The sequence below is a fragment of the Thermobia domestica genome, chromosome 2 (genome assembly GCF_964235325.1).
Source record: "Thermobia domestica chromosome 2, izTheDome1.hap1.1, whole genome shotgun sequence".
Taxonomy (NCBI): domain Eukaryota; kingdom Metazoa; phylum Arthropoda; class Insecta; order Zygentoma; family Lepismatidae; genus Thermobia; species Thermobia domestica.
Genome location: NC_137455.1, coordinates 16,922,946 through 17,067,124, shown reverse-complemented (window position 1 = coordinate 17,067,124; position 144,179 = coordinate 16,922,946). Strand labels below are relative to the sequence as shown.

The 144,179-nt window shown below is 36.3% G+C and overlaps 3 protein-coding genes and 1 pseudogene across 3 annotated transcripts; 3 read left to right on the top strand and 1 right to left on the bottom strand.

Moving 5' to 3' along the window:
• Positions 1 to 46,419: 46,419 nt before the first annotated feature.
• On the bottom strand, positions 46,420 to 112,873 carry Bulli (regulator of MON1-CCZ1 complex protein bulli). Its single transcript, XM_081739532.1, has 13 exons — positions 112,671 to 112,873; positions 96,518 to 96,679; positions 91,196 to 91,339; positions 89,063 to 89,237; positions 86,795 to 86,954; positions 83,945 to 84,050; positions 78,737 to 78,899; positions 75,941 to 76,227; positions 72,109 to 72,414; positions 69,762 to 69,901; positions 61,356 to 61,510; positions 55,839 to 55,980; positions 46,420 to 49,196 (listed from the first exon to the last, which is right to left on the bottom strand). Exons 1-12 carry the CDS (start codon positions 112,779 to 112,781, stop codon positions 55,886 to 55,888), a joined length of 2,004 nt encoding a protein of 667 aa, XP_081595658.1. The 5' UTR covers positions 112,782 to 112,873; the 3' UTR covers positions 46,420 to 49,196; positions 55,839 to 55,885.
• Positions 112,874 to 113,060: 187 nt separating this feature from the next.
• On the top strand, positions 113,061 to 123,676 carry Sf3b5 (splicing factor 3b subunit 5). The gene is made up of 2 exons (XM_081739536.1): positions 113,061 to 113,198; positions 123,253 to 123,676. Exon 2 carries the CDS (start codon positions 123,280 to 123,282, stop codon positions 123,535 to 123,537), a length of 258 nt encoding a protein of 85 aa, XP_081595662.1. The 5' UTR covers positions 113,061 to 113,198; positions 123,253 to 123,279; the 3' UTR covers positions 123,538 to 123,676.
• Positions 116,887 to 117,327, top strand: LOC145678954 (histone-lysine N-methyltransferase SETMAR-like). The gene has a single exon (XM_081749560.1). It carries the CDS (start codon positions 116,887 to 116,889, stop codon positions 117,325 to 117,327), a length of 441 nt encoding a protein of 146 aa, XP_081605686.1.
• Positions 117,462 to 117,884, top strand: LOC145678953 (histone-lysine N-methyltransferase SETMAR pseudogene; annotated as a pseudogene).
• Positions 123,677 to 144,179: the final 20,503 nt, after the last annotated feature.

Genomic DNA, 144,179 nt, shown 5'->3' with positions numbered 1-144,179 from the left:
ACGTGAAATCCAAACTACATGAGCTCTCAAGGAATAGTAGTAAAAGTTATGAATCAATACGCAAAACAGCAGATTGAGAAAAAGAAAAAATACTAAAACAAAAATCTTTGTTTTCTAAATGAAAGCGTGTTACTTTAATTAAAAACCAGGAACTTTTTACACTAATTATTCACATAAGCCTTGCACGGAAGCCAGCTTTACGCGATTTTTACAAATCAACTACGCAAGAGCTATTAGTATGTCTGTCAAGTGGTGGAACAGATCTTCTGTGAAGTGTAAACTCAATATTACATATCAACTAAGGTTGTATCATATAATAAAGTTTATGCTTGTATTTGTTTCTGTGCAAGTGTATTTTGTACTGCGTGCAGTAAGTGAAAAACTGACAAAAAGCAACAAATTTTCGAAGACCATCACATGCAAATCCAAACAAAATAAGAGTTCGCTTTTCTAATTTTGAACATTTGGCACATTTTCTGTATATCCTGTTAATTTCTAAGAAATTGGTTTAAAATCTGTGGAGACATAAAATTTTAAAAAAATATATCTAAAAAGTGCCGGACAGTGTGCGTGACAAGTTTAAATACCCGTCCGTCTGAGAGTGTATACGCGCCAGGAAAATGTGGCAACGTAGCACTCCGTATGAACTGCGATAGCGAAGGGCGCAAAGCTGAGAAAATCATAATGTCATATTTGTGATTGTTTATCTTTTAAAACAAGTCAAAACAGTTTGGTTGAAAAAGCTACTTTAAGATCTTTCTAAAAGTTTTTTAAGATTGTTAATACACCACAGCAATTCAGAGATAATGATGTCTCACTTTTTACTAAATAACTTGAAAACTACTACGTGTTCAATAATGAAATTTTCAGAACTTACAGGTAACATATGCATCTACATATGGTGCACAGGAAATTATTTTATGTTATCTCCTTTCCGAGATATAGTCCTATAAACATTGATTTACCAAAAAAGTACGAAAAAATACGCACTTTCTCATTAATTTCTATTTTTTTCTCACTACACAGTACAAAGAAAATTTGTATGTCTTAAGTATTGAAAAGACAACATTCCAACAATTCCAACGAGGTACGACAATGTAATATAAGTTATGACTGGACCTCACGGCAGCACCGCCAAGTCAGGGGCCTATCTTTATGAAATGGATAGTAGTAGTTGAATATAGGTGGCAAGCAATACCTAAGATTGTAAAAATGTAATATATATGCCTATTTAGATTATTGTTTTAAACAAAATAAACATTTTATAGGTGTTTTTTGTTTAAAACAAAGTACTTTGTTTTAAACGTTAAAAATGTTTTAAACAAAAAAAGTTTTAAACATAAAAAACGTTCTTTTTTTTTAAAAAAAACGTTTTTTTTCAACCCTGGTTTTGTCCTTGCCGTCTTTTACTTGTGTCTTTAAAGGAATATGTACAGATGTTGTAAGGAATGACAAGGAGATTCATACTCATATGTGTATGATGCACTGCGTAGAGAAAGCAGGTTCAGCTAGCACCTTTAAATTTAGGAAAGGAGGGAAAATATTCATTTCTTTCTTTCCCCTTTTTCGTTTTTTTCCCTTTTTGTGCAAGTGGATTTCACTCTCCTCTTCCCCAAAATAGAATGTTAAATTGTTCTTTTAGCCAGCGATGTGTAGGTACTGATGATTCCAGCAAGTGTGTCGTGAGGGAAATGCGCGTAAAAATGTTTATTTAAGCGTATATTATTATGCTTATGCGCGTAAAAACTTGTAAAATATCACGTGTGAATGTTACATCGCAGCACACGTTATTTCGAACACATGGAACCGTGAAGCTCCCGTTCCCGAACACTTCCGACTTCCTGTTGAACGCGTTTTGTATTCACTGCTGTCAAGGATTACCTTTTGCTTACTTTCTAGTTATTTGCTTTGTTTAGTTTGTTTGCTTTTGCTTAGTTACCTTTCAGTCAAAGCATGCCTGAGAATTCTGTTGGGAAAATGCCTGGGAATTATGCCTTGTAGGGAATCATGCCTTTGGGGCGAGCGGTCGCGGGTTCGATTCCCGGTGGGGGCACACAGTCGAGAAAAGTGTAAAACGTTTTTTCAGGCCAGTCACCCTGAATGAAGTTTTCCTGGGTTTTCCTCAATCACACCAGGCAAATGCCGGGGTGATACCTAACTCATAGGTCCCAGGCCGCTTCCTTCCTTCCCCGATCCTTTCTTCCTTCCCTTTCCCCGGATAGTGTGCTCGCCGAGGGACGTCATCCCTCAAACGTGACGGGCTAAATGGCCTTAGAGGCTGAAAGCCCAGAAACCTAAATCCTAATCCTGAAATATGCATTTTGGGATACAATACGCGTATGTATGAGTTCCTTTACGCTAATATGGACCACTACTCCAAGGTTTGTCATATTCGAAATAATGCGTGCAATGTAATATTTTACGCTTATACTTGTAAAAAAAAAAACCGTGGAATATACCGTGAAACAATACAATCCAGTATAACGGGTGCAGTGTAATATTTTACGCTTATACTTGTACAAAAACCGTGGAATATACCGTGAAACAATAGAATCCAGTACACTTTATTCCGAACACGTGGAACTATGAAGCTCGCGTTCCCTAACACTTCTGGCTCCCTGCTGACGCACTCCGTATTCACTGCTGTCAAGGATTACCTTTATCTTTTGCTTACTTTCGACCAGCCTTTAAGTCAAAGCATGTCTGAGAATTCTGTTGGGAACATGCCTGAGAATTATGCCTTATAGGAAATTCCTTGCACACTCACATTGGACACTCCTGAAATATACATATTTGGATGGCATACGTGTATGTGTGACTTCCTTTACGCTGATACGGATCTTGTACTAAAAATAAAGCGTATTGCAATGTACGAGGGGATGATCAGAAAGTAAGGTTACAGCCTGCAGTGAAACATGTACATATTATTTCATACAAACAATGCAACCAACAGATAGTACATACATTAGATTATGTTTTTGACATAGTTTCCATATCGGTTGGAGCACTTGTCGCATAGTGGATAAGTTTGAGGATTCCCTCCTGATAAAAATCCTGATGTCCTTATATGTTCAGCCACGTTGTCACAAAGTGTTTCACCTACTCGTCTCAAGCAAAACGACGGTCTCTGAGGTGCTCCTTCAAGTGAAGCAATAGGCGAAAGTTGCTTGGAGCGAGATCCGGGCTATAAGGAGGGGGATCTATGATATCCCAGTGAAAATGCTTCAACAGCGTGGTTGTCCTCTGGGCTTCAACAGCGTAGTAATCTTCTTGGTTTCAAAAGCGTGGCGACATTTTCTCTACCAGCAACAAACTTTCGACATCATTCTGCGTTATGCTGACGAGATATTACAATCTCTGCGTAAACCTCTACCAACTGCCGGTGAATTTCAGCAGCGGTTACATGTTTCACACACGGAAATCGAATAATTGAGCTGACTTCTTCACGAGACCAGTTTTCCAAACGAATCGCCATGTGTGTTTACCTACAACTAGCGCCATAGTGGCGGATGGCTGAAACTCTGCACAATTGCCAACTCCATGTATTATAATTACCGCACATTCCTCATTCCTCTGTAACAGGCGAAACTCCAGAAATATCGATCCTGTAACCTTACTTTCTGATCCTCCCTCGTAACCTTTCCACGATTTTGGGCGAACTAGCTGTGAAACTAAGCACTTTCCCCAACAGGTTCATATGAACTATCTTTCTTGTCTTGCTGTCAGGAATCACCTCCCAAATGTAGTCGGTATTGTTTTGAAACACTCTGTATGAGACATGCTGAAGAGATGAAATTGTATATTGTAAGTTCTTATTTTTTTTAAAAAAACGAAAAAAACGTAGCATGTATCATAATTTTTCCGGAAATTTATGTCTAATGGAAAAATAAGGGTATTTCTACTTTTTCTCAATATTTTCTCAATATATATTGCAAGGATCCCCACATAACGACAGACGCACGTGTCAACTCAACACGTGCTATTATTTATAAACAAAATAGCAGACAGTAAGCCAACGCAGAGGAACACTGAGGAACGCCGAAAGCAGACGGACCTCACGGAAGGACCCGAGGAGGACAAATAAAAGGAGGACCACCGAGGGACCCAGCATCAGTCGTCCAACTGATCGCCTAACCCTTACATTCCTACGTCGCTGTGGACTAGGAGCACCTCTTCCTTACCCTATGTCGCACTGGGCTAGGGATCCATCTTAAACTTATAATCCAAGTCTAACCTAAAACCTGCCAAAGTGTTCTGGAAACTGCCATGAGTGGAAAGGGCACCCGGCAAAACATTTAGTATTCCTTCACTTGGTTATTGAGGAAGAGACATTGAATTAGAGACACTTGTATTTATTATATTTTGTAATAAAACTTGGTGAAGGGGAAAAGACACCCGGTCTATCATTTGACTCTACCAAACATTACAATATTAAATAATTGCGAGGATATCTGTTTCATCATCACGGGAAAACGGATGAATTATTTTAAATGAATTATAACCCAACCTCGCTCCCAGCCTAGGAAAAACTTAAATAGGGCCCCGATTTTTAATTTCAGATTCAGATCTACGAAGAAAAATAGGACTATATTGATCAAACCATTTTTCATGATTTGTGATAGCTGACTCTGTAATCAGTGAACTACGTTCACTAAGGCTTCTTCAATTGCGAGCCCCTACGTTTTATTCCACAATAAACCTGGAATAAACAGTAGCAGTTTTGTTGTTGTTGTTGTTGTTTCAAACTTTTTCACGATTCGTGATAAATGGCGCTATATTCAACAAGAAGTAGTTAAGTTTCAATCCTTCAAATGCAAAAGCCATGTTTTATTTAATCATGCCTCACCGTTGTTCACAAGTTGATATGACAGAACCAGTGGCGGACCTAGAAGGTGAAAACTGTGGAGGCTAGGCAAAACTCAGACTATGATAAATGTATCATGAGTTTACTATAAACATTCAAAAATATATAAATAATAACTTCAATTATTTTGTCATATTATAAACTTAGAGGGGGACAGGCCCACCTGGCCCCGGGGCTAGATCCGCCACTGGCATAGAACCTGTTTCCTGTACGTTATCTCGTTACAGGGGGTACTTGTTTTTGGCACATTCCCTTTCCTTTCCATCTTCAATTACAGAAAGTGCTGAAATTGACTATCTTCAATTTCAATAAATTTATTGGTCCATGTTCGAATGATTGTACAGTCACCTACACAAACAATTGCACCGAGTCCAGTACTGTTGCTGATATCGCAAACGCCTTGACAGATGCAACCCAACTTACATGTAACATTGGAAACTGCCGATGGCAGTTGGTAAGCTTGTGGAGCACTGAAACAGACTTTTGCTGTGCAGTTGATAAACAAAAAGAATCAATTTTAAGATATATCTCTGTTATTTGGAGCGTGTTACCCAATGAGTGAGATATATCAGAAACAGTACAACTTATTGTGGGTGTAACAGTATTATTTCACTACATACTGCATATGAGAAAGAAAGAAAACAAACATCATACATGAGTTAGAAAATGATTGAAATAAGCTGAAACTTTCAAATCTAGAACAATTGAAAGAAATAACTTTGAAAATATTTCCCTCCAGATATTAGCGTAATTGTTTACTATTAGAAATTAGTGGAACATATTGAGGCGTTTATTTATATGGATTTTCATTGCATCCTCTTTATCCAACCAACACTACACAACTCTTAAGCAATGTTGTATAACATTTGAGGATAGTATGACGCTCACAGTGACATGTTTGCTTCAAACTATATTTATCTATCCCAAATGAACGGAGTAGGTTTATCGTTATGATACAGTTATAATTCAAAATGTTGGCTTCTTAGTTGGAATTTTAACAATTACGCTCATCACATATCTTGTATGAGAGTGGACTTCTTGCTTAAAGTGGGACCGGTTTAAACTTGAAGCAAGCACCTCAGATGAAAATCGATCTCTGAACTACGATATAGAAAGCACGCGAATTAACCACTTGTTCATGAAGCGGCTAGAAGTAAGGAAAAAATAATAAAGGGAATAAAGTAGGAATAAACGAAAGAAAGTAAAACAAATTTAATTAAAAATCGCAGTTTTTTGTACGCTCTCTCTCTCTCTCTCTCTCTCTCTCTCTCTCTCCACACACACACACACACACACACACACACACACATATATATATATATATATATATATATATATATATATATATATATAGAGAGAGAGAGAGAGAGAGAGAGAGAGAGAGAGAGAGAAATGTACTAGGGATCAAACTGAAATTTTTGAAATCTGGGCATTTTTCCGAAAATCAAGGAGAAAAATTATAAAATGTTGTTATTTTTGGAAATATATATACATACTAGCAGAATACCCATTCTTCGCACGGGGAAAATACGTTTCATTTTGTACATAAACGACACCAAAACTGTCACCAATCAACTTAGGGATCCCAAAAACTATGAATTCGACACTAATGTCTGTCATTTTCAATTATTTTTACATGTCATCATCCCCCTTTAGTACTAATGGGGGCTGAATTTGGATTTAAACGGCATCGGAAGTGTCAGTGTTCATCTCAGCGACCACGAAAACTATGGATTCGACACTAATATCAGTCATTTTCGATCATTTTTATATATCTCCCCTCCCTCAAGTTGTGGGGCTGAATTTGGATTCAAATGACATCGGAATTGTCAGTGTTCATCTCATTGACCCCAAAAACTATGGATTCGACACTATTACTGGTTATTTTCGATCATTTTTGTATATTTTCCTCTTCCCCTACTCTAAGTTGCACCGTCAAAGTGAAATGTTAAAAACTATTCCAGGCCTGAATCTCATCCTATGTTGAAAATTTGATAGAGATCGGTCGGGTTGTTCTAGAATTATAAAGTCACAAACGTTGTCACTGTGTGTTGTGTGTGTGTGTGTGTAAGTAGTGTAAAAAAATGCAATATTTCAGTTTTAGGTCCTACTACGATTCTCTCTTATAGGCTAAAGAAGACGGGAGATCAATGAAAAGTGCATGATTATGAAATAATTCGTAAATTGAAAAAGTGGGAGGAAACGGGAGAACCTCGAGACAACCCCACAGACACGATGTTGTCCACTACAAAATTATATGATCTGGAATCGAACCAGGGAACCTTGTATGTGTAGTTAAGAGCAGTGAAGAGTTCAAACGATTTCCTCCGGGGGGAAACTTCAATACACAAGGGGGTTAAACTAGTAGGTACTCCGACATTACTGGTAACCCTTGATGAGCACAATCGAAGATTAGCTTCGAGAATTTCGCATTTCCGGGGGCAAATTCCTTCCAGGGTATCCCCTGAAGTAATCACTGGTAACGAAACTATGCTTGCAGTTCTTTCTTTATAGTATAAAGTGCTATTTTTAGATTATTGGATATTTATAACGTCAATAAGCATGATTAAACGTGAGTTTAGTCTAGCAATTATGAGATTGTTTGCAAAACTTTTTTTTATCACGTGACGTTGATCTATCTTTTCCCCCATCTACCATCTGTCGACCTCTCCCTTTATTTTCTCTGCTTTCTTTTTTATATATTGTAGAACCAACTCAATTGCTGTGGCATTGAATGGGAATTATTTTATGAGTGTCCTCAACTACTACATACTTCAAGAGGCAACTCAACGAGAAAAGCAATCATTTACTTCACGTGAAGTTCCACTGTCAACCAACTCTCCCATTGACTGGATTTCAGTGGCGTGATCCGGAGTACTCCACAAGAAACGTACATTCGCTTCTTGTTTTTTTCCTTCTTTCTAATTATATCGATTCATACAAACAAAACACGAAAAGAAAATCAAATAATGGAATAATAACGGTTTCAGTGCTTTTGTTTCTTTTTTACATGACTTTTATGTTAGGGGAAAACCCCTTATAACTTTTCGACGGTAAATACATAAAGTTTCTTTCGTTCTTTTCATTATATTTTCTTCACAGCAGGACAAATTTTGAAGTAGCTCATGTAGAATAAAACGGACGAGGGGTGCACCCACAGGAATGCCCACCGGGTTCGGATTCCCTCCCAAAAAACATCCTAACTCAACGTACATTTGTAGGGGGCACTGTGGCTCAGTGGTTGAGCGTTTACCTCTAGTGCGTGGGGTCCTTGGTTTGATTTCCGGCAAAGTAAGTTTGTCGTGAGACAACATCGTGCTCGTGGGTTTTCTCGAAGTACTCCCGTTTCCTCCTACTTTATCATTCCACCAATTCTTCCATCATCATCATCATTCACTTGCTTCAATCATAGTCTCCCTTAGCCTAACAGGTATATTCGTGGGATGTTAAACTCAAAGATTTTAACCTACATTGGTAACGTTCTTAATAAAACTGTAAGTGTTTAACAGGGAATTGATTGATGTAGCATGAGAATTTGATCTTACACCTCATCTGTACTCTCTCATAAAAACAATCTAGTAACATTTTTTTTCTGAAAATATAGGTGGAAATATTTTATAATTACTTATCGGGTACACAATAATACCCGTTCAATACTACATAGACGTAACGTAGTCGCTGATAGTATTGGACTCCGTCCCCTAAAGCTTGGACACCCCCAACAAAAATTTCTGTGTGCGTGCCTGAAATGGACATTAACACTAATACAAATAATAGCTACGTCATGGTTATATGGTTAACGTACTTATATTCGGCGTAGTAGACCCAACTTTGATTCCAGATGGGAGCTCAGATAGTTCGGATCCCTCGTTCAACTGTAGGATCCCATTTCATATAGCTTTGGTGCTGGAGAAGAAGGATTAACTATAAAATTATATTTATTATTATTATTATTATTATTATTATTATTATTATTATTATTATTATTATTATTATTATTATTATTATTATTATTTGGGCACACTGACTCAGTGGTAGATTGCTCATCTGTGGTGTGAGAGATCTCTAGTTCGATCCCGAGCAATGAGGTTTACTGAACCAATTCGTGTCTGTGGATATTCTCGACGCTCTTCCTTTTCCTCCTATATTGTCATTCCACCAATTCTTTACCAATCATTCACTGTCATTAGTCATCTGTCATTTTTAACCTAAAGGGTATAATCGAGAGACAAATTAGATTTTTCATTTCATCTTCAATTTTTAGCACACGTAATAGATACTTCCTGAATCATTAAATACTTCTTGAACATCTAGTTATTTCCTGAATCACTAGATACTTTCTGAATCACTAGATACTTTGTGAATCCATAAGTACTTCCTGAATCACTAGATACTTCCTGTATTACTAGATACTTCCTATATCACTACATACTTCTTGAATCACTAGAGACTTCCTAAATGACTAGATATTTTCTGAATCACTAGATAGTTCCTGAATCAGTAGATACTTCCTGTATTACTAGATACTTCCTGAATAATTAGATACTTTGTGAATCCATAGGTACTTCCTGAATCACTAGATACTTCCTGTATCACTAGATACTTCCCCTATCACTACATACTTCTTGAATCACTTGAGACTTCCTAAATGACTAGATATTTTCTGAATCACTAGATAGTTCCTGAATCACTAGATACTTCCTGAATAACTAGATACTTTGTGAATCCATAAGTACTTCCTGAATCACTAGATACTTCCTGAATAACTAGATACTTTGTGAATCCATAAGTACTTCCTGAATCACTAGATACCTCCTGTATTACTAGATACTTCCTGAATAACTAGATGTTTCCTGAACCACTAGATACTTTCTGAATCACTAGATACTTTCTGTTTCACTAGATATTTCCTGAATCACTAGACTTCCTGTTTCACTAGATATTTCCTGAATCACTAGATATTTCCTGAATCATTAGATTCTATCTGAATCGTTAGATACTTCCTGGATCACTTACGATTGTCTTCAACTCATTTACTATAATTAGAAAACAGTGGACAAAGCTTAGTAAGAGCTTTAATCGTTGATCAACACACTCGACCACGCCTGAGTACGGTTTTGTGCTTAAAAAAACTTTCTGCCTTTCTTTAATAGAACATATTGTCAAAACCGCACACAAGATAATTTGACATTTTGACTTGAAATAATGATCTTTAACAGCCTAAGAATATTCACAATTAGTATGTTATTTACTTCCGCTACTAGATAAGAGTACAGCAATTGTTAAGAAGAGGTAATTTCATGGCCCCACGGAGGATAGAGCAAGGGTGTAATTGCGCACATTTGGATTTTCGAACAGAGTTTAGTTCCCCGAAATACATGTCAAGACATATTAGATTTGCTTACTCATACATAGTATATTGCAGTGGCACTCATCCTCCCCACCTACCCCTAAGTGCTTGGGTACAATCCAAGCTTGCCAACCATACAATAATTTATCGTGATATACGATAATTTAACCCTTAATGCTATATTCGATAATGCCATTCCGATAACAGATGAATAAATGATCATTTTTAGAACTCACTTTTTTTTTTTTGTAGTTTTTGAATATGGTAATTTTTTGAGACATTTGTTATATATATTTCGATAAACAGATATAGTCATGCTAATTTAACTGAAACATACAATAACATTCAATTTCTTCTTTCTAGTAGTAGATGCAAAATCCTAGTGGCACAATAAATAGACTATAGAAATAGAAATGACACAGTGAAATCTCTAGAAATATAAATAAAATTGAGCATACTTGTTGTGGATTATGTTACAAAGAATTTTCTGAAATCACTTTTACATTAAAAGTGAACTAACACTTGTAGTTATGATATTGTTCGCTTGTTTCTGTTGTACTGGAGAAGAAACACCTCCTCCAGTTCCCTTCCAGGCGGCAACGTACCAAGAACTGACGTAACGTTGCCACGTTGAACCGCAATGGATATACTGTACGTTGTATTAAGAAGGATGCTGAACGAACATCTCCAGAAACGATAGATGTGCGTCTGCCTACCTCTCTGATAAAATCAAGGCTTCTAGAACCCCATGCCCCACTGGTCTCGATGGCTATTGGGACAAAAATAAATTTATTTATAGCACAATTATTGAAGTTTTAACAGTCATTTCCAATAAAATAAATCAATAACGATTTGAGAATTGTCAAATACCAACAAATATTGGTCGGTTACAAATATTGTGTTAAGGATTTTTTTTTTAATATGGTGAGGACAGTGATTCGCAACTGAATATAACAAGATAAGTTTTTTTTTATATTATTGCTATCATTAATAGTATTATACTTGTCTGTAATTATCACGTGAATAACGAATATACTATAATTTTTGGTAATATACGATAATTTTAAAGACGAAAATCGATAATTTTGTTCTCTGAGGTTGGCAACTCTGGTACAATCCTCCAAAATTTATCATTATACCCCTCAGAAAGGTAAAATGGTTGCCTCTGCCCGCAACCATTTACACTTCCCGTTACAAGTTTGTTCTTTCAGTGAAGAAAGAAGTTCTTCTTTGCTATGACAATTAATTATTTTAAAATACAGAGTTTGCATAAATGATTCATTCATTTTGAACAAGCTATATATTCAAAAGTATTACACATACACACATGAAAGATATATATATATGATAAGAACTACAAACTCACCAAGTTTGTGAGCTCCTTTGTGGCTAAGCGGTTAGCATGTGGTTCGGATTCCACGTTAATCAGTAGGTCCACGTCTCATATAGCCTCGCTGCTGAACGGGACGTTAAACTCAAAATCAAAAATCAAATCACCAAGTTTGTATTGTGTATTCCAGGTTGACAGCACCAGACGAGCCCCCCCCATTAGCACATTCCTCATCGCTGGATTGGGCGTTGAGTTGAATTGAATTGAATTTTGAATTTAACGTCCCTTTCAGCAGCGAGGTTGTATGAGAAGTGGACTTACTGATTAACTTGGAATCCGAACCACATGAGCTCACGCCTGAATCGAACCCGGGTCTCCCACGCCAAAGGCTGGATTGGTCGTATTGATGAGAATGACCAAGCTTTGTTCTACTGGCCTCCCAGATCTCCTGATTTAATGCCCTGTGACTTCTTCCTGTGCCAAGGACCTTGTTTACGTGCCCGCATTACTGCAATCCTTAGTCGAGCACAAAGAACGCATCAGTGCTACAGTGCGGACAATTTACAGGACTATGCTACAAAATATATGGAATGAGCTCGAGCATCATCTGGACGTGTGTCGTGTCACCAAAGTGGCACATATTAAACATTTGTAGAGGGTGTGTAAACTTGGTGAGTTTGTGATTCTTTTCATATATCTTTCATGTATGTGTACGTATGATACTTTTGACAGTATAGCTTTTTCAAAATGAATAAATCATTTATCCTAGCCCTGTACTATGAATTGAAGTCGTAACTATAGTAACCGTGCCGAGTTGTGAAGCCTAAGCTCTACAAGAATCATAGAGCCGCTTTCCTTCATGTGTGATGCATCGGAAGAATTCGGCGCGAGTGTTGAAGCTGCCTTCCGAGAATTGAGAAAAAGTAAGACAGCAGAAATGCGCCAGCAACGTTGCCAAACTTAGAGCACACGGAGAATGAGCGAAGAAAAGCAGCACTTAAAGAACTATAACACTAACACTATCGATTATTCGAATAAAACAGTAACAATAATAATAGCAAAAATATAAAACAACAATAACAACAAAACGAACTTAATGACAATCCGACAACACTGTACCCTCAGGAGATATTTTCTGTATAGAGCGAAAGACGATACTGGCATAATTTCATGGGTGGGAGTTGCCGAGCGGGATACACTCTTGCGTTCTATTGGGTGGTGAAATTGGTAGCTCTAGGTCAAGCTTCATGACTCCTCGCAATCACTATAGGCACAAAAATATTATAGTACTATGGTATATTTACTGGAGTTAATAAAATTATGTAATATGCATAAATAACTGTTGATTTACATGAATATTTGTGTACATGTGCACAGGCCCATACCCACTGGGAGGCATGGGGGCCGGGCCCCTCTAAATTTTTACTGACTCCCCTTAAAAATTTCAAGGTAGGTTTGCTAATGAACTATAATATGTTTGGATCCGGCCCTCCTAACTTCTAACGGCTCCCCTACATTTTTGGCTGATTATGGACCCTCTGCTTCTGCATGTGCGTCAAAGTGTGCATGTCTGTGTGTATTCGCCATGGCGCTTATGTCCGTTTTGTATCTGTCTTGGAAACAAATCCTTTGGACGTCTCTGATGACTGGCAAAATATTTTAAAAACAAGATTTCACATTAATTAATCTGTAAGAATTACCATAAAAATACGTTTTTTCAGGTTATATTGATCAGTTACATATTTCAAGTCATCATACTATAAACCATGTTTTGCTATTATTTTAATACAATCTTTAAATAAGGATTTCATATGTTAGGCCACTCAAAGAACGAAAGTATCCCGGAGAAAGTACCATCCCGGCCTTCGCCTGGTGGGAGTGAAGAAAACTAGGGAAAACCTAGTCAAACCAATGACAGTGCGCCAACGTACAACCACCAAAGGAAGTCCGTGTTCAACGCTGAGCTACCAATATGATGATTACGTTTATATGGGATCACATGGGGTATTGCTACTTACTTTCCAGGTAAAGGGTATCACAACTATCAGGATATACTGTGCCTCACTGCTGCGTGCGTTGCGGGATTCTGTGAAATCGCAGAGCGTGGCATGCGACAAAAGGTGTCTGTCTTCTGGAAAACAACGGACCCGTTCACTGCTTGAATGTTAGCCAGACAGATGCATGACCCTGGGTATGAAATCCGTCAGAGTTATAAGCTGTACATTACCATATGACCTACATAGATATGCAGCATTACACATGTAAAATTTCATCGCTCTACAATATGTGGAAGTGGGTCAGGGTAAAAGTTTCACGCGCACTTCTGATAATCCGGCAAATTTCAAACAAAACACACATATGCAAATTACTCAGAAACTATTGATTTGCGTCCTCCGATTCATATAGGTGAAAATGTTCCAAAGTACTTGTAAAATATCCCCTTGCAAGGAATGCATCGAATTATCAATCACCCTGTATATAGTTCCGTTCTTTTCGTGAACCACAGTGTGTGATTGTAACAAGCCAGATTTGTTTAAAAACAATTCTCTGTCAATATCTAAATTTCAAGAGTCGAACCAAGGATTTATTAATTAATAGGTTGCCTACAATAATAATAATAAAAAAAATCCTTGCATGATTTTTCAGACGGTGAAACTGAAAAGTACGAAAATTTTGGAGTGTGCATCATGAGCTGTGAAGACATCCCTGTTACAAGACCTGGATTTACTATTTAACGCGGATCCACTGTTTACATATTCCTACCGACTGCTGAACTTTTATTTCACACATTCTGGGAGAGCCTTGGAAAACCAAATTTCAGAAATATTAGTTTGACAGTTGCCATCTCTTTACATGTTATTAAGCATCATAAGCAATATTGGGACAAATATTTATCTTGGTGAAATAAAAAAATGAAAGCGTATAATACAATTGTATCATTTGAATTGAAAAAAAAAAAACATACACATATATATATATAAACACAATAAATCAAGATTAATCCAGTCTTCCCACGCAAGGTATTTGATCACATACGTACATTCTCTTTGAGATCTAACCGTAAGAACATAAATCCTGGAATACTGACAAACAGAAGGCGACTCTATCGAAAGGAGGACGTGCGTGGTCGAAGGGTAAACTTCTATATTTTAAGGTCACCAAAAATGTATTTCGAAGAATTTTCCTTTAACGTAACGTAAATTAAAGGCCTACTACCGTGCGTATGTAGCAGATGACGAAAGTACGCATGGAATTAATTCGTTAAATGAATTTTATTAAATTTCATTTGACAGGATCGCCTACACAATTTTTTTGTTGTTACTCTCTGATAACAGAAGCTCTGAACCAGATAAACTAGGTAACCAGGACAATATGGGTTCTTTCTGGATTTGTACGTATTCAAAATATTGAGATGAAATATAACACTACGCATATGGAGTATTATTGTGAGTATGTAAATTAAAACAAATATTTATTAACCCTGTAACGACGGAGGGTCATTTGGACCGAAATCAATATATATATATATATATATATATATAATAAACACTACAAGCTAGCTTTCTCAGCTCTCTCGACTTTTTAAAGACACTCAAGATTCTGTTTTACTTTTTTTCAATTCCAATTAGTTTGATTACAATTATGTATGACTCCCATTACGGACTCGTGGGTCTTTTGGACACGTCTGTATTATTTATATGTATTTTGTCTTTTCCTGCCGAATATCTGTCTCGTTTCCTTCACGGGGACTGTCACCACGATTTTACGAATATTAAATGCAGAAGTATTTTTTTTATTATTTATTTCATAAATACCACATACACGGAAAGATAAAATGAGAAATTTATAACGTTTCTTTGACACTAAAAATGTAATACTCGATCATGTGCGGTTCTATTTCAGCATATTTATTTTATTTTAAGGTGGATCACCACCCGGAAGTCAATACATATTTTAGCTCATTCCCTTAATTACTGTGCAATGAAACGTTACATATTATAAATATTGCAGAGTTATGTTTCAGCTACAACACAATATTCTGATATATTTGGTTGTGTCTTCTGATATCGAAAAAGATAAAAGAAAATATTTTATTAGTTTTACAATGAGCACACAAGATTGCACTCGCTGTTAGATCTTACTAGAAGTGCTCAGTTTTATGAAATTGTTATTTGTATGTGTAAAGTATTTTAAAGTAACGATCTTATTACGAAATAAATATATTGTTTGACCGTTTTTCGTATTATGTTTCACATTTTATTTAAATAATAATTTACATTTAAGGAAATAGTTTTTGATAAGAAACTGGCGCAGAACGCCATAATGCGTTGTTGCCAAATTTGAACGTTTAGTGTGGTAGTCATAATAAGAAAATTCCTGGATTCTAGCGTTGCAGTTTGAGAAACGGAACTTAGCTGTGAATTGCGGGAAAGGTCGAAAACTAATTTCTCCAGTAATTATTCAAGCAGAATTCCATCATTACTTCCTTTATTATCTGGCATGAGTAAAATTCGACTATATCTGGCAACGCTGCACTATTCAAGCAGCGTTTAGCATAGCACCAAGAACACCTGGTGATCCACCTTAAATACAGTGTTCCTTGTTCTTTATAATTTAACTGTAGAATTATAAAAGTAAACAATAGATGGTGTCTTGTACGAGGGACATATGCCGATCCGTTTCGAAGGCACGTGTTACACACGCATTAAATATTGAGGGGTTCCGCGAGAGTTAGGAAAATGAAATGAAATCTTTAAGTTTTACGTCCTATGGTTATGCCGGCTAGGTTAAAGGAGACAGTAATGATGAGAAATGAAATGCAATAAGTGGGAGGAAACGGAATAACCCTGAGAAAACTCAGGCACACGGTGTTTGTTCACCACAAAGTTCAGTTGGTGCGAACTGGGACCGAACCAGGGACTCCATGCACCAGAGATGAGCGCTTAACCACTGAGTCACCTCGGCCCCTCGTGGCATATCGGATTGTGTTCAACTTAAAGTTGTAAGAGTTTTCACAGTATTTCTTTCACGCCTATGTATTGAAAGTCCCCCAGTGAAGATATTCTAAAATCACCACTGACCATAAGGCGAAACAAGTCAGAATTTTTGTGATAAAATACGAGATGAGACTAGGATCTTGTGATGGTTGACTTTCTAAGACGAGACACCTTTTCACAGAAAATAAAAGGAATTGCAGAAATCTTGGGACATTAAGGTCAAATCGTCGACAGCGTCACAAAGTGTCGTATCTCAAAAAAATCGAAAATTGAGATATTTTACTATGTGGTTGCATACACTGACTTCTACAATTTCCCAAAACGACATATCTGTAATGTGCGTTGTTTTGACGGTGGTGATGACGTCACTATGTCGTATCTTAAGGTAAAGCATATAAACCATTTTCACAAACAGTCGTATCTTGAGTTACGACAGTTTGTGAGCAAGAGATCTTTCGCAACTGGACAGATACGCCTATATTCAAAGCAATTTGTTTATATATACAAAGTGGCTCAAAAGTAGGTATACAGTCCCGTACTGATAAACTCATTGCTTTTTATATCATTTCTTATTGTTATCCACTTAGTTTCCTTATAATTTGTTCCTAATGTATTTTTACTTATATCTTAAGCTCGGAACAGCCGAAGCAAATAAACTTATAAGCTAGAATGTTATACTTGATCAATGCGGGGCTGTATACATATATATTTACATGGCATGGGGCGTCCTCAGGTTGCGGATCGACATGACATGACATTTTTGAGTTTTACGTCCCACGCTTATGCCGGTTAGGCTAAAGGAGACGGTGAATGAAATGAATGAAATGATGGAATGAAGAAAGTGGGAGGAAACGGGAGAACCTCGAGGAAATCCACGCACACGCTGTTTGTCCACCACAAAGTTCATTTGGCGGGAGCAGGGTTGGAACCCGCGACCCCATGAACCAGAGGTGAACGCTCTATCACTGAGCCACCGCGGCCCCAGGTTGCGGATCGAGTAGAAGGCCTTTAGATATAGAGGTTAGCTGCGAAGATACTGAATAAGTAGTCGCGGGAAGACAAGGAGTGACCCTCCAGCTTGGGGGTTTGGGTGAGGCTAACAAACTCATCCTGTAATAATAATAAAAAGGACACTTTTTCAGAAACAATCACAGAAGCCTCGGACCAAGACTGATAACTTGACACGACATCAGCAAAAGAAAATGGACATGAGATTTGGAACATGGAATATTAGAATTCTTTATAGGCAGGCGCGTTAAAATCCGTAACGAATGAGTTAGAGAAATACAGGATGGACCTAGTAGGAGTTCAGGTTGGTTGCTATGATGTGGTATGCGGTGCAAACACGTAAGAACATCAGAGAAATTTCTCTCCGGTTCTTTGAATCTAGGCATGGATAAAATGAGGGAGATTCAGTCCACAGTGCTCTAAGCACATCTATTAAGCACTGTGGCAGTAATTTTGTACCCTCGCAACTTGAACCGATTGTTAAACTGGCAAGGAAAAAGAACCCATATACCGTTCATTGTGTTGATAGAATCGATGTATGAGACTAGATCTCTGTCTCAATGTCTTTGTATTCTGTCAGTTAGACGTGACGAAAATGGAGATCCAATCAATTGGACGGAAATGCGCGAAGCGAAAGTGAACAAAGACTATCCAAACTGCATTCAGTTTAAGACAAGTCAGTTTGAGGACACTTACATAACTATTTCCCTGAAAATAACGCAGATTGATTCCACCAGATAGAAGTTCCTACTTTGCAGACTTGTCAAAAATTATCGCTCCAGAGAAGTACGAGGACTCGTTTTGATTGATTGATTTTTAACGTCCCTTTCAGCAGCGAGGCTATGTGAGACGTTGACCTACTGATTAACGTGCAATCCGAACCACATGAGCTCCCGCCGGGAATCGAACCCAGGTCTCCCACGCCTACGAGGACTCGTTGTCATTGTGTCCGGGCCAAACCCCAATCATTCGAAACCCTGAACATGTTCAATTTTACAGAAACTTACCACATTAGCCATCCTTCTCAAGTGCAATATCAAAGCATGCAATTTGCAAATTACTTTGCAAGATTTTATATTCTGGCAATGACAACTTGATAGCATTATTTTATGTTATGGTTAGTATGCTCTTAATAGTGTGTTTCTTGTGTGTTCTCAGGAATTTCGTTTTACCCTCAAGAATCTCAGGAAGCATTTGTTAAATTATTTTGTGTAATAAACACGAAGTTTTTCAATAAAAGTGCAATATATTCCGATTGTTCATCTATTAATGTAGTTCTCAGAATAAAAAATATGCGTCGTATCTTTCATACAAGAGAGGATTACCATCGTTACAAACTGTCGTATCTCTTTCCCGCCAAATTTTCCACAAGCTTTTACAAGCAAATTCCATAAAACTTTCTACACTGATTTCTTATGATTTAAGTTATAACTTAGTAAATTTTCTCTCCTTTCGGTAAAACAGATTTTGAGTTATGGCTGTTCAAAGTTGTGTGAAAACCTAAAAATCGCTCTCCTGAAAAGTTTAGAAAACTGAGATACGACAGTTTGTGACGCTGTCGACGAAATGACCTATTCTTCCTCTCCTTTAGAATGATCTTGATACGTTTCCTTTTTTTCATTAACGTTACCAATTTCTTCAAAATTTCTACTTTCGACTATCTATGCAAAAATTACAACTCTCGTTTTTCACTACCAAGCCTTATTCCAGGAAATTTTGTCTGTGGAAATCGAAATGTAAGAAGCTGCATTGGGACATTGTTTCCTAAAGAACGTGTTCTGCGCAAAGGTGGCATGTAATCAAAATTTAATTTAGTTTCGAGGGGCTGTGGTTCAGGGGCGTCATTTAGAGAGGGCAAGAGGGGGAAATTGCTGCCTTCTCAAGAGTTTGAGGAATATATATACTTTATTCAATTGTCTACTAATATACTAGTACAAAACGTGAAATTCTTATGTCTGTGGTGCTCTTGCTCCCTCTCTTTCCAAGCAAAGTCTGAAATGACGCCCCTGCTGTGGTTATCTATCTCCGGGAAAGGTATGTCCCACGGAAGTATACCTCGGAAACACACCTCCATTTCTTTTTAAGTTCACTCTTTTTTTTTTTTTTAATTCTAGTAAGAATATAAGCAAGTAGCAGTATACACAATTTCAATCAAGCAAATCCCCACGTTAAGTGGGTTTGCATATTCATTCATTCTATGGAAACATTTATGATTATTTCAACACCGATCTTTTCACATATTTAACCTATTTTACGTAAGTTATAAAGATATAAAATTAAATGTGACTTGGACAAAAGAAAAAAATATATATGTGTACCAGGTATACATTGCAGGAGCTGCAACTTACAATTATGAGCCGTAAACTCGATTGTATCTGGCCATAAACAAAATCTAGTTGGAAGCTGGAAATCATTTTATGCAAACGTTTAAAGGAGGATTTAAATCAAGGATCTCATAAAATAGAGGATCTGCCCTTACAACAAAATCTTGAAGCCATGCGTCACAGTTTTTTTTCACCCCTACTCTGCCCACTCTGCCCAATAGGATCGCAATGTTTTGAGCCAACAATCATGGCGGAAACGAAAATAGCCAATCAGACGATGGTGGAAACGAGAGTAACCTATCAGACGTGCCGATACTCGGTTGTTTCTTGGCTTCATTGATTTAGTAGGATGACGATACATATGGGTAGATCCTCTATTTATAAACATCCTTGATTTAAATGGCATAAAAATAGTTAGGCGGTGTAGTGAATAGTTTTTCAATAATAGTTCGGTTCCAGGTAGTGGAACTCATTTATATTACACAGAAAGAACTTATATATGTTGTTAAACAGGAAGAACAACACACAGTGTTACCTTGAAATATAAACTTAATCCATTCCAGACCCCCCTCTTCAAGTTTCAAGACATTTTAACCTTAAAAATAATAATTTAAAAAAAGGATGTACGTATCCTTTCCACGAACTTGAATTTTCAAAATGATTTTAATAGTGAATAAACTGGAATTTAAGATAAAAATGAACAAATACTAATAATATTTCAATAAAAGCTAACTTTTTTTTAAAGCATATTACATGCTTATACACAGAAAGAAACATACGAACAAACACACACAAAAACGTGCTGAGGGCAACGGCGCCGATTTCTCTGTAACTTTGGGGGACCCACTCATAAAAAATACAACAATAATAGTACATATAAAAATGCATATTCATAAAAATACATGGGGCCCATATGCGCTTTTGGGGGCCCGGACCCCCAGTATCGGCACCCTTGGCTGAGGGTTTGTATTTCAAAGCAGCGTACGTATTCCCAGGGGAAATGTTCGTAATTTTTCGTTCGTACTCCAAGTTGTTTGAGTTCTGGGGCTTTCGTATTCCAGAGACAATATACCGGTACTGCATTTAATACACAAACTCTATATATTTATTTTGTTTTTGAATTGTGCACTTCTGATGGGGACACTCGGTCGAAAAAGTTTAAATCTATTTAAGGCCAGCCTCCCTGAGTGAGGTTTTCCTGGATTTCTCTCATTCTCACTAAGTAAATACCGTGATAATACCTTACATACTGGTTCCAGGAAACCTCCTTCCCCATTCCTTTCTTCCTCTCTTATTTTCCGGCGGTGTGATCATCGAGGGACATCATCCTTCATACATGACAACCTCACATGTAAATAGATGCCAAAACCCCAGAAATCTAGTTTCTAATCCTAATCCTAGTGACGGGCTAACATGGCCATAGATGCCGAAAGCCCTGAAATCTGACTCCTAATCCTAATCCTAGTGACGGGCTAACATGGCCATAGATGCCGAAAGCCCTGTAATCTAATTCTAATCCTAATCCTAGTGCTGGGCTAACATGGCCATAGATGCCGAAAGTCCTAAAATCTGACTCCTAATCCTAATCCTAGTGATGGGCTAACATGCCCATAGATGCCGAAAGCCCTGAAATCTGACTCCTAATCCTAATCCTAGTGACGGGCTAACATGGCCATAGATGCCGAAAGCCCAGAAATCTAATTTCTAATCCTAATCCTAGTGACGGGCTAGCATGCCCATAGATGCCGAAAGTCCAGAAACCTAGTTCCTAATTCTAATCCTAATGACGGGCTAACATGGCCATAGATGCCGAAAGCCCAGAAATCTAATTTCTAATCCTAATCCTAGTGACGGGCTAACATGCATATAGATGCCGAAAGCCCAGAAATCTAGTTTCTAATCCTAATCCTAGTGACGGGCTAACATGGCCATAGATGCCGAAAGCACTGAAATCTGACTCCTAATCCTAATTCTAGTGACGGGCTAACATGGCCATAGATGCCAAAACCCCAGAAATCTAGATCCTAATCCTAACCCTAGTAACGGGCTAACATGGCCATAGATGCCAAAACCCCAGAAATCTAGTTCCTAATTCCAATCCTAGTGACGGCCTAACATGGCCATAGATGCCAAAACCCCAGAAATCTAGTTCGTAATTCTAACCCTAATCAGGTTTTATCCATTTGTTTGAGACTCACTGGAAACAATCTCGGAGGCAACATAGTAGCAGGATTGCATCATGTTTCAATCATGTTGTGTGGGCGTACTTAAAGTATGTTTGGGGAAAAGACGCGGAACCTTGCTGCTAGTAGGATGATTTATCACGTGAAATAGAAATGGTTAACCATTTTATAGGTTTGATCTACTGTCCTCGTACTTCTCACACAATAGACTGTATGTAAATAATAGCAGATTTTACAATTGTCCTCGAAAAGAAACGATGAAAATATTTTAACAAAGAGTAGGATCAGCTGATATCATTAAAAAAAAAAATACTATCGTCCACATTTTGATACAAGTGCGTCTGGACGAGAAGGGAGATAACAGATAGGAAAGATCTGGATATATCAGGTTCAAAAGAGATTAAATCCATTTTATCGAATTAAAATAACTCGTTTACTCTCATCTTCTCGGTGCTTCTGTGTGTTTTATATCACGCTGTGTCGGGCTGAAGTTAATTTTCCGTTATCTTGGCTTCAAGTAATTTCTTCTTTATGAAGTTCGTCAGTGAAAATGCATCTGCAGCGTGATTTTTTTTACAAAAAAAAAAAAAAAAAAAAAAAAAAAAAATGCAGTATATTCCAGTTGTAAAAAAGCGAATATGAACCTTCAAAAGAAACAATAACAAAAAAAAACTCAGAGAATTCTGAATACATATTAATCTGTATAAACTACATAAAAAAGAACTGGCGGGCCAAATTTTACCCCCCTTGGTCTTTCTAGGGTTAAAAGCTGTTTTCTTCTTCCTCTCCATCATAAATAAAATTTTGTTTAAGTACAATACATAGTTCTGATTGGTACATGCTTGAAGAAAACTAAGACTTAACAAGCTAGACTTAATCATTATTTCTAACAACAAATTAAAAAATCAGTTTAGTAAAATAAAAAAAAAAATTAAGTTTAACAACCTGTCATGATTTAGGTTCAAGAAGACGAGTGATTAATGAAAAGGAATGAATGTGAAACACGCACTGGAATACATTATATATATATATATATATATATATATATATATATATATATATATCGATCTATCTATCTATATCTATACGAGGAGCAGTCAAAAGTTTTCGGCATTTCGTTGTAACTATTCATTACCACAATAAGTTGTAGGTACATTTTCACTTAATCGCCTCCTTGAGAATGCACACCATACACACAGTTGTTCCAGTGCTCCTGCCATTGGTGGAAACAACCCTAAGTCCTGTTTTGGTACACAGCAAAAAACGAGGTGTTGAAATAACACAAAATGACTACCACTTTAGCGTGTTACTTGTGTGTCAATTCAACACCAAGATTTTTTTTTGTTCGTCGTCCCGTTTAAAGGGTTGTGCCCTTTCTTCGGGTAAGTGCTGTAATGTAGATCAATTGTCTCTATGGAAATGTAGGTGTCTAAGGGTTGTCAGGTTTATTATTTCTTTATTCATCATATTTATATTAAACATACATGGATTGAAATGATTCCAGGAGAATATATATATATATATATATATATATATATATATATATATATATGACACAAGCAAGTAATAGGTTAATGGCTAGAAGTGAATATTGGCAGTTATTACATAAACACAAATTATGAGAGGAAAAGAAAGTTGAGGGCTGCAGTAAGAAAATGAACAAATGTAATGAATGGATGAAATGCAGTGCTTTGGATGTCACATTACAAGGTTATGTTAGTTCAGACGAATGAAGTTATCTTCTGTTCCTGGGGCGATTCAGGAACTGATGAAGAAGGAGGAGACCCTTGTTAATAGGTATTACTGTGCATATGATGGATAGATATGAGATGAAAGTTAATGCGGTCGGTAGATTGTATAGATTTCGGGGTACAATATGTCATCATCTAACTGTAAATGATATAGTGTCATGAAGTGTTGGAGAGGGGCAACACCAAGACATCGCCTTCAGAGCATATCAAAAAACCTCGTTACTAACTGTGAGAATTTGCATCGTTTTTTTTTTTTTTTTTTTTTTTAATGTTTGGTATGAGTAAAGTTTTGCGAAATACATTTCGCATTTATGGTAAGTGACTAATAACATTCTATGTTTTCTGTAATCGGTCACAATAATATTGTTGTAAACCTGTGAATCATCTGACAACAGCTACAAAGATAGCTGTGCTTCCATCTGTTTTCTTTAACTGTTATTCTTGTGTCTTAGCATATATGAACATAAGATGGCAGAACTGTTGCCTATGTAATAGCTGTCGGACGATTCACAGGTTTACAACAATATTATTGTGACCGATTACAGAAAACATAGAACATTATTCGTTACTTGGCATAAGTGCCAAAGATATTTTGCAAAGTTTTGCTCATATTAAACGATAAATATCAATACAAATTCTCTCAGGTAGTAACTAGTTATTTCTGATAGTCTTGGTGCTGAATTAACATACAAGTAACACGCTAAAGTGGTAGTCATTATGTGTTGTTTCAACAGCTCATTTTTTACAGTGTATGTATGTTCCGAAATTCAACCGTCCTGTTGGTTTGGATGTCTTCTGCTGTGGCAAAATGGCTCGCAGAAACGAATATTTCCCTCCCCACCGCCAGCCTTCCTACTCACCGGATTTAGCACCAGCAGATTTTTGCCTCGTCCCCAAGATCAAAAAGGGCCTCAAAGGTAACCTTCGAGTAAGCTAGAAAAGAAGGTTAGCCACGATTACTCTTTCCCATGCAATTCAATGCAATAACACACACCAAACAAGTCTCTCCTGCCATCTACAGGTATAGTTCCAAAATTGAAGTACCTGCATACTCTGCTGTGGTTCGATCCCAATCCATTCTACCTAAAAACTCAATTTCATCGCAAGTGGTGCTTACTATTATGTTCACCCGAACCGCTCATATACCGGTACAAATGAATGGATGTTCCAGCATATGTAACCATTTAATCCTGTGGGATCTGCAACCAAATGTGCACAAAGGATGTTGTGATTGCATACGTCTAAGGGGCAATTGAATGTCTAGCTATTTGTTATTTGTGACCGCATCACGAGAAAACAGTTGAACAGTTTGAAATGAAATTTGGAACATTGTTAGTACCTACCTTAAGCTAGGTTTTTATCATGTTCTTTGATTAATAGACTCTTGTATCCTAAGGAGGCAAGGAATCCAAAACTTTTATCAAAAAGTAACTTATAGAATTCTATCAGTATATTTTCATTGAATTAGGGAATTAGGAGTCGAACTATTAAATGTTTTCCATAAAAGTATTTTCCTCGCGCCAAGAACGGGCAGTTCAGCTAGGGTAGGGACGAGAAAGTTCTGACATGTAGAAATAATCGACAACGACCGCTAATAGTGTCAACTCCATAGATTCAAAGTTATTGAGATGAATAGTGATACTCTTGACGACAAGTAAATCCAAGCAGCCGCTATTGGTGTGATGGCGAGACATCCTCAGGGTTGGAAATGGAAAGGGCTAACATGTGAAAAAAGTAGAAAATGACTGATGTTAGGGTCGAATAGTATTTTTGAGGTAGTTGAGATGAATAGTGACACTCCAGATGCCGTTTAAGTCCAAGTTCAGACCCTATCGATGTGGAGAGTGAGAAGGGGTGAAAAATAAAATGTCCTAAATGACAGAGTACTGTCGAATCCATAGTATTCGTGGTCGCTAAGTTGATTGGTGACAGTCCCAATGATATTTAAGTCCAAGTTTCGTCGAGGGAGTAAGACATCCGTCCCACCCCTAAGGGTTAAGATACGAATGATGTGACATGCAAAAATGAGCTAAAATAATCGATATTAATGTCCCAATTCATAGTTTTTGCGGTCTCTAAGGTGATTGGTGACATGTCCGTTAACATTTAAGCCCAAGTTTAGTCGAATAGAACGATAAACAGATAGCTCTTTTGGATTTTTTTTAATTTCGCTTTTAAGGGTGGAGAGAAGGAATTTCTTTAATATTTTCGCTACATTGAAATCAAGGTCTGTTGTTTGTGATTGCACTACAAGAAAATTTCTGAACCATTTGAAAAGAATTTTGGAACATTGTACCGATCTTAAGTTGGGCTTTTATCGTGCAACTTTGATTAAGGGGCGAGTCCCAAGGGAACAGAGGTATACAAAATGTATCCCAAAAATAGAGCATCTTGTGAGATTTTATCATTCAATTCACTGAAATGCATATCCAAAGGAAAAAGGATATAGATATATCTATATTATAAAAGAGAACGTACAAATCCTTTGTTCCCTCATCACGCTAATACGGCTGAACCAATTTCTTTTATTTTTGGGGGGTTATTAGGATTTGGACCCTAGATGGTTTTTATCATATCACTTTAATTTTTAATTACCAGTGTCTTGAGATAATTGACCATTCAAGTGTCCATACGTACAAATCCTTTGTTATTAGTTCATCATAGGTAAAAATAAACGTATTTATATGCAACCCGCATGACCGTGTCACTCGGCGGGTTAACATAAATGACAGGCGCTATAATGTTAACATTTACTGCAATTTGAAAGCGAAAAAGTAAAAATTATCTAAGTAACAAAGTTTATTGCGTTCCGGGGTGACCGCAGCGAAGCGGGTCACTCGGCGGGTTAACATAAATGACAGGCGCTATAATGTTAACATTTACTGCAATTTGAAAGCGAAAAAGTAAAAATTATCTAAGTAACAAAGTTTATTGCGTTCCGGGGTGACCGCAGCGAAGCGGGGTGAACGCTGCTAGTTTTACATAAACATGTTCCTCCCGTACGAAGAACAAGTATTTCAATAGTTATTTAGAAAGACCATAAAGCAAATATGAATACATTTTATTTGTATACTAGCTGAACCTGAGCTATTTACACAGCGCACAGTTCTAATATGTACCGTGTTATGCAAAAGTGAACTAAGCGCCAAATTTTGAAAATCCACGTAAATGCGACGATTGGTTCCTGATAAGCATTAGAACGTTTTGCACAATCGAAAAGAGAGAGAAACCAACACCTTTCCAAAAAAAGAAACATAATTTCACTTTTGATTACGGCTACACTAATGCTGGACATCAACCTTTAAACGTAATTTTCTTAAAAGTATGAAAGTGGCGCTTAGTTCGTTTTCGCATGACACGGTACATATGAGCGTGAATCTTCTTCCCAGTTCTCACTATATCTGTTCAAGTCCCTTTACGAACACAAGTAAAGGACAGGAAGACTCTCAAAGTGAGTGGATTGCTGTAGACAAACATATAAATATAGTATTTTAATATATAGAATGTTTGGTGGAGTTTGTGGCAAACTTGGATAAGTAATAGATGATAAAAATGCATTTTTTTAATAATTCCATACAGAGGCGGATCCAGACTGACTTCTAGGGGGGGCGGTGGGTTGTCATACTGCTAGTTTTAAGGGCTCCAAACTTTTGGATGGGTTTTATTTATATATATAAAATAAGAAATTTTCCTCTTCTGGAGGGGGGGACGATCGCCCCCCTGGATCCGCCCCTGATTCCATATCCGAGTACGCCTCATTGTGGGTCCACAAGCCCTCAAAGTTGCCATTTTGCAATAGGTTTTGTCATTTAGATTAAAGCAAAGTGCCTAAAATGTCCATCAACCCGCTATATGTAGCTTCTTTACTGGTTGCCTTTCATAAGAGTGTATAGGGCCAAAAAATCACCTAAAATATGGAATAGAAAAATATACTTTTTTTTTTTTTTTGAAAATTTGAATGAGAATTGACAAATCTACACAAAATTTTGAAGCGACAAGTGAAAACGGCATGTTTGTATCACATTGTCGAAGGGATTGGCCGCAAACACATAAACTTTTCTAGCATTTTATTACATAGATATTAAACGAATAATGATTATAAAAATAAATAAAAACTATTGGTTCTGTTTGCGTTTTGCTTTGTGCATGATTTCAATGTTCGGTACTACTTATGAAATAGAAACAACTTTTCTCACCTATGAAAAAGGGCAAGTCCCTTTGCGAGATTCAGATTAACAAACATTCATCTGTCATACGTTCTCAAAATCGGAAATGCCAGCAGCATGCCTCCAGACATCTAAAATCTGATTGCAGAAAAAAGATGCCAGTTGTCGAAAGAGAAAGAAAAATTGGTACCCATCTATCTTACGTTCTTTCTATTTTTAAAGAGCTTCAGTATTAGGTAACATTTTATGTATTGTGTTGAGAAATAATTCATGAGCGTTTTACATATTTGGGTATCCTAAACTCATACTTTGCGTCGCGTTGGGGTCCTTATTTTTTTCGAAGACTTCTACGGAATGGGTTCCCAAAATTGTATGAGATGGGCCTACAGTCTGAGCTACATCTATTCCTATAATGAAACAAATGCCTTAGTAGGAAAATAGCTAACGCGCATATTATATGTCATCGTGGTCGCGTGTTGCATTCCTGGTCACGGTACTCAACCTCGAACAGTGGTCCGAATCCCATTTCATGTACATAATCTCGGTACTGTAAAGGTTAAGTTTCAATCAACCACCAGGAAACGAACCTGGGTTTCTTGCACCAACGGCGACAACGTTAACCACTTAGGCATAGTGACACTTCATCCAACCTTACAGTAACTCAGTTTGTATATATTTTTTCAGCTTTTCTTCTTTTTTTTTTAAAAAAAGATGAAACTGGACTAAATTGATTTATCAATAAAATTCTATTGGTTGACTGATAACACATACGATGTTACGTATTATACGAGCACAATCTGATTTGACAAGATACAGTGCAAAGAACGTATGCGTACAATCGTTAAGCGTACGAACCAATATTATTATTTAAAAATGAAAAAAATCCCCACAAATATACGGCAAACAGTAATTAAGCTATTTTATTTATAGCTCATTCTTAAAAGCAGTTTTCATTTCATTTGATAACGTCTGTTAAAAATAAACTTCTGTTTGTTTAAGCCGGAAGAAGCCGAATGTGATTAATTTAGGATTTGCAAATCAAAAAGAAAAATAAAACTGTTTCCACCCACAGTCCGGTGATTCCTGGAACATTTATCTGGAGAGGTATACAAACTACCGCACGCAACCACGTGCTAAAAAGGCGGGAAAGGAGTAGTATCACTTGATTTCTGAATGAGATTTTTTTTTTTAAGTTGTACTATCGATGGGTACAAAAAGGATGCCAGTTTGTATGGAAGCATCATTGGTTTCTCAGATTCTGTTCGGGTAGAAGTCTCCTAAGTTAGTTATAACCATGCAGTCTGCATCTGTATTCCGAACTGGATTTCCATTTCTTGTAGTGCTTATCTATTTGTGTCTGGAGAATTGTGAGAGGGTTACCTGCAGATGTCATAACAAAGTTTTCAAGGAGGACTGTGAAGCTAAATTGGGTACTTTTTATAAAGATCTTCGAGTTGAATCAATCCATGGATCACCCTTGACTTTGGATAAAGTTTACATTCACGGAATGTGCCCAACATACCGCTTTACAGAGCCAAATTCAACCAAAGTGAAAGATGACTGCGATGAAACATTTTGTAAAGCTTTTCGCTCAATAAGTGATTGTACGCGATTATACTATAAAACACCTACAAGAAACATTACTATAGGATGTGTCTGTTGGATGGAAAAAGCAGTTCCAGCAAGGAACAGCAGGGTAACAATATATTAATAGTAAATGGATGAAGAGTAAGTCTGATCTGTGTTGTAACAGACCAAACGATATTTTCTTTTTTAAAGTCTCTGTTTGTTCTTCGCACCCACTAATAGGTTATAATATTGAAGTTGCAGAACTTGGTCAGGATGTTTAGAGCAGAGTTTCTCAACCTTTTTTTTTTCTTTTGGGGCACACCAAGGTACGTTTCAAACTTTCGCAACACTTCTACATGTGATTCTTTTTTTTTCCTAGATGCAAAAAAGCAAACACATATAACTACATACAATACATTTTTAAAATTATGGAACGACTGTGAGATACAAATCTCAGAGCGTTAAAAGCAAATTTTCCAGCTTCAAACTTGAAAGACAAGTGTGAAATCAAGCCGATTGGTGGCAAAATTTTATTTTCTTCTAGTTTAAACACAAACTGTAATCAAAATGGTACAAACGTAAGTCCCAATCTGCCTGCATTAAATTGAAAATTGATACAAAGTAAATTATATTAAAATAGTAGTTATTTTGATGCGTGATATATATATGTCATATAATCCACATGTTATAAAAGGTCACTTCAGAGTCCAAATTGTCCAAAATGTAACTTGTAACAGATGATAAAATTATATAAATAAAGAGTTCAAAACTCTGGTATTTACTTGGGCGCCATATTGCGTCGAACCATCAAAATTGCTGTTTGTACTGCAATGTTCATTTCGTGAGCAGAGATACAAAAGACAATCGTATAATTTTGACGATTCCACTCTGTTTCCAGAATGGAAAAAAGCGTGTTTTTTTTTTTTTTTACATATTTATTTATTTATAGTAATTTGATGATCTCTTGACACTTTACATATAAAACTACTATAGATTCCATTTTAATTATCATACATGCACTCACTATGATTCTTACACTTTACTTTAATGTCAAAAATTCGAATAAGCAAACAAGAGAGTAAAGAAGTAGGATATATCATTTAGTGGTTTCATCTTTCTGAGTACAAAAAAAGAAAACTTTCTACTTCAGCAACATTGTTGCCAGCTATTTATTTTTATATACGCTTAAACTTATGTTGTTTTCTTGCCCTCAGTTCATATTTTATTATTAAATACTTAGATCTACGTAATGTTAAGTATTTCTGTTACTGATTTTGTTACACTAAAAATTTTAAAAATTTTGGTAACCTACAGTTCTACTCTCTAAATATTTTAATTTTAGTTCTTTCTATTTCTCTGAGTTATCTGTATATCGTCGCTGCGCCTCGAAGAATCGCTATGTGCTAAAACCACAACTTTTCAGGAGAAACAAAAAACATTTCAAACTCTTTAAAATTTTGTCAAATACACGGAAACACTTGAAAAATATAATTAAATTGGTTCTGCGTATATTATACACTGGACATTCTTGTAACTTGCTTCAACAGTATTATATTACTATTTTTGTGTTTACGTAGCACCTTTTGCGCCTTTATAAGCACATAGAAAATTTGTATACATTAATCAATGCGTACGTGATAACCAGAAGCCTTTAATTTCAATCTATAATTTTTCATTGCTGTGGCGAAACAATTGAATATTAACTTACGACATTATAAGGGACGCTGCCTGACAGCTTTCTGGTTTATTTGCACGACATAACTCATTTTCAACACAAATGTCTCATAGTGGTTCTTCGAGGCGCAGCGACGATATATTTTTAATATTTTTTTTTTAATGTTACAAAACTTAAACGTTAAGCTAAAAATATACCACTACAGATTTCTAGTACTGCAAAATAATTAGTGAAATTGTGAATTATTTTTGTGATGTATTGTTACATTATAGATGGGTTGAAGACTTAGAAAATAGAGAACATCTCAACAATACAAGTTATTTTACTAAAATAATATTTCAAAAGATCTAGAAAATTACGCAGAAAAGCATTACAAATGTTCTTACATGTTCTTAAAATTATAAAAATAAAGGTAATAGGGGACTACTTGTATGCACCAGTGGCGCGGCCATGGAGGGTTGACCGAACTCAAGATCCAGCTTCGTAGAATGATCTACAAAATTGATTCTGTAAACATTGCAATATGTTCCATTTGTGACGCTTAGTGCTATGTTGTTTTTTAAAAATAATTTATCAAAAAAGGCAAGTATTATCAATGAAGTTCAAGCATCCCCCCAAAAAACTCACTTCTCTATTTTTAGTATGCCAACCTAGTATGTATAGTGTTATGTATTATCACATCAGGGGCGCACCGGATTCGGACTTCTCAAACGAGGGGTTCACCGGATCCGGACTTCTAAGAAAACTTTGTAATTCAACAAATATTTGTTCACTCTCTTAATGAAAGATGTTTGCTTTAGTCTAGAAATATTTAATGTAGCCTAAATATTTAATTTTACTCTTCATTTTTATTCTTTCTTTTCTTATGAAACCAAATTAGTTCTGTCATTTTACTGAGAATAAATGTGACAGTAGTTAAAAATTACATATCGTTTTTTATGAGAGTAGAGTTTTTTTTATGAGTTCAATACTGCATAGATGTCGTGTCTTGTAGTACTTTTGGATGTGCGCCTGTGTCACACAATTAGTATATGTATAGGTCAGATTCTTCAATGCGGCGCTTACAGTCCCCCTAGATGCATTTCTCGCTACGCCACTGGCATGCTCTCTATATAAATTCTAGCATGCTGACAGTATAACATGAACCAAATATAAGTACGATATATATATATATATATATATATATATATATATATATATATATATATATATATATATATGTTAAACTGAAATTCATGTTTCATACAACCACGGTGCTGAAGGAGTAAATTTAAGAAAACTAATAACAGGAACGCTTTTTTGAGCTCACTAGAATCGCATCATACTGCACAAAAACAATTATATAATATTGTACGTGAATATGTATACTGAACTGCATGTAAATATGTATTACAGAGGACTGAATAGATTTTTGTTTATTATAAATTATTTATGTAATCAAAGATTTGTATTTATAAAGTATAGAACGTTCATAACGTGATATTTTACTAGACTGTTCATAAAGAAACTAAGTTATATGAATGTCATGTTTAAATATTATCTGAATTATTTATTTCTCTTATTATATTATAGTACATTACGTACTGTAAATTGAGTAATGTGTATCACAAATAAATAGTAATACGTATTCAGTATTCGTAAAAGTAATATTTATTATATATTTATTATTATTATTATTAGCCTTTACTTCTTGTAGTTTATATAACAAATATAAATGTTTTTGAGCAAATTTTTGAGAAGTATTACATTGACATTTAAGAAAATAGGTTTAGTTGTGTGCTTATTACATGTAGTAAAATTTTACATGGAAATAATGTAATTTTATATCGATTTTAATTATGTTATTGAAAATTGAAATTTATACAAATATAAAATTTCTCAGAATCGAATTTTGTTTTGGAATTATTACTTTATTTTCACCTTCACCTGAGACAGAATTTTTATGTTTGAACAATATGGTAGAAATTATCCCATGTTATTTATTTATGTTTGGTGTGTAATATACACGTCTAATGTGCCCAGCCCCGCTTTTATAAACGGGGACATACGCCTAGAGTGGCATATTCTCGTGCAAAGAGAGAAGGTAGTAAAAAAAAAAAAAAAAAAAAACGGGAAATGTCCTTAATATTTAAAAAAATATATTATAAATACGATAGATACAATATGTGTCTCTTATTGTGAATCGTGTTGTTAAACAAAACTGGTACGTTAATCAAGAGTTTGCTTTATCAACTTAAACTCCTTTATATAGTTGCCGTATTCTTCCATCCGTAAGATTAAAAACTCAAGAACTATTTCATGGATCACCATCAATTTTGTCCACCACATAGAGAGTCAAAGGTCAGGAATCGAATTCGTTGGTGGGGGTAATCCACGCAATTGGTCCCAAGATATGGCTCCCATGTATTCCCAAAAGAGGTTCCTCGTTATACAGGGTGGCGCGGAGCCGACTGACACATTTCAAAGTTGAATGTTGCCCAGCTGCGATAGTTTGGAGTAGGATATAGGTGAGAGATTTGGAGAGATGCCATTTTATAGGAATACTATAACAGTTACCATGGACATCGTTGGATCGTTGAACGTCTTTTCTGTGTTCGTACTTATTACGAAGCTCAGTCAGTCATTAACGTACAGTGATTGTTGAAATATTTCATTGTTAACTGACATTATGTTAAAGGTCCATTGTAACTGTTAAAGTGTTCTTATGAAATGGCATCCTATCCACTTTCCATCCTCCAGTCACAATCCATTCCAACCTATCTCACCTGCGTAATATTCAACTTCAGTCGGCTCCGCGTCGAATACGCGACAAAACGTACTAGCGACAAAACGTACCACCGACAAAACGTACCACTTACCCTGAGGGATGCTCGTGAAGGGTTTCCTAAAAACACTTTAAATAATGACAAGCGACAAAACGTACCACTTGCCTGGAGGGCTACTTGCGAAGAGTCTTCCAATCAGCCATCAAATAATGACAGGCGACAAAACGTACCACTTGATAGGACAGCATATAAGTGTATATATATCGGCCAAAATAAGGTTAAAAGTTGAACAGATTGGTGGTGAGAAAAGTACCGATGCAAGACCAAGACTAAGACTAAGACTAAGGCTAAGACTAAGACCATGCCTTCAAGATTCTCGCAACACCAAGACCATACCTGCAAGATTCTCGCCAGGCCAATACCAGCAAGAATCATGCATATGCAATATTTTAATATTTGCTGATTTCCATCACACTTTATCCAGGCTTTGGACCAGGGACGGTTAGGTATTATTAGAGGGTCGCGGGCGCTTTCTCCCACCACCACCAGTATCTCAATGTCACAAATCAAGTTGCACAGTTTTCTTTCTACAGTAAGTCAATAGTATTAACAATTGACAATTAAAACATGATATTCTTTCATCAGTATATTATTCTGAATTGTTCAAAATATTATATGAAGTTCAAGGAGAACGTATACTATATTACAAAATTAGCAGATGTTTTAGTGTACTAGTTTTTGATGCTACTGTATCTATCACTTTTGCATTCGAAATATTTTTTAATAAATATTTTTTTCAATAGACATCAACATAAATGTTTTCAAATGTTCCTGAGACATGGTACTCGTTAGCCTATTTTTAATGTATTTCAGTTTATTTAAGTTTTGAAAAATTTCTTTTACATGTTACCTGAGTTACAGGCAAAGTCAATAAAAATTTGTATGCTGGAAACCTGGATAAGTATTACTGCAAAATTTACAATTCTGCCAAATTAAAAAGCAGCACATTGGACAATTTTGCAACACGTTTTGCATTCGCTTTCCTTGTAAACAAATGTATTTTCTCCTAATTCTGAATCACTTGCACCATCAGGACAGTCATTTTTTCTCGGTTGTGCTCGTCATCAAGACTGACTTTCAAGGATATCCACGTCCTTCAATAGTTCAAGAGAATACATTTATATTATCCTTGGAAACTTCTTTACTGAAGTTTTTCAGAAAATATGTAAGTTTATCAAAAGGCACGTCTGGAAGTTCTGTTACTTGGTTGAAGTGTCGAGGGTCCAAATAACCCATAAAGTACATTGCTTCTTGAATCTTGAAGAAATACTCGAAACTACCATATCCAATATTGTGTTGAATGCTTCGATACAGTACCTGGTCATTGGATAGAAGCAGCTTCATATTCATATTCACAGGAAAAATCTTTGTCCATCTCTGAAGGCGAATTGTCGACAGGTCAATAGAAAAAAAGAAATCACGTTCTAAGCCTTCCAATTTGTTATTGCCCCATTCTGCAAAGCTTAATGCTGCATTCTTAACGGATTCAAAATCATCTCTCTACTCTTTCAGTTGGAACAGAGTAGTCTGCACCATCCGATAGGACTACACTAGCAGCACCCTCTATTTGGAGATAGTTTGACATAGAGGTCGTCACCTGAAATATCTTAAGGAACATTTGTGCTGTCCGAGTTGTTTTGAACTTGAGATCTTTTATATATCCTTTCGCTTTACACCTAGCTTTTGGTTTGATATTTTCTGTAGAAGCATTTTTCTTAATTATTATGGTCAACTCTATATACAAAACACTTTCTGGGTTCAAAAAATGACCAAACTTTTTCTGAAAGACAGTGTGTTTTCTACCATCTTGTTTCCGCAATAACTGTAAGACGCCTTTGTTAACATTTGATCTTCCAAATGTCCATTCGCTGATAAGACTCACGCATAAATATCGCACAGTCATTCAGCAGAACAATGACACAGAATCAATGCAATTTTTTGTCAAATCACTTATGACGTGATTGAGTATATGAGCGTAACACCAGACGTGTATCTGAGTTTCTTAGTGGTTAAGCGGTTAGCGTATGCGCCTTTGTCGTGGGAGACCTGGATTCGATTCTTGGCGGGAGCTCATGTGCTTTGGATTTCCCGTAAATCAGTATGTCCCGTCTCATATAGCCTCGCTGCTAAAAGGGCCGTTAAACTTAAAATCAACTGAATCACAGTGTAACTGATCATAGGTGAATTGAAAAAATCCGAATTTTGTCCTTGCATGTTACTTGAGCCATCGGTTGAATTTCCAATACACTTCTTAATATCAATTTTCAACTTCTGCAGAATTTCCAGCAGTAAACCGCAAGGACACTGGCCTGTGGTAGATATGCATTTTACAATGACAACAATACTTTGTTTAACAACCATTTTAACAACATACCGTAAAACAACAGAGCACTGGCCTGAAACTACTATATCTTGAGTAGTGTCTAATAGAACAGAAAATATTGAAGCTTGAGAGACTTCTTTCGAAATATCTTCTCTGATAAGTGTGCTGATAGCATTCAAAACATAATTCACCGTGTTTAGTAAAAGTTATGCGACCACTATCCTGCTTACTTCCTCGTATATGACTCTTCTCGGTGGCCTTATCTAAATCACTTTTAAGCGAAAGATCAAATTTGCTTAAGAAAGGAATAATACCCAAAAGGTTTCCATGATCTATAGCTGTGTCTTTCAGTTTATAGGCTGCTACATTTCCTCTGTAAATGAGCCCTCTTTACCAATGAGTTTCTGCACTTTGACAACTCGATACATTACCTGTCTGTTCTCAACCTTATACTGCCTTTGTTTTACCTGTTCATGAGGAAATAGTTTCTTAACATTATGTTCTCTTTTGTTAGATATGTAAGCATCCACATTGGTCTAATGTATCTTGGAAGACTCGTGTTCTCTTACTCGCTGATAAACGTGTTTAATGTTACGTTTGTCACGTACAGAACCTTTAAGAGAAGTTTGTTCGATCTGGAGAATAATCTGTGAACACGCTGAAAAAAAAAATGCTTGAAGTGGTACGTTTTGTCGCGGATTAAATATCCGAAATGTTTTAATTAGTCCAAGACAGGTTGTAATTTATATAAGTGGTACGTTTTGTCGTGGAATAAATATCAGAAATGCTTTAATTAATCCATGACAGGTTGTCATTTATGACAGGTCATCAAAAGTGGTACGTTTTGTCGCGAAAATTCAAGTGGTACGTTTTGTCGCTGGTACGTTTTGTCGGGACACCCTCCGCGTCACCCTACTGTATATGAACTGCCCCTTCATTGTATGCAACCCGACTGTACGCAGATGTCATGTTGGTTGTATACCATTCAGTTACTTAGTGTCAGTCGGCTCGCATTTTCGCCGATCTCAAGAGGTTCATCCAATACATAGCTGAAGAAGCACTCTTATTGGCCATGTAAAGATGACGTCACAAAGTTTTAAGTTCAGCCTGCAATGCTTTCTTTTCCGTATTTGCGTGTTTAAAAATAAGAGAGAGGAGATTATCAATATAATTACTTGTGAAATACTTCACTTACAATTCTTGATTTATGTTCACTTTTTACATGATAAAAATATATTATCCTTAAATAAGTCTTCGTCCAAATAAAACTTTTAAAAAACGCACTACACGTGAATGTTATATGGTGCTCACAAAGAATATACTGGCTTTTCCAGAAATCGTGCACTTTGTAATGCAACTCCTTCTTTTGATTTCAAATTTACATACAGAACTTAGGTTCCACTCTCTTGATGATGCAACATTAAAAACGTCTTGGCCTTGTTACTTTACCATGTATAAAAATGGTTATCAAATTAACTAATATAGTAATAACCATATTTTCATCTTTAGTTCCCTCGTTGCTATATGATTAATATAGATGTCTTCGGCGTGGGAGACCTGAGTTTGATTTTCGGCGAGAATTTATGTAGTTAGGGTTTTACGTGAAGCTGTATCTTCACGTCTCATATAGCTTTGCTGCTGAATGGGACTTCAAACTTCAAACCAATCTCCATATTTTCATCTGTTTATATTTATTAAGTGTTTAATTACTTTTAAAAATATCGAATGGAAGTCTGAGACAAAATATCAAACACGTAACATTCTTAAGTTTATTGAGGAGCTCCTCCGTGGCTAAGCGGTTAGCGTACGCGCCTTTGGCGTGGGAGACCCGGGTTGGATTCCCGGCGGGAGCTCATGTGGTTCGGATTCCACGTTAATCAGTAGGTCCACGTCTCATATAGCCTCGCTGCTGAAAGGGACGCTAAACTAAAAATCAACTCAACTCTTAAGTTTATTGATAATTTTATAGTTTATTTCTGTCGTTAGCTTGTGATACCTAGCATGATCTTCAAGTTCCCTTCAAGGAGCTGGCCTTTGGAAACCACTGGTTTAAAGTTTAAGGGAATGTAAAGTTGACCCTTAATATACATATTCATTCTAAAGAAAAACAGTGTTAGCTTTACATTGTCTGGAACTATCTCGTGGCTATATCGTTAATGTATGTCTCCGCATTGGTGGTCCAGATTCGATTCCCGGCGTAATCTCATGTGGTTCGGATTCCACGTGAAGCAATAGGTCTATGTCTCGTTATAACATTAATATTGAAAAGGACGCTAAACTCCAACGAAATGTAATGCAATTTACATTGTATGCCCCAGTTGGTATCCTTGTGTGGTTCATAAACAGTGCTAACTAATAATGGCCATCTAGCTCAACTTGGTAGTCATTTCTCGTGGAACTGAACCCAGCATGGCTTATCTATAATGACACTACAACGCCATTTGCCTCAAAATATTTCTAAAGAGGCTTACGAGATCAAATTAAATTTTTACAGAACACGATAAAAATAAACTTATGATAACATCTTTAAACTTGTCTCATGGAAAAGTTAAAAAATGAGATACGCCCCTTTGTCTCGAGAGGGACGGCATTTCAGCGAACACATTAAACATTCAGTAACTAGGGAGGATCGCAGGATATAACTCTGACTTCATATCGATACTATGCTCATTCGACTCCTTTTTACATATAGGGTTATTCAAAAAGCGCGCCGGTTTTGTTACATCAAATTATGAATTTTACTTTTTCAAAACACACTAACAAAATTCATAAACATGTTCATCACCCATTCTGATTTCAGGTATGGTGACTAACGTCGGGCATATGACCACCTCTACCGCGCTGACATGCAATAACTCTGTTCGTGAAATTCCTTGACTGCCTGACCAACAGCCACACTCTCACGAACCACCGCAATGTTTTGCTCAGAATGACCACTACGACGACGCCCAGGACTTTTAATGTTCACTGTTTAACCTGCGTCAATGAACTTTTTCATAAGTCTGCGAACTGTTGATTCACTCGGTGCCTCATTTTGTCCTGGTCGCCTGGCAGGTGCTGCATAACTTTCTCCATTTTCACATTAGCACACGTTGCGCCATAATAATAAGCTGCTCCATGGCTAGACACAGACTGAAGAAATGCGAGAAATTCAGACTAAGGCGACAATCGGAATGTTTGTGGGTAGAGCAACAATGCAAAACAATGTCGGCAACCGAGAAACAAAAATTTACCTGACGATCCTAAAACCGCAGCGCTTTTTGAATAACCCTATATGAAACAACAAGGCAATCGGAGAAATCGTCGAGCGCAAGCGTGTTCCAATTACGAGAGCCAAAAGTTCAAAATTGAACAGATTTTGCGAAAAAAAAAATTGAAGTAACCAATTTTTTTATACACGCTTTATTTTTGGTATCAGGGGTTTTCTTGAGTGGCCAACACAAAGATAAGGTCAAAATGTATACATTTTGCAAGATAAGATCACTTATTGGGAAAGAGGTAAAGGATAATGTCTTATAAACTTGCAAATTCCTGCACTATAAGGAAATTTTCACCATTTATGCTTCGATTTAGTTTGAATCCTGAGGCGACTGGTTGTTCATGTCTCACCAAGCGAATGTTAGTTTTTTTTTTTTTTTTTTTTTTAAACTATATGCCCTGACTGATATACAGGGTGGCCCAAATGTAGTTATATAGTCCTGTATGTTTTATATATGTAGGTCTGTATACCTACTTTTGGGCCACTCTATACAGCCGCGGAAGTACAGTCGGTCAACCCGCTCTATCCACATTGCCACCGAGTTCGAGCCACGGTGGTGTTGTCCTTTTGTTGAACCCTTATCCAATGCTGCTCCCAGCCTCTGTTAAATGGTCAGCTCCTAAGAAAGCCAACTTTGGGGATAAGGGCTTCCTCACTTTCTTTGAGAGCCTCCTTACGTATTTTAGACTGGGTCTCGATTCCTGCCCCGTTGTGTTCGTCAAGGAACAATTCCTTTGTCTTTCTTTTTTTAATCCGACATTGCTATCTTTATTTCTTCTTGCGTTATTGATCTTTAAACATAGTGTACAGCGTGGTTTGGACACATTTCACTCGCAAGCTGCTTTCTACATTTCTTCACGTGGCATTTCGTTCTTGTTACAGAGTGGACCATTCCTCCTGATACGTCCTTATAACTTTTAAACTAATGGATAAAAAACGCCGAAATTTCGTACTATACAAATATCGGCAGCTGAACATTGTCTGACATACTCAATAATATAACTAGATTAACACTATGATCTTGAAGCTTTGCTGGCGTCTACTATTAATCCAATGTTCTCGGGATTGCTGCCAGAGTAGGTGTTGCTGTGCTGAGCTTTCGTTACCATACAGCGGCAACATCTTCAGAGCTATGTGTTGAAGTGTGCTGGTCGTACAGATTATATAGTGGTCTTTAAGAATCGCTGTGTTCCTATTGGTTGTTTTAGTTGGCCAATGGCGTGCTCTGATTTTGCTGGTGGAAACTAAAAGAACGAAAAGAACCATCAGCCAATCAGAGAGCAGTTTCCACCAGCAAAATCAGAGCACGCCATTGGCCAACTAAAACAACCAATAGGAACACAGCGATTCTTAAAGACCACTATATAATCTGTACGACCAGCACACTTCAACACATAGCTCTGAAGATGTTGCCGCTGTATGGTAACGAAAGCTCAGCACAGCAACACCTACTCTGGCAGCAATCTCGAGAACATTGGATTAACAGATTAACACTGTTGGAAATCCAACATAGTTTCATTTTTTAAATGATACTACGTGAAGTTATTACATATTTCAAACCTACATGTTACACGAATACTTACTATGCTAGTTGTATTATTCACTGTTGCAAACTAAGTACACTACAGTATCACAAACATCGAAAAACAAAAAGAAATTTTGGAGAGTTCTACAATAGTAATAACGCAAGTACAATGATGGGGTAAATGTGCATCTAAAGGACGTTAATGACAATTACCACGGTGACCTTATGACACATTTCGAACAAGCATTAGACCAAATTCAAAATTGCATATTCATTCAAAATTTGACTGTTTCCAAAAGATTTTAATTCGAAAAATTGTTTTCACATATATGGTTTTTGATAAACATAAATATCATAATACTATTTTAAAACACATTTTTCTGACCAGAACAAAATGAATTATTTAATAATTATACGATTATCCAGATTATACGATTATCCAGATTATACGATTATCCAGATTATACGATTAATAATGTGTTTTAAAATGTTATTGTGATTATCCAGAACCATGGAGTATATTTATCATAATACTAGTACAGTAATTTAATATCTCAATACCATTCGGTATACGAAAAAATGGTAAAATTTAATATATTGCTTACAATGGTGTATTTGAGGGAATTTTGTAAAAATACAGGTAATTTTTGATTTAGTTTGCTTCTAGAACATTACAGTAGTAATCAGGCCCGTATTTAGGTAAATGCTACTCTGTGCTCGAGCACAGGGCGGCAGAATTTAGGAATTCTTTTTAAGATTCACAATAGAGTAATATTTAAAACTAGCAACCCGCAGAGTTGCGCGCAAGCGCGAGAAAACATGTTAATTTGTTTGATTCGCTCTAATTACGTACAATAGTTGCTAATAAGTTGCTTATCTGATTATTTTTAAGAAGTCATCCTCTCCCACTCTCATCCCAATGGGTGAGGATGAACTTGAAAGTAATGAAACTGATACTATCAAACTCAGCGACCTCGAAAATTATGAATTCAACATTAATATATCGCACATCCGGTAGAAGACTGTTGGGAACATGACTTTTAAAGTTTGTTATTCTATCAAACTCACTCCCTGGAATACTGGTATTTCTGCCATCTAGGGGTTAATTTGTTTAGTTACTATTACCAGGTAGAAAATATCACCAGGTAGAGCTCGCTCCTCTCTATTTATTTTCTTCAAAATTTGCATTGTTTGAGTTGTAACACTCTTCCGGGTGTGCGATATGTCATTTTCGATATCTCGCCTCCTCCCTGGATAGTGGAGTATGACCTTGAAGTTGAATTGGATTAAAACTATCACTATTCATCTCAGTGACCCCAAAAACTGTGAATTCAACTCTAATATTGGTCGTTTTCGGAAGGGGGAGGGGCAAATTTTGTGCAGGGGCAGCAAATTACTTAGAGCACACGGGCGCACAATATATAAATACGGGCCTGACTGTAATCACAAGTTTTCGGAATTAAACAATTTTAAGCAGTATTGTTTACAAGTTTAACAGTTTTTAACATATCTCCAGAACATCGCATATTGCATGTTTTGGATATTGCATTGCTGTAAACAAAGGGTTTTGAGAAAGTCAAATTCTCAATTCGTTGTAACTTTGTTCGTATTCATTCGAAATCCGTCATATCACGATCATAATATTAGACACTAAAGTTCCTTTAGATATGCATTAGCTCGTTTGTCTCACTTGCGTTATTACTGCTGACGAGGCCACCAAAACTTGGCTGCTTGTGATACTGTAGCGTCCCCACTGAATAATAACAACACTGAATAATAAATGTAATATTGTAAGTTTTCGTTTGACATGTACGTAGGTTTGAAATTATATTAACATGACATAGTGCTATTGAAAAAATACAATTTTACGTTGGGTTGGCAACATTGTTATTTTGGTGGCAGCGCAGAGTACGTCAAACAATGTCCCCCTGCTAATATTTGAATCCATCCTGATCCACTCTGTATATTGGAGGTGATCATTTATCTTAATACATCCTTGTAACTTTTAAACTAATAGATAGTAAACGCTAAAATTTAGCACCATGCAAATATTAGCAGGGGGACATTGTTTGACATACTCTGCGCTGCCACATGTGTGTGGCTCATAGCATCCTTTTTGAAAGCCTGTTAAATAATGTGGTAAGCCTCCGTTACAGATTTTTCACGCAGGAATCAAAATTTCAAACACACTTTTTGTTCCTTTAACCTTCAACCGCTCGCGTACTGCGAATTCACGTTTCCGCTTGCGTCGACAGCAATTTGGCCGTCATCGATTATTCACGTTTCCCAACATTGTGCATGATGCAAAGTGAATGTTTTGAAGTAATTACGTTTAGTAAATTAAAACAAATCACTGTTGACCAAAAAATATATTTACCTTAAATTATAACGCTGCAAAATATGAATGAATACACAGTGAACAAAACACGAAAGAACAGAATTAACTTAATCAACGTCCATGTCACTGTCCTCGTTGTGAGTTTGCTGGCATTTATTGCAAGTAGTAGAATTGATTGAATGCTTTTTGCACATGTTTTTCCATAATCTGTATACTCAAGGCGAATTCTAAGCTAATCAACATGTCACTGTCCCCGTTATGAGATTGCTGGCATGCATTGAAAGTAATAGTAATGGTTGAGTGTTTTCTGCATTTTTTTTTTCACAATCTCTACCTTCAAGTTTTTTTTTTAACCCGCAAATGTAGCAAATACCTCTTCGGATTGGTTGGACTGCTTCATCATCGGTAGTTTGCTCTCTGTATTGTGCCAAGAACACCAGCAAATCTTTTGGTAAAGTTGAGATATACGAACGGCCTTTCAGGTTTTCATTCATTAGCTCTACAGTTACGGTCTTGTATTATTTTTGATGTTAGAGCAGTTAAAAATGAAACAGCCAAAGAAAAAATAGTGAAACTTTAATTACAATTTTTTATGTAGTTGCACAACAACAAAAAAATCACGTTTCCGCTCGCGCTCAAGGCAGATTGGCAGTCCATCCTCCACCACCAACTTTGAGATTGTACTGTGCCGGAAGTAGGCGCTGGTTAGACTGCAGCCGCACAAAATCTAAAGGGCGCGAGTGTAAGTAGAGAATACACACCCTTCCAGCCATAATCTTAGCACTCTGGGAAGAAGTACATAGAAAATTTAAAAATGACGGCCAATTTGCAGCGGGAGCAAGCAGATGAAGGTTAAATTTGCCATATCGATTTCGCAGGCGGCAAACGAGAACAGTTGAGAAAACTAACACTACGATCAAATGTAAACTTCCTAAGCACACGCCACTTGGGCAACTGATTTGAGGTCTTTACTAGCCCATGCTAGCGTGTAGAATAATTTTAATTGGAAACTAACACAGTTTTATTATAAATAACTGCAATATATAAAGCACAAAAGTTTATTACACATGTAGGTCTTTGTCTCATATAGTCTCTGCGCTAAAAGGGATGCTACACTTTAACCCCACAAACCGAATATATAACACAATCTTTATCGCTCTTTAATTGTATTTCAATGAAGACTTTGCATTTCTTAATTTCCACATCCTTTTGCGTGCGAAAAATCTTGCAGGTCATATAGAAATTCTGCTTCCACTAGTTCACAATAACTTCTATTCCTGATATCAGTATATTCTGCTTTTATTAGTTCACAGTAGCTTCTATTCCTGATAGTATATTCTGCCGTTATTAGTTCACAGTTGCTTCTGTCCCTGACGTCGGTATATTCTACTTTTATTAGTTCACTGTACTCCTGTTCCTGATATCAGTATATTCTGCCTTTATTAGTTCACTGTACTTCTGTTTCTGACATCAGTATATTCTGCCTTTATTAGTTAACTCTACTTCTGTTCCTGACATCAGTATATTCTGCTTTATTAGTTCACAGTAGCATCTATTCCTGATATCAGTATATTCTGCCTTTATTAGTTCACAGTAGCTTCTGTTTCTGACATCAGTATATTCTGCTGTTATTAGTTCACAGTGGCTTCTGTTCCTGTTATCAGTAATCACGAACGGTCGAAACTGAGATATGACCGAGACGGTGTTGACAGACGAAGGCTCAAATGCTAGCACCAAATTATTCTTAAAGGATTACGAATGAAATATACCAGCTTTACATCCCATGATTATGCCCTTTAAGCTAAAGGAGACGGCGATGGTGAGAATGAATGATATGGTGGAATATGAATGTGGAAAACTGGAAAACCCGAGAAAACTCACGCACACGGTGCTTGTCCACCATGAAGTTGACTTTATGCGAGTTGGAATTGAATCAGAGATCTTACGCACCAAGATAACGTTGAGGTGAAGGTAGACAGGAGGTACGAACGCAATTTGTTGTTTTCTCTGTATACACATCGTTGAGTTGTATTGTTAACAGTGTGAGAAATCAATTCCTTTAATTAATACTATTTGCATCAACTTTAAAAACCTTTTTAAAGTACCAACATTATCATTTCTTGAATTTAGTTTAAAAACCGGAAGAAATCGTTTTAAGGGAAAAATAAAAACGTAAAACGTAAGAGCTGCAAGCCCTACATCCAAAATTCACAAGTGTCTTCTTCAGTCTGTTGTGAGTTGACAAAGAGAATAGTTTCTCATTGAGGGGATAGTCTTTAGGATATATGTAGTTGATTAAACTACTTATCTGAACGAGTAGTTTTTTTTTTTGTTTCTGTTTTACTTATTTTTTATTTATTTTACTTAATTTATTTATTTTTTGATTATTGAATGACAACCATAAGGAAAACCTTATTTTACGAATATGAAATTCACATATGGAATAACGAAACAAAAAACTTTAAATTCACATATGGGATAACGGAAGAAACACAAAACTTTAAATTCACGTATGAGATAACGAAAGAAACAAAAAAACTTTAAATTCCATACGGGATAACGGAAAAAACAAAAAACTTTAAATTCACGTATGAGATAACGAAAGAAACGAAAAACTTTAAATTTACATATGGGATAACGAAAGAAACAGAAAACTTTAAATTCACATATGGAATAACGAAAGAAACAAAAAACTTTAAATGCACATATAGAATAAAAGAAACCAAAAAACTTTAAATTCACATATGGGATAACAAAAGAAATAAAAAAAACTTTATATGAGATAACGAAACAAACAGAAAACTTTTAATTCATGTATGGAATAACGAAAGAAACAAAAAAAACTTTAAATTCATATATGGGATAACGAAAGAAACAAAAAAAACTTTAAATTCACATATGGGATAACGAAAGAAATAAAAAAACTCCTTTCTTAACAATTAGGACAATTTACTTCCAAGCATAGAAAATAAATAGAACAATTTGTTTATGCACATAATATATATATACATTCATTATTACTCTGATTTTTTTTTAAATAAACGTATTTTACATATTCCTAAGAATAATTTCAGACATATGTAGACATGGTAATTTATTTTTACTTTATTCCCTTACATAATTCACTAATATTATGCAGTTTTCGAAAAGTAACTGTAGAAAAACTGTCGGAAAGAAATTCCAGTTTTTCGGTTAATTTTTAACCTCCGGAAAGTGTTTACAAATATGCAGCGTCTTCAGGATGCAGAAGAACATTTTCATTATCTCCTGCAAAGGGAAAATGCACTGCCGTACGTATCATTTCAAATTTCACTCATCTACCATTTCCATTGCAGAGTAATTTTGCATGCACAAGCGTCAAAGATTGAGGTAAGGATATAAATTGGAAAGAATGAAATATATATAATATATCGTCGCATAAGAACCAGAGGAACCTAACTCCAAAAATGGGGTTTTCGTTTTCTTCATGTTTGGGCATAATTTTGAAAGCCCCACTGGTGTAAATGGAACGTAACGCCATCTGTTCTCCTTGTCTATCATCTGTTGTAATGGTGTTCAATTACTATCTTATTAAAAACACATCTTTCTAAGAAAATAATATTTTTTGTCCTCTCGCCTCCTGTAAACCTACGAAAATGGAGTTAGGTTCCTCTGGTTCTCATGCAATGATATATTGCAATAAGATAACGTTCGAATACGTAAGCCTAAGAAAACTCACAGAATTATAGACATTCTAATTGCTATCTATTCATCATCCAGTTTGGAAATCGCTCCTTGTAGATTTGAACTGTTTCTGATTTCTCTATGTTCCATTGTTTTGTAGACAACGAAGTTGCTAAAAAGACATAAGAACTTTACTTACTCTGATACTTACTACGTAATAAAGTTTCTTGTAAACGAAACGTGTTACATAAGAAAGGAATGGAAAAGAACACGTTAAATGAAGACTTTTCATCAAACGTTTTTATATTATTTGAAGTTTTGCGGAATAAATGACGAGATTAGCGTAGGTCTTAATATGGATTTTGAATAACACGTAAAACTTAGTTGTAGAACGCTGGTTGCCAAACTTGTGAAGCGTCCGAGCTACTGTACCGTTTTTAAATTCCACTGTGAGCTAACAACCAAAAGAACTACCAACATTTTTTTTTAAACTTACATTTGTTTATTGCCTACAAACTTACATCCCTAATAAATACGAAATCAAACTATCCACGTTAGCAAATGTCTAATACACACCAGAAAAACAACGTGTACAACCCCTCGCGTGTACAATCAACTATGAGACGAGGCTGACAATGGCAGTTGCGCAGGAGAAACAAGCAGTTGTTGTCGTCAGCGCCCCCTATCGTTAGCGTCAGCTCAGTGGAGGAATCAAGGTTAGCCAACCGGACCGTTAACGCGATTTACCGAAAATGTCCCCGCGAGCTACTAGTAGCTCGCGATCGACGGTCTGACTATTCCTGTTGTAGATGATAATGAGGTAACGAGATAAATATTTATGGAATTATTATGTAAGCCTACTAGACAAGGGCCATTTAATGTACTTGTCCTGATGACTTGTTAGAGGGAAGGTGTAAACAATTATATTAGGAAAGCTGATATATATATACATATATATATATATATATATATACAGGTGTATAAATAATTATTAACTTATGTATGACTTACAGCAAGGTTCAAAATTCCCGGTCGACAGGTCGCCATTGGTGACTAGAAATTTAGAGCTGGCGACCAGTGTTCAGTAGGAATGGTTTCTGCCCAAACTCACAGGGCTGCGCAGTTTGTTTCGCACGAATAATTGTCACTAAGTGAGAGGAAACACGGAATGTGAAGTCTTCACAACGGAAATGGAATGTGAAGTCTTCACAACGGACATGGAATGTGAAGTCTTCACAACGTTGTAATTCGCCCCTTCTTTTCTACAAGGCGTTACACTAACGTGAAATCTTATCGTAAGATATTTTGCTTGCTGCTGTCTGCTTTTGAAATTTTATGCTCTGATGTAATCTCTTTATCAAAACAAAGGCCGTAGTGGGGGACCTCTAATAATTTGTACGTGAGATACTGGCGACCATCATTTTTGGATCAACGAATGCGTTTGACTTTGAAATTTTGCGCCCTGACTTACAGTTATCATTTCGCTTCTTGGAAGAGGCCAAAGATGAATTGTTAAGGAACAGTCAAATTTGTGTTCGTTTCCGATCTAGAAGCCTACGAATATAAACTTCGAGGCTACACAATAGGTTTCTATAAAGTATACGTAGAAGATTTTTCCTGCTCACTGGTTGGCTTAATACCTTACTTAATACTACAGATATATTGATATTATTTCTGCAACACACCCTCAGTACAGCACATTTTCACCTTTAATCTGGAAAAAGACTGAAGAAGAATTTAACAATAGAACTCTCGATCGTTTGTAGAGTATGGACTATTATACTTCAAAACATTGTTCATATTACTAAATTACGAACTGCACTTATAGCCTATTTAGACACTCAACAATTTGTCCAAGAATCCCAGGTATCTCGGGATGAGCGTGACCTTCATCTCTCCTTTGGCAAAACTCTACTGCCGTATGCACTCAGCTGAAAGTCGAACTCTTAATTCAGGATTCCTTAGCTAGTGTGGTAGATAAGTTCTTGCAGTAGGATAAACAATCAGCTGACGTGCGTTGCTAGTAAGATCATCAGCATAGATTTTCTGATAAGGAAAAAAGAAAAAAAAGTTATTTAGTAAACACATAATAGTAACCTTTTACTACTGACAAAGCGTTACATTCTACGGAGACACTTGATATGAGGATAATTCTAATAATAATATTTACTTATTATTTTACCTCCCCTGATTATTCCTATACACGCAGACACTAGAGCCTAACAAAGAATCGAATCAAGGATAGTTACCGTACTAGGGTTGTATCGGAGATTTTGGCTTATGGGAAAATTCCTAAAGAATTCGAACACATGCCCGAAATTAGTACTAGTGGTGCCGAGTGAAGGAGCAGTGAGGGATTACACATATAAAAAATGCAGCTTATCACCTTTATGTAAGGTTGGGCCACTTTAGCTCGTAATATAGCTTGAACGTATTTATTCGGGAATTGAAACATATAATCCGTGATTTTTTTCCAGAGCAATAGTGGACCATTTTTCATGCAGTCAATCACTCAGTTGCGATAGTGATCACAAAAAAGAAAATCGTACTGGTAGACATCGCTGCTCTAAAACTAACTATCGATATTCAATGAGGTACAAATCGGGGAACTGAGTTGGCCAGCCAGGTGTTGGAACTTCATTTACATGTTCCTTAAACCACAAATAAACAAGTCTGGCTTTGAGTATTGACGCACTGACATCTTGGAAGACTGTGTCGTTGTTACAGAACAAATCTATAAAATAGGATACACCAGGACAACTGTAACATTTGTTACAAAATTAGTTGTGTGTACTATGATATTTATATGGTGAACTTTTATTTTATACAGGTGGCAACACTGGAATTGATATGGCAAGTTTTCTCGCCGGCTTAAGTCGCCATTATGTGGTGTTCTTCCTACCTGTTAAGAGGACTGAGAATAAGTTGAAGCAGTTAAAATCGAGTTTGTAATGAAATAAGTATTTTTACTAAGTGTCAAGATTAGTAGAAACTTCTGTATAGTAAGAATTGATTATTACAGAAGTTTATTTCAACGGATAAAGGATCTCGATTTCTTTCAATATTCGATATATAGAAAAAAAAAAGGCTGTGTGTGACTGAGTGTTCCGAAGCACTTATGGTATAAGTGAGTATATATTTAGATGTTCTTTTGTATTTGTTCTCCTTTCGTAACTTGTTTTTTAAAATTGTATTATAAGTGTTTCTTTAAAAGATAAAAAGAACGATCAGTAGACATAAAGTAAAGAAGCTGTCTATTTAGCTGTGTATGATAGGAGTTGCAGGGGAGGTAACGTAGCTTGGCAGGTGTTCCACCTGCATGTCTGATTTTGGTTACTCGCTTTGCGAGGGAAACTTCTTACGACTCTTATCTATGTTTTTTTTTCTTTTTTTTTAAACGAATTAAACTGTTTCTTTTTCAGAAGAGGAGAATAATAATATTTAAATGAACTTGCTTTCAAATGCAGTATTAAACGTCACAAATCTTTAACTTCTTTCAACTCAGCAATCACTGAATAACGTTTGCTCATTCTTCTTCTTCTTATTATTATTATTATTATTATTATTATTTTGCCCTCTCCCTTGAAAAAACAAAGAAGAAGTTAAAGAAAATAAAAATAAAACTTATATTCAGTTTTCAAAGAGAATTAATCCAAGGAGAAATTTGATGTTAATGTTACTTATTACTAGTCATATAAATTACTGTCAAACGCTTTAAGAGCAAGTATTACTAATTTGTTAATTTGCGAGGATAAAATTTGTACTATAGTTTTGTTGGTTTTCTTAATTATTGAAAATAAAATATTTTGTTATTTTTAATACAGTAGTTACCTATATATTCTCATGCAACTATCCCTTTAAATAATTACATTATTTTTTAATGGGAGGAATCTGTAACTCTATATGGTTTTGCATGTGTGGGTTTTCTCCGGTTTTATTATTTCAAACGGAATACTAGGGTCGGATTATTCGGACACTTGCGAATTTGTAAGTGTGGTTACACAACAGAATATCATAAAACTGCACTCAACACCAGCACAAAGTCATCGCTTCTTTGTGTGTCTGTCTTACACAAATTCGACCTTTGTCGGAAACAAGGAGAAACATGACTCGTCTTCTTATTTTTGATATATTTTCTAATCATCTACAGTCCGTGTTTTATGTCATTGGCACCATCTTCTTCGCCCTGCCGTGTTGGCAAAAATAATAAGAGGTTTCGAAACCAAAATCCAACGGACGCTTTGAGGTTATGTAGTTGTCATCGGATTGTAATTGTCCCATAAGGTCGGCAAGTCAGTTGTGCCGCATCTACTTTACTACTCTTTATGACACCCGTTTTCAATGTTGGATGATTTCCCTAGCCTTGACTTCCGTCCACTACTCCTCTAACTTGATGACGTCTTGCCACGAGTTCTGTATATCATAATCACAAAAATTGTTGTTCTTGATACACACATCACAATAGTAGTCCCTTTAAAAAAGAAAAAAAAAAGAGAGAGAGAGAGAGAGAGAGAGAGAGCAAATCTTATAGTACCAAAACGTCAGAAAACCGCATCTCGAGTGTCACTATTCATCACAGCGTCCCAAAAAACTGTGGACTGGACATTGGACATTTGATTTTTGATTAATTTTACACACCCCTTTCCAATCTCGCCCTCATGGTGAAAAGGGGATGAATTTCGACTCAGTGGGCATCAGGAGTGTCCCATTCATTTGAGTGACTGAAAACTAAGAACTGGACATTAATATCGGCAGCTTTCGATTATTTTTACATATTATCCCGTTACCACATACCCTCACTCTATCTCGACCCATGCAGAAAATGGAATAAAAATATAAGTTAGAAAAAAGGTCAATTTATGTATAGAAAATCATCAAAATTGGTCCAATGGTCTAGGACAGTTTACAGACGAACACTGTTATAATCATTTTTCTTTATGCATATGTAGATAGAAAATGTCCACAGTTAAAACGTAAATTTTGAAACACATTGGGAGATGTGTTTCCGTAATTCTAATGAAAAGCTTATACATAGAGTTTCATCTTTCTAACTTGAGAGGCTCACCCGCTCTATTCACCTGAAGATACACCCTTTAGTCAAATAAGTGCGATATAAACCTAAGTTAGGCCAGATGTACCAAAAATAATAAAAATCGATCCAGCGGTCAAGGAAGAGTACGCAGACAAACATCGTTACCCTCGTTTTTATTTATATAGATAACCAGTGGCGTGACAGCCCTTTGCGAGTCTAAGCATGCTCCAAAACCATGTTAGCGATCGACGGAGCCTAACGACAAAAAACGTGTTCAGCGCATCGTGTCCCCGTACCAGAGCCTTTTACGTTTGTTGGCTGTCACGTCTTTCTTCACAGGGCTCCCCAGATTGCCTCGCGACATTGGTGGACACTACAAATTGGGATGCACCGGGAATTGAACCTGGGACCACTCTAATCACTAGACTACCGAGCTCCCAACTATATGTTCTTGATATTAAATTGCAGCAATGGTAACAAATGCAAAACATGATAATTAATCTTTCGCTTGCTGTCAATCGATAGAAGCAAATCATGCAACGAAATATGCTCTGAACGGGGGCACAGTGGCTCAGTGGTGGAACGCTTATCTGTGGTATGTGAGGTCCCTGGTTCGATCCCGTAAGTTTGTGGTGGACAACATCGTGTTCATGGGTTTTCATTTCATTTCATTTCTGATCTGGGAGGGGCGCGGTGGCTCAGTGGTAGAGCGTTCACCTCTGGTGCTTGGGGTCCCGGGTTCGATCCCAGCCTCCGCCAAGTGAACTTTGTGGTGGACAAACACCGTGCTCGTGGGTTTTCTCGGGGTTCTCCCGTTTCCTCCCACTTTCTTCATTTCACTCATCTCTCATTATCACCGTCTCCTTTAGCCTAACCGGCATAAACGTGGGACGTAAAACTTAAAGATTTCATTTCATTTTTTTTCATTTCTGATCTGAACGATCTTGCATGTTTCCAAGTAGTTACTATGTAGATATGTAATTGGTGAGAATATGCTACTCTCGTGGTACGGTGCTTAATCGATTCTACATAAAACGTTTTCAATAATTACCCCGAAAAAATACTCATGAAACCTATTGCATGCCAAGCTAATCTAGTCTGGACTATTCCTACCAATCTCTCTAAGATCCTGCTTCTTTCATCTTAAGTCAACCCAAAGGATTTTCTCCACAGGTTCCACTTCTCAATACACTCGATACACCCCACGCGTACTTCTTATGCGAGAAGTCCTGCGTATTTTACGATGTCTCTATTATTTATCCGCATGATTCGATACAATGTCCAACTCTCTATCATGAATACACATGATATTCCGTGACATGTGTGAGTTCTTCTCTATCATTTATCCGCATTATGATCCGCATTACATGTGCGAGTTCTCGATTCGATGAAATTTGTGAGTTCTTCTCTATCATTATCCAAGTGATATTCTATGATATGGCATGCGTTACTTCTCTATCATTTATCCGCATGATATTTGGTGACAGGTGCTAGTTCTTCTCTATCATTTAACCGCACGATATTCGGTAGCATGTTTCAGTTCTTCTCTATCATTTATCCGCGTCATATTCGAAGACATATGCCAACTCTTCTGTATCATTTATTCGCATGATATTCGGTGAAAAGTGCTAGTTCTTTTCTGACATTTAAATGTATGATATTCAATGACATGTGTAAGTTTTTCTCTTCATTTATCAGCATGATATTTGATTACATGTATCAGTTCTTTTCGATCATTTATCCGCATGATATTCGGTGATATGTGCCAGTTCTTCTCTATTCAGTAATATGTGTCAGTTCTTCTACATTATTTAGCAGCATGATATTCAATGTCATGTGTGCGTTCTTTAACATTTATCCGCATGATATTCGGTGGCATGTGCGTGCCAGTTTTGAAGTTCGGTGTTATGTAACTTTTTCCATTCGCTCCCGTTGGTTATCCTTTTTTTTAAAACTCAGTATTTTAATAATATTTGGTGAGGAAAGATATAAACAAGCTAATGAAGTTAGAAAGCTACACAACGCTCGACTTCACGATAACTACAAGTCACAAGATATCCTACAGAATAAAATCGAAATACGAGGAGTGAACAGAAAGTTACAAAGCTTGCATTGAAACGGTTTATATTATTTCATACAACCAATACAGCTAACAGATAGTACATACATTAGGTTATTTTCGACAGTCTCCATATCGGTTGAGGCACTTGTCATATCGTGGGATGAGTTTGAAGATTCCGTCCTGATAAAAATCGTGTCCTTGTGTGTTCAGCCACGTTGTCAAGAAGTGTTTTACCTCCTCATCTGAAGCGAAGCGACGTCCTCCTAGATGATGAACGTTTTCGAACAACATTTCCAATTCTGTCACCAGATTCCATAACGTGATCCTCCTGTTGTCCTAAACCAGCTCCTCCACGCACGCTGTCTTCAAATCTGTTGATGCCGTGCTTGGTCGGCTACTGTGCTTCTCGTCGGTGACGTTTACTCTACGAGAAGTAAACTTTCGACACCATTCTGCGACATGCTGACGAGACATTACAGTCTCTCCGTAAAGCTCTACCAGCTCCCGGTGAATTTCAGCCGCGGTTACATGTTTCGCCCACAGAAATCGAATAACTGAGCGTACTTCTTCGCGAGACCAGTTTTTCAAACTACTCGCCATTTGTGTTTACATACAACTAGCGCACTAAGTGGCGGATGGGTGAAACTGCACAGTTGCCATCTCCGTCTATTGAAATTACCGCACACTCTTCGTTCCTCTACAACAGATAAAACTCCAGAAAAATCGGCCTTATAACCTTAGTTTCTGATCCTCCCTCGTATTTAAGAAGGGGGGACATGTCATTTACAGGGCTAATAAGCAGTGAATGGCTAGTTCTGGTAAGGAACCGTATAGGGTAAAAGATGTTAAAACCTAAAACCTCTTTTTTCCTACGGCAACAAACTTCCTCAAAAAATAAAATTAATTATATTGTAATGTCCCACGTGATGTAATGTATAAACAATTCCACACGCCAGTGTTTATAAACACCACCACGTGGTTTGGCAAGAGGATTTCACACCAGATGGGTCTACAATCACTTCCAGACGACGGCTTCTAGCCCCTCCCACGGAGCAGCAGCGCCACTGCCACCCAAGGAACTCTTTAAATTGGCTGGACGACGGCAATTCTGTACCAGTTTTCTGGTGACCCTCCTACTGTTTGCCACGGAACATTAGGAGTAACATAACCCCAGGCCTGTAGTCTGCTACGGGACTACGCCTATCCTATCTCCTGGCTTAGCCTGCTACGGGACTCTGTCTGGGAATCCTAACCACAGCCGCTTAACCTGCTATGGGGCTCTGTTGGCCACTTAACCCTCCTCTGCTTGCTACGGAGCATTAGGTCCCTATCTCCCCTTTGCTTAGCCTGCTACGGGGCTCTGTAGAGATCCTGTCTGCGACCTTACGGTCAACGACTACCTATAACTAACCTTATATACTAGAGAGATTATTTGTACAGAATTTTGTAAAAAAAATACTTTTATAGTGGAAAAGTTTTATAATAACAACCGGTAGTGGGAGTAGATTCCGGACACTCTTTTCATTAACGCTCTAACTATATCTATATGGGACAAAGTTTTACAATATTTATAATCATAAAAAGTTATATTTACCTGAAGATGTGAAAGAAAGCACATCATCCTACATTATTTGTTGTTTCCTAAGTATTAGATATCACAGTGTTGTTGAGACTGGTGTTTGAGTTGGTACAAAACAGATTCTGGAAGTGCTTCACATATACATCACAGTGCTCCCCTACGAAAGAGAAAAATATACATAGTAACAAACAAAAGGAAAAGAGGAAACAAATGAAATCAGAAGACACTTACCATCTCTAAACTTAATTAAACGTCTAATATTTGCTGGTCTGTGAACATCGTCAAGATATAGGTAAGAAATAAGGATTTAGTAGGAATAAGGTGAATGTGAATGCAGGTAACAATTGTATGCACAAGCATATCAACACCTGGAACAAACGAAATAGGGGCCGCGGTGGCTCAGTGCCAGAACATTCACCTCCGGTGCTTGGGGTTTCTGGTTCGATCCCAGCTCGCGCCGTGAGGACTTTGTGGTGGACAAACACCGTGCTCGTGGGTTTTCTCGGGGTTCTCCCGTTTCCTCCCACTTTCTTCATTTGACTCATTTCTCATTATCACCGTCTCCTTTAACCTAACCGGCATAACCATGGGACGTTGAACTTAAAGATTTCATTTTTTTCATTATTTTCTTATTATTCCACGGCTACTTTTACAAAAATTACAAATTAAAAATTGAACGATTTACATTTAAGTCCACATATGATCACAGGACTTTCTGAAGGTAAACGATGACCAGATTTTTACTTCAACACAGTTGCACTTCATTAGGTAATGAGCAAATGGCAAATTTATTACTAAGGAAGACCTAAGACTACCCCTTAAATTTCAAAATTGTCCAAAAATAAAATTTCTTAAATGTTTTCTGAGACCCAAATATATATCACTGTAAGCTTAGGTAGTTCATCTCATTCCATTTCATGGGTATAAAATTTCCAAAAATTCAAAATTTGGAGGTTTTTGATCTATTTTATTCTTTTTTGATAAGGCATTATTATCGTATACAATTATATGTGTGAGTATAGGAGTTCATTCTCTTTTATAAGACATAGGTACATTGATGTATTTCTCTAAATTTTTTGGGGAAGTACAGTAACACCACCCCATAAATTTCGGAATTGTCAAAAAATAAAGTTTGATATATGTTCTTCAGGACAAATATATACTACTGTAAATTTGGGTGATTCTGCCAATCCCTTTCTGTGGGTAAAAAGAATAGCCAAATATAAGTATTACCAGTGGTCGGTTATTGACTTAATTTATGTTTTTTGATGAGTCTTTAAAGTATTATATAACTAGTTGAATATACCCATGCTTCGCACGGGGTCTGTATTTGGAAATCAACGCCTGTGGGAGTATCACCATTGATCTCAGCGACCGCGAAAACTATGGATTTGATATTAATATCGGTCATTTTGGGCTATTTTTTTTACATGTCTCGGTACCCCCCCCCCTCCCCCCGCTGACTCCCGGCCCGCATACAATTGTACTAAATTTGCAAGTCATCGCTAATTGAAGTGTCACCATTGATTTCAGCGACCGCGAAAACTATGGATTTGACAATAATATCGGTCATTTTGGATTACTCTTATGTGCCTCGGTATCTCACCCCTTCCTCCCCCGGCCCGGAGTAGAATAGCGTGAATTTGGAAGTTAATGCGATCGGAGTTTCACCAATGATTTCAGCGACCGCGAAAACTATGAATTCGACACTAATATCGGTCATTTTCTACTACTTTTACATGTCCCGGTAAACGCCTCCCTGCGACCCCCCTGGTTCGAATTTTGACAAAAACGTTTAACTCTGGTCTGGAGCCTGAACCAAGGTATTCGTGACTAAAATTTGGTAACTCTCGGTCAATTTGTCTGGTTCCCAAGCCGGTTCCGGTAAACGCCCCCCACTGAGACCCCCGGTTCGAAATTTGAAAAAAGAACTTGGTCTTGATCTGGGGCCTGGGCCAAGGTACTCCTGACCAAAATTTGGTAGCTCTCGGTCCACTCGTCTGGTCCCCAGGCCGCACACAGACAGACGAACACACAAACAAACTCTTTATTTTATTTAGATTAGATTAGATTATGTGAATGAGTACAGGGCTCCATTTTCTCTTCATAGAACATAGCTCCATTGATGCTCCTTTTTAAAATTTGGGACCACTCCTTAAATTTAGGAATTATCAAAAAAAAATGGTAAACGTTCTCTAGGATTAGCTTTGTAAATTTTGGTGGTTCTGCTTATTCTCTTCTACAGGGTGGTCCCGAGTAGCGTAGTCGCTAAAGCTCTCGCCTTCGGTGCGAGCGGTCCCGGGTTCGATTCCTGGTGGGGGCAATCAGTCGAAAAAGTGTAAAACGCTTTTTCAGGCCATCCACCCTGAATGAGGTTTTCCTCATTCAGGCAAATGCCAATAAGTGGTACCTAACACATAGGTCCCAAGCCCCTTCCTTCCTGCCCTTTCCCCAGATTGTGTGATCGCTGAGGGAGGTCATCTCTCAAAATGTGACGGGCTAAGTTGCCATAGATGCTGAAAAGCCCAGAAATCTAAAATCCTAATTCTAATCCTGATCTCTTCTACAAGTAAACAACTGCGAACATATTCGTATTACCATGTGGTAGGTTATCGAACTAAGTTATCTTCTTACCTGAGGCTTAGATGGTTGAGTCAGGGTTGGCAAAAACCATGTTTTTTTTTTTTTTTAAATTGAAAAACCAAAAATCGGTTTCTTTGGTTTAAACCAGGTTTTCTGGTTTAAATAATTTGCTCTATGTATTCATCTCATATATGGACAGAAATAAGTTTGTTTCGCCATGGTGTTATTATGAAACAACCGGGTTATGCTGGAAGGGGTTACATAAGCTGAAAGCGGAGTCCAAACCACTTCTCCAGAGAAATTGTTACATTCCAGAGAAATTGTCCTTCATTTGAACTCAGAACCAGGACTAATTGGCCACAAATGCGATACGTCTGCTGACTCACTCACGAAGGACTCCTGATAAACATACGTTGTACTGATCTTTACGTAGGCCTACTTGTTAATATAATTGTCAAGAGTCATTTCAGAAGGACAAAAAGATAAACAGTTGCAGAACTGAAACCATTATACAGAATTACATATGGACAATTTCAAAGTACTACAGAGTACAGAAGAACTAATTTAGTCCAAGTTAGTTAACAACGACTTTTATTAGTCCAAGTTAAAGAAATACGACTTAATTTGTATATCAGTAAGAAAAGTGAATAAAGATACGAATTATTTGAGTCCAGTTTGGCTCTGACCCATTAATACATAAATAGATACCAAAGATACTTCTAATTTCACTAAATGCCTCTCGTGGGGTTTGTATGACCCACACATACACAAAAAGTACAGCATTTCGATGTATTTTATCAATAGTAAACATTATTGAAACGAAACAATATTTAGAATTTTTCTTTGACTGCAGTTACGTAAGAATAATAACAAACTATAAAAACATCACAAAACATTCATAAACTTATAAAAAAAAAACAAAAAGCTGCTTTTGTTCTATAATCTTTTTGAGTAATGAATGGGGGATTTAGGTCTGAATATAATACGAATAATATATGGGAGTGAAACGTGATAAGCCGTTTCTAACAGAGTATTTCTGAATATCTGTTCTTATTGAACATTTGTGTTAGAATGTTGTGCTTAATGTTCAATAAGATACATTCTAACATTACCAATACAAGGTCTCGTTGTTTTTCATTGGGAGAAGTACATGTGATTCATCCTTAAAAACTGGAATTGTTAAAATACATTTTTAAAAATCGTAATTGTTCTTTAGAACTTTAGTAAATTTGGATGATCCAACTAGTGTCCTTTCAAGGGTATAAAATCGCTAAAAATCAAAATTTAAAGATTATCTCAATTTCATACTTTAGTGAAATCTAATTGGTTAATCTATACTTCAAATTTCACATTTTTTATACCTGAATCTGATAGGTAAGCTATTGATGTACACTCATGTCCAAAATTATTGTCACATGTCTATAAATATGATGATGTAGGAAAATAATTTGATAACGAATTCTCCCGGTATTTCTTAAAATATCAGTATGTGTATGTGGCGAATTTCATGTCAAAAGAGCAGTAAATAAGAAAAATAAAACGAAAATAAAACTTTCTTGTTCATTTAGCAACATTTTGTTTTACTCATTCTAATTTTCCCGGCGGGTTAGCGTACGCGGTACTCATTCTAAGCGGTTAGCGTACGCACCTTTGGCGTGGGAGACCCGGGTTCGATTCCCGGCGGGAGCTCATGTGGTTCAGATTCCACGTTAATCAGTAGGTCCATGTCTCATATAGCCTCGCTGCTGAACGGGACGTTAATCTCAAACTCAACTCAACTCATTCTAATTTTCGTATTTATAATTCTTTTCCTATGAAATTTACCCCAAATATACATTTCCCGATTATACACATAGTATCAGTATTAAAAGTACCCTGCAAAATCATTATCAAATCATTCTTACAAGAAGACAGTTATAGATACGCGACAATCATTTTGGACATGAGTGTACATAACAATTTCACACGTTAAACACTAGGATGACTTATAGTCTAAGGTTAAAATTTAAAAACCGATTGAAATTATTGAAATCGATTGATATGCAACAACACTTTGAACTTTAGTTACAACTCACAGTTTAAGGTCATTATTGTTGGTGCAATTTGATTGGCTGACCATTGGAAAGTTACCCTTGATGCAATCTGATTGGCTAATTACACAGCAAAAAATGAGGTGTTGAAATAACACAAAATGAGTATCACTTTAGCGTGTTACTTGTGTGTCAATTCAACACCAGCCACATCGCCTTCAGAGCATATCAGAAATACCTCGTTCCTGGCTGTAAGTATTTGCATTGTTTTTTTATTGCTTGGTATGAGCAGTTTTGCGAAACATATTTCGCATTTATGGCAAGTAACTAATAACATTCTATATTTTCTGTAATCGGCCACAATAATATTGTTGTAAACCTGTGAATCATCTGACAACAGTTACACAGATAGCTGTGCTTCCATCTGTTTTCTTTATCTGTTATTCTTGTGTCTTAGCATATATGAACATAAGATGGCAGAACTGTTGCCTATGTAACTGTTGTCAGACGATTCACAAGTTTACGACAATGTTATTGAGACCGATTACAGAAAACATAGAACATTATTCGTTACTTGGCATAAGTGCCAAAGATATTTCGCAAAGCTTTGCTCATATTAAATGATAAATACCAATGCAAATTCTCTCAGGTAATAACTAGTTATTTCTGATATGCTCAGAAGGCGATGTGTTTGGTGCTGAATTAACACACAAGTAACACGCTAAAGTGGTAGTCATTTTGTGTTGTTTCAAAACCTCATTTTTTACAATGTACTATCAAATCTTTGCTGCATATATAAAGACAAGTAAAGAATTAGAGCTTTTAATTAAGAACGAATTTAATCTATAGTATGCAGAGGGCCAAGATCTTGCGTGCAACATAGTGTAGATAATAATTAAACGTTCATGCTTATTCATACCTTTGACAAATGCGGCATTTCCTCTAAGTCTGATATTCCTTTGTTCAAAGAACTTATACACTGAGTAGAACACAACAGAGTCTCCTGTGTTTTTGGCGGCTTCTAGGAACTTCCTTGCTGATACTTGATCTACAGACGCACTGTTTCTCACAAACCTATTCGACATTAATAAACAAACATGTATTAATAAATAATGAAGCACTATACATACTAGATAGCACAATTATTATTATTATTATTATTATTATTATTATTATTATTATTATTATTATTATTATTATTTCAAATCATGACATTTCATTGCATCTGGCATATGTACGGAACTGGGAAAGATTTTGATATGTACGGAAGTGGGAATGTACGCAAGTGGAAACACCATTTAGTGTTACCACCCGTTATTAATAAACCTGAAAGGCCACAATGCAACCCGTCTTTCGCTTCAAATTATATGTGGATTTCTGCAGTTTAACTGATTTACTTTATTCTGAAGTAACGGCAAAAGAGATGATGTTCTGTTTACGAAAATAGTACTGAAGTTGCAAGTACTGCTTCTAAGAGGTTCGTTCGATTCAGAAGTAGACATTTTTATCCGTGTTCTAGCAAACAAGACCTCGAAAACGTGAATAACGAAATCAAATAAAAATTAGTTTAATGCCCTACGATTATTTCCTATCGTTATTTGTCATCAAATCCTTAATGTATTATTCACATTAGCGATTCCCTACATTAAAACTTATTTATTATTCAACAGGCACGATAGAACTCAAATTTAAACCAACTCTTTACCACAATTATGAATGTTCAAAAACTGTGCTTCTTCTTCTATCTCTCTCAAAACAAATTGCTACTTGTAACACGTAAAGCACTTTTTACCCAACACCCGTAGAAAGACGATTAGGGGAAGTAAATTATTATGTAATAATTGGTGGAATAAGAAAAATGTTGGAGAAAATGGGAGAATCCCGATAAAAACACGACATAAGCCCATCATAAACTCATATGGCCTGAAATCGAAGCACAGATCCTTGCATCACTCTACTACTCCTACAGTAATCCCCTCCAAGTGGAACTTACTGCGTAAGTCGTTGACAATATACCATTCATACTGTTACGACACGTACTTTCACAATTAGATAGTTGTAGAGCATCTATCGATACACGACGTTACAAACCTCATTAAAAAAAAAAAAAAAAATGGTAAAATGATTTTGTTCTCAGAGAACCACTCAAAATGAAAAATACTCTGCGAAATACTTCAAAATTTCCTTTTTCCGTTCCATCATTTCACCATTTTTCATCCTGTACCTCTTCTATCTTATTTCCTTTTCTTTTACATTCTTTACGTAATTATAACGAATAAAACTGAACGAAGTGAGTTTCTTTCACATCGTGAAACTATAATGGACTTTCGAACCAAAGTTGTTCAATATTGAAGCCAAAAATATAGATTTAGCACTTCGAGATTTAAGAAAGGGATAAAGGCAAGAAAGAGGCAGATCTTATACAGGGTGAGGCAGAAAAACAGGAAAATTTTAATTGACGTAAAATGTACTAATAAACAAAGGAAAGAATGCATTTAATGATTTAGATGCAAGTAGAGAGTATGCTATTAACAATGACATTACTTACGGCACTTATATGTCACTTTATTTCTTGAAAATGGAATCAAACAGATGTGTCTTATCTCGGCAGACACAATGCGCCTTATGCAGTGTCGTTTTGACCAGGGGCGAATCCAGGGGGGGGGGCGGTCGGAGCAATCGCCCCCTTCCCCCAAGAATAGGAAACTTTCTTATTTTATATATAAATAAAACCCATCCCAGAGTTTGGAGGTTTAAAAGTAGCTCTAAGTAGCAGTATTACAATCCACCCCCCCCCCCCTCCAGAAGTCCGTCCTGAATCCGCAACCTGGTTTTCACATATGATTAGCGTCATACTAAAGGCCTGACTACTGTAGGAAACATATGTTAATCGATTTCTTTAGTATTTCACTAATCAAGCGTCAGAACGACTCTACATATGGCCCAATATGTTTTGGAAATTCGCTGGAATGCTCAGTTTATTACGTCTTGAAGAACGCCAACGAGTCCTTCTTTAACCCTACGATGTTTGCTGGACGTATTTTGTTGTACTTTATTATTATTATTATTATTATTATTATTATTATTATTATTATTATTATTATTATTATTATTAGATGTCCCCATATATTTGCCACAGACAGAAATCTCACACACTGATTTCAGAGGATCTCGGAGGCTATAGAATGTCACCGTTCTTATCGAATGCTTTCACAACGAACATACGTTCCGCACAATTTCAATAATCCATTATTACTAAATGGCAAAGTCTTCTCAATAATGTCTTATCGGTCCCAAATTAAATGTCGGCCATACAGTGTTGCTAATTCTAGATTTAAAATTTCCCGTTTCCGTGCGGTACCCTATATTTTGAAGCTGAATTCATATCTACACACGATTTCTCGGTTTCTCTTGCCATTTTTTGCTGATACTTAGTATCTGCAGACAAGCTATCTTATAGGATTTCTCATACATATGGATAATTTGAGGTCTAAAATAAAATTCATAGTTTACTATTTCACGATGAAAATGAGAATGATAAATTAATTGGTAGAATTTATACTTTTAAGTACAGTATATCGAAACGCCCCGGAAAAAATATAAGCAAACTGTTCGTCCACAAGAAAGATAATAATGTATAGTAACAGTTCAGAGTTAAATATCAGAGCTTGCGGATGTGAACGCTCTGTACTACTGAGAATAGCTCCCTCACTAAAGTTTATTCAAGGAACGTTCAGTACCTCATGTAAACAAATACACGTGGTGATTGTTTGATTTTATTGCTTAGAGAGCCTTAGAACACCCATGCGGCATAAGATAATAGTCCTTGCTTATAAGGCTCATTACCAGAATTCCTTAGAATTAGACAACAGAAACAACATTTTATCTAAGAACTAAATTGAATTAATGCAACAAAAGAGAATATGCATGCATTGAAAGTGGTTTTGACCCAACTTTATCGTGAATCACGGTTAGCAATATGGCCACATGCGGGGAACAAGTAAAACATCGACAGGGTACAAGCACGTGCTTCTCGAAAGAAGCGCTGAACAATAGCCAATCATCCGATGACTGGCGGAGTAATACAATTCTGCAATGTTTACATCAGGATCAGAAGGTTCGTTGAATGAACTTTAGAGTATATAAAGTGATCATAAAGCCATGCAACTGATGGAGCAAATATTTAACCTTTTCGCTTTTCTGGTTTTTGCTGCAGGTAACAGGTGGTCATAACTGAAGCAAGGTGCTTATACCACAGTCCCACAGCAGCATGGTATAAACATTGGACGAAATATTTTCATTTTGGAAGACTAGATATGGAATTTTAGTTACGAAATCACCGCAGCACGCTATGTGTAGAGGCACATCTCGGGAAAGTATCTTCGAATAAATCACCTATTAAATGTCTGTATGATAAATTCACGGAAACTGGGAGCGTGTCAGAGCGTTTTCACTTTTTACTTCATTCATTTAGGAATGTAACAAAAAAAGATGCCAGGATTTTAGTGCGAAATTCTAACAAACGTAAAGCTAAAGCTTGAAAGAGTACCTTTGGAATAAAATTGGAATTCGTCAACTATTAAGACATGCACACAGAAAAGGACAGCTCGAATTTACACCAGAAAGTGAGACAATGGTCGATGCTGGAGAAACATTAGGTCCAAGTAGTTTAAAATTTGTTTCTAATGTCATGCAGTAGTTTAAAACAGGAAATATGTGTCGTAACGTCCAACATCGTGTATAATCTGATGTCCCATGAGCCATTTCTAACACATACACACAAAAGATAACAAGTAATCTCTAGTTATAGTTTGTTGCCTTACCTGTCTTCCCTCTACTCTGCCTCAGCTAAACAACTGCTTGACAAAATGTAGCGTACATAATAATATCATTATTGTATTGAATTCTCTTGGTAGCTCCTATTTCGGTTCTAGAGCTACAATATCACCACTATCTCTAGTATTTTCATATGCATACAATATCATTTGAAGCAATTTCGTGGTTCTCTAATTGCATAATGTTCCTTGTTAGCTTAACGTCCTATGTCTATGTCCTGGAGACGAATAATAAATGAATTATAACTAACAAGCTCTATGGTCTATGAAACTCGGAGGTTAAATGCCACATTCATAAAAGCTTTCCAATGATATCTGTCCTTAGCCAACTGGATCCAGTTTCTACTTTGTATTCCTATTTCTGCGAGATCCATCTTAATAATGTCCTCCCATCTGCGCCTAAGTCCTCCTAATGGTCGTTTTCCGATTGGATTTCCAGCTAAAACTTTGAAAATGTTCCTACTTTCTTCCATTCTGGCTACATGACCTGCTCACCTGAGCCTCCTAGACTAGATGATCCTAACAATGTTTGGTAAACGGTATAAATTATGCACTTCCTTGTTATGAAGTTTCCGTCATTCCCCACGAATGAACGAATTACAATTAAAATATTTAAGGAATAAAGACAAGTTGGAGGCAAAATGGAAATCCGCTGAAAATCATGACACACGAGCAGGGCCGTATTTACACATTGGTCAACATGTCCTACGGTCCGAGGGCGCAAATTTTCTCGGATCAGTTTTTCTTTTTCTGTCTTCATACTCTTGTTCCGGGAATTATTACGCATGTGTATATGAATACGACACAGGATTTTAACATTTGTAAATATCCAAGTAACACAAACCTGTTTGGCTACAAAGACGTAATTAATATTTTAGTTATGAACTAATATTCATTCCTTCTCTTTGTCCATTGTTGACACCGTATTCATTTATTGTAATTTCAAAACCTTTCCACTAATGATTAACTTCCACAATTACCAACAGTTTTCAAAGTTTATCACCTATCCGCCAGCGCAAATTTATGACTGTTTCGTTCGAGTGTGTATTATTATCCACTAGGGTGGGACGAAAAAAAAAGAAATCGAATTTTGTTTCAGCAAGTTGCGGAAAAGTTCTTACTGGGTTAGAGTTGTGTGTATGCAAAGTAGCACATTTTTTGGTCAACTTTCCCTGCCTCAAGAAGATCAAAATTTTCAGCGGCTGAAGGTAAGCAACAAAAACGTCATGGGCCGCATTTTCGCTCCTATTTCTTTTTCTTTCTTTCTTTTTTTCGTTTGTAATGCACACTCATGTCCAAAATTATTGTCGCATATCTATAACTGTCTTCTAGTAAGAATATAATTGGATAATGATTTTGCAGGGTACTTTTAATACTGATACTATGTATATAATCGGGAAATGTATATTTGTGGTAAATTTTATAGGAAAAGAATTATAAACACGAAAATTAGAATGAGTAAAACAAAATGTTGCTAAATGGACAAGAAAGTTTTATTTTCGTTTTATTGTTCTTATTTACTGCTCCTTTGACATGAAATTTGCCACATACATGTCTTTGCCGATTATACACATACTAATATTATAATAAATACCGGGCGAATTCGTTATCAAACTATATTCCTAGAACAACATATTTATAGACATACGACAATAATTTTGGACTTGAGTGTACCATATATTAATACCGAGAAAACTATTTTTAAGGTAGAGCTCGTAAGTTTTAATATTTTTAATGTTAAAAATTGTATCTCTTCTTACTGACTTTTGCGTCGAGAAGGACGAAGGCTCAAACATTACATGTAAAAATGAAGCTTTGCGTAAATTTTTCTTTTTCTGTCGTACACCGTTTTAAACAACCTTCTTTATTAGTGGTATATTTTTTTCCTCCACACCTTTCTAAATTCATAAAACAAAAATTGTTTAGTGACTCCTGTTCTGATCGTTCTTGCAGCTCTTAGCTGATTTCGGATTCACCCTGTAATACTCGGGATTCAACCCAAAAAAGTGGCTACAACTAGAGTTTTTCCCACCTACCCTAACCCGTTGTTATTCATTCTTGTTCGTCTCCACATGACATAATCATGCTTTGTTTCAAATACTGGCATATGCCAACGAAAGGCCAATATTGCCCGGATGTAACCACCTCTTCTCTCGGGCCCATTAACAGCTTTCGAAGCCTCCGTTACTATACGTACAATCCTCTCAACGGCTTGAGTATATAGTACGGAAATTAAGTAATGTTATACACTGCATTCTTGATGTTTTCCTCACGCTGACCCGTTGTTATCGACTTAGTCAGCGATAGTTCTGTTATCCGGATGGAAGTTGTCCAATCGATTATGTTGTAGTAATCGATTGATGTAAAGTTGATTTTGAAAACAGTGAACTCCCGTGAGCTTCGTCTTTTCTGTTGTCGACAGAATGCCGTTACTTTTGTCCATTATCATGGCTGAAAGAAGATTTTTTAGGATGAGAGAATCCATTAGTAAGTACGAAGGAGTGGAAAACTTTCAACGATTTTCCATAAATGTCGGGTTCCGACACAGCATGATGAGTGTAACTTAATTTCGAAGCATACGGGAGCGTAGATTCGAACCATGTACTGAACCAGCCAACGTAACATCTTTAAGTCCAAGGATACTTACGTAAAGATAATTATCATGACGAAGTTATTAAGCAACGAGATTATTACAATTAGTCCAGAGGTTTTCTTTGATAGATGCAGCGAACGTGTGTCACTAGAGACAGATCGACAATTGCTTAGTAGGTATTCAAATCGTTGAAATTAGTCTTTGTTTCGGCCTATTAGACTTCAATCAGTTAAGAAGAAACCACAGGCAATTCTTCACAGGCAGTCAGTCTTTTTCCAAATGGACCAAATAGTATCGTTGGGCCAGTAGATACCACATCAAGATGGCAGAGATGAAATTTGTTCATAAGAAGAAGCCACACGATCCTCTGCAACTCCTTTCCCAACATTTTCTCCACACATGTACAACGATATATGTTTTTGCTACTGGTAGCGATGAAAAAGGCAAAGAAGAAGAAGATGATGATGATTTTAAGATATCGAGGCGCTAGGACGCCATTATATACGAATGTATAATTTCAAGAGGTGGTAATAAATAAATATAATTAAAATATATTGATTTTAAAATTCAGTTCTTTTCTTAAGGTATGTAATTCCTTATAGTGTATTAAAAGACTTGGTATAAACTTGAAATATACCAATTATATCTAAACGAACTGGAGTGATAGTTTTACATGCCATTACTCCACTAAATTTAACTGTATTCACATTAGTTTCATCGCATCCCAATGCAAGTAGTTGTGAAGTGTCTGTTCAACTTAAATGAAAAAAAAAAAAAAAAAAAAAAAAAAACTGGAGATTACTTTCATTACTTTATCTGCACGTTTTGAAAGCGTAACATGTCAGAGATATTTTGAGCCGGGTTCTTCCAGTAATGTATAGTGCTCTTCTTGTATCTCTCTTCTGTCGAATTTGTTTCTCTGTCTTCTTTCCGTCCATCGAAATAAAGACAGAGAAGTCCAAGTTTCGTACCACTGTCTTTCATCAAATCATACGCTAGTTTTTTTTTCCTTCTTCCGACGAATTTTCGATTTATCTATTATTTCAAGCGGCGTCTTCCGAACTGACATTCTGAAGAGCTGCAGGTGCTGATCTGTCTGAGATTTCTGTACGAAAAGTAGCAGCAGATACTGCTGACAGGCGAACTTGTGAAGAACTTTTGAGTCCATGTCTAACTTCGAATTCGGATCCAGTAGTACAGCTTGATTCACTCTCTTTTACCTCACCTCACTTGCGTGGTTAAACAATACTGGGTCTGTCATGTATTGTGTTAATTTCGCTCTTCGCTTCACATTCTGAGAAATTCTCAAATGCAGTGAAAATCAATAAAAGGAATGGCAAATATGTGAATTTCCGATACAACAATAATATACTTAAAAGACACACTTTTTACTATTCGGAATGCATTAAAAATAACATGTTCTTTCTTAAGACGAATTTATTTCCTATACTTAATTCTCTCTTTCTCCCTCCCCCCGAAAAAGAAAAGGGAAAGATAAGACTCGTGACGTGTTTGTTGCCTATCTTCAGCTTCAGAAAACTTTGATCTAGGAGTTGGTCAGGAAATCTGCCATTTTGCATCCAAACTCTGACCGAAAAGCAACTTGCTCAAACAGAATTCGAAAATCAAGTTTTTTTTCGATTCATTGTATCAGTCGTGTGCTTCACATATCTTATCAGTTTTACTATCATGATCGACCAGTGTTTCAAATTTTCTACACTGCTATTCATTGATTTCTGGGAGGGGGGGAGGGAGCGTCATTTTTATAATAACCCGGGGCAGAAAAAAATATTAAGTACGACCCTGCTTCCTAGTAGTAATTAATGCAGCACCAGTAAAACAATATAAATATCAGAATTTATCAGAAAATATATTAAGAGTCAAAAAGTAGAAATACCTTAACGCTGGTAATATTTGTTGCTTTGACAGAAGAACTTCTATGATTTCCTCATTCGCTGTTGACAATCTCTTCAGCATATCTAATGCCAACTGGTGAGCCGCTGGATACAAATTTTCTAACGACAAAAGTAGACATGCCTATATTGGAAGAAAGAAAGACAAAAATAATACTTGAAACTACTTGATATTCAGCCCCGAATATAAATTGGCTTGTGCAAAATTTTAGGGACATATGTATCTAAAAAGAAAATTCTAAAGTTACAGAGATGCATAACAAAGAATTCATAAATGTTTTGAATTTCCCTATTTCCCTATGTGAGAGAAACATATTGATCACTATCCCGAAAAGAAAAGGCGTACGGAAATGTGAAGAACACAGAACGTTAAGTTTGATTTCTCATGCATCAAAAATACAGTGCAAAATTATCGCATATCGAATGGAAGGGAAAATTGAAGAACGGCTATCGAAGGACTAGTTTGGATTTAGAAGAAAGGGAACAAGGGAAGCAATACTGAGTCTACGGTTGATCATGGAACAGCACATCAGAATAAACAAATCAATTGTGAAAGCATTTGTAGATACAGAAAAGGCTTTTGACAATGTAGATTGGAATATCATGTTCAGAGCATTGAAGAATCTGAAGGTGCATTACAGAGACAAAAGAATAATATACCAATTTACAGGAACCAGACAAATGTTATAGGGAGAGATCAGAAGGAAGCAAGAATAAGTAAAGGAGTAAAGCAAGGATGTGGACTTTCACCTCTCCTATTCAACGTCTATATAGAAGAGGCTATGAAAGAATTCTTTGATTAAAAAAAAAAAAAAAAAAAAAGAGAGAGAGAGAGAGAGAGAGAGAGAGAGAGAGAGAGAGAGAGAAAGGCGTAAAAGTAAACGGCCAGGTTTTCAGCATAATAAGGTTTGTTAATGACATAGCACTAATAGCGGAGAACGAAAAGGACTTACAGGAAGCACTTTCAAACTTGAACAACCAACTAGAAGAAACATGCGAAATGAAGATAAATAAGAAAAAAATCAAAGTGATGAAGTGCACAAGAGCAGGAAAGGAAGGGGAAAACATATGGCTAGAGAGAGAGAGAAAATCGAAGACATCAAGACGTTCCCCTATTTAGGAAGTCTAATGTCCTCAGACGGAAGGGTGTCGCGGTGGCTCAGTGGTTGAGCGATCACCTCTGGTGCATGGAGTCCTTGGTTTGATCCCAGTTCGCGCCAAATGAACTTTGTGGTGGACAAACACCGTGTGGGGGGTTCTCGGAGTTCTTCCGTTTCCTCCCACTTTCTTCATTCCACTAATTCATTCATTTCTCATCATCACAGTCTCTTTCAGCCTAGGCGGCATAACCGTAGGACGTAAAACTAACAGATTTCATTTCATTTCCCCGGCCGGAAGAAACGGAAAAGACGTACGGTAAGTTCAAGAACAGCCCAGGCTAAACAAGCATTCAATAAGAAAAGAGGACTGCTAACATCAAGAAATGTGGCATTGGACGTTCATAGACGATTTATTAAGACTCTGGTATGGAAATGGCGCTTTACGGATTAGAGACGTGGACACTGAGAAAAGCTGAAATATCCAAGCTGGAAGCATTTGAAATGTGGCGTTGGCGCATATTAGGATCGAAAGGAAAAGGAATGAAGACATATTAAAGGAAACTAATGAAGGACGACAGGTCATGAAGATAACAGGAAAAAGAAGAAATAGCATGCCTGGTCATCTTATTCGGCACTCCGATTGGTGTACCGTGTTGACAAGAGGGAAATGTAGAAGGAGAACAAGGAAGAGGAAGACCAAGGTTATAATATATAGATGCAGTTACGAAGAAGAGACTTTATCAAAGTATAAAACAGCTCTCCCAAGGGAGAGAAAAGTTTTAAAATTTCCATGTTGCCTATCAACCTATGGTTAAGGAAAGAAAAAAAGATTTCACGAAATGACAATAGCTAAAGATGACAGACAATAGATGATGGTGGAAGATTAAGTGAAATGAAGAAACTAGGAGGAAACAAACATACAAACAAACAAACAAAAACAGAAATTTTATGGACACGATGGAGTCTACTACAATTACCAGGTCTGAGAAAAAGACAAGACGTTTTGTCTTGGAAGTAAGCTACAAGGTTTCATAATCTACATTCACTTTTAAACATACATAATTACTATTCATACTACCCACATTAAATCTTACTCAATACGACTTTCTCTATGCCTTTATATTGGCACTGCACACTACTAAATCGTCTACGTGATAAGGGTGAAAAATTTACAACACAGTAATTAAACACTAAATAAATACGACCTTTAACAAAAACTAAAATTACTTACCAATGGTTTAGAATCACACACAACGTGATACTGTAGGAACTGATGAAGTTGATAATACATTTTATGATGTACTAGTGCATTTATCACTAATTCGTACAGGTAGTGCTGAACTGGAATTTGAAAATCTGTCAAAGACCGAATATATTCAATAAGAACAGCTATTACGAATTTCCCACTTGTGTCTTTCATATCAGCAAACTGGGAGAATACGTTAGTATACATATCCGACTGGTCTATCACTACTTGGGCTTTAGGAACTACCACTCCAGGTTTCGGTGGCGTCAAACCAGACGCTGGAATCGCCATCTGGAAAAAGATAAAGGCTATGAGAAGCTACTTTTATTAAAACTTCTACGCTGCAGAACTACAGTAAATTCCTTATACACCAAGCTGAGTTATGGTTTCTTTAAACTTTTCTTCAGAAAACACTAGACGGAACATTGAAAAATAAATAAATAAATACTAAAGTAGGTTATATCAAATTTTGTATTGCATAACAACATTTATTTGAGGAACCCTGTTGTTTCTGTAAGGCACGTGCGGGGTTGGCAAAAACCATGGTTTTTATTGAAAAACCAAAAAAAAAACAGGGTTTTTTTGGTTTAAACCCGGTTTTTTTTTGTTTAAACCAGGTATTTTTAGTTTAAATAATTTATTCTATGTATTTATATTAGATATGGACACAAATTAGTTTGTTTCGCCTTGGTGCTCTAATGCAACAACAAGGTTATGCTGGAAGGGGTGACATAAGCTTAAAGCGAAATCCAAACCGCTTTTCGGCTTCATCCAAGAAAAATTGTCCATTTGGACACGAAACCGGGACTAATTGGTCACAAATGTGATTGCCGCCTGATAAAAATACGTTGTACTGATCTTTATATAGGCCTACTTGTTAATATAATTGTCAAGAGTCATTTCAGAAGGACAAAAAGATAAACAGTTACACAAGTAAAAACATTATACAGAATTACATATGAATCGGGAAACTCCAGCCTTAGCCATTGGGAAAATCTTGTTATTACTTTAAATGTATTTGTATATAAAATTTTAAGGTCAACGTACCATAATCACTACGATAAAACTGAGGTATTAATTTACAAATTTGGTATGTAGATATCATTCAATAAAATTAAAACAAAGTCAAATTCAAGCTGATGTTGGAAGCTGTGTAGGCAGTTGATAAATTTTGCCAATTGCTATAAATATATTTAAGCAACATTGGCTTCTTTATAAAACAATAGGCATTCAGGCAAGTAGAAATATATAATTTGGTTTCGTTTCGTACGCTTATCCTTATGAAGTACCAAGGTTATCACGGAAAAGACTTTCGCTTAAAGGGACACCTTGAATCGCTACTTAGTTTACATAACACTTGAAAGATGGGTTGTGGTTCGACCGAGAATTGAACACGGGACCCCTTGATTAAAAGGTATGTGGAGACGTCACCATGAAGTTCACACGATTTAAAGGATTTTTCGTTCTTTTTTTGTTTGGTTTAAACCAGTTTTTTTTTTTAACCAGCTGGTTTAAACCAGCCAATCCTGGGCACGTGAGACGCACTGCGTATTGCTTTGATGGATTTCTTATTTGCTCTGATTTCTCGATCTAGCGCATTCCTTTTTGCGTAACCAGCAGGAGAACACCATATTATATTTGGTAGTATGATTATATCATGCATTCTATCTTTTGGAGAAACTCGAATTATTTGTCCGTCACCCCGCCAGAATCTTCAACTTGATTGGCTAATATGCATGGAATGACTACAAACTGACGGATGTAATGCCTATACGAGGCTCTTGACGCGACACGGTTTCACACAAAAGAAATGGTGGAATGACGAAAGTGCAAGAAAACGGGAGAATTCCAAGAAAACCCACGCACACGGTGTTTGTCCACCACAAAGCGCACTTGGCGCGATCTAGGATCGTACCAAGAACCCGGTGAAATGAGATCACACGCGTTCTAAATGCGTTCCTGTAGGTGCCTTACATCGCAAGGTTTTTCAATATACATTATCCGCTCAGATGGTACAGTCCGCAGAAAAAAAAAAAAAAAAAAAAAAAAAACTGCAACATGAGCATGTAAGTTTATTGTCAAACTACGCCTAACAGCCCAGGGAATCAACCTAACGTCTAAGTGGCACGAATCACGCCAGAAGAAACCTCGGCGTCCTCTTCTGCACACTTATTTTGGAGCAAAAGCCTTCGTCGTTTTACAATAAATTTACATGCTCATGTTGCAGGTTTTTTTTTTTCTGCGGACTGTACCTCAGATAGAAATAAGGAGTGAGAGAGAAGGTGCTATGGGCAACCATTCCACACGACCACGGCTAACCAACCCACTTCCCTGAAAGTGTGCGTCGTCAAAGCTATAATGGGGACAGGCCTCATCGTGTTGGAAATGCGAAGGAAAGTTGCCGTCTAGTTTCAAAAGGGAAAGAAACACGTGTTTCTGCAGAAGCATAGGTACTGTTGCGCCAAAGCTATAGTACATATTATTTTCTGTAAATCCCTATCTAATAATTTGAAATTTAACTTTTTTTTTTTTTTTAATTTTCAGCATTATAGCCACATGAGAGTTGATTTTCAGTTTAACGTCAGGCCTAACCATGTGCTTCCATAATCGAATAAAGGCCTCCAAATCACCGAAAGTTTAGAATGCTACAATTGCAGTGAGAAAGCTCTCTTGTATACAATACTAATCATTTAACTATGTCGATACGATTGATTTCCTCCTCCTTGCTCTGTTCATAAGCGCCAAAGCCGTAATTCTAAGCTTCGTAATTCTTCGAAAGTTCAGCAAACTTTTAACTCCAAACTGGGAGAAACCATCCCAATGAGAAAAAAGTCAGGTATAAAAGTAAGAGAAAGTAAAGTATGACAAAAATTTAACAAAAGGAGCTTAGCCTAATGTATTAAAAAAAAATACCTACCTTCGATTCCTGAATAAATTGTAGCCACAAGAATTACACGATTTAGAACGAAAGTTCTGACAAAAATCAGTTCTCTGTGCGCAAAAAATTTGCACATAATCATATATACAGTATAATGAAACTAAACACATTTGAAATATTAATAATACGGGGTGTTTCAAAATGAGTATCGGGGTTTTAAGGTTTTGTGGTATTTATTACATTTAACGTACAATTATAAATAATATATCAAATAAAAGAGCAGCTCGAACAGTTTTTGCTATACGCGTTCAATGTGAGGACCATTCATCACACGGCACACATCGAGTCAAGACGATACGGCACACATCGAGAAGAAGGCCATTAAACTTTCCGCCGGAATATGGCGTAAAACATATTAAATTTAGGGGAGTCTCATTGCAATTGTACCATCTCATGGGGATTTGATGACCCCCCAGATGTGAACACTCATCACTGAAGACGACACAATCCAGAAAATCTTCACTGATATGCATCAGCATTTCATTTATAAAGTTGGCACGTAAACCATAGTATGTAGGCTTTAGAGTTTGTAGCAACTGCAAGCGATAAGGACATAGTTCTACGCGCCTCCTGAAAACTCTCCACACAGACGGCTGCATTGTAAGTACAGATTCAGCCTTTCCAAAATGTAAAACACTCACTAGTCGCCATTTTTGATACTAGCACTTTTTAACGGCAGACAGAGGAAACACTGCATGCGAACGCGTGCGTACAAAACTGTTTGAGTTGCTCTTTCATTTGATGTATTAGTTATAATTATAAGTTTATTGTAATACATACTACAAAGCCTTAAAAACCCGATATTCATTTTGAAACCCCCTGTATATAATTTCAATTACTAACACTAACTAATTATATTATCTGTAACAAAGGTAATACCTGGCTTTGCATTTCGACCTCCAAGAAGCTTCTGTACACGTCGTTCAGGCGGTCGAACACATTCGCCACTACGACTAGATTCGCTTGTTGTTTAGGTTCAAGAATTTGCTGAAGGACTTTAATGATCACAGGCTTTGATTCAGTTCGTTGCAAAAGAAAATCAATTAATGCACACTTATCACCTATCATGTGAACAAGTGGTTTTAATTTAAGCTGAATATACCATAAACAGCCCAGTTTGGCGTCTATGATAATGTTTGGTTGAAAGACTACCCAATTAGGAGAATCTGTGATTATTAAGGAAAGACATAACATCATCATATAAGTAGAACAAAGAAAATAATTTAGCAATTAATAGTGTTTTCATAAACAATAATCATGCCTGTTGTTCTGTATGGTTGCGAAACATGGTCGCTTACTCTTTGCGAACGTAGACTGAAAGTATTTGAGAACAAGATCCTGAGACGAATATTCAGACCCAAGAAGAACGAGAATGGGGAATGAAGGAAACTTCATAACGAGGAGCTATATAATTTATACGTTTACCAAACATTGTTAGGGTCATCAAGTCTAGGAGGCTTAAGTGGGCAGGTCATGTAGCCAGGATGGAAGATGGTAGGAACGCTTTCGAAGTCTTAACTGGAAGAAGAATCGGAAGACGACCATTAGGAAGACATAGGCGCAGATAGGAGGATAATATTAAGATGGATCTCACAGAAATAGAAATACAAAGTAAAAAAATTGGATTCAATTGGCTAAGAATAGAAGTCAGTGGAGAGCTTTTGTGAATCCGGCATGAACCTTCGGGTTCCATAGGCCATGGAGTTAGTTAAACAATATTACCTTATTGCTTATAATTGGATAGAATGTTTCTTGGATATTTTTTATTTATTTATTTTTAATTTTTAACAGAGTGCAGATGACAGAAGTCGGTTCGATTCGTTATTGACGCGGCGTCTATTAACCTAAAGAACAGAAACTGAGGCACAGACAATCGTCTTTATGACAACAGCGTAATTACTATCCTAACACTGTTCCTCATTAATCTTTCCACCAATATTTCGACTGAATCATTCGGTCACCCATCCTCTAGGCCACACAATGGCTTGTGAGGGGCCTAATCACTGCTAAATTAAAATACCGCTAATTTTACAGTAATTATATGATATCTTCAAATAGATAAAAGATAATCGAAATGTGAAACAAGTGCGCGCTAGACAATATTATTTTGCATGAGGTACCGTTATCACGAGTCACCTAGTATCTTTCCGTTTGCAGCCATTTATAAACGCGAAAATAAATGCCGATTTTCAAAATATCTGGAAATCGAAAGCAGATAAATGAGTCTTGATAATGGTATCTCATGTAAAATAACATTGTCTAGCGAGCTCTTGTTCCGTTTTTCGATTATTTTTTTTTATCTATTTGAAGGTATCACATAATTACTGTAAAATTAGCGGTATTTTAATTTCGCAGTGATGGGGTCTCTTAAGTACTTTTTTTACATGATCTTCACACTATTTTGTGTTTCAACAGTGGTAACAATACATATTTTGTAGGTTTTACCGATACCTAAAGTTGTCTACCTTTCCCAAGAGTTACAGATTCCTCTCATTATTTTACTACATAATACAATATGTATGTAACCTTAATGTTAGTGCACTAACTCTATTTACTAATAATCCTTTTTATTTGGTGCTTTAAGAGTTTTCTTATCGATGGGTTCTTCTTACTCAGCACGTCGTCTCAATCACTCAACAAACAGCTAATTTAAATCGTTATGTAAGTAAGAAAGACCTTACGACGTTCCCTTATTTACGATGTCTAATATCTTCAGACGGAAGAAGTGAAAAAGACGTTCAAGAATAGCGCAGGCTAAACAAGCATTCAATAGGAAAAGAGGACTGTTAACATCAAGAAATGTGTCGTTGGACGTTTGTAAACGATTTATTAAGACCCTGGTATGGAGCGTGGCGCTTTACAGATCACAGACGTGGACATTGAGAAAAGCTGAAATACCCAAGCTGGAAGCATTTAAAATGGGATATTGGCGAATAATGTTGCGCATATCCTGGACCGAAAGGAAAAGGAATGAAGACGTACTAAAGGAAGCTAATGAAGGACGACAGATCATGAAGATAACAGGAAAAAGAAGAAACAGCATGCTTGGCCATCTTATTCGGCACTCCGATTGGATCGCCATGCTCATAGACGGAAAGGCAGAAGGAAAACCAGGAAGAAGACCACACATAGAATACGAAGAGACCCTATCAAAGTATAAAACAGCTCTCCCAAGGGAGAGAAAGGTTTTAAAATTTCCATGTTGCCCACCAACCTATGGTTGAGGAGAGAAAGAAGAAGATATGAGCAATGTAATCAACTTTTTTTTTAACCTCAAATTCATGTTTAAGTTACGTAATTCAGAACGTATTATGTGTATCTACGCAATAAATATGTAATTATTTTTTTCAATTCTTTGATTTTGTTGATATAATTAGTAATACTACCGTCCCAATCTATATCAAAATTTCCTTTATTGGCGTTTAGCAATAGATTTCTTGTCCTTATCAAATATGCTTCAAATACATTTCTTTCGATATTTGAAGTACCACGGTGTAAAAATTTTCAAATCTTGTACCGAGTATTTGGTTATTTGTAAACGCTTTGAAAAATATGATATAACTTCTTTATTCTCTTGGAATGTATACTAATCATTTACCTAAACCCAAAATAATAAGACAGAGAGTGATAATACAAAATTCGTGCCAATGAAATTTTATGATTAAACAAGGATACATAGTTCACAGTTCACTTCCGCTGGTTCAGCCATTACTTGTGTTGGCACAACAGGTAATTTTAACTTGAACGGTTTAATCGGACAGGGTGCCGTAACAGGTTGGTGATACGTCACATAACCATCAGATTCTCCTGTCATGTTGATATCAAATATCATTGATGTCTGGAAAATGAAACAATAAGAAAAATTAATGATTCATTATTTGCAAGTCACTTTAACATTTAAAACTATGATCTTTAACACACACACACACACACATATATATATATATATATATAATGCAGCCCACTTATAACGAACTCGGAAATAGCGAATTATTGGATTTTACGAACATAAATAAATTCCCCGTCACACCGCCTATTTAAAACATGGAAGAAATGACCTACATTACGAACAATATTTTCCGTAAAGACCGCTTATAGCGAAGTTTTCTTTTCTTCTGTTCGTGGATAACTCAGGTACCGCAAAACCGGTTTTCATTGCTGTTGTCGCTCTGCAAGCCAGGTATGACTTACTCCTGCACCTCCCTGGGAGCGCGGTGGCTCAGTGGTAGAGCGTTCACCTCCGGTGCTTGGGGTCCCTGGTTCGATCCCAGCTCGCGCCGTGTGGACTTTGTGGTGGACAAATACCGTGTTCGTGGGTTTTCTCGGGGTTCTCCCGTTTCCTTCCACTTTCTTCATTCCACCATTTCATTCATTTCTCATCTTCACCGTCTCCTTTAGCCTAACCCGCATAACCGTGGGACGTAAAACTCAAAGATTCCATTCCATTTTTTCCTTCCCCTCCCACTCGGGCGACAGAAGAAATCGCCCCGGGTGCAGATATTTCCGACAACGTGCGTCCAGCAGAGTTCAAGGTCGAAATTAAAAATAAATCTCTGTTTTCACTGGAGTGTAAAACTCAGAGGTGTGTTTTTTCAGTATCTGTAAGGTAGGAAGTTGATTTTTTTAACTCGTATTTGTACAAAGCTACTTTGAAAGATGGCAAACAAAAGAAAGCCGTATCTCTTCAGACAAAAGTAAAAATTATAGACGAAGTTGAAGAGAGAAAATTGAAGAAAAATGAGATAGCTAAAAAGTATAAAATCCCACCGACTACGCTCTCAACGATTTTAAAAAACAAAGTGGAAATAAGGATGAAAAAATATGAAAACTGTTTGGCTGTAAATAGGAAGAAAATGCGTGGTGCTGTGTGTAATGACGTTGAAGATGCTCTTTTTAAGTGTTTTAGCGATGCAAGGGCGAAACGTATCTGCTAGTTATTTAATCCTTTGTTTTTTCCATAGTTCGGAAAAATACATTCGGAAAAATAACGAAGTTCGGATATTAATAACTCATTATGTTGGTCCCTTGAAATTCGTTACAAATGGGCTATATATATATATATATACGTATATATACGTACAACTAGATAAACGTATAGTTGAAAACGATTTGAAAACATTATAGAACACGTAGGTCCTACATCAAATCCGACTTCCGCGACAGTTTAAAACTACCGTGTCGACATTTGTACCAATTTCTTGTAGAAAACGATTCAATACAAGTACTAAAGTAATGTACATAACTTATGCATAATACTAAGATGTGAAGAGAATCAATAATAAAAGTGATTTCACACGTAAAAACGCATCACACTACAATTCCAAATAATACACAGAATGTAAATTGCCACATATTTACTGTTAATGCCCCAATTGATGAAGCAGATTGGTGTCCAAAATGTAAGCAAACTTATTCTTACAAACGTCTGGATAGAGCTCTTTAAGCATATACCAGATGTCCCAAAATTCTTTCCCTGATTACAAACATTCATAAGGCACAAAATATGACACATAGACAAATACTTTTCATCTTGAATTGCATGTAACATATTCAAATTTTTGTGTACATACTTACTGTTATTTTGGTTGTTACAGGAGACAGTGATGTAACAAAAGCGGAATCGGACATCAATTGCAGAAACATGTATCAAACAGGAGAAAGCTCAACGTGTCCTCTGGTATCACCAGACCAGTCACCAAATCAGTCTAGAGACAATTCCAGACAACCACCAGATGTTCAAAGCATCAAGATGTGGTATGCTAAATTTAAGAAAACAAGCAGCGTCAGTGATCTCCCTAGAACAGGCAGACCTGGACCGAGTGCACAGACAATTCAAACAGTCAGAGATACCTTCGTGAGAAGTCTCAAAAAGTCACTCCGCAGAGCCTCATGTGTAAGTTGCAGATTCCTAAAACACCGCAACGATTAAAAACATCTTTTCCGTGCGTACAAAGTCCAGGTCGTGCAATCCCTATAGCGAATGGATTGCAGTGCTCGTTATAACTTTCTGTTGCGATGCTGTCTGAGATTGAAGAAGATGTTGCCTATCTGAAACGTGTTCTTTTCTCAGATGAAGCCACATTTCATTTGAACGATGTTGTCAATTGACATAATGCTAGAATCTGGGGGTCCGAGAATCCCCACGCTGTGTTTGAGACCGTTAGAAAAAACCCTAAGTTGAACGTGTGCTACGGTCTTATGCACAATAAATTCACAGGGTCTTTTTGCCTCAGTGAAAAGATGATCACAACCAATATCTCTCCCGATATGTTGCTATTATTCGTTGTGCCACAGATTCAGGACATTCCAGACTTAATTTTACAACAAGATAGTGCGTCACGTCATTGGGGATTAGATGTCCGTGCCTATTTGGAAAAATGAAATGAAATCTTTAAGTTTTACGTCCCACGGTTATGCCGGTGAGGCTAAAGGAGACGGTGATGATGAGAGATGAGTGAAATGGTGGAATGAAGAAAGTGGGAGGAAACGGGAGAACCCCGAGAAAACCCACGAGCACGGTGTTTGTCCACCACAAAGTTCACTTGGCGGGGGCTGGGATCGAACCCGGGACCCCAAGCACCAGAGGTGAACGCTCTACCACTGAGCCACCGCGCCCCCCTCCGTGCCTATTTGGATGCAACATTTCTGGGAAGATGGATCGGGCGTGATTGTCTCACAAACTGGCCTCCGCGACCACCGGACATAACAATGCTGGATTTCTTCCTTTGGGTTATGTCAAGGACTAGGTTTACCAAACACTAGTGAACGGCATCGCAGCATTACGGCGCAGAATTACTTAAATCATAAACATCAATCCCTACGTAATGTTGACCAACACATGGGTGGAATTGGAATATCACCTGGATATCCTTCGGGCAACGAAAGGATCACAAGAAAAATTTATTAATTGTGTAGACAAAAACTTGAATATGTTACATGCAATTCACAATACAAAGTATGTGTCTATGTGTCATATTTTATGCCTTTATGCCTTATGAATGTTTGTAATCAGGGAAAGAATTCTGGGACACACACATATACACTATATATATATATATATATATATATATATATATATATATATATATATATATATATATATATATATATATATATATATATATATATATTCAATTTCGCCCACCCACCCTTAAAAGATGCTTTCAGAACAGGTCACTCTTGAGATATAATATAATCTATTCAACTGCACTTTATAATATATCGAAATAGATCCATTAAAAAATACACATTAAATACTAAAAATGGCTTATTCTTTCAAACGGTAGCTGAATACACAGTTGCTGAGTGCTATGTTCTCTTCTCAACCGAATACATGGATAAGGATAAAAATTTAAGTTTATTTTGGATTAATTAAATGCAGAGTATTCAAGTATTACCTTATTTTAAAATTAATTCCCACTGATTAACACAATGACTACTAAATCGATTGATTTAAGTTTCACGTTCTTTTTCACCAACGAGACTATATGAAACGGACTTACTGCTTACTCAGACTATTATCTGACATTAAGTATTCTTACCTCAATCGAATTCTACGTGCATAGAGAAAGCAAGCACATTAGCCACGAAAGGGAACAGTTACCTGTCAAACTTTCATTTTTCTAATATATTGAGTTTCGTGCATTTAATGAACCCAAAACTAATCTAAATTCCTACCTCATTCTTATATTAAATTCAGGAGGCTGCAGCACACAGCAGATGGAAGATACACCCTATCATTTCAAAAGTTTACCGATTGAATAACGTGTGATCTTAGCCAAATGAGTTTCCACTTGGAATCGAACCGGGTACCGGCATTTAAGATTTCCAATCTAGGCGCATACTTTCTAATCTTTGAATTACACTGAATTGGCACTAAAGAAAATATCGTGTGGGAAAAGCTCGGTTGTTTCTTCTACTTATCCTATTATATATAAGCATTGTATAGTGTGTTACCTCTATTTTTCTTTAAAAATTAAAGGTACTTATTTCCTTTCACATATCTTTGTTGTTTTCCTTTAAATCACTTTTTTTTTTTTTTTTTTTTTTTTTTTTTTGTGCATGCAAGAAAGAATCTAAAAGGAAAAACGAGGATTGCATTTGCTTCCAAAGTGACTATCTATATATTAAAATACTAGGTTTATATGTTTGTGGTCAAGAAAAGTTTATGTTTGTGGCCAATCTTTTCAACAATGAGATCTCGAAAACCACAAGTGCTAGAAACATGTCGTTTTCGCTAGTCGATTCCAAATTTTGTGTAGATTGTCCAGTTCTAATTTGAATATTAAAAAAGAAACGTGGCCATTAATTCTTTATTATATTTTTTAGGGGTACACTGGAAGTGTTGAAATTTTAAAAAAGTAAAGCATCATATCCTACGAGTTATACATTCCAACAATACACGTTTGTATACGGTGTTAATATATCTCTCTGGTGTTTGTTTCATGGCCAAATGATAATGAAAAACGAAGGGTAACAATTTCTTCAGTCTAAGGTGAATCTTTATGGTTTGTAATGTTATGTCCAATGAACACCATATATCACTGACTAATTGTGTGTGTAATATATTTGCTTATTACATATTGCATGCAAGAAGAAAGAAACCACTGATCATACATGAATTAGAAACTCCAACCGGAAGTAGGCTCAATCTTGCAAACAGTGCGAGATAGTGAAAAAATCGGAAAAAATTTCCCCTTTATGGTACCCCTTGCCAATTTTTATCAATACGTCTTTCACTTGTGCCTGTAAAGGGACATGTACAGATGTTGTGAGGAATGACGAAGAGATTCATGCTCATGTGTGAATGAAGCGCTGAGTAAAGAGCGCGCGTTCAGCTAGCATTAATTAAAAGCTCAGAAACAAAAACATATAAAATCATACCTTGGACGCTTGATGATGAACAATAACTAAGTTGTCTACAACATTCACAGCAAATCTACCGCTTTTGTCTAGCCTCAAGACATGACTCCTTTTAGCATTCATCATCCTGGAACACAAATAAATTGGTGTTCGTTTAAATTATTTCGATATTAAATTCAAACAAAGGTTCACTCAGAAATTTTGTCAATCATAAACTTATTTTGAATTTCAATTCGTGCAGAATCCTTCAATCATCTAGCTCTCGACTCTTCTCTTAGCTTTGAACACACATATTTACTGATTGAAGCTATAAAATACATATCAAATACAAAGGTAGGTCTACTTAAACCTCAATATATTAGTTACAAAAAGTGGTTTTCAACTTAATTTCTATAACGATCCCCATTGTATTACATTTTTTTGCCAACGACCCCTTAAAATTTCTGGTTTGTAATAAGCTTATGTGGGATTTTTAATATACCTATTGTAGAGATCTCACGATATCCATTTATTTCTATAAATAGTAGAATCCATTTCTTGTATATAGTGGATATAGTAACTTCCCTAAAAATGAATGGATAAAAAACAAATTTGGACAGTTCATTCATATTACGAATATCGAATCCGATCCGACACACTGTTACAAAACGGAGGCCGTTTGCAAATTTTAAAACTCCATAACTCTCATAATTTTGGAAATGAAATGAAATTTTTGAGTTTTACGTCCTTTGGTTATGCCGGTTAGGCTAAAGGAGACGGTGATTATGAGAAATGAACCAAATGGTGGAATGAAGAAAGTGGGAGAAAACGGGAGAACCCCGAGAAAACCCACGCACACGGTGTTTGTCCACCACAAAGTTCACTTGGCGGAAGCAGGGTTTGAACCCAGGACCCCATGCACCAGAGGTGAACGCTCTACCACTGAGCCACTGCGGCCCCCACATAATTTGGGTCATATGATAAAAGTGATTTCTAATCTTGGTATAAATACTTGGACAGTTGTAAAAAAAGTTATTGAGTATTTTAAATGACTTGATAATGTCAATGCAGCACTATGAAATCACACCATGTTCAGGTATCTCATTAGCTTTCAATTTTAATTGTATTTAATTAAGCAGGTTTTGTTGCATTTGCATTTTTCTGGTATTTCAATATGCAGTTCTCACTAGTTTCATATCGTATCTCTATCATTTAATTTGATTTTTAAACAACTCTGCACCTGTTGAAAATGTTTAGTAGACCTATTTTTTTTTTGTTGTTGTTGTTGTTGTTTTTAATAGTATGTATAAAAATAAAAATATGCCTATCAGAACAAAATTCAAAATAATAGTTAAAAATATTTTCTGGTATTAGATTCTAATTATATTTATCTCTTCCGCTTATCTTCGCAAGTCCCAGGTGAGAAAATTTGAGTTAAAAAATTTCAATACACAATTAAAAAAAGAACAGGGAAGTGTTCCTAAAGAATGTTTCTTTGAATATCGTGTAAGTTTTTTTAAGGTCATTTACAGACGTTTATGTATCTATGCAGCCATGTTCTTCTTCTTAGGAAGACTTTACAAGAAAATGTTCCGAAACTTGCCTGAGCAAAGAGTCGCAAGCAATGACAGGAAAAGCAAAGAAGTCCAAATATCTGATATTCTTCTAGCAGTAACTAGGTATCCCTTTGCCATCAGTATTGCTAGAATTTTCTTCAGCCTAAAAAATATCCAGTGTTGCTTTTTGGGGGGAGAAGGGTAAAAACCCACAATAAAACAAACAAACACATACATATACACACACTAGTCTTTGGCTAGCTGGGGACTTTGCCGCCAGACCCCTGCATTAACTCGGCCTACTGCCTCGCACTTCTCATATCCCTAAGATATTTCTAATTTTCAGGGATTTCGAAATATGGCCATCTTATTATAACAATTGCAACCCTCCATCATTTTTCTTCCCTTCTAAGGGAAACATCAAAAAACACTGAACCAAGTCTTTAATTAACATGTTTCTACTGTTAAGGGCTTTCAAGATATGGTTGTGGTATTTTAACAATTACAACCCTCCTTCTTTTTTAATTCCCTTCTAAGGTAAACAAACAAACAAACAAACAAAAAAACGCCGAAACACATCTTTATTTACTTTAAATTAAAAACATAAAAACATCAATTTCCATGGCTCTAACCTTAAGGAATTTCGAGATATGGTCATCTTATCAAATAATTGCAACCCCTACTTTATTCTACCCGTCTTTTTCTCCCCATCTAGGGGAAATATCAAAAAATGGTGCAACAAATCTTTAATTATTTGAAATGAAAAATCTAAATACAAATTTCATTTCTCTAACCTTAACGAATATCGAGATATGAGTATTCAATTGTAACAATTGTGACAACGCCCTCTTTTTTCTTCCTGTCATTTTTCTCAGATCATACGATCTATCACCATATAAATTTTAGCTTTGGAAAGATCAGGGTTTTAGTCAGAAACTACAGGATTTGCATCGGTTGATCGAACTATCGCTCGAGAAACTGAATGCAAATCGAAAGTTATGCTCTGATATGCATAGTTCGATGACTCAATAATGTGAATTGTGTATCGAGAAATATGGTCTCCATTTTGAACAAACTTTCTAAGCAAATGTGCAACAAAAGGAAAGGATCTGGTCGCTTCTAATTTTCAGGGAGAGCGACTTTTATCCACCCTGTATTTGCAAATTTTATAAAAATCATAAATCAAATATATCGAAGACGTGATCTATTGTTTAAGCCATAGAAATATAGAATTGTGTTTTAGTAGTATTGCACATAATATTGTAGTATTTTAAAGAACACAAAGTAAAACGGAAAACAAGCATAAATATGTATTTATTACTTTCAACTCACTTACTTTTGTAATGTATAGATAACCACTTCTGCTCCAGTAGATCCTACTCCTCGAGGTTGATGGCGGAGCACCATAATGCACACCTGACCATATAGGATAGACAGCGTAACATCTCTCTCCAAAAGACAAAGTTTCGGTGGTTTGGGAATCACTGGTAAATCAACTAAAAAGAAACGCATTACATTAACACTTTGTTATCAATTAAAACATTACTATTATAAGCTGCACGTAGAACAATTTTTACAATGAAAAGATACTTGCCTTGTTGTTCTAAACTATTATAAGAATGCATAACTGGCTGCGAAAAATACTTTTTCTTTTTTTTTAAAAAGGGATTTAGATTTCTGGGCTTTCGGCACCTGTGGCCATATTAGCCCGTCACGTCTGAGGGATGATGTCCCTCGGCGAGCTCTCCGAGGAAAGGGAAGGAAGGAAGCGGTCTGGGACCTAATGTGAGGTACTATCCCGGCATTTGCCTGGTGTGAATGATGAAAGCCCAGGAAAACCTCATTTAGGGTGGCTGGCCTGAAAAAGCTCCCGAGTACTTTTTCGACCGAGTGCCCCCACCTTGATTGGATCTGAGTTTAGCGTCCCGTTCAGCAGCGAGGCTATATGAAACGTGGACCTGTAGCTTATCGCGGGATCCGAACCATATGAGTTCCCGCCGGAAATCGAATCCGGGTCTCCCATGGCAAAGGCGCGTACGCTATCCACATAGCCTCGACGGGGTTCAATGTGATTTTTTTGAACAATTAGAATATATATAAAGTATAGTTTATTTTACCTATCTCGTGAAACGGAACAAAGAAGACATTGGAAGTGTAAATCCACATAGCAACTTTATTAATATATTTTAAGTTAATGTATCCGGAAGAAGGGATCACAAATTGGTGATGCCTAAATTATCGACATAAAGTTACAAACAATACGCACTACAAAGGTATAGTAAACTTTTTTATATACATTAATCTATAATAGTTTAGAAGAGCAAGGTGAATACTACTTTGACTTTATTGCTATGACTAGCTAAAATACACATTCTTTGCACGGGAAGGATGAAGTTTATGCAATATATCATATTTGAAAGTACGGAAATGAGTGAAATAAAGAAATAAACAAATGAATAAATAAGAAAGTACAACGCCTTTGGCGTTGCTCCTGTCAATATGAGTGTAATACATAAATAAATAAGAGCAATGCCGAAAGATACACACACACACACACACTTACAAAGAAGACCCACAATATTATTCAGTTAAGAACACTTATAATCGCTACCAGGTTATAGAAGTATTTTTTGTGAACACACTGTATATTTCGTAAAGACAGTGATTATTTTTTCGATTTATACTTTATTCTGCGACGCATCTGCTCGGAATAAAAATATCGTATCTGCTTGGAATAAATTACAGTATGCCCAATATAGTTCCTGCTCTCTTATTGTGTAGCAAGAGAGCACTTTGAATATAATAAAACAATGCATTCCTTTCATTTCCTTGTGTCCATTGTATTCAATAGTAGTTATCATGGATTCCGATGGCGCTTCAAGTCACCCCGCTTGTGCAAGTTAAAAAGTAGATTACCAGGGTGTCTACTAAAATTCCAAAATGAAATTTCGTGACCTTTTCTTTACCAAATCATAAAATTTCCTCACATTTTCAAGAACGAATTTAGGTGCGAATTAGGTCGAATTTTCATCCATGCGATAGAAACGTACTTTGCTTGCGATTTTGTAGCGTCTAAACCCGCCCATAGACATTTTTGGTGGTGAATTTTGACGTTTTATAGAACAAAATTTTCCAATCTGTACTTACATTTGCACAGTTAAAAAAAAAAATCGTGACCCAAAAGCTAAATTTCGTGACTTTCATGACCGTTTTCTGATTTCGTGACCTTCGTAACCGATGGACATCCTGATTACTCTATGAGTGACATCATATATTCGGTTCGGGCACGAAGTGCATAAAATATCAAGTATCTAATTAACTGTATACAGACAAGTGTGCATGCAAGTACGTAGAACTCTATCGCTTTCATTTCTAGCCTCCTACTTTAGACTTGAGTTTCAGATCTCTTAACTTAAGACGCTCCCCAATTGCCTCACGATACTGGATCACAACTGAAAAATTCTGTTTTCAAACCGGGAATCAAACCCAAAACCACGCGCGCTCATTGCACCACTAATTTTTAGTAAAACAAAACCAAATTAAAAAAAAAGTAAAGAAAAAAGAATGAAATCTCAAGCACTGAATAGGAAAAATATTAACTTACTTTCAAATTTAGATAACCGGTAAAAATTTCCTTGTTTGAAGTGAAATGGCTGCATAACGTTTCCAAGAGCACCAGATGAAAGTAACAGAAGTTTACTCAATGGACAATACACAAACCAATTCACAGTCATACTATGGTTTTTCAGAGCTTTTAGTGATCTTTTCTCCGGAAGGACCTGTAATGGTAACATAATACCACAATCATTCATTATAAAAACTGTTTAGATATTGCATAAGGACAAAGAACATACGATTAAAAATGAATCACGGAGAGTCAGTGGCGGAGAGAGAGAGTTCATTTCTTTAGTTTGCAGAATCGTGAATTGAATGCCAAGGCCATAAGCATTTTCCCTGGAAAAGTATTGTTTAAGTGGATGAAGGTTTCTACTGCATTCCAATATTTTTCCCGAATGGCAAAACCAAAAGTAACTTTTTATTTTATTTTTTATTTATTTATTCATTTTTTTATTACTTCCCTTCCTGGCCTAATTCTTTGATGATAATTTTATTTAATTCACTGTGATATTCTATGATTTATTTGCTTCACATATTTTGATACAAGGAATGTGTTGTATTAGTTTGTAATCTATTTCGTTCGGAATATTCTTTACAAAATTTTGAATGATAATGTTATATTCTGACAACATTGTTGGGGCAGAGTATTACTTGAGGTTAGTATAGACTCCTTTGAAACTACTTTTATCGAAACCCATGTTAGACAGTCCGGAAGCAAACCTGCTGAGAGACTGCGCTATATATGTTAAAGACCCAGTGACAACACAGGCTTACAGTGATTTATGCTGGTTTATCGTTCTTTTCAGCAGATCGATAGAAATTCATAATAATATTAGCCAATAAATGAGATGAAGACCATACTTTTGTTCAACAAACAAACAAACAAAAAAAACCTTTTCAAACTGGAAATACAAAGGCGGACCAATAAGTAACGCAAAACTATGAATACTTACGCAGAAGTGTAATAAGTAACACACCAAAAATATATACGAAGTACAGGCTCATATTAAAGGCATTTTTCAAACAGATGTCAAGTCTCTTAACCCACTTCTTCCATCGTGGAACAACAGGGTGTCTACTAAAATCCCAAAATGAAATTTCGTGACCTTTTCTTTCAGAAAGCATAAAATTTAGTAACATTTTCAAGAGCGAATTTGGGTGCGAATTGGGCCAAATTTTCATGCATGCAATAGAAGCGTGCTTTGCTTGCGATTTGGTAGCGTCTAAAGCCGACTATAGACACTTTTGGCATGAATTTTGATGTTTTATAAAACAAAATTTTCCAGTCTATACTACATTTCTCGATTATATATATATATATAAATCGTGACCTAAAAGCTTAATTTCTTGACTTTCATGACCGTTTTCTGGTTTCGTGGCTTTTTCATGACTTTCGTGATTTTCGTGACCAACAGACACCCTGAACAAGCTTAAAAATAACCATGTTCATAGAAGTCCGTCTTTTGGGACTATAGCCATATGCGCATAACTGATTTGACTCAGGGACCGCAGTGGCTTAGTGGTAGAACCCTCATCTATGGCACGTGGGATCCCTAATTCGATCCTAACAGCCTTCAACTGGCTTCTCCATCATTTATGGAGACACTCATGATGTTGGGAGAAGTGAGAGATAGAGTCTCTTAATTTTCAAAATAATAAATTATTGTCTAAAATTGCTACTCTTTTAGTATCAGACAGAAACAATGCCAAACTCTTTTTGACAGCAATTATAAAGTAAATTAATAAACAACAATATCATCGGTAGTTAAATTCCAGAGTATACCAAGTACAAATTAACATGTATTCTACCTTACGTATGTCCTCTGTTTATAGAAATTATTTTTTTTAAATATTTCAAATGTGTTCGACAGCCGTGATCACGAAGTAAAGATAAAGATTGTTACATGCAACTCTCGTCCGAATCTTTTATTATTGCTAAACTTATTTTATTTTCTAACTATACTCCATTCATCCTTGAATATTATCCTTCCCTCGCGAACAAAGCTGTTAAATACAACTTAAATACAGAGAAATAAGATGTCACCAGTTCGTTTAAAGACTATTTTTTTTTTTTTTTTTTTAATTATTTATTTATTGAATGAATTCTCTCACAACTTACCTGAAACAACTCCAAGCCATGATCGGTGATGAACACTATCTCACTATCAAAAGTCCATACAAATCCTAGAATCACAGTGCTTTTACCTTTACAGCTTTGGGAATATTCTATAGGGTCCATTTCATTCAAAAAATTTACAAACTCCTGCAAGTAAAATTCAAATGAAAAAAGTAAATGCAGTAACACCAAGAGAATATATAAAATAAACTAGTTGAGAATGCTTTAAGAGCATTGCCAGAACGAACTTAAAAAGAATTAATTTTTCTTATTAACTTTTACAGGCTTTATACCAAGTGTTCCATGTACTTTATTATTATACTCACTAAACAATTATTGTAATATATCTATAATTTCCTTGAGTACTAAATTTTTTCCTCATGTTTTGTTTAAGAGTTCTGTTAACATGTTCTACGATATGTTGTTTTACGAAGACACATGCTCAAAATGGAGGGTTCAAAATTGAAAAATTCGCAAAATATCATCTCTCTTCGACTTACGGTTCCCGAGACATGGCTCCTTAAATCTTAAGAAATTCGAACTTCTTTTTGGCCAATATCTGGGGAACGGTGGCCAGTTGGCCACTGGTTACTATTTGGTACCAAAACGTTTACCATTCTCTTAGGTATTGATCAACACCAATTTGATCTCTCTATGACTTACTGTTTCCGAGATATGGCTCCTTAAATCTCCCGAAATCGGAACTATTTTCTGCCCAATATCTCAGGAACGGTAAGTCATAGAGAGATGATATTGGTATTGACCAACACCTAAGAGGATGGTGAACATTTTGGTACCAAATAGTGACCGGTGGCTACTGTCTAACTGGCCACTTGTTTGGCCAATATCTCGGGAACGGTAAGAGTGACGCGAAAACCCCCATCACTTTCTCAGATAGTTTTTGATGTTCTATCGAAAAATTCGCAAATAACACATATATACACATACACACAGACATTAAGTTCGTTGATAAAAATAGAAATCTTTTACAATCATAACTAGTAAAACCAGGTAGGTGTTATTTTTAAAGTTCCTTTTTTGGATTACGTTTATATAGACAAAGTCGACCCTAGTTTGTGTTTTATGAAAAACAATTCCATGAAGCCGTCGCAGCAATATGAATATAAAACAAAGTAACTAAACAGATCAATGTTTTTACCTCAAGATTCAGTGGAGTATAATTTTTATAGTTGGAAAATGAAGAATACACTAACAAATACTTAATGACGTCATAGGACGCATATTACTAATTAAAAATTGAAATTATCTTCTTTATGCGTATATTTTCTAAAAATTACGCTCCTTGTAGAACTACATATTTTGATGTTTCCTACCGTCTCCTTTAGCCTAACCGGTATAACCAGGGGACGTAAAACTGAAAGCTTTTATTTCATTTTATCCTCCATTATGGAGACAACAAATAAAAAAAAAAAAAAAAATGAAAATGATCAGATTATATTGTTCTACAAAACGCGTACTTTTTAAAATATATATACATATACGATAAAGATGACAGGGGCTGATTAAAACGTTTTTGCCGTCAACATTTAAGTGCCTCAATTGGATCTCAGAATTAGCCGAATGAAAGATTTCTTCACAATTTAGTTTCTTATTTCTTACCCATTAACTGTTGAAAGAGTGAGTTATACTCCGAAACTGTCTGAAAATTACGCTTTATTGAACATGCTTCAGATCTTTGGCATGCAAGACCCGGATTCGAAAAAACGAAATGAAATCTTTAAGTTTTACGTCCCAAAGTTATGCCGGCTAGGTTAAAAGAGACGGTGATGAGAAATGAAGGAAATGGTGGAATGAAGAAAGTGGGAGGAAACGGGAGAACCCTGAGAAAACCCACGCACGGTATATGTCCACCACAAAGTTCACATGGCGCGAACTGGGATCGAACCAAAGACCCCATGCACCAGAGGTGAACGCTCTACTACTGAGCCAAAGCGGCTCCTGGACCCAGGTTCAATTCCCGGAGGTGGGAGCCATGTGGTTCGAATACCACGTTAAGTTGTAGGTCGTCTTATATAGCTGTAGGTCGCTACTGAAAGGGATATTAAATTGGAATCGACTCAATTCAACTCAATTAGATGCTTCAGGTAAGAAGACTGATATTTTTAGTTACTTAAAATACATCCCATCGCTTCTTTGAAAACTCATAGAAAAACAGTTTACATATTACTAGCACTCTTGCATGTGTTTCTTTAAATTCGAATTACATAATTCACACTTGATGACAGTTAAAAACTTATCAGGCAATAACTTCAATCTGTTAAAATAGGGGATGAAATCAATTTATAATTAAGTACTGATCTTGTATCCTAAAAGAATATTGTACTATATTAAATAATTTCAACCTTCTCTGCAGTTCATATCAATAACTCTTCTCTTGCTGCTATATTTACTCTTGATAATTAATTCACGTAGGAGATATTTTTGTACCACCAAAATTAAGACTATGAGGAGAAACCATAAACTTTTGTGTACGAGGCGCATCCAGAAAGTAACTTTCCCACGCATCCCACAGCTAGGAAACCATATGTTGCGCGAAGCGACTGCGTGCACGTGAGAGAATAAGGTCCTAGCATGGCAAATGCGCCAGAAAAACTTCCCTAGTGCTCTTAGTAGCGTCGTTGCAGTGGTTGAAAACGGACTTTCCTATTCCAGCTCCCGCCACGTGTGAAGTGCGAGCAGTGATAAAAGTTTTTGAATGGACAGGGCATAGAGCCGATTGAAATCCATCGTCAGCTGTGCCAAGTCTATGGGCCTAAGGTCATGCGCAAGCAAATGGTGCGTTGCTGGTGTAGACAATTTGCAGCAGGATGCCAAATTGTGCATGAGGAGGAGCGCAGTCGGAGGCCAATCGTCATTACAGACGACCTTGTGGACCTTGTTCGGGAACACAGCATGCCGAATTGTCAAAAAAGGCTTATGTAAATAGAACCATTTTTGCAAAGTATTGTTAGAAGAACATGCGTATTTTAACCTTTACAAAAGTTTTCCATCATTATTGATTACATACCTTGTATTACCAGACGTTCGAAAATGATTTATTAAGACTCTGGTATGGAGCGTCAAGGTTTACGAATGAGACACGTGGGCACTGAAAAAAGCTGAAATATCCAATCCGGAAGCATTTGAAATGTGACGCTGGCACAGAATGCTACGCATATCATGGCCCGAAAGGTAAAAGAATGAAGACGTACTAAAGGACGCTAACGAAGGACGACAGATCATGAAGATAATAGGAAAAAGAAGAAACAGCATACTTGGCCACCTTATTCGGCACTTCGATTGGATCACCGTGTTGATAGAGGGAAATGCAAGACAAAAACCAGGAAGACCAAGGATAGAGTATCTAGTTGCAGTTACGAAGAAGAGACCGTATCAAAGTATAAAACAGCTCTCCCAAGGGAGAGAAAAGTTTTAAAGTTTCCATATTGTCCACCAACCTATGATTGAGGTGAGAAAGAAAAATCTTTATAAATGATATTTATGTCGTTTAAATGCTTATAATCCTTTTTCAAGAATAGAAGCCCAAAAAGTGAAGACATATGAGGCTCTACAATTATACATTTTTTCTTTGAGTGTGTGTGTGTGTGGGTGGTGGTTCAAGAACGTCCCCCATGTGGATAGAACAGCGGGAGATGGTCACCCCAGAAAAGGTTGAATTTATTTAATATAATATTCTTTTGGAATACAAGGTTAATTTCAAATTAGTAAAATGTATTCTATAGCATCCGTTAGCAAATAGGCAATAAAGTTACCCAATACAATGATTTTCTGCATTGAAAAAAAAAAAATCATAAATGCTTTTCTATTTTGACATTAGCTCACTACTGGTAACATCAAATATTTTTTCAATGATTTTTTATACTTCAACTGGTTCCAAATATTATTTTAAAATATATATATATATATATATATATATATATATATATTCTTCCTAAGACAAATCTACACAAACTAAGTTGTTAACATGAATGGTTAAACAAGTGACTACATCTATGAGTGGACTTGAGCTGAATATCTCCAATATAACCGTCACTTTGTTTATCATTATCTGTGATATATGCATCATTATTATACAATAAAACAAACTGAAAACAACAAGAACTGTCGAACTTAAATATTCAGTTCATGGTATGTCTTCTTTAAGCCTCTCCCATTGCAATGCACGCAAATTTTAGTCCTTTAAATACTAATGATCTACAAAAACTGATGGATTTTACTGATCGTATCACCTATTGAAAAAAAAAATCGCCTTGTACCAGCTGCTATTGCGTTCCATTAAAAAAAAATATTATAATGTCAATATTTCATCTCGCTCAGGGACTTTGAGTACGAACAATCTGTCCATAAACTAGAAGGCTCTAATTAAACATTCCTTGTTGTAATTTTGTCTTGTAACAAAAGAAAGAAGAAAAATGTATTCTGAAAGGCAATAATATAAATTTTAACACTTGAAGGCTGGAATTGTGTCCATTCACTCTTAAAAAAAATAAAAAAAAAATAAAGGCGCGACAGCCCATTTGAGGGCGTGAGCCGCTCCAACGCCATCTGTCAGCGACCGGCTAAACTACTTCCAACCTAATGACGAGCACGTGGTCAGAGCATATCGGGAACTTTCTAGACCTAGTGGCTGTCATGTCTTTCATTCACATGACTCCCCAGTTTGCCTCACTACATTGGGTGGACACCAAAAATTGGGAGGTACCGGCCGGGAACCGAACCCGGAACCACCTGGACGTGAGTCCAACGCAATAACCACTGGACTACAATGTCTCCTTATACAAAAATCCTTTCCAGTAAACACTTCACATTGTATGTTCTGAAGTGGGAAGTGATTTTAGTATTAAAAAAAAGAGGGGGGATAGGCACAGTTCCAGCTTTCATGTGTTAAAACGTAGGCTACATTCCTGACTTTCAGATTTTTCTCCCTTCCTTTCTGTCTTTGCAGATCAAAAAACAACGAAGAATGTTTAATTGGAGCCTTTTAGTTTATGAACTAAAAGACTATAAGCTAAATCTCCCCGGCGGACTGAAATATTAAAGATATGATTTCTTAAATGAAACGTAACAGCAGGGGGTGCAATGTGAGTTCGTTTTGGTATTAAATATGTACCTTAGCACATTTACCAGTACTTATACGTATCACTCATTCTTGACTTTAATTCTAATAGATTCCTTTGCACAACCAACCAAAGCCGAAATGTTAGGTAATAGGCACGGAGGATACACATATTAAAATCAAAACAAAAGATAACATTGAAAAAAAAAAAAAAAATACAATAACAAGTACATAGTCTAACAAGTTACCACAGAAGTCTTCGATCTCTGGATGGCCAACACTCTCTGGTCAGGTGAGAACTTAATGGAGATGACTGGGCCTTTATCGTCCATACGGAAACTTGTAGAAGTGTGATCCGTTGGACCTTTCACTACAACTCCCGTGGCACCGCCAGATCGAACTGCAAACACCTGCAAGAACACAATATTATTGTTCATGTACTGTTATTATTATTATTATTGGCATGAACAGATCAAGAAATTACGTAATTACCAAAGAAGTACCCGTGCGAAACTTAAACTTTGTATTCAGAGTTTCATCCGCTTATTGTATTATTTCGACCCTCGCGGAAATCTTCTTCCCCAATAGTTTTCATTGCGTTTCTGGGCAACTATTTGCTTCATATCTGTTTAGATGTACTTTATTATAAAATAAAAGTATATCCCATACTATTCTGCAAAACATTTGATTACTTTACACTATTTTATCAGCCAGTAGATTTTTAATATTACTCCACTATTTAGTTTAAAACAAAGTGTTGGTCCTAAATAACGGTTACTACATAGAAGTTCATAGACATACGTTTACATAATTAACTTGATTCTACCAATTTAAATTAATGTTTCACTTTACACAGAGTGAAAACACATTGATTGAAAGTTGAGTATCTACAAGTTCTAATGAGGTGTTCCAGAAAAGATGGGCGAGAACGCCATGGATGGGTTATTTTCTTATTGTTCTTCCAACTAGCTACGGCCATGCCCTATAATATAATCTTTCACTAGGAACGTTCATTTCTCAGTGTACAGAGTGTGAATGTTCACAGAGATAACATTGATGGATTCACCCGTGTCTCGTTTACGGACAAGAAATCTTTTAACATCAATAGCTGTAAAGATATATGTTGCACATTCAATCCTTTCTTTCAGAACGCCTCATATGTTAACTACAAACTCCTCTTTTCAAACAAAATAGAAAAAGAATGGAATTATCATTTTCGAAAAGAAAAATTTGTAAATACAAGTATCTGTATATACTGAAATATTCTTTTGGTGGAGCCAATAATAGTCCGCGATTAGCCCTCCACCAATTTTATTACATAAAGGTAGCCAAGAAAGTTCTGTCTCGCTTTTTCACCCACCACCTTCGAACATCTATATGTCAGCTAAGACGTACTGGAAGATCACCGACGATCTTGTGCCAACGTTCTGGAAGGCCATGGATTCCATTGCGGTGGAACTTGATGGGCCGTGAAGCGAAGAAGGTATCAAGTGCATTTTGCACCTCTACTAGGGATTTATATTGGCGTCCTCTAAGGTGATTGTCCAAAGAATGGAACAGGTGATAATCAGACGGTGCAATGTCCGGGAAGTATGGCGGATGCAATATAGGTTTCCATTCAAAGCGCAGAATGATATCCTAGGCACGTTGGGTTTAGCGTTTTCCTGTAACAGGACCCCTTTGCGATTCAGAAATGCTGGCTCCAGAGCTTTGAGTTTTTCTTCAACACGGCTCAACTGCTGACAGTACACAGTTGCATTGACGTTCTGACCAGCTGGTAATAGTTCCCGATCCACGATGCTGCGAGCAGTCCACCAAACACACAGGAAGTCCTTCTTCTGGTGCAGTGCTGGTTTCAGGTGTTTTGGAACCGGTTCATGGGATGCTAACCAATGATGACGGCGCCGAGAAGCTTCGTACAGGACCCACTTCTCATCACATGTCAACACCCTGTCCAGAAATGGCTCCTTCCTCAAACAAGACAGCAAAGAAAAACAGATGTCTGCTCGCGTTGCGTTCTGGCCCGGAGTCAAATCATGTGGTAGTCACAAGACTCTCACCAAAAGCCTGCCATATCTTCCGCCCCGTTGCAGCGCCGTTTGAGCCCAGTTTGAACTCGTACAGCATACACGCCCCTATCGCCCTTATTACGCTCTGTGGAGGTCCCATGTTCAGTCTGTCCTTACGCAAGTTCACGATGTAACGAAACTGTCACAACCAGGATATACCAACAACTGACGTTCGCCTTATCTCCATACGCATTCAACTCACGGTGTGAGAGCCAATTGAACACAGATCGCGACAAAAAGCGGCAGAACTTTCTTGGCTGCCTTTATAAAAATAATCCTCTATAAAACAATGTACAAAGTTTCTTGTAAATACAATATATAAGTTTCCAAATGAGTCCTTAGCACACACAAAGTGGCTTCGGAAGATGAAGGTTTAAGTTACATATGTACGGGAATTCCTTAGCTCATAGCAGCCTCCAAAGTGTTAGTTCAGGAATCTCGCTTTGACTTTAGAAGACGGTTCTTAAGGAACCCCCTTAGCTCATGGTACTATCCAGGAGTATGGTTGTGATTAGGAACCTCCAGAGCTTAAGGCAGCCTCCAGAGATTAGATAAGGCAGGAACTCTCTTGTCTAATGCGACCACAGGAGCAGGTGCTGCAGGTTAGTTGATAGTTTGGTCCTCTCCTGGTCTTCATTTATGGGTGACTTTTGGGTGATTCGTCCATTTCCGGTCTCTTCCGTGTCGCTTTGTGTCTTCTTTCTTCTAGCGTCTGCTTGCAATCATGTTCATAAATAATAGTACTTGTTTATAGTTATAACATGTGCTCGAGGAAATAACTCACATTGAAAGGTGGGAATACTTACAATACATAATATATATTCAACTAACAATGAATTCTTTAGTAGATCACACTGTTTTCACTTGTTAAAAAGGGAATTTAACGGGAAAATTTAACTTTAATAGGAAGAATCAAATTAATTATTTTACAGGTTATTTTTTGAACTTCTACATAATAACCATTAATTAAGACCAACACGTTCTTCTGAACTAGATAGTGGACTAATATTAAAAATCTAGTGACTTCTAAAAGTATCAATTAGTAAAGTAATCAAGTGTTTTGCAGAATACTCTGGGATATATTTTATTTTATATCTTATTAGATGGTTTGAAATATTTATGAAGTTGAAAAACAATGATGTGGAGGATCAGGGGAGCAGAGTTGTCTTCAACACTGAGAGGCGGGAAGATTGGAGGCTTATTCTGGGACATCGGGAAGGGTTCAGACTCACATTACAATAGATTAATTTGATTTCTGAGGTGAACCTGTTGTACACTATATTATACAGCAAAGGACGGCCATTTCATCTCACTTTTCTTTGTGACAGTCGGACACAATTCATCACATTTCTCTCTCTCAAAAAAAAAAAAAAAAAAAAAAAAAAAAAAAATCGTATTATTGGAGAGAGAGTCCCCCAGTTCCGAGACTGGGGATACATGTCTCTCTATAATCTCCCCGGGATTTGCACCAGTGCCTGGGACATTAAAAGTTGCAAAACAAATACGAAAATACTTTTTCCTGGTATTAATCATTCAATGGGGGAATACTTACATTCGTGAAAAATGAATTTCTTTCAGCATCATATGTACTCTTACTGCTTAGAAAATTGTTTCTCACAGGAGGAGCTCCATTCATAGGTGCAAATTGACTTCATGAGGGTTGAGTATAAATACATAAGATGTATGACATAAGAACTACAGAGGAGGACAGCAGGAGGCGAAAGTGGCAGAGAAAGGATGGGTCTGTAGGGAGTAAATGCGTCAGTGACAGTGGGTATATGCATAAAGCTTTGCGACACTGCCTTGACATAGCACTTCCTTTTATTATGTCTTTGTTATTAAGTATTATACGGTAAGAGAACAGTTCCCATTTCGTTTTTCTACCTTATTATATATTTAATGTGTAACATCCTGATTTATTTTTTTATACTTTTACAAACCTACTGCAAAATCAAATACACAACTTCTTCAGTGGATTTTACAAATGTATGCCCCCATAACATGGGATATCATCCAACCTTTGCCACATTTCATCTCCTTTGGTTAAGATGCAGCTCTTCTTATTAGTTTAACCTCTACATTTAAGTATTTTCCTTCATTACTGTAGCATACATGTTTTAGATTAGTTAAGACAGTAGATTTGAAATACTGCCATATTATGCTCGATTGTCTAACATTGCATCAATATGTGCGAACTCATATAGTCCAGAATTTGTAACACAATTGGATTGTGTTGGGTTCGGTTCCTGTTCAGGGCAGTTATTCTTATGACCGGAAGAGTTTGATTCTTACCTGATCCCATTCGGGATAACCAATTTTTATAACTCCGCTGGAAACAACTTTTGTTCAATACGGCTTACCTGTGGTGGCTTTTAGCAATTGGCGTGAAGAAGACATTCGCAATACAAATAATGATACTACAACAGAAAGTGCGCAAACCTCTAAGTTGGATCTCGAACCAAAATACTATTTCATTGAGGTTGCGACTGCGAGTGCCCACCATCCTTACCACGCCTACTAGTATCAGCGGAATAAGTGCAAGTCATTAAACATATCATCCAGCCACTCTGTAGTGATTGTGCAGAAATACTGTAAAGGTAATCGCACATAAAGAAATAAATAGTGTGTAAATTTTATTAGCTTAACACAGGTTTATAATACTTACGTTTACAACATTACAACATTTTATTAGTGATTTATTTAACATGTACCAACACACCATAAGCCCAAAACTTTATTAATGTGTAATTTATGCGAAGAAATTATTATATATTTCTATTTTATTCTCTTTCTTTCTTTAATGAAGATGACGCACTACGAATGCCGGCTAAATTTTATATTACGCGATGCACTAGTATTAAACACACGCCATTTAGGTATCACACTTAACTACACTATAAATTGATGGATTTTGGGGGGGGGGGAATCATGTAATTATTCTTACGAAGAAGATTTCTTCATGCTTCTTGTTGCTCGTTGATCATTCATTATTTAGCTTCCATGGAAATAATTACTTTTCAATTCCAAGTGGAATTCACCCTTTCACTCGTACAAGTTCTTTGCTCATGCCTCGTTACTTACGTGATTTCACATATTAAACGTTGTCTTGGTATACTAACATATTTCTTGTGTTAAATTTATATTTATATACCTGCGCAGATTTAGCTTACCCTTTTTATTATCAAACTTATTAAATCTTCAACGATTGCGAGGCAAAACCTTGATATTGTTCTCGGGCGTCACTGTAGTAGAACCAATCTAGTCCACCATAACCACTTAGAGTACCTTTCGCGGCTTTTTTGCCTCAGCGTCAATATCTTTACGCTGAGCACACCAGAAAAGATTTTATAAATATTCATAATAAATATCCTTCATCAGAAATACAAATATCAAAGAGCGTTAAATAAGTTTGCAATTAACACAAAACAATTAAAGTGTTAAAAACAGTGAAGGTATATTACGATGGCATTTGAATTCGAGGGACTATATTTTCGATTGTCATAACCACTTTACACCTCCTTTATTCGGTGGACAGGAAGCACGAGTCATCACTCACAGAATTGCCAACTTATACAAAGATAAAACCAAAACACAGTTTGCGTCGACGAACAGTACATGAAGCCTCATTCCAATTCAGCCAAGAGTAACTGGGAAATTTAAAATGGAATGGGGGTGAGGGGGGCCACACGCTCACATATGGCGTGCGATATGGACGATGATCTTCTTTGAAGATTATCAGAACCCTGGGATCTTGCGTTTCCTCTTCTTAAATTTATTTTTCCGGTTATTATTCCTCTTGTTTCTTCCATTATTAACATTTGATTCGTTATGATTCACTAACACTTTCCACAAACGTAGATGGGCTTTTATTTTATGGGCTATTTATTTTAAATGGGCTTTCTTTCTCTTTTTTTTTGTGTGTGTGTATATGCGAAAATATAAAATTACATTTGTTTTTATAAGACAAGATTTCAATATAAGTTGAATAATATTGATTATCTATTATATTTTCATTTTATATTATATACTATTCATATTCTATTTACTAACATCAACTAATATATTTCTTACACCATTACTTAAATTATAAGATTTCAATCTTTTTTTTTTTTTGTAAGTATCTGACTCGTAGTATTACTCCTTACACTAAATATTCTTATCATACTAAACACATAAAATTTTCAATATTTTGAGAAAAATAACACACGAAATGCAAAAATAACCTTTTCATCAATATATGCTTCCTTATAACTAATTCTCAAAATAACTCCTAATAATGTAATATTTCCATTCTTCAAACCTTTAAAATACAACATTTAAACAGCACTATTAATTAGTTAGTTAACTTCAAACACAATGCAATAATACAGTAACACGGATATATGAAATGAAATCTTTCATTTGTAAACAAATTTTTAAAACATATTACATATTAAAAACTTTATTTCACACAATATTAAGTAATATACGTTTTAGTCGAGATTTAATAAAATTTGTCGGCGCCTTAAAGATTCACAGCTAAATTTTTACAACGTAATAATTCAGTTATGATTCTCTCTGATCACTCGACAGGATCTGCCTGGCTAAATTTCGAAGGAACCTACCCACAATGAATTATTTGTTCTACCTCCCCGAGATGAGGCCGAATTAAAGAATACAAGGTTAAAAACTTAAAATAATAAAGAATGGGATTTACCAAAATAGCTTACTCCGAGCGTTAAAAACATGTTACATTACCCAATATACATAAGGGGGGGGGGACCTCATCTCCATGACTTGGCATATTTCTTTGCTGGTTTTTCCATTGCTTTGGAAAAGAAATATCAACGGCCATCTGGAAGTCGCATAGCGGGTCACAGATGCCTGCATATATCATATGAAACGACTTCTTTTTTTTTTTTTTTTTTTTTTTTTTACATTCCTTGCACTTGTTCATTTAGTGCCACATAAGGATTCTGTAGATTTACTAACGCAAATTCCAACACATCGGATGAACACAAATTTTTACAGTACAGAAAATTCAAATACTTATCAATATCTAGCAATTTCTCCAATATTTTATGTATTCGTTGGTTATTACTTCTGGATTGAACACTTTGAGATAAACATACTGGTGTTGTAGTTAATGCATTGCAAAGAACGGTTTCAACACTACTTTCTAGGTCTGAATTTTTAAATTCGTTTGAAATTACATCATGGTACTTCTCAGAACTATGTTTTACTGCTAAATCTAACCAGATTTTACGAGTCTGTTTCGTAGGTTTCCACACCTTAAGTCTATCCACTGAATGTGAACCAATTGATTTACCAGTTAAAGGATCTAACAATTCGAACACCTTTTCTGAATTGGAGGGTTTGTTAACACAAAGATAGGGTCCTTTGAACACATTGAAAAATTTGGAAATTTTCTTGTCTGTTGCGGAACTTAAGTTTGTCTGTTTCAAAAAAACCAAATCATTCACCTGTATTTTGTGTTTACTCTCCTGTTGTGAGTTATACCTTTCATTTCGCTTTCGGATCACTTCTTTTCTTTTAAAATCTGCCATTACCAATTTATTGTCCCAACTTTCATTATCGTTTTCATTCGTATCATTCGTAAAAATGCCAAAATGTTCGAAGATAGGTTTTTCAGCCTGTATGTTCAAATGTAAACTAGCTGGACTCGCGCCAAGACTGCTAGATATAGAATAGTTCAGCAACACAACGACTTGTGGTATAAATTTCTCCCAAGAACCATGATCATCTTTACAAAATAGTCTAAACAGCCTGTTCGTCTCCCGATGGATTCTCTCCACTGCGTTCGACGCCGGATGGTAAGGCGTTGAATAAAATATCTTAACACCATATTCTTCCATTTTCTGTTTGAAGTTTTTAGAGATAAAACAACTACCATTGTCCGCCAATATAGCTGAAGGTATTCCTAAGTGCACGAAGTACAATGTCTCCAAACATTTAACTACGCACTTCGTAGTAGCGTTCCGGATCGGATAAAGAACAAGGTAGCGAGTAAAGACGTCCAGAACTGAAAGTATAAATTTACACTTTGAGGGAGATGGCACAAGAGGTCCGATAATGTCAATCGAAATTAATCTCCTAGGGCCTTTCACCTGTATGGTTTCTAAAGGTCTAGCTGGGGGTCGAGTATCGACTTTAGTTCGTTTACACTCGAGACAATCGTTAATATAGTTCATCACGTCTCGCCGCATAGATTTCCAATAACAGATCTCGCTGATGAAGCTTACTGTTCTTTCGCACCCGAAATGTCCACGGTTATTATGCATTTCTTCAATTACCAGATTTACTAAAGATGGTGGGATGCAAATTCTCCAACTATTAGGAAAGTGAAAGTTCTTATACAACAATATACCATTTTCTAGTTTGTAAAATTTTTCTACATTTCTGTTTTGCATCTTACTATAGGGATCATTTGGTTTCTCTAGGAATTTAATGATTTTACTGTACTCAGGATGTTCCTTTTGTTTTTCGGTTAACTCTCCTGGTGTGAGATTTCTGAAGAATGATGGAAGTACTTCTAAATTGTTTATGTCCAAAATTTCACTAGGAGGAGCTAAAACTATCCTGGACAATGCATCACTAGCCACATTTTCACTACCTGAAATGTGCGTTATTTCTAAATCAAATCCCTGTAATTCAAGACTCCACCGAGCCAAACGAGAGTTCCAATGGCGAATTTTATTCAAAAACACTAATGAGTTATGGTCTGTGTAAACTTTCACGTGATGGCCATATAATAAATGTCCCCATTTACGTACGGCTGTAACGATTGCATACGCCTCTAATTCTGTGATAGTGAAATTTCGCTGTGCACTATTCAAAGTTTTACTGTAGAAACCAAGTATGTGTTTTTCACCGTTAACTTCTTGAAATAATATACTCCCCACTGCTACCAAGGAACTGTCTGTCACTAGACAAAAATCGTGATCTAACAGCGGATGATTTAACAACACTTCTTCAGCTAACGATGCTTTTAACTGAGTAAAACTTTGCTCACATTCGTCCGTCCAAACCCATTTTTTATTCTTTTTCAGAAGTTCAAACAATGGATTGGCTAAATGAGCGAAATGATATACAAATTTAGAACACCACTCGAACAAACCTAACACTCGCTTAAGTTCCTTTACATTTTTGGGACGAGGCAATGTTCGAATTGTTTTTACATACGACGGATCCTTTTTCACGCCTTCAGGTGTGACTACGAAACCAAGAAATTGAAAACTCGTATTGCAAAATGAAGATTTCTTTAAATTTACAGTCATATTGGCTTCTTCTAATTTTGTAAACAACAAATTTAAAATTTCTAACTGTTCATCAAAAGAAAATGTTGGTACAGAAATATCATCGATGTACGTAACTAATTTATCAAACAATGCATGACCTAAAACAACCAAAAGACAAGCCATTAATCCTACACCTCCATTTGCATATCCAAAAGGAATAGATGTAAATCTATACATTTTCCCATTCCATGAGAATGCCGTATAATCTCTACAATTTTCAGAAATTGGAACTTGTGTATAACTTCCTACTAAATCAATGTTTGATACGTATTTAGCACCCTGAAATTTTAACAACAGATCATCAATTTTATTTACCTTTAATTGTTTTATTTTTACATGCTTGTTCAAGACAGTTAAATCGACTACTACTCGCATTTTACTAGTGTTTTTCTTTGGCACGCAAAAGATTGGGTGAGAATGGATTGACACACAAGATTCTATTACGCCACATTGTAACCACTCATCGATTTGCGAATCAATATGTTCTTTAAATTTATATGGTAATGTATACTGCCTTTTAACCAAAGGTTGATCAGTGTCTACCTCAATTTCATATTCAAATTTGGTACAACGTCCGGGAATATTTTTAAAAATTTTCCTATGTTTCAACAACAATTTGAACAATTTCTCTTTCTCAAAATCAGACAATTGTGCTTCCATGACCCTTTCCCGTATTTCTGAAATTGGAACAAATTCACTTTCAATTTTACTATCAAATGTATTGCAAACTGCAGCTCTATCTAACGATTTACAATGCGATTTTTCGATCTCACAGTCTATTTCTGAAATTTGCTGTGAATAGTAATCAAACAAAAATTTATCTTCGTTAGCAACTTCTAGATTTAACACTTTCATTTCTTTTTCATTACTACAAGAATTACGAACTTTATTATAAGCTTGATCAGAAAGAACAACATGATTAACCCATTCTCTTTCTAATTTTTGTTTTTCACTGACCAAATTATTTACTATGGGACACTCTACATTTACTTTTCCAATCTCAAATAAAGTTTCTGATTCATCATCGCTGTCGCTAGTAACATTCATTTTAGCTTCAATACCAACTACAGATACAAAATTTACCTTCTTCTGTACATCACCTTTAGTCAGAATTTTTGTAACTTTCATGTTGTCAGCTTGACCACCTAGCATAGGTACGTTAACAATTTCTCCTTCCTTTTCAACCGTAATAGAATTATCACCAAAATCTATCTTTGCCTTGGATTGTGTGAGAAAATTTCTACCCAATAAGCATTCAGTATTCAAATCAGAGACAACTAGCACACGTACGTCAAAACTAACTTTCCCTATTTCAATACACAATATTGTTTCACCTTGCACCTGTTTCTTTTTCTTACCTGAAAAATCCACCAACAAAATATGTGGAGCTGGTCGCAAGTGAGGGTGTGATATGATTGACGCTATACGTTTCCATGTCTCTAACGACAAAATACTAACCGAAGCTCCAGAGTCACACAAGGCTACTACTGGTTGATTTAAGATCTGTACTTTTATTTCAGCTGACCTAGCTTGACTATTAAATTTCTGTTCTTCATCACTACTTTCAGATGAATCCGTGTCCCAGCTTACAACATTCACTACATTTTTTCCAATTACAACAACCTCGCATTGCGAATCATTGAGTGCATTTTGACTTTCAGTACCAAACTTACCATTTACATTACCAACTCTGCCAACCGCACTCGCGTTGGAGAGCAACTTTAGTTTAAATGTTGATCTTTGTTTTGTGGAAACATAACTCTTGGGCTATAATACGGAAATTGTGGTGCAGATTGAGTATATGTAGACATTGGCTGTGTTCGGTTCATGCCTTCATCATGGTTACTATTTACAAAGCTCACTCTTTCGTTTTGATTTGAATTTTCATACTCGTGATCATCTTCGTAATTACTACGATTATTACCCTGACCTTCATTACGATCATTATTCCTTCTGTGATTATTCTTACCTTTGTTCCAATGGAACTTTCTCTTGTTCGGAGTTCCCTTTCTTCTGGGTCCGTCAAACTTACCTTTACCTGAGTTTTTGTGGTTTTCATTACCATAATTTCCCCTCTTATTAAAATTCTCGTAATTCCCTTGCACTTCGTCTACCTGATTGACACGTACAGTTCTACCATGAAAGTTGTTTCTATCGTTAGTATTTCTGCTGTCATAATACAGTGCTTCAAGATTTTGTATAGCGGTTAAAAATGAACTGAAGTCTAAATTTGGGAACAATGCTAACTGTCGTCGGTAAGAGATGGGGATTAACTGTTTAATCGTATTTACAATGAAAGTATCCGGTATATTAGGTGACAAACCCCGTATCTTATTGAACCTTTTGTGAACAAAGTCGGTAACAGTACCATCAGTTTTCGGATTGAACGCTTGCGATTGCAACACTGAGAGTTTGCTTGCGATGACTTGTTCAGAACCAAATTGAGCTTTGAATTCTTTAGTGAAATCTTTAAATGAACGAAATGTACCTAGTTTTGACTTGTACCACTCACGAGCGTTACCGGTAAAAATAAATCCTAATACATCTAAATATTGGGATTCAGGTACGTCTACAGCGTGCGCTGCGATCTTAAACTGCTCTAAAAACGAAGTTGGTGACTCGTCATCTTCTAAACCAGAAAATTTCGGGAACATTTCGATGTCACCGTGACGCAATATTCGTCGTTTTGCCCTTTTTACGTCACCCCTATCTGATTTTCTTACTTTAATACGCTTCTTTAGTTTTGTTGTCTCACTAGCTGTCGAAGAACTACAATCTGTTTGGTTGTCACTACTAATTTCTTCCTTACTGCTATATTTTGACTTATGGCTACTCCTATCATCACCGGATGTACTTAATCTACGCCAGTTACGTTCACTCCCTTCTCTGCTAGCATGTTCAGTCAATGAGGTTAACTTCGTTTGGGTTTCATCTACCTTAATTTCTAACCCTGACAACCTGTCACCTATCAAAGCAATATTTTGGTTCATGCTAATGATATCAATACCGGGAGGGATAGTGTTCTGTGACAAAGTGTCAACCCTACTGTGCAATACAACGACATTTCTTTCTAACTTGTGGGTCGTATCACTTAATCCCACTAGCATTTTTTCTTTATTTTCTAAATTATCTTCAATCTTATTTACTGACCCCTCGATTGCTTCAATTTTCTCAAAAGCTCGGTCCGCCTTTTCTTCACATTTACCCAAATCGACCGTAATGTTCTCGAGTTCCTGATAATTCTGAACTGTTTTTCCCCATATTTTCTCACATTTATCATTAACTTTTTCATATTTCTCCTCTATTTCTTTGGATATTTGTTCATATCTACCTACGCATTCTTTTTTGAATATTTCTAATTGCACCTCAAGTTTATCGTCGATCTGCTGTTTTGTTGCCTCTGAAATTTCTAACATCTTGTTTTCTAAGGAATCATTGATCTCAACAATTTTGCTTTCTAAAGACTCATTAACTTTTTCAATTTTGTTTTCTAAAGATTCACGTAAATTTTGCATTTCTTTATTAGAAGCAACACTTTTAGTTTCTAACGACTCGTGCAAAGTTTGCATTTCAGCTTTAATTGCTTCTAAAAGTGACTTAACGTTACTTGCATCCATTTTTCACAATTGCAAAAAAAATTTCTAAGTACGAGTCAGATACTTTATACCTTTACGTTTCTACACATAGATCACTACTTTTTACATAAACGGTGAAGGAGTTCTGTTCCTGTTTCGGAGCGCCATTGTTGTAACACAATTGGATTGTGTTGGGTTCGGTTCCTGTTCAGGGCAGTTATTCTTATGACCGGAAGAGTTTGATTCTTACCTGATCCCATTCGGGATAACCAATTTTTATAACTCCGCTGGAAACAACTTTTGTTCAATACGGCTTACCTGTGGTGGCTTTTAGCAATTGGCGTGAAGAAGACATTCGCAATACAAATAATGATACTACAACAGAAAGTGCGCAAACCTCTAAGTTGGATCTCGAACCAAAATACTATTTCATTGAGGTTGCGACTGCGAGTGCCCACCATCCTTACCACGCCTACTAGTATCAGCGGAATAAGTGCAAGTCATTAAACATATCATCCAGCCACTCTGTAGTGATTGTGCAGAAATACTGTAAAGGTAATCGCACATAAAGAAATAAATAGTGTGTAAATTTTATTAGCTTAACACAGGTTTATAATACTTACGTTTACAACATTACAACATTTTATTAGTGATTTATTTAACATGTACCAACACACCATAAGCCCAAAACTTTATTAATGTGTAATTTATGCGAAGAAATTATTATATATTTCTATTTTATTCTCTTTCTTTCTTTAATGAAGATGACGCACTACGAATGCCGGCTAAATTTTATATTACGCGATGCACTAGTATTAAACACACGCCATTTAGGTATCACACTTAACTACACTATAAATTGATGGATTTTGGGGGGGGGGAATCATGTAATTATTCTTACGAAGAAGATTTCTTCATGCTTCTTGTTGCTCGTTGATCATTCATTATTTAGCTTCCATGGAAATAATTACTTTTCAATTCCAAGTGGAATTCACCCTTTCACTCGTACAAGTTCTTTGCTCATGCCTCGTTACTTACGTGATTTCACATATTAAACGTTGTCTTGGTATACTAACATATTTCTTGTGTTAAATTTATATTTATATACCTGCGCAGATTTAGCTTACCCTTTTTATTATCAAACTTATTAAATCTTCAACGATTGCGAGGCAAAACCTTGATATTGTTCTCGGGCGTCACTGTAGTAGAACCAATCTAGTCCACCATAACCACTTAGAGTACCTTTCGCGGCTTTTTTGCCTCAGCGTCAATATCTTTACGCTGAGCACACCAGAAAAGATTTTATAAATATTCATAATAAATATCCTTCATCAGAAATACAAATATCAAAGAGCGTTAAATAAGTTTGCAATTAACACAAAACAATTAAAGTGTTAAAAACAGTGAAGGTATATTACGATGGCATTTGAATTCGAGGGACTATATTTTCGATTGTCATAACCACTTTACACCTCCTTTATTCGGTGGACAGGAAGCACGAGTCATCACTCACAGAATTGCCAACTTATACAAAGATAAAACCAAAACACAGTTTGCGTCGACGAACAGTACATGAAGCCTCATTCCAATTCAGCCAAGAGTAACTGGGAAATTTAAAATGGAATGGGGGTGAGGGGGGCCACACGCTCACAAATTTAACTTTGTTTTCTCTCCCTAACTAATTACCCTATACTGAAGACCTTGATTACTTTTGTTATTCTCATGATGACATTCCGTCTGATTCTGTTCATTTTTCCATAAATTTTGTATTTCGGAGCCGTCATCTGCGGCAGTTAACCCATAACAGGAAGTTTCTTTTATAAAAACTGCCGGGAAACGTAGGGACCTGAGGTTGCGAAAGCAGGAAACTATCACGGAGAATTAAAGCTTAAGAGTGGCTGTTACTTCAAAATAAGTGAAGTAACTATGACCAATAGATGGCAGTACGTGCCTCCTATCTTTCCAATGTATTTAGTACAAAGCGACAGTTTTCAAAATAATTCTAACAAATACAAGAGATGAATACTCAAAACGGTGCTGGTTTACTTTTGGCGCATCACATGTTGGAAGATTTACAGGTAAAATTGAATACTTCGTATGAAAAGACATATTTATAAGGAACACATTTCAGCAAGCGACAGAATTTTACACAAAGTAATACAGCTGTGTATTTCACGATGGATAAAATAACTGAGTGAATTTTAAGGATGTCTCTATTAGATATTATTTTCAACCGGCGGTGTATTACTGCACAGTGTACAGAAGCAGTATCTTATGTTTACAAGTGGAGCGTTACTAGTATGAAACCATGACAAGTGCTATTGAAACTTGTGTCTTCGACAAAACCCACTTTTCTTCACAATCCTCGCTTACTCGAATACCCACCTTCACTGACGCATCTGCTCCATTCGGATGCACTCCACGTAGGGCCCACCACCTTTGTCCTGCCCTGACTCGGTTAGATAGAAACTTTTTGTTGTCACCTAGCACAGGTTGGTTTGTAGTTTTTGCACTGTAGTCTTTATGTCATACATTCGGAAGCAATATTTATACGCAACTCGAACAAGAATTGCAAATTTTCAATAATTACTTCTGGTACCCCAGTTGAATTTTATATATGCCAAGTGAGATGTTTTCCTGTCGCCTAGCGCAAATCTTATAGGAGACGATAAGAAGGAAATCAGTGAAAGAATTATAATTTTTCAACAATTGTTTCGAGTGGTGCGCCGAAAGTAAACCTGTACGCTCAAAACTTTTCCTTTTTAAGTTCATCTTCACATAATTATGTAGCGAAGCTAATAAAGTGGGACAGCCTCGAGGTAACCCATGCATGCGTTGTTTGTCCACCACAAAGTCCCCTTGGTGGAAGCTAGGATCGAACAAGTGACAACACATACCAGAAGCGAGCGCTATACTTCTCACTCGCCGCGGCTCCATTCATATCTTTCTTGTAATACAAACTGAATAACTGGCTAATGTTATAGATGAGGAGATCCAGACTTTATTGCGAATCTTTTACAATTTCGCTAATTTGTTAGTATGAGATAAGTTTGGTTATTTTTAATTAGCACTTTTCTTCATCTAAACATACCTACCTAAATCGAATAATTAAGCACAGAATAATTTGAGCAGTTTTACCTTTGTCAAAAAAAGTACAAAGGCAGAGTATATGGTCACTTATCTTCAAGCTGCACCAGAACCTTATATTTATATATATATATATATATATATATATATATATATATATATATATATATATATATATACTATATCCAAAAAGACTTTGAATGTAGTAGCAATATGAAATGAATTAATGATAGTTCTTTCTTTATGAAGCAACCGACTATCCAAGTAAATTTTCCAAGTGTTGACACGCATATTCTTAGTCTGCACTTACATTTCTGGATAATTATATTCTTTCTTACTCTTGTACTTTCATGTTCTGTAATCATACATTACCTGCTCATTGCAGTCATCGAAGAAAACATTTGTTACTTTGCTAACAGATTCAAACCGAACTGGTGTTGGAGACAATTCTAAATAATACTCGTCTCCCTCGTCTGCTGCCATTATTATTATTTATTAAACTTTGCACGCAGTTATTGCCGACACCCGTGAAATACGAACAATTTACCACGAACAGTTGCGATGCGACATTGCGATTGACGGTGCAGTGTTGCGAGTTGTCAAACTACCCATTTCAATTGACTTCTACTAAGAAATAATTTTATACTTTGAATAAAATGTTTCAAAATCACTTTTGGGTATTGTAAATTATCAATTGAATAAATATGATTAGTAAATTTGAATAAAAGTAACATCTGTAAATAGACTTATATATTTACTAGTAGTCATTAAGTGGTTATTGAATACCATAGCTTGTCAACACTGAATGCATAAGTTCTCGAAAAGTGTGCGTGTATATAAACAAAAACATATCATTTGTAACCTGTTCTCTTTCCAGTGTACGATTGTGCATTCCTTGTGGTATGTAATTTTAATTTTGTTATTCGGAAACTGAAATATATGTACTAGCTAATTATTAAAGTAGTGAATTACGTATTGTTTTAGGATCAAAACTGTGGAAGAACTGTCTTTGGTACTGACAGATCTCTTAACCATCAACTCATTTTTCTGGTTTTAAATTATTAGTAGGCAGTAACAGCGGCATAATTTTGGATTTGAGGGGCCAGAATATTTTCGGATAAAATTTCGGTGCAGTTTTACTATACTGATCCATAGATTGTAAAATGGGATATAGTATACATGAAACTGCATCAGTTCCCCAAAAAGCAGGACGCTCATACTTTTAGGGATTATTCATTGAGTATGTACGAACTTACAAAGGGGATAACAAAGCGACTTTTATGTACTTATCGACTGATACGAAAATAAAAAAGAACGTACCTGTACTTTATACCTGTAGTGTAGTGCCCTTGTACTTTGTCTATGACTATGTGCGTGTGGGGGGGGGGGGATTTAACGCATATCGCATGTCTTGTGCACATGGATACTTCTTATTATTGCACTACGTAGAAAATTTATAGTTTTTCATGTAGAAGTGGTAATAGAACACAGAAGAAACGCAGATCAGGGGGTTCTCATGTATACTATTACCGTTGCCTTCGATAGCATATCAAGTTCCTTTTCTAAAAATTTGAAGTCTGTAAAATTTGTAAGAGAAATCGTGAATTTTTGTGAAAGATAAAAAGTACATACAAAGAGAGATACGATGACTGTAGTGACATCTATCGGCAAAACTTGTCCCTTTAAACCAACCTTAAGCCCGTCACATATGAGGGATGACGTCCCTCGACGAGCACGCTATCCGGGGAAAGGGAAGGAAGAAAGGAATACTGAAGGAAGGAAGTGGCCTGGGAACTGTATGTTAGGTACCATCCCGGCATTTGCTTGGTATAAATGAGGAAAACGTCGCTCAGGATGGCTAGTCTGAAAAAGCTTTTACAGCTTTTCGACCAAGTATCCCTATTGGGAATCGAAGCAGTGTTCAAAGTCATGTCACCCCAAGAAGGAATGTAATCTCAGGCTTAATTATTTGGGGGATGTAGCTACCTAAATGTGTTATATGAAAAACAAAAAATAAACAGTGAGAGTTGCTTCCGTTGCAAGTTACAATGCTTCAACAACAGAAATGTTCGAAAAAATAAAAAAATTAACCCCTAGGTAAACACTCGATTGTGTATTATATAGCCGCATAAAGATCATCTTTGAGATTTATCTACCAATCAAGACACAGGACGTTAAAAAGTAACACAGCAAGATCTGAGGATAGCAAGGTAAAAGATGGACAGCAGAGTTGGAATGGATCCATGATTCAATTAGAAATTGTTAAGGTTAAAATGAGTTTCTTGTTGAAAATAGATACGTTAATTCCATGCTTCAACTATGGTATCGTTTCAATGTTGTGACTAATGTTAATATTTGTAAGCATCCAGTATCTTGTAAAACGTATAATTAATAAAAGTGTGCTAAACAAATTTTTAAGCGTATATATATATATATTTTTTTTTTTCATATTTTAATAATGGCGCAATTGGTGGGATCCCCAGTTAGTATATTCCTATTAATAATGTTTTACAAGATTGGTTAGACCGATCTACAAAGATAAAATTTTAGAAACCAATACCAAACTCATGGCGAAAGTGCAATACCTGTATGTAAACTCAATAACAACAAGAATCATTCAATATCACAATAAAACTAACCTTGATCAATTTGCAAACTATGTGACAATTACTGGCACATAGAGTTATCGTTGTTTTGTCGTTGTCAGAGAGAAAGATTGTTTCATTATGTCACAAAGTACAGAATATGTGGAGGCACGAGTTTTTCGCAATGCGCGATAAGACGAAATGCGTCAGAATTAAGTAATTTTCGGTTTCTTGACGTTTTATGATATTCTATGTGTATTTTCATTGTTTTCCGTTGCGCGATAAAACGCGAAATTGACGGTTTTGCACGAAATTTCTCACAATACGCAAAATAACACGAAATTTTAAAATTACGTTTTCATTAACCCTTATCCGGGCAACCGGGGCCTCCCAGGCCCAGTACCTTAATATTTTTTTTCGAATTTCTCAATAACCATAAATATTTCGATGTCATAAAATTCTGAATTCTTCTATCTTTAGTTGAAGTTAAAGTCGTGAACATATCGAGTTGGTAAGGCTAATAGAGTTGGTAAGGCGCAAGTTGCCGTCTACGTTACAAAAATAGCTTGCCCGGATAAGGATTAATTTAAAAACACCCGTTTTCCGCTGACGGAACGGTAGAACTTGCATGAACGGTGTATTTTGGTGATTCGGACACAGTTGTAGAGAACTTGCTGCAAGTTAGCTATCACCATCATAGCTAGATAGGAGCCGTTTTAATTAGCTAGCCGATGGCATGGACTGGTAATAAGTGACAAACGTACAACAATGAAGAAGGAAAATCTGGAAACATGTAACATTCTTATGTTTAATACTTAAATGTAACTTGTTTCTGTGTGTTTTCAACAGACAGCAAAATTTTCCTACTCATAGTAAGTTTAATTACTGATTTTCCTTTAGTTTGATTTTTTTTTTTTTTAAGTACAATTTTCTATAAGTTAAATTTACAATGTCAAGTGAAATATTCAGTGTATTTTGTTTTTAGGTAATTAATGGTCTATAATCGCAAGCAAAGCACGCTTCTATCGCATGCATGAAAATTCGGCCCAATTTGCACCCAAATTGACTCTGGAGAATGTGACTAAATTTTATGGTTTGGGAAAGAAAGGGTCACGAAATTTCATTTTGAAACTTTAATAGACACCCTGATGTAACATTTTATCATCTCGTAAGATTAAGGACTGCTTTTACGAAAAATGAGGACCAAACTTATGTTAGGATTAGGAACTAGATTTCTGGGCTATCGACATCTAAGGCCATTTAGCCCATCACGTATATGAGAGATGACATCCCTCGGCGATCACACTATCCAAGAAAAGGGAAGGAAGGAAGCGGTCTGGGACCATTATGTTAGGTACTATCCCGGCATTTGTCTCGTATGAATGAGGGAAACCCAGGAAAAACCTCACTCAAGATGGCTAGCTTGTAAAAGCTGTTACACTTTTTCGACCGAGTGGCCCCACCGGAAATCGAACCCGGACCGCTCGCACCAAAGGGAGAGCGTTAGCGACTACGCCAGGCGGAGCCGCACCAAACTTATGTACCCATGAACTTGTTTTAAGAAAACTGAGTCCCTTAGAACTTACATCTACTGGCCGGATATATATAACAACACTCCCAAAGGAAGCAACGAAATATCAAGACTTCTTAATGAATACAAATCACAATAGATCTTGAAACAGGAGCCAAGAGTGAAAAATAAGTTGTAAATAATATAGCAATAATTTTATTTTTTAAAAAACTGTTTTTATTAATGGTATCCTTCATACAAACTGTGTTATGAAAATAGTGAATAATAGACCTGAGTTTTTATACAGAGGTATAAGGTATCCAAATAAGTTCTTGCTGTTTGTGATGGCCTTGTTGTTCGAGGGTCTCAGACATGCTATGACGTTAGTCATGTGCGCGCGACGCGATAAGGAGGTAGGCAGAGCACTGACCGACATCAGTAGACGCTCGTTGGGCACACTACAGAGACCTAGCACGTCAAGTGGCACGGTGAAATGGAGCTGTCGAACCAACTCATTAGGGGGTGTTTGCTGCACGACTTCAAGGTAGGCATATCAGCGGCCGCATCACGTCGCCGCATATGCCAGGCGTTCGGGGAGAATGCCGTGAAAGAACCCACCGCCCGACAGTTATTTCAAAAATTCCGGACCGGCGATTTGGGCTTGAGTGATGAGACCCGCAGTGGACGACCACATGCGTTGGATGACGACGCCCTGAAGACAGCCATAAAGGAAGACAGTAGTCTTACATGTCAGGAACTTTCCGAAAGGTTTAATGTATCGATGGAAACAGTCAGACTGTACCTGCATCGCATAGGGAAGACATACAAGTTGAGTAAGTGGGTACCACACACATTGTCACCGACCAACAGCAAGTTGAAGCCGGTTTATCCTTGCTCTCCAAGCACCAGAACACACCGATATTTGGTCCATTGATCACTAGTGACGAAAAGTGGGTCCTTTACAACACGCCCAAGCGTACTCGACTTTGGTTGTCGCCACGTGACGCAGTTCCACACACCTCACGATCACCTCTGCATCCCAAGAAGGTTATGCTGTGCGTATGGTAGATGCCATGCCATGTGATTCATTATGAGCTCCTACCACCAGGCCAAACCATCAGTGCGGATGTCTACTCCCAGCAGTTGCAACGAGTGCACCGTACATTGCAGGAAAAGGAGCCGACATTGGTTAATCGCAAAGGTGTGCTGTTCCTTGACGATAATGCAAAACCACACACGGCAAAAAGGATCCCGGAAACCATTCTGCAACTTGGTTGGGAAACTTTGTGTCATCCACCATATTCCCCTGACCTTTCCCCTACAGATTACCATCTGTTTCATTCCCTGGATAATTACCTTCGCAGGAGACAATTTGAAAATGAGAGAGATCTGCGGACTGCATTCACGGACTTCTACCACCATAGCATTGTACAGTTGCAGGAACGTTGGCAGAAGGTGATGGATGCAGATGGCGATTACTTCGAGACGTAACCGTGAGTATTTTGTGCTACAACGTAGACTCTGTGCGGACTCTGAAATCGGCAAAAACTTTTTTGGATACCTTGTATTTCTTTAATTCGAACCTAAAGGGACCTTGAGTAATTTTCTATTTATCTACGATTTCAAATTATTCGCGTTCCTTCAACCTTTACATCTTGTTAGCTACTTCATGTGACACAGATATGATTAAATGTAGTACCTACGACACATTAGTTAAGATCATATTTTAATTTATTATTGAAAGGCATAATATATTTTTTCTCTTCTTCTGTGTGATTTTTAACATCCTATAACTTCATTTGTACAGCAGTATAATACACAATAGAGGGTTTGTCTGTGAAAATTTCAGAATTTAAAACTTTGTCTTAATAAAAATACAGGTGTATACTTAAAAAAAAAAAAAATCCGTTTTTGAAAAGTTGTAGCTTGTAACGCAAGCAACTCTTAGTGTTTATTTTTTGGTTTTCGTATAGTACATTTAGATAGTTACAGTCTCCAAACTCAGGTCATCTTGTATCTTTTCCTTCTGTCTCATGTTGGGTCTTCCCGTCTTCGTCTATCTTCTTCTTGGTACCTTAGAGCTTTCCAATTCATTTTTCCACATAGTCATCGTTTCTTCGTCCTACATGTCCCAACTTTCTGCCTCCATTCTTGAAACTTTTAATTCAGAAGTCTCACACTAACAGTACCTCGTACGTATACAATCGTTACTTATTCTGTTATTTCTCGTCACACTACCCATCCATGGTAACATTCTCATCTTCGCTACTTCCATCTCCTTTCCCTGGCTCTTGTGATTGCTCATATTTCACTCTTGTTCATTATGAGTGGTCTTATTGCCGTTTTGTATATACTGCCTTTTAACCTACAACTTACTTTCTTATCATACAGCGCTCTCATGTCTCATCCTTCTGAGTTTAGCCATCCAGATTGTGTTCTGTGTTGATTTTTGTATGTAATCCTCCATCCAGGTCGAGACACGACCCAGGATACTTAAATGTAGAGGTAGATAGTCACCTCGCTCCTTGTAACAGTATGAAGCTCTCGTCTTATTTGTTGAGTAAATGTGGAAATAGGCGCACAAAACACTCAAAAAACGATGTGAAGGAAACGATTTCGAAATTCTTTGCTGGCGGAACAAGTTAATGCTGTTCTGCCATATTTGGAGGCCCATTTTGACCCACTTCTGGTGACGCACAAAACGTGGAAATAGGTGCACAAAACATGCACAAAATGATGTGAAGTAAACGAACTCGAAATTCAATAGTGGCGGAACAGTGGGTCATTTTCCTCCCACCTTGGAGGCCCATTTTGACCCACTTCCGGTGACGCACAAAACGTGGAAATAGGCTCAAAAAATGGCACAAAACTCGCACTCTCTCTTCCGACACCCTTCTCCATTCTTCCAGTTTCTGGCTTATCTTTTGATGTTTCGCATATAAGTCATCATCCGCGAACAGCACCCTGCATAATACTCTACATTTTACCTTCATTGCCAACACATTTATTACTACATTCAATAAATATGAGAGCTGATTCCTGATGCAAATCAAATTCCACAGGGGAAACCTTCTTCACTAGAGTCTGCTCCCTCGTACATGTCCTTTACCACCCGTATATATTTTTCACAAACTTCCTTCTCTCTCATCCACCTGGAAACTCTGTTTTACGCCTTTTTAAGTTTATAAAAACGAGTTGCAACTTCTCTTTTCTTTCTTTATATCGTTCCATTAACTACCTCAACACAAAGGTGGCGTCAGTTGTTCTCTTCCTGGCGTTAAATTATACTGTTCCTCGGAACGAAAAATCCTGTTCCAAATTGGTAATTTTTATTTCCTTCCCGATAAAATAATGTAAAATATCTGTACTGCACCATTCCCTTTCTTGCCATTTAACTTCCAGAACTCCTATCAGATCCATCTTATATTTCTCTTACTCACTCGTTACGGATTTTAATGCGCCTGTCTTATAAAAACTTCGTATACTCCATATTCCAAATCTTGTATCCATTTTATTTAGCTGAGGTCATTCCAAGTTATTAGTCCCGGTCAGAGGTTTCCACGAATGTTCCTGAACAAGATTAATTATTATTATTATTATTTTTTTTTTTTTATTTATTTATTGTTATACATGATGAGTCCCACACCAAATCCTCAAGTTGGAGGATCACCTCTTGTCGTTTATCCATGGCTGTTTGTTTAATGTATTCACAACTATATTCTGTATCTAGAAGCCTTCTCGATCCGCTACCTGAGGACGTGTCATGCCATGATGACAGGAACCCAAGTTAAGTCTCTAGCTGTTATTAAACTTAAATGAACAGGAATAATTGTTCTCTATCAAGAGATCAAGTAATCTGACTTGATAATACGTCTTGTGTACTTGCATTCATATTTGAATAGTTTATAGAAAAAGGCGAGAATATTTCCGTCGATTTCTTCCATAAGTGTGGTGAATACGTGTACCATGTTGGTTTCCTAGACCATTGATTAGTATTGGAGACTATTTTGTTTATTTGAAAAGAACGGGAATGTAACGCCTTGATTCTACTGATTTCTTTTCTTTCTTTTATATATATATATATATATATGTATTTAAATGTCTCTTATTTCTTAGAAATTAAATTATGGGGTATATTGCAGTTATGCTGTGAGATATCTATGATTAACATAGAACAGGACGTATGCGAGAGGTATTACAGTAATAGCAATAACCAGCTTTTATTAAAAATCTAGACACCAATATTCATGAAGATTCTGTGCATGGTCAAATGTAAGAATAGAGTTTTGGAGGGAATGTTTTTAATGTGTGTAATTTTATGTTTATTCTTGTCTGTTGAAATTTTCCAAGTACCGAATTATGACTAGGCATTGACAAATATGAAACCAGTACATACCATAGACTTAAATAGGTGTTGGTCTAATAGAAGTACAATAAAATGATACACTTCTGTGTTTCTCTAATGTTGAGATCGGCTCCACAGTTTGATACGGAATCCGCTTGTTAGTTTCGCAACTACTACCGACTATTCAAAGTCACGTCGTTTTTCTAGTATGGTAAAATAGTAAGTACGTGTACCTACGAATATGCTTCTCTCTCATCATATTTGTCAATGCATGAACCTACACAATGACTTGTGAATGGTTGATGACTTCAGTTCTTGAAAACAAATTCAAAGATAGAATTATATAACAGTTTTTGTTTACAGATAAAGAATTCGTTAAGTTAATCTCAATTTAGTTTTGAAATATCCAAAGTTTTCTTTCACTGTTCTTTGTAAGTCATTTGAAGAGTAATGAACTAAAAGTAGAATCATGAACAGAAGTTTAAAAATTGAGTAGAACAGTGTCCGTGACAATATAATTTTAATATTATGTTGAGAGATGAATTTTTATTAATTTAATATTTTCTTTTTTTTTTTATTTATTTATTTTGTTTTGTGAGAGATATTGTACAACAATGAAATTTTATAAATTAAATTTAAAAGCATTTTAAAAGAGTTTAATTTAGAGTGTGAATTTAAGTGTTTGTTAGTGAATTGTTCTATGCATTGGGAAAAGCGTATTACAAATAGATTTTTTGACACATACCTGGTAGATTTTGATGGTGATAAATATTTTAATTTTGTGCTTTTGATTGTTGTTTAGCTCTAATTTTGATTAGTTTTGATTGGTGCTGGATTATTGTGAATGAATGCCAGTAACTTTTGTACTAGTTTTGTAACAATTATGCCGAATACTATTATTACTACTAGTTTTACCACAATTAATAAGTCAGATTTAATTCAAATAATATCAAAATGGTATATGATGCAAATTCATGTTTACAAAGCAAATCTTTCAAATCATGTTTTGGAGGAATCATCATCATAGGCATTCTGCCATTATTGGCAGGTCACTTGCCTCAACTGAGAAGCTTCCATGCTCCATGGTCTTCTGCTAGCCTCTTCGTCTTTACGTACTATTTCTCTGTTTTTATGTCATCCATTAATTGTAGCCTCCTTCGCCCCTTCCCTCTCTTTCCCGCCTCCATACCCTCTGACACGTCTCTCGTGATACAGTTTCTTCTTAGCCAGTGTAACAACCAGTTTCTCTTCCTCTTTTTAATAATATCTAAAAGTGTTTTGTCCCTCACTATTTCTAACACTCTCTTATTCGTTTACCGCTCAACCTAGCTAATTCTCCATTCTTCTCCATATCCACATTTCGAAGGGTTCAGTCATTTTTCATCATTTTGGCGTAATGCCCATATTTCTGACCCATACAGTACAGTACTCCACAAGAAGCACTTTTGAGTCTTTTCCTCAACTCTTTATTCAAGGTCCCACAAAATAGTATTTTCTTCTTCCTAAAGGTCTCTCGCATTTTTATCCTTGCTTTTATTTCACGTTCACATTTCATTATCATCACGAATAATACTACCCGGGTATCGAAAACTAGTCACCTGTTTTATTTTCTTCCCTCCTGTTTCTATATTTCACACCGACCGCTTCGTTCCAATCACCATGTCTTTTGTCTTTCTATCATTTATTTTTATCCCATATTCTTCCCAGCCCTTTCCCAAGTTTTCTAACATCTTACTGATTTTCTCTTCAAATTGTGTAACAAACGCCATATCATCTACAAAACGTATATACCTAATCATTGTACCTCCTACTGAAATGCCGTCAACATTTTGTAAGCTCTTTTTTATTATCTGTTCTAGATAGAAGTTAAATTTTGTTGGCGAAGTTAAATCCTGTCGAACAAGGGGAAAAATCAGTGAAATTAAACTTTTGAAATTCCTGACTAAAGCTGTACTTACAAAAAGCGCCCGGATAGTATATTTCACAATGAACGTTTCAGCGAAGACTTATTGCCTTCCTCAGCAACATGTGGCTACTTTTTTGTAAGTTCAGCTTAAGTTAATGTTTGATATGCATCCAGTCAGATCATTAAACACTAAAATCCCTCTTGTACACATTTTAATCCTTCTCCATACAAATCAACGGACTGCATAACAAAGATGGCACAGGCACTCAACAATTTTACTTGATGCTCTTTAAAAGTCGAATAGTCCTTTGTTGAGGCAATATATTCTTGGAATATTCGAAAACTTTTAACAGTGGTTTTATAATGTTCATTTATCAAATAGTGATTTCCTTCTATTCTAATCCATTTATGATAAGAGTGGTTATTTCTGGTCACAAATTATTCTGTTTATGACTTTTATCATTCTTTTAACATAAACAGAATTGGACAACAATAAACAGGTAATCAACTGACGGTGTTGTTAATTTGTCTGTGTAGAGAAGGTTGTCATAGTATAAAGAAGGGTAGTGTAATGCATTATATTTACAATTAAATGTCTGTCTTTACAGGTAGATTAAATTAAAAATCCTGCAACAATGGGGGATCGTTATAATATTCACAGCCAGTTGGAACATTTACAGTCGAAGTACATCGGAACGGGACATGCAGACACTACGAAGTTCGAGTGGCTTGTAAACCAGCACAGAGATTCATATGCTTCCTATATGGGACATTGCGACCTTCTCAATTTCTTTGCTATCACAGAGAATGAGGCCAAAGCGCGCGTAAGGTTCAACCTGATGGAGAAGATGTTGCAGCCATGTGGACCACCACCTGAGAAACCAGAGGACTGAATTTTGTGTTTTGTTTTGTTTAAACGATTGTGACATTACTCATTGATTGGATTGTGATGTGTGGAAAGACATTCTTCTTGTATTAAGCTGTATATGTTCGTGCAAAGTGAAGACGTGTATTAAATAGGTGGCTCCTAAATATTTGGTTTATTTAAACTGTCTTGTGTAATCCTCAATTAGCAGGGTTGGCAAAAACCATGGTTTTTATTGAAAAAAAAACAAACAAAAAAAACTGTTTTTTTGGTTTAAACCTTTTTTTGTTTTGTTTTGTTTTGTTTAAACCAGGTTTTTTCTGGTTTAAATAATTTGCTCTATGTATTTATATTACATATGGACAGAAATAAGTTTGTTTCGCCTTGCTGTTATTATGTAACAACAGGGTTATGCTGGATGGGGTCTTTTAACCTTAAAGCAGGATCCAAACAGCTTCCCGGCTTACTTCCGAGAAAAATTGTCCTCCATTTGGACTCGGAACCGGGACTAATTGGCCACAAATGCAATGAGTCTGCCGACTCACTCACGAAGGACTCCTGATAAAAATACGCTGTACTGATCTTTACATACTTGTTAATATAATTGTCAAGAGTCATTTCAGGACAAAAAGATAAATAGTTGCACAAGTGAAATCATTATACAGAATTACATATAAATCGGGAAACTCCCGCGTTAGCCATTGGGAAAATCCTGTTATTACTTTAAATGCAAAGCAAATCCTGTTATTGCTTTGCATGTAAAATCTAAGGTCAACGTATCATAATCAGTACGCTAAAACTGAGGTATTAAATTGCAAATTTATGTAGATATCATTCAATAAAATTAAAACGAAGTCCAATCCAAGCTAATGTTGGAAGCTACGTAGGCAGTCGATAAATTTTGTCAATGTCTATCAATACATTTAGGCAACCTTTGCTTCTTTATAAAACGCATTCAGGCAAGCAAAAACATACAATTTGGCTTCGTTTCGTATGTTTAGGCTTAACATCTTTATGTAATACTGAGGTTATAAAGAAGACTCGCTTTAAAGTGACATCCAAACCGCTACTTGGTTTACACATGAAAGAAGGGTTGTGTTCGACCGAGAATTCAACATGGGACACCTTGATTAAAAGGTGAAAAGGAGATAAAACTAATGCAGATGGTTTGATATGTGGAAATGTCACCATGAAGTTCACACGATTTAAAGCATTTTTCGTTCTTTTTTCTTTTTGGTTTAAACCAGTTGTTTTCTTTTTCTTTCTTTAAAAACACAGCTGGTTTAAACCAGCCAACCCTGTCAATTAGTGATAGACTTGCCAGCAAAAATGCCTACTTCTTCCATTTATATTCTTTTGTCAACTTTTGTTAGCGTATGAGGCCCGGGTTCGATTTCCGGCGGAAGCTCATGTGATTCGAAAATGAAATTAAGGGAAATCTTTTAAGTTTTACGTCCCACGGTTATGTCGGCTAGGCTACAAGAGACTGTGATTATAAGAAATGAATGAAATGGTGGAATGAAGAAAGTGGGACGAAACAGGAGTACCCCGCGAAAATCCATGCACACGGTGTTTGTCCACCACAAAGTTCACTTGGCGTGAGCTGGGATCGAACCCAGGATCCCTTGCACTAGAGATGAACGCTCTGCCACTGAGCCACCGCTTTCATGTGATTCGAATCCCACATTAAGCTGTAGATCCACTTCTCATAAAGCCTTGTTGCTTAACGGGATGCTAAACTGAAACCTATTTAACCTAATCTAACTTTTGTATTACTTTCCTTTTTAACGCAGAGAAGATGTAAACCTCATAAGTTGCTGGAAGCTGCATTCAAAATGGTCCTATTGGTCGGAATTGTTGACGAAAGAATATGTAGGATGAAGTATACATTTTCAAATTCATAGATTACTCTGTAGTATGGTAATTAGTTTTTATTTATTCATGTTTTAAAGTTTATTATTAGAAGATGTCATAATTAGGTTAACGTTCATAACATTTTATGTATGGAACGTTTAAGTGCAAAGAACGTTCCAAAAATGTACGACAGCTTTTGGTAAATAACATACGAGACAAAAGTAGCTCCCTAACTTGCGCCCTGTTGTTGTCGTACGGCAACATAAATGATTAAGTGTTGAGACAAAAATATCGGAATGAATTGTGCTAGTTTCGTTATTCGTTCCTTCAGCTCAAATTGTTTCATCTTTTTTCATATGCCATAACCAGAAATCATACGGTTTGATATGGTGAGGCGATTGGAAAGGTTCGTCTCGTTGTATCCAACGTTAGGGAAACGCCTTATCGAGCAAAGTACACACAGCACGTCCAAAATGGGTTGGTAGTAACCCGGTATTCCAATCAGTAAGGTAAGATGATCCATGGCATAGGATTGGAACCGGTAAAGGTAAAAGAGTCAGCCATCACTGTTCCCGTATAGAAGAATATGGTTCAATGACACCACTAGCAATAATACCACACCTTACATTGACCGTTGGAGATACGTGTTCGTTCTTACGAATGACGCTAGATTTTCGGTACTCCAAAGGCGGTATTGATCACATACCACTAACATAAAATGAGACTTCCTTACTGAATGCTACTTGGTATACAATGCATCAGTGGGACGTGTATGGTCTCGGTCTTTAGAAAGACTGTTTCAAACTAATGCAGGCTCCAAAGCCAATTGTTTTGTTAAAGATTTGTACTAACTTTGTGGAGTTGTGGAGGTTTGTGCACCTCAGATAACATAATTAGAAAATAAAGCAACTGTAAGATAGTGTGTATGCCAATTTCTACAATGGTGTTTGAGCATTAAAGGCTTTAGATTAAGTGTATTAATGAAGCCAGAATACTTCTCATTCCTCTCAACCAGAAGAGATTATTGCTTTGTTTGGACTTTTATGCTTTACAAAGTCTGACCTTCGTTTGGGTGAATAATACTGACTTCTCTTCATTGTGGGAATTCGGTTTTAGGACTGATGTTGAGAACTGCTCTAAATGTAATATCCTTGCACGTGTTTCATGCTCATAGTGCAAGAAGTACTTTTGTCTCACAGCTAAGCACAAATGATGTTCTAAGACCGAAACTGTACACGTCCCATAACTGATAGCCCTAGTAGGGTCAGCAACGGCTGTCGACTGTACCAGTTTTCCCTTGTCATTAAATGGACCCCAAATGGTCAGAGACTAAAATCTCCTGGTACTGCATCGTTGAGTACGTCCTTAATGAACTTTTCGCAGCCTGTTTGCTCTTAACCGTCATAAAACTGAGTGAGTGCCACTCTGATATCTTTTCTTGAGATACTGTATCGATTTCACAAAACCGCTTATCACTGATACCGAATTTCGATCTATGGTAATCAACGTTGAAGCCTAAAATGGTTAATTTCTATTACTTTCGCTGACACTGAATCTAATTTCGAAAAAAAAAAAAAAAAATGGACATATCCTGTCGGTTTTGCTCTGAAACCTGTCGCGAGACATACACTCAGATAGACATAGACATTCTATAAGGCTTCCGATGCTTACGCATAGGATAGTTTGGAAATCTGAAAGCCAAGAGGGAATTTAAGTATCTTCTCTATTATCAAAGTGATAATATCACAAACTTTAAAAGAATAACTCACAGGGCAAGACAGTTGAAATGCACAATTCAATAAGTAGCAGTCTTACATGTATACCAGGTGAAGGAGTTTGGTGTCGATTGTATTATTACTGAAACCGAAAGTGTTAGTAGATTTATACCATTTCCAGTTTTAGTAGGGATATTAGAATGGAAAAGGAATATATTCTTGGGACGCTTAATTGATTACAGAAAACTGCCTCTCGCTATCTATTCCCGTTCTTATTGTTTAACAATCAACTTCAAAACAGAAAGTAGTTGATTTCTACCACTTCCGGTTTAAATAGGATGATGATACCTATTCTTAGAATGCTAAATCGTCTCCATAAAATTGCTTCTCGCTATTCCTTAAGGCGGCAGACTACTAAATATTTTTGAAAAACTAATAATTTTTCTTTTGCCCATTTTTCGTAAGTGGAAAGAGGTAATAAAATGTAACTTACTACAATAATAGATAATGTTATTCTACACCCGAAAATACGAATCGGAAGAATTTTCAGTGTTGCCATCCATAGAAATTGCAGTGTGACCAGAATTTGAATTACTTAAAAATCTAGGTAAAGGCAACGACTAGAAAAATGAACTCAACGGTAATTGATGACTTATCATGCTGTCTACCTTTCTTGTTTACTACTTTTTAAATAACATTTCTATTTATTTTATAAAACTTACATACATTATTACAAAATAAATCAATTATTACAAAATATGTAGAAACATTTTTAAAAAAAGTAGTAAACAAGAAAGGTAGACAGCATGATAAGTCATCAATTACCGTTGAGTTCATTTTTCTAGTCGCTGCCTTTACCTAGATTTTTGAGTAATTCAAATTCTGGTCACACTGTAATTTCTATGGATGGCAACACTGAAAATTCTTCCGATTCGTATTTTCGGGTGTAGAATAACATTATCTATTATTGTAGTAAGTTACATTTTATTACCTTTTTCCAATTACGAAAAACGGGCAAAAGAAAAATTATTAGTTTTTCAAAAATATTTAGTAGTCTACCCCCTTAAGAGTGTTTCTTCTATGTATAAGGTAACCAAGAAAGTTCTGTCGCTTTTTCACCCGCCACCATCAAACATCGATATGTCACATAAGACATACCTGGAAGATCAAAAATACTTCGCATCAGCATCGACGACTTTCTGGCAACGCCTTGCAGGCCCTTGGATTCTATGGCGGTAGAACTTAGTGGGCCGTGAAGCGAAGAAGGTATCAAGTGCATTTTGCACCTCTACTAGGGATTTGAATTGGCGTCCTCTAACGTGATTGTCCAAATAATGGAATATGTGATAATCGGACGGTGCAATGTCCGAAGAGTATGGCTGATCAATAGTGTTACCCATCCAAGGCGTAGAATGGTGTCCCGGGTCATCCTAGCCACATGGGGCCTAGCGTTGTTCTGTAACAGGATGGCCCCTTTACGATTCAGAAGTGCTGGCTCCAGAGTTTTGAGTTTTTCTGGAACACGGCTCAACTACTGACAGTACCCAGTTGCATTGATGCTCTGACCAACTGGTAGAAGTTTCCGATGCACGATGCCGCGAGCAGTCCACCAAACACACAGGAGGATCTTCTGTTGCAGTGCTGGTTTCGGCTGTTTTGGAACCAGTTCATGGGATGCTAACCAATGATGACAGCGCCGTGGAGCTTCGTACAGGACCCACTTCTCATCACATATCAACACCCTGTCTAAAAATGACTCCTTCCTCAGACGAGACAGCAAAGAAACACAGGTGTCTGCTCACGTTGCCTTCTGGCCCGGAGACAGATCACGTGGGACCGATTGACCCAACTTGTAGTGCTTTCCAAGTTGGATGGAGGTGCTGCCGAATGGTTTCTCCACTCACACTGAATTGTAGTCCCAGTACATCACATGTTTGGCCACTGTTCGCCTCAATTGTTGCCTGAAGATCTTCATTTTGTACATTTGTTGGTCTTTTCGCACGTGGTGCGTCTTCGAGTGTTTCGTCATCGTCCTTAAACTTGTTAAACCACCGCTGCACTGTCCGCGTACTCACGACATCCTCACTAAAGGCCTGGCATATCTTCCGCCCCGCTGCAGCGGCGTTTGGCTCCAGTTTGAACTCTTACAGCATACACGTCCTTACGACGCTCTGTGGCGATCTCATGTTCATTCTGTCGTTACACAAGTTTACAGTGTACAGTGCCACAACCAGGTTATGTGTGATATACCCACACCAACTGACCTTCGCCTTATCTCCATTCGCATTCAACTCACGGAATGAGGGCCAATTGGACACAGACTTCCACAAAAAGCAACTTGACTTGTTACCTTTATAGATCAATATTGCAGTTGGAAATCTTAGTGGATTTCTATAATTTTTCGTTTTAATAGACTTAAGGATGAAAATGGAACGTAAGACTATTCATGGCTTTGGATTGATTGTTTTAACAAAAGAGACACTGACCAAAGCTTAAAACCCACTTTATTTTAAATTATAATTTGTAACTGTTACTTCTACATTATAAATAAGAGAAAATTTCAATTTTAAAGGGACTGTATTTTGAAATCACATAAAGTCGGGGTAAGTTTTGTGCTGAATACTTTTGCATGTAAAGAGTCAGGAGAAATATCCACAGTTATGATATTACTGGCACCGTAGATTTATGGGGATCCGAAAGTTGAAGTTTGTGATTTTGATGCCATTTTTGAGGCGCAATATCTCAGGAGGACAAGGTGCTAAAAACAAGTTGCTGCTTAGGTCACAGTAATTCTGTATATGAATAAACTATTGCAAAGAAATCATGACTGATATTACATGGACAAAAAAGTGAGAACATGGTAAAAACGCGAAGAAAGCACGTGTGTGACGATGGTCGTAGCGCGGAAAAAATTAAATGTCTGGATACGTTTCATGCTATATCTCAAACTCTACGCATGGTTCAGCAATTAGGCCTGCTTTCGTTTGTGTTCAGTTTTGCAAAAGCTTGCGAGTGGCGTTTGTTCCGTCTTTTCTAGCTCCATGTCACATAGTGTTTGAGATACAGCGTAAAACGTATCCAAACATTTAAATTTTTCTGAGCTACGACCGTCGTGACGCACGTGCTTTCTTGGCGATTTTACCATGTCCTCACTTTTTTGTCCATGCAATATTAGTCATGTTTTTTTGCAATAGTTTATTCACATACAGAATTACTTTGTGGCCTAAGCAGCAATTTTTAGCACTTTATCCTCCTGAGATATTGCTCAGATATTATCCGCCTGAGATAATGGCATTAAAATCATAAACTTCAACTTTCGGACCCCCATAAATCTACGGTGCCGGTAGTATCATAGCTGTGGTTATTCCTGCAGATTCTTTGCAGGACAGTATTCAGCACAAAACTTATGAACCCCCAACTTTATGCCATTTTAAAATACAGCCCCTTTAAAAGTGTAAATTTTTGTACTTTTTCTGGTGATTTCATGTATTGGTTTGCAACCCTGCATATTTATTTAGAAGCAAAAGTGTATGTTCTCCGTTTACCTCAGGCTCTCCTGTAAGCATTTGTTTCTGTTTGGTGTTCGCAGGGACGAATCCAGGACGGACTTGTGGGGAAGGGGGCGGTGGGTTGTAATACTGCTACTTATAAGGAGAAAGCAGACTTTGGTAAATGAACTTCGCTGTCATTTTTTGCAAGGTGATAATGCACATTTAAAGTGTTCATATTACAAACTGGGAGAGTGCAATGGCCTAATATAGCAGAGAAAAGGCGTCTTAAAGTTTTCGACTCGCCGCATTTGTCATACGTTGCGCTAATTTATGAAGTGACGGTGTGGCAAACTCAGTAGCATTTGTGACTCGCTTATGAAGGGTCATGGATTCGATTCCCGCTTGAGTCAATCAACTTTTTTGTTTTTTGCTTCAATCAATAAAGTAGCCACTTGTAGCTACAAGTAAAATGTTAATTCACCATATGTTTATAATGAATTAAAACAATAGAAATATTCAAATCAGTTGTAAAATCTTACAATGTCCCATGTTAACTAGCAACGAAATGTAATCTATTTCGTAAATATATTGATATAACGAGTTTGGTTACCACAGTCATTGTAAAAAATGAAATGAAATCTTGTGAGTTTTACGTCCCACGGTTATGCCGGTTAGGCTAAAGGAGACGGTGAAGATGAGAAATGAATGAAACGGTGGAATGAAGAAAGTGGGAGGAAACAGGAGAACCCCGAGAAAACCCATTCACACGGTATTTGTCCACCACAAAGTTCACTTGGCGGGGGCTTGGATCGAACCCGAGCCCCAAGCACCAGAGGTGAACGTTCTACCACGAGCCACCGCGGCCCCCACAGTCGTTGTGTAATTCATTATAAACATATGGTGAATTAACATTTTACTTTTAGCTACAAATGACTATTTTATTGGTTGAAGCAAGAAACAAAAATAAGTTGAGTTCAGTGGGAATCGAACCCGGAACCCTTCGCGCGTGAGTCATAGGTGCTACTGATTCTGCCATGCCGTCAGTTCATGAAGTTGCGCAACGTACGACATATGCGGCCAGTCGAAAACTTTAAGACGTTTTTTCTCTTCTATATTAGGTCATTGCGCTCTCCCAGTTTGTAATTTGAACACTTTAAATGTGCACTGTCACCTTGCTAAAAATGGCCAGGAAGTTCATTTACCAAAGTCTGCTTTCTCCTTGTTAGAGTTACTTTTAAGAGCTCCAAACTCTGGGGTGTGTTTTATTTATATATATAAAATAAGAAAGTTTCCTCTTCTGGGGGGCGATCGTCCCCCCTGGATCCGGCAATGGGTGTTCGTTTGATTCGTAAAGCCTGCAAATGCTAAAATTGGCCTACCACTTACAACAAAGATGGCATCCATTCAAGAACACTTGTACATTCGACAACGTGCATACTGTTATTGACCTTCTCATACACAACCATGTGAACTTTGTGGTGGACAAACACCGTGTGCGTGGGTTTTCTCGGGGTTCTCCCGTTTCCTCCCACTTTCTTCATTCCACCATTTCATTCATTATTCATCATCACCGTCTCCTTTAGCCTAACCGGCATAACCGTGGGACGTAAAACTCAAAGATTTCATTTCTCATACACAAGGTTCGTCACACTCAAAGTTTGATAATTTTTGGAGATTGTCGAGTAACCTGCTCTGGACCACTTCTTATGGCTTGACCCAATTATGAAATGTCAGTAATTTGGTAAGTAGATGTCAACAGAACAATCTTTCACTATGTGAAATTAGTTTTCTACCCGGAACGTTAAACTCAAAATCAACTTAACTCACAATTCATAGCTAAGTTCCAAATACAACGCTACAATGAACTTCATTATCATCCGTAACCGCTAAAGTAAATGTATAAATTTGGGAATGACGCATTATGGCGATCTGCGCAAGTTTCTTCTCAAAATCTATTTTCTTAAATATAGATTAAGGAAACCAAAACAAAACATATATATATCGAAACATTGCGATCTTGGCCAATAATTAGTTTTTGGATCAGGGGCCACAAAATATTTGAACGGACCCTAAATTGGGTTTTCGTATTTTCTACAGAATAAGCACATCAGACTGAGTTAACTGATATTTTGGGTTCGGCGACCCTATATGTAGTTCTCCACTATACTATATGTAGTTAGAACACTACAGACGTAGTTATATAAGGCGTACAAGAAAATTTTTAATTGAAATATATTGGATCTTTTGGGCCAATAAAATGTGAAACGTAACAGGGAAAACCATCAAACAATATATCTATTTCATAATGAGATCGTTACTTTAAAATAACTTTACACATACAAATGAACATTTCATAAAACTGAGTACATATCTAGTAAGATCTAACAGCAAGTGCCATCTTTTGTGCTTATTGTAAAAGAAATGAAGGTTGTCTTTTATTGGTTACCTTTTTCGATATCAAAATACATAACTAAATGAATCAGTATCTTGTGTTGTAGCTGAAACATAATTCTATTTTATAGTGCAATATTTCTAATATGTAACGTTTCTTTGCGCAGTAGTTAAGGAAATGAACTAAAATCTGTAGTGGCTTCGGGTGGCGATGCATCTTGAGTGTTGAGTACCTTTGCTATCTTTGTTCTTAACTCATTGATTCATACGGGAAAGTATTCTTTACTTTTCTTTTAAATGATCTGGAAATGTTTTGATTTTAATCATTTCCTCGTCAAATCTTTTTAATTAAAGCACCTTTTTTTTTTTCAAAATACATTTGCATTGAACCAATTGATTTATAAACATGAGAATTATACGAGGGGGCTCCAAAAGTTCATGTACTGGCAGCACTGCATCGATTCTGTGTAAGCAAGTTTGTGCTTGTTGCATGTGAAGATAGCCTGGGCGTGCTTTGTTAATGTAAGTAAACCCAACATGCAGTTGTCGTTTGTTTTATCGCCATAAAAGTCGAACTGCAGTGGGTATTACAATAGGGGAGTGACAATAATATGGGAGCACCTGGATTGCGCACACTCTAGATCCCGAATTGCGCACAAATCTCTGTTGGCCTCTTTTAACACATATTTTTGTCCAACGTTGCCAAAATGTCAGCTTTAATATTGTGCGCAAACAAGGTTTTCTTTCAGACTAGGATAGAAACAGAAATTAGAAATAAAATACAAATTGGATTGAATAAATATAATTTGATCAATGAATACAATACATCTCCAAAACCAAGTATTTACATTTACAAGCCACATGTTAAAATTTTCTTGGTCCCAATTTTAAACCTACAATTTTTAGAAATGTAATCCTCCTTATCTCATACTCTGAATATGTATTACCTTTAAACATCTTTAGGCATGAACTAAATATAATTGGATCAGTAAATACAATACAAGATACCTCCAAAACCAAGTTTCTCTATATTTATAATCTACATGTTAAAATTTTCTTGGTTGTAATTTTAAGCCTACAGTTTTTAGAAATTTAATTCTCCTTGTCTGATACTCTGAATATGCACCACTTTTAAGCATCTCATACTGCTTCAATATGAAATTATATCTCTTCACATCTTCCTTTCTTTGTGTATTGGTATCTCCATTAGTAATTGATCTTAATTTCAATTTTGTTTCGGATTGTGTCTTCAACGAAGATGAAATCACCTGATAAATATCCGGACTCGGTGAATAGAATTGTTCATTGTAATGTTTATGGAATGCTTCCGCCCCATTCGTCGTTCGAGGAGCTACTGAGGGTTCTGAAGCCCATATTCTAGGTGGAAATCTAAATAAAACGAAGGAAACAATTATTAAAAACATACTCAATAATAATAATAATAATAATAATAATAATAATAATAATATAGTACAGTAGGCATGCTTCTCACTATTATCCAAGTTTTATGGAAAAATTGACAATTGAAAATCAAAATGAATAATGTTCTCCCTTGTCGTAAAACTTTGCTTTTATAAATTTATTAACGTCTGTCCTTGACATCTTTTTTTTTTTTTTTCAGCCATATAATATACTTGTTACAATAATATACTATACAATAAACTTAGATTACAATACTATTAATACAAACATTGATGTTTATAATCGACTTCCTCATATAAATACTGATTATTCCAATATAATCCTTGCAATATTACACGATTTACTTATTAATAATATGGAATCTGTCAATATATGTTAAATCACCTTCCTAAATCTAGTTAGAAACAGTATTTTGTACCTACCTGCTAGTTTCTTCAATGTAATTTTCGAGTACGAAGTCGGAGAAGCGAAGACCTTCATTGTCCGGTGCAAGTGATATCAAATCTGCAAACGCATCGGATACTTCAGTTGGGATGTAAATATGAAAGACCGAAAAACGACTTTAACCACATCCCTGTAAAATACAATTAAACCCCTCAATTACACTACTGTTTCGGTATTTTATGATTTCTAATGTAATTTAAAATATAACAAGTCTGATGATCATTATAGTTAATATTGACAATTTATTATATCGTCGTCTGAGATTCAACACCGCGTAAGTAACCCTTCGCTAATTTTACAGGAGAAAAAAAAGTTTACAAAAATAATTTTAGCCTTAATATAAGCAGGCTAAAATAATTTTAGCCTTTTAGGGAATAACAGAATCATCTATCGTTAACCAGATTGTGCACAACCTTATACTGATTCTAATAGTATCAAACACTCAAGTTCGCCAAAATTGGAGACATACGAGCTGTTTAATCCCAGACAACGATATATTGTATTTCTTCTTTCTTATATGAGACAAGAGGGAATCCTTCTTATATAAGGAACCCCATAATTATTCAGAAGAATTTCTATTTAACTCAACGATATGTAGTTCACAAAAGTAGAATCGAATAGGAACGACTTAGTCTCTGAGTGCCAACGACGGTAAGATGTCACAATGTTGGAAGACTATTAACGAAATGTGTATAATAACAATTCAGATTGGAATTACTTTGAACAAGGTATAATCAATTGTTTTACTTGTTAACAATTAAAAGCTTTTATTATTTAAAAAATATATTATTACATGCCATCTTTATCTGGTACTAAAAGCAATGACATCTCAGAGGAATCAATTTTGTTTACTGAAAGTTTATTAATTTCACTGTCTTGATTAGTTGGCTAACAAGCAAAACTTTATGAAGGAAAAACACCTAGAGTACCTACCTAACTCAGACTGTGGATTCAAGTAGGCTCGATATAAGTGCTTGTTGCCCTGGATCTTTCTCCACCAAGATTGACCCAAATGGAATCGACATCCAATGATGTTACATTCTGGAAATACCTCCCTGATAGCTTCGTGAGCTGCAGTTTCAAAGTCTACATGGATCGTCTTCAAATTTATTTCAGGTTCTAAACTTCTTATCATTTCCCACATTGCCTTGTAAGTTTCCTTATCCTTCCCCGGCAAAAACGCATAATATAGAGGCAAATAAAATTGGTTTTTGTATGCGTGAATAGTATACAGCTGATGAAAATGACGAGGAGCATATGTAAATGTACCATCTGCGTACATCTCAACATCATTTGTCTCAAATATAAATCTGAAAAGTGAGACGAGGAGAAATGTTACTTCAGTTGCATTAACCCTATATTGCGCAATTTATTAATTGTTTCGAGAAAAAAATATTTAGATGTTTTTTTCTTACTGCATTCGCGTATCTAAACCGAACTAATAATAAATTTTGACTTTCACATTTACCATATGACGTCAGGAGAATTGTGTATTTGAATTAACATTGCGCAATTATGAACCTTATTTGTTTAATTTTTCATTGATATCCAATACAGAATTTTTTTAGACGTTACAGACTTTCTTTACACATAGTATTGCGCAGATTTTCATAACATGCTTTAGTAAACAATATGTATTCTAAGGTATGCTGAAACATAGTATGTTTAATCTGAAATTACTAACATATCTTTCATGGATCACACCTATTATGTATAGAATGACAGTAAACAATTTTTCTTTGAAGTGAAACACAATGCCGTAAGACATGTTATTAGCAACTTGGCGAATTCTATAGGACGAACTCCAATACAATCTTGTCCTTGGTATGCGAAAATGGACATGAACATTACGGTTCCTAAATATTTCTAATTTTAACTTAGTTAGTTCCAAAGGTTTATTGGGGTCCTTCTGGTTAGAATATAAAATACTTTCACGAACGATTAAATCCAGAATATCAGCACTATAAACATTTGGAAATATTCAATTGGAGATCTGATTTTATTTGGAGAAGACAAACGCGATTTCTATTGTGGTGACTGAAGAGGTGGATAATTTCTTGTTATTCTTTTCCATTGGGGCTGACGACTGGCAGCAGTTGTAGCCTGACTGGAATTGGCATTTACTATTTCATCTGAAGAAAGAAAAAAACGCAAATGATTCTTTCAATTTACTAATCTAAAAGTATCTATTTCAATGAAATCAATGTAAAATACTGGAGTACAATAGTTTTGAACATATCTTCTGATCCATTTGAAGTTTCAAACTTATGACGCCATTCTTCATCGTCTGAATCTAGAACTCCTAACTCTATCGCTTACCTGGAGCTGCTCATCCTCACTGTTGTCAGGAGGTATGTATGGCTGAACGAGTCGCTTTTCCGAAATATATTCTTGCTCATCTGTTAAAGTAATATAAGCTTTTACAGTCTTCAAGAATCTTTATCGGGCAATAAATCGGTAAATAATCCTAAAGAGTAACATAAAGGAAAAAGAGAGAAAGAGTAACTGAGGTTTTCAAAGTAACACAAATTCGAAAAAAAAATAGAGAAAGATGTCTGAAATGACGTTGTTACGTTTAGTATTTTTTTTTTTTCGTGTTCAACTTCATATTATTTTTATTCATAAGTTGGTAACACTGAAAGCATACACTACACGCAACAATGCTTTCCATAAGCCAATAAAAATTCCAACAAAAGTCAAAGAAAAGAAGGTAAGAAACCAACCTTTAAAACTTTCCATTAGGCCTATCAAAGAAATGTTTGATTCTTAGTAAAAGAGGTTCGTAGTTGCTCAATGTTAATCAGAATATACAAACATATTTCGGACGATCAAATACAAAACGAAATTAGTGTGATAAGTTACAAGCTCTTAAAATAAACAACAGACACATACCTTCTAGAAAAATATTTTTTCAAAGAAAAATTTCCCTGTTTTCGACTCCTCTTGCTTCAAAAATAAACAAAGCAATGCATTTCACCCACACTGTATCCGCCCTCGCAACAGAAACTGCTGGAAAAGCTCTCCTTCCGAAAGAGGTGCAATTATGGGTGTTCATAACAGATGACACGGCATAAAGGAAACCATCTGAAACAGAAGTGGCACCATCCACGGTATGACTTTCAAAGTATCACACTCAACATAGTTTGTTAATTTGGATTAACACTGCGCAATATAGGGTTAAATTTATTAACACTAATACTACAAATCTAACAATTCCTACTATTCAGCTGTTCATCATAATCAAGTCTAAAATGTCAAATGAAAAGCTTAAAGGAAAAAAACAGCCAACAATATTGAAATATTGAAACTATACTAAATATTATTACATACACTACGACTATGTACAGTAAATGTTATCATTATACGTACCTAATGTTACTCGCACAAGTTAGAACGATAATCTTAGCTTCTTTATTTACAAATAGAAACTTTTCTCCATCATGACTGAATTCATCTTCTCTTTCAATCATTTGCTCAACAGCCTCTGTAATATTTCTTGGACGAACTGGTGTGTCTTTCTTTTTCGAATACAGTACATCGCTTCTCTACACCTCTTCATATCCTTATGCGTTAATTTTCCTGTATTTTCGGGTATACCGCTGCTCTTTACTTACAGATTTTTCGTAACTCGTGACTTTGAACCCTTGAAAAATCGCTCAAGTGATTGTGCTGTCCTCTTTCTTCCAAAATAACAGTTCTGTCGCAATCAGTGATAATGACGGCACAACATGATTTTAACGTACATCTGGAAAATAAATTTGTCAAGAGTGTCAGATATATATATATGTGTGGTATATCGTTAGCAAATTTACTTTGCTATATAAGTAGTAGTGGTCGGCGTATATTGAGCCGAGTCAGCAAAAATTTTTGTGACGTCATAGGTCAAAGGTCAATGACCTTGGCCCGGGGTCAATGACCGAGGGGTACCTAGGACCACCCCCTCTAAATTTTGGCAGGGGTACCTTGGCCCACCCCTTAAATTTTGGCAGGGGTACCTAGGACCACCCCCCTTAAATTTTGGAAATTGCCAAATCTAAAAATTTGGTATGGTAGCCTAGGACCACAGTATGTACCTCTATCCGTATTGGGGGTCTATGTCGTTCCCTTTCATGGGTAAAAAATTGCCAAAAATTCAAATTTCGGGGGTTTTTGACCTAATTTATCCCCTTTGATGAGGTGTTATTACCCTATATAGTTATATGGGCGTATACAGGGGTCCATTACCTTTCATAAGACATGGGTATATTAATGCACCCCTTGAAAAATTTGGGAGGGGTACCTTGGCCCACCCCTTAAATTTTGGAAATTGCCCAATTTAAACATTTGGTATTATAGTATAGGACGCTAATATGGATCACTATAAATTTGGGTGGTCCACCTCGTTCCCTTCTAGGGGTACAAAATTGCCAAAATATAAACGTAAGCAATACGTTGTACCACGTGTTTGGTTTTCGACCTAATTTATCTCCTTGGATGAGGTCCTATTACCTTATATGATTATATGGTCATGTATAGGGGTCCATTCCTTTCATAAGACATGGGAATATTAATGCACCCCTTTAAAATTTTGGCAGGGGTACATAGGACCACCACCTCCCACCCCCCTTAAATTTTGGAAATTGCCAAATCTAAAAATTTGGTATGGTAGCCTAGGACCTTAGTATGTACCTCTATCAGTATTGGGTGTCTATGTCGTTCCCTTTCATGGGTAAAAAATTGCCAAAAATTCAAATTTCGGGGTTTTTTGACCTAATTTATCCCCTTGGATGAGGTGTTATTACCTTATATAGTTATATGGGCGTATACAGGGGTCCATTACCTTTCATAAGATATGGGTATATTTGTGCACTCCTTTAAAAATTTGGGAGGGGTACCTTGGCCCACCCCTTAAATTTTGGAAATTGACCAATTTAAACATTGGGTATTATAGCACAGGACCCTAATATGTATCGTGATAAATTTGGGCGGTCCACCTCATTCCCTTCTAGGGGTACAAAATTGCCAAAATATAAACGTAAGCAATACGTTATACCACGTGTTTGGTTTTTGGTCGATTTTATCCCCTTTGATGAGGTGTTATTATCCTATATAGTTATATGGTCATGTATAGGGGTCCATTACCTTTCATAAGATATGGGTATATTCGTGCACTCCTTTAAAAATTTGGGAGGGGTACTTTGGCCCACCCTTAAATTTTGGAAATTGCCCAATTTAAACATTTGGTATTATAGTACCGGATCCTAACATGTATTATGATAAATTTGGATGGTCCACCTCGTTTCCTTCTAGGGGTACAAAATTGTCAAAATATAAACGTAAGCAATACGTTGTACCACGTGTTTGGTCTTTTGGCCCAATTTATCCTCTTGGATGAGGTTCTATTACCTTATATGATTATATGGTTATGTATAGGGGTCTATTCCCTATCATAAGACATAGGTACATTTGTGCACTCCTTTAAAAATTTGGGAGGGGTACCTTGGCCCACCCCTTAAATTTTAGAAATTGCTCATTTTATATATTTGGTATTATAGTACTGGACCCTAACATGTATTATGATAAATTTGGGTGGTCCACCTCGTTCCCTTTTAGGGGTACAAATTGCCAAAATATAAACGTAAGCAATACGTTATACCACGTGTTTGGTTTTTGGCCTAATTTATGTGCTTGGATGAGGTTCTATTACCTTATATAGTTATATGATCATGTATACGGGTCCATTACCTTTCATAAGATATGGGTATATTTGTGCACCCCCGGGAGGGGTACAATGGTCCACCCCTTAAATTTTGGAAATTGACCAATTTAAACATTTGGTATTATAGTACAAGACCCTAATATGTATTATGATAAATTTGGGTGGTCCACCTCGTTCCCTTCTGGGGGTACAAAATTGCCAAAAATATAAACGTAAGCAATACGTTATTCCACGTGTTTGGTTTTTGGTCGATTTTATTCCCTTTGATGAGGTGTTATTACCTTATATGTTTACATGAGCGTATACAGGAGTCTATTACCTTTCATAAGACATGGGTATATTGATGCACCCCAGGAGGGGTACCTTGGCCCAACCCTTTAATTTTGGAAATTGCTTAATTTCAACATGTGGTGTCATAGTACTGGATACTAATATGTATCATGATAAATTTGGGTGGTCCACCTCGTTCCCTTTTAGGGGTACAAAATTGCCAAAATATAAACGTAAGCAATACGTTATACCACGTGTTTGATTTTTGACCTAGGGGTTCTATTACCTTATATGGTTATATGGTCATGTATATGGGTTCAATTCCTATCATAAGACATGGGTACATTGACGCACCCCTTGAAAAATTTGGGAGGGGTATCTTGGCTCATCCACTCGGTTTTAGAAATTGTTTTAATATAAGCATTTGGTATCATAGTACAGGACTTCAATATGTACCACTATAAATTTGGATGGTCCACATCGTTCCCTTTCATGGGTAAAGAACTACCAAAAATCGAATTTCGGAGGTTATTGACACCTATTTAGCACGTTATATGGTTTATTACCTTTATATGTTTATGTTCCCTTTTAAATTTGGGAATTATCAAATAACAAAATTCGGTAAACGTTTTCTAGGACCCATTGGTGTTCCTCTTATGGCCAAATATTCAAAATTTAAATGTTATTGACCGGCTTTATTATTGAATAAGTACAGGATTTATTACTTTTTTCATAAGACACAGGTGTATTTGTGTACCAATCTTTAATTTTGGGAGGGGTACATTTCTTATTGTCATATCAATAATTGGTAATTGTTCTTTGGGTAAATCATTATGATCACGTGATCAGTTATTGACCTATGATGGGATTAGGAGTCCATGACATTGGTACATTGAAACTTTGTAGGATAATTTGAGAATGCGTCATTGGTATTGATTATTACAGCCAAATATAAACGTAAGCAATACGATGTACCACGTGATTGACCTTGATGAGGTAGTGTACAGGGATACATAGCTAACCTTATTGAATCTTATGACTCATAGTCTTAAGGGAATACATGCTACAACACTGGCAAAGTTATTGTTGATGCAATTTGATTGGTTGATCACTATCTTTCGTGCAATCTGATTGGCTGATCACTATCTTTCGTGCAATCTGATTGGTTGCTGATTTTCAAATCTTTGCTGCATTCAGTTTTTAAGTTTTGTTTAACATTTAAAAATCTTGGTTTCGTTCAACATTTTGGACTCACTGATAAATATGATCAAAACCGTTTATTTGTTAATCGAATAGTTAAAAACCGGATAAAGTTTGACGGTTAACCGTGAAACGTAATTTTTTTTTGTTTCAGAATTTTGTTTGAAATTTGTTTCAAAATTTTTTGTTTGAAAATTTTTTTTGTTTGAAATTTTTTGTTGCAAAATTTTGTTTGAAATTTTTTTGTTTAAAATTTTTTGTTCGAAATTTTTGTTTTGAAATTTTTCGTTTCAGAATTTTGTTTGAAAATTTTTTTGTAAATTTTTTGTTTAAAATTTTTTTGTTTGAAATTTTTTTCGTTTCAAATTTTTGTTTAAAATTTTTGTTTGAAATTTTTCGTTTCCAAATTTTGTTTGAAATTTTTTGTTTCAAAATTTTGTTTGAAATTTTTTTTGTTTCAAAATTTTGTTTGAATTTCTTTCGTTTGAAATTTTTTTGTTTGAATGTTTTTCGTTTCAAAATTTTGTTTCAAAGATTTTTGTTTGAAATTTTTTGTTTCAAAGTTTGGTTTGACATTTTTAAAGTTTGTGCACTCATTAGTAAAGAACCGGAACTGTTTAGAACTAAAACCTCTGGCAACATTGTGGTGCAATAGTACACGTTAGAACATGATGCAATAGTACACGTCAGAATATGGGGTTGTACTTGAAATGAAAAAAAAACACAATTCATTCAAATGGATCATTTTATTACACTCTACATACATCCATACCAGATTGTGGTTCTGGATATTGTCGATACAATGTATTTTGAACTTCTTGCACTAGTTTGTCTTTAGCATATAATTTTAATTCCAGTTGCAGTCTTTTAAGGTCTAATGCAATATCAATTGGTGGAAACTCAATGTTCATTTGATCACAAATAAACTGTTTATCAATACAGGTATGCACCCACGAACGATGTTGACAACCATCACAATATCTAGATACATGTTGTACAATATGCATAAATAGTACTTTTTCAGGAATATACTTGTTTTGTTACACACTTCCACTGCATGTTTCACACACTGAAATACGCTGATGAATTTGTTCCATTCCGTTTGTGTTAGATATATCATGTTGCGAGGGACATGAAATGTACTCTTTTTACGTAATAGCACCATCTTCTCTTCGAGGACTGTACGCAGCACCACTTCATGATTTGAGCCTAATGATTTGACTATGGTCACATTTAGCTCATCGTTCATTTGGTCGATTCGTGCCATTCTTCACAGGTCAGTTGTACACCAAATTGTTCTGCTTTGCCCAATCGAATCACAGGTTCAAATGTTCTAGCACTGATACCAATCATCACATGTTTTGTTTATTGGATAATAGCTTGCGAAGATGAATTCTTTATCGTTAGAAGTACACATCTTTCCTCCTGAAAAGCACTTGCTCAAATGATTTCACGGTATTGGTTGATTTATAGAACTACGGCTGACGTCATGTGCTGACGTTTGAATTCATGGTTTCATCACAGTTGCCGACCAACCACATTCATACAACTATGTCTGATGTGCTGACGTTGAATTACACTTGCTGACGAATCTGGCTGTGTACTAAATACAAATTGATGACTTCGACCCAAGAGTCTTTTATACCATAAAGATACAGATCCAGTATTTAAGAAACGCAGCAGTTCTTCTTGTTTTGATGCTTCCATGGGTAAATATCTTGCTGGTAAAATTATATTCTTATCATTTTCAAGCTTCACTACGATTCTTAATCCAAACTCTGTAGGGATCATTTGGCTAGCTAAGATTCTATAAGGTACATTCTGTTGTAAATCAGTAATCTTGGTAAATGATTTCATCACATCACGCGTATTTAGAAACTGCAGACAAGTAGCCATGATGATGTTATCATGAATACTAACGCGAACGATGATGCAAAACTGATGAGGTTTCATTATCATGTTCTGACGTGTACTATTGCATCATGTTCTAACGTGTACTATTGCACCACAATGTTGCCAGAGGTTTTAGTTCTAAACAGTTCCGGTTCTTTACTAATGAGTGCACAAACTTTAAAAATGTCAAACCAAACTTTGAAACAAAAAATTTCAAACAAAAATCTTTGAAACAAAATTTTGAAACGAAAAACATTCAAACAAAAAAATTTCAAACGAAAGAAATTCAAAC

Bases quoted from the DNA above. Each gene is read 5' to 3' on its own strand.
- Bulli (XM_081739532.1), bottom strand. From the start codon at position 112,781: ATGGCAGCAGACGAGGGAGACGAGTATTATTTAGAATTGTCTCCAACA. The intron at 89,238-91,195 runs GTAAGTTGTGAG...TTACCATTACAG, and splicing joins ATGGCTTGGAGTTGTTTCAG to GTCCTTCCGGAGAAAAGATC. The intron at 69,902-72,108 runs GTAAGTAATTTT...CTTCCAATATAG, and splicing joins TGTGTGATTCTAAACCATTG to GCATGTCTACTTTTGTCGTT.
- Sf3b5 (XM_081739536.1), top strand. From the start codon at position 123,280: ATGGGGGATCGTTATAATATTCACAGCCAGTTGGAACATTTACAGTCG.
- LOC145678954 (XM_081749560.1), top strand. From the start codon at position 116,887: ATGGAGCTGTCGAACCAACTCATTAGGGGGTGTTTGCTGCACGACTTC.